Source organism: Schistocerca cancellata, chromosome 10 (genome assembly GCF_023864275.1).
Source record: "Schistocerca cancellata isolate TAMUIC-IGC-003103 chromosome 10, iqSchCanc2.1, whole genome shotgun sequence".
NCBI classification, from domain to species: domain Eukaryota; kingdom Metazoa; phylum Arthropoda; class Insecta; order Orthoptera; family Acrididae; genus Schistocerca; species Schistocerca cancellata.
The window spans coordinates 117,281,949-117,410,175 of record NC_064635.1 but is presented as its reverse complement, the minus strand read 5'-3'; the positions used below and the strand labels follow the sequence as shown (position 1 = coordinate 117,410,175).

The following is a 128,227-nucleotide window of genomic DNA, read 5'->3' as shown; positions in this document are numbered from 1 at the left end:
AGAACTACTTAAACCTAACTAACCTAAGGACATCACACACACCCATGCCCGAGGCAGGATTCGAACCTGCGACCGTAGCAGTCCCGCGGTTCCGGACTGCAGCGCCAGAACCGCTAGACCACCGCGGCCGGCTTATATTGTTCAAAAATTGCAACATCGTCTAAACTTTTTAAGCTAATTAAGGCCGTAGAACCATGGTTTTTTCCGAATTTAATTCTGATCAAAAAGCGATTCTTGTAGCTGGAGCCCAAGGCTTTTATTAATTATGACTTTTGCTTTCTTGTGATGTTTCTATAGAAACATTCATCCCCTAAGGTAGTTCTTTACATCTAACCGACAAGGGGTATACCAACTTTTCAATTTAGGTTAAATTTTTTTTAATGTAACGAAATATTTTCTTAAAAATTTTCACCCATATTTCACTCCCTTACAGGCTGAATTTCCAAAAACAGTGAAACACGGATTTTTTTTTAATTTCTAAAAGAGAAACAAAATACCAATTAACATCGATTTCGTTTTAAAAATGCTTTCACAATCAAATGTTTTCATCAAAAATTGTGACACAGATTTCACCTCATTAGGGCCCGAGTTTCGAGAAACAGTGATATGTGTGTTTTTCTGTTTCTAGCAGAGAAGCGTAAAACAGATTTTCCTAGTTAAAGCTTCATAAATATTTGCATGCTGAACTATTTTCATAAAACTATCACACCCTACTTCTCCTCTCTAGTGGCTAAATTTCCAAATTTAGGGAAGCATGTGGTTTCTTATTTCTAAGCTAAATTAAAATGTTCATGGATTTAGCCTTAAAACGGCTTTCATAAGGAAATAATTCATAAAATATTCCATCCCCAATTTCCCCCAATTAGGGGTTGTATTTCCCAGAACATTGAAACACTTATTTTTTTATTTGTAACCGGTAAGTCAGATACCAATTGTGGTAGACGTAAGCTTTAAAGGTACGTTGATAGTTCCTTAATAGTGGTTTATTTTTTTGCCACTGTTTTACCTCCCCCTCCCCCCATAGGAGTTACATTTCCAAAAATCCTGAAACTCTTCTTTCTTTAATTCTGACTGAGAAACTAAATACCAGTTTTTGTATTTGTAGATCTAGCTATAAAACTGCCGTAACAGCATTTTCAAAAACTCTTTCATCCACTGAATTCCGAAAAATCTCTTCTTGAACGACTCCTACAGTATAAGATCAACACCCTGTGGAAATTTCAAGTGTCTGTCTTTGGCGGTTTGGGCTGGACGGTGATGAGTTTGTCAGTCAAGACATCGCGTTTTGTGTATTAGGCAATGATCGCCCATACTGCCAAAACACATGTAACTTTTTTGCCAGCTGACAACGGATTAAATATCCTATGCGACTAACACGGTATATATGGAAATATTTTGTGTTGGTGATGTTGAACAGCTTTTACAAAGGTTAAGAATTCCATCACAAAATACACAGCTGAAACACAAATATTTATTGAAAACTCTGGTGTCGGTCCATCAGACCACCTTCGGATCTGAAAAGCAACTCAGCTATGCTTTTTCCCATATAATATATACGTTTGACACACTATTGGTATTGTAACTGGGCGAATGCATAGCTGAGTTGCTTTTGAGACCCTAAAATGGTCTTACATTGGTCTGAAATCGAGGTCTTCAATAAAAAATTTGCCAGGTGCGGGTCGGACTCGCGCACACAGGTCTCCGTGCAAACTTAATTGTGTATACATAGAGAGTTCATCCATTCCGGGACCGAGGATCTCGACGACTTTTGCCATTTATCTATGTAAGTAGGCTGTTTATGTTTTCTTATTGGCAACGTTACGTAGCGCTCTGTACGAAAATCACTGGCTGTGCTGTGTGCAGTCTGTGGTTAGTTTGCATTGTTGTCTGCCATTGTAGTGTTGGGCAGCTGGATGTGAACAGCACGTAGCGTTGCGCAGTTGGAGGTGAGCCGCCAGCAGTGGTGGATGTGAGGAGAGAGATGGCGGAGTTTTGAAATTACATATATTATGACTTGTGATGATATTAAGGTAAATACATTGTTTGTTCTCTATTAAAATCTTTCATTTGCTAACTATGCCTATCAGTAGTTAGTGCCTTCCGTAGTTTGAATCTTTTATTTAGCTGGCTGTAGTGGTGCTCGCTGTATTGCAGTAGTTCGAGTAACGAAGATTTTTGTGAGGTAAGTGATTTGTGAAAGGTATAGGTTAAAGTTAGTAAGGGCCATTGTTTTGTAGGGATTATTGAAAGTCAGATTGCGTTGCGCTAAAAATATTGTGTGTCAGTTTAAGCACAGTCTTGTATAAATGTTCTACGGAGACGTTTCATCTACACTGATATTGGCCAGATATAGGTCCCAGGGATTCCAAGAGCTTCGACAAAGTTTTAATTTAAAGTGTGAAGTTGGATAACAAATTACAAGCGAAATATTTTTTCCCAGTCATACAATTAAAAATTAATAATTTTCTAATGTTTTTTTTTTCTTTACTTGTATGTGGAACGTTTCTGTTCGCTAAATTTAATGAGTCTACGTCAAGAGGGAGTATCCTATAGGTTTTAATGAGTTAGCTTGCGAGTATCAAAATATGTGACATGAATGGCCGTATCTTTTGACCGATTGACTTAGATCAGTGGTTCACAACCTGGGGGTAATTACCGCTTGAGGGGTGAAATTTTCTAAGAGGTAAAAACAAAACGATTCCTTTCTGTTTCAGTCACAAAAGTAAATTATTTTTAAAAGACCGTTACTGTTATTACATTTTTGTAAGGCACTAATATTGATCTTATAAGCTATCAATAATTACTTTTTCTCAGTTAATAGCGTTAATGCGGTGGAGTTTGCAAATTTCTCACATAGTCCACGCGATACAAACATATGTTGTGCTTTGTCCCATACATCGCTGTTGGTAAAAATGAGACACATACGTAACAAATGATAAATATCTCAAGATAATGTCTTGTCCATGTTGTAGATAGAATCTTCAGTAGTGCAGCAGTTGCTTCATTACTCGCTTCGAAACGGATAAATGAATTAATTTTCAGCACGACACAGCAGTAACTACCTATGGGCTACTATAGTGCTGTACACTGTATTATTATTATTATTCTTTCTTTCTTTCTTTCTTTTCTCAGACGTTATGTTTGGTCAAAACTGGAAAGTGACGTGGACCTTGATCAAGCGTGACTTCCTTTTAACTGTACGGTATATGTTATATTGCATTTAGGAACTTTCGTGTAATTGAACATGTATCAATAATTACGGATTTCTGTAGTTGTATATATAAGTTTCGATGTAGCTGTATTGCTTTGATGTACTGGTGGATATTATGAGGTATGACTCCTGTAGTTGATAGTATAATTGGTATAATGTCAACTTCATCCTGATGCCACATGTCCTTGACTTCCTCAGCCAGTTGGATGTATTTTTCAATTTTTTCTCCTGTTTTCTTTTGTATATTTGTTGTATTGGGTATGGATATTTCGATTAGTTGTGTTAATTTCTTCTTTTTATTGGTGAGTATGATGTCAGGTTTGTTATGTGGTTCTGTTCTAGTATAATTTGTATTCATCATTCTCCAGTACATTTTGTGGTGCGCACTTGTATGTGGGAACGTGTTGTTTTATAAGTTTATGCTGTAAGGCAAGCTGTTGATGTATTATTTTTGCTACATTGTCATGTCTTCTGGGGTATTCTGTATTTGCTAGTATTGTACATCCGCTTGTGATGTGATCTGCTGTTTCTATTTGTTGTTTCCAAAGTCTGCATTTATCTGTTGTGGTATTGGGATCTTTAATAATATGCTTGCTGTAATATCTGGTGTTTATTGTTTGATCCTGTATTGCAATCATGAATCCTTCCGTCTCACAGTATATATTGCCTTGTCTTAGCCATGTGTTGGATGCGTCTTGATCGATTTGTGGCTGTGTTAGATGATACGGGTGCTTGCCATGTAGTGTTTTCTTTTTCCAATTTACTTTCTTCGTATCTGTTGATGTTATGTGATCTAAAGGGTTGTAGAAGTGGTTATGAAATTGCAGTGGTGTAGCCGATGTATTTATATGAGTGATTGCTTTGTGTATTATGCTAGTTTCTGCTCGTTCTAGATTATTATTATTATTATTGTTATTATTACTGTTACAGCCTGTGGTCAGACACAAAGCATTAGCCGCCGGAGTGGCCGCGCGCTTCTAGACGCTACACTCTGGAGCCGCGCGCAGGTTCGAATCCAGCCTCGGGCATGGATGTGTGTGATGTCCTTAGGTTAATTGGGGTTAAGTGGTTCTAAGTTCTAGGGGACTGATGACCTCAGAAGTTAAGTCCCATAATGCTCAGAGCCATTTGAACCATTTTGGACAAAGCATTAACAGCCACAAGCCTTCAAATTTCTGCCAGTTCAGAAGTAAGGAGTGCAAGCTATTTACGAACAGTAAGAATAGTACACATATTTTAACTTGGTTGATTTTAAATGAGGTTGCAGTAACCGGGTCAAGCAAGTGAAGCAACGTAGCGGAGTAAAGCAGGGGAAGTTTGTTTTGTAACAAGTGTCTGCCCTCACTGCGGACAGTGGGCTTTCTTATCTCAGAAGGAGATGTGGGTGGCACTTGCAATGAACCACTAATTCCTTCGTCATTCATTCTAACCCTCTCCTCCCCCTCCCCACTCCCCCGTCCCGCGCCTCCCACACACATTAACTAGGCGCTAATGACCATAGCAGTTTTGCACCCTAAAACCAAAACAAAAAACACATTAACTAATTATCGTACATCTTTCATCATTTTAAAAATAAAAGTGTTCCAATAAAAGTCTTTCATTCTATACTTTAGTTAGGTGCTTAAATTGGTGATAATGTTGGGTAGTGAAAAAGGGGGAGGGGGGCAGCGCGTACTAGCTAATGTCTGATTGCACTCAGGGGTAATGGTCTAAGAAGGACTGGGATTGGAAACCACTGAGTTAGAAGCTTAGCATTACACCACCAGTGGTAATGTAAATGTCGTGTGACTAGGGCCTCCCGTCGGGTAGACCGTTCACCGGGTGCAAGTCTTTCGATTTTACGCCACTTCACCGGCCGGAGTGGCCGAGCGGTTCTAGGCGCTACAGTCTGGAACCACGCGACCGCTACGGTCGCAGATTCGAATCCTGCCTCGGGCATGATTTGTGTGTGATGTCCTTAGGTTAGTTAGGTTTAAGCAGTTCTAAGTTCTAGGGGACTGATGACCACAGAAGTTAAGTCGCATAGTGCTCAGAGCCATTTGTTGACGCCACCGTCAGGTGGCTTGCGGAGTATGGATGTAGATGTAGATGTAGATGGGGATGAAATGATGATGATTAGGACGACACAACACCCAGTCCCTGAGCGGAGAAAATCTCCGACCCAGCCGAGAATCGAACACGGGCCCTTATGATTGACATTCTGTCGCGCCGACCATTCAGCTACCGGGAGCAGACACCATCAGAGAAGTACAGACCTGAGAATGTGACATAAATTTCAACTTGATAGCAACGACCTGTTTCTGACAAGGGAACCTCCCCATCGCACCCCCCTCAGATTTAGTTATAAGTTGGCACAGTGGATAGGCCTTGAAAAAACTGAACACAGATCAATCGAGAAAACAGGAAGAAGTTGTGTGGAACTATGAAAAAAATAAGCAAAATATACAAACTGAGTAGTCCATGCACAAGATAGGCAACATCAAGGATAGTGTGAGCTAAAGAGCGCCGTGGTCCCGTGGTTAGCGTGAGCAGCTGCGGAACGAGAGGTTCTTGGTTCAAGTATTCTCTTGAGTGAAAAGATTACTTTCTTTATTTTCGCATAGTTATGATCTGTCCGTTCGTTCATTGACGTCTCTGTTCACTGTAATAAGTCTAGTGCCTGAGTTTTGCGACCGCACCGCGAAACCGTGCGATTAGTAGACGAAAGGACGTGCCTCTCCAATGGGAACCGAAAACATTTGATCGCAAGGTCATAGCTCAACCGATTCCTCCACAGGAAAACAAGTCTGATATATTCTATACGACACTGGAGACGGCATGTGCGTCACATTACAGGAATATGTTGTCGACCCACCTAACTTGTACACTTGGCGAATGGGTAAAAAGATTCTTCTACCTTGCCCGATTTAGGTTTTCTTGTGGACGTAATAATCACTCCCAAAAAAGTGATGAAAACATAAGAGTTTGTCACAAAAATGCAACAAATGAATGCAACAGTTTCACAGTCGCACAGTTTTCCCTGTCCTCTGTCAAAACACATGTTTTCAACGTTTTCAAATTTGTCCCTGTGTAGACCGTCAAATCCTGCATATGTCCAAGCAAATCTTAACATGTTCTGGAATTCCTGAGAGCGAAGTTGATTATGTTTGAGTGCTTGAACTTTGATAATTGTCTGAAAATAAAAAATTAAACCTTTCACTCGAGGGAAGAGTTGAACCAAGGACCTCTGGTTCCGCACCTGCTCACGCTAACCACGGGACCACGGCGCTCCTTAGCTCACACTATCCTTGATGTTGCCTATCTTGCGCATGGACTACTCAGTTTGTATATTTTGCTTATTTTTTTTTTTATAGTTCCACACAACTTCTTCCTGTTTTCTCAGCTGATCTGTATTCAGTTTTTCAAGGCCTATCAACTGTGCCAACTTATAACTAAATCTGAGGGGGGGTGCGATGGGGAGGTTCCATTGTAAGAAAAAGTGATCAGTTTTTAGCGATGCACTTACGGAACCCCAAAAAAATAGTGGTACAGCTGTTTATTGTATAATGGAATTTTTAACTGTGCCGAGACTTTGCGGAGATGTTTACCGAAACAATAATGAAAACATAGCGAGAATCAGGCTAATGCAACACACGAAATTACAAAATTCCCGGTAGTTTTTGAAAACAATCCATGTGCATCGCGCTCCACCTTCACAACAGTAAAGTGTCTCTCGAGGTGCATAGACATGTTAAGTAGCACATCGGCGGCGTTTACCTGCTGGAGGGCGTGGCAGCCGGCCGCTGTCGGTGGGTGACGCCGGCTGCTACGTACGCATTAGCACGCCGCACGCGCACTGCTCCAGTACTGCCTACCCCGAGGACCTTCGGCCGCCCACAGACGATAGGCGGTCCGGCTTATCGCAGGGGCAGTCACGGCGCGGCCGAGCATCTGGAGCACGGAGGCCCACGCAGTATTCACTGAGGCTCGGTTCGGCAGCTAACTGCCGAACGTCACCTCGCGGGTCCATCTCGGGCATTGTCTACATCAGGGCCGGCCAGAAATTCTGCACGCGTGCGGTGCTCCTGCACATGTGCAACTTCCGGGTCACAGCGTGCACGCCACAGCCGTCAGCCTTCATGTAGTGCATATTTCTACGCACAGATGTCGCTCCTCTGTTACACAAAGTGCGTTATCGACACCTCGTATGTATATCACAACCTGGGCTGTATCTGTAAAGGCCGGTTCCTACTAGAGCGCGGCAGCGCGGCGTGCGGCAACGGCAGCGGTAAGCGTTTTCCGCGTTGACGCGGCGGCTCGCGGAATTGGCGTTCCCATCTGGAAGCGGCAGACGTTAGCGGTAGCCAATGACGGACAGCCACTGAGGTACGGGGCAGGACCCACTGAAACGCGCGGTGCGTTTGATTAACTATACCTACATGAAGGAAAGACGAAGTTGGGTGAAGACATACCAATTTTTCATTTTCTGTACAATTTACTCTTTCACATATTTCATTATTCATGTTTTCTCATTTCACCATGAACAGATTTCATGACTACCATTCACGATTGTTCACTATCTCCTAACACATTGAAACAATGTACGACAAAAGAAATTATTCAGATAGTTAAGCGAGACAAAAATTTAAAATGTGATCCGGTAGCAGGTACACGAAACAGTAAGAACACAAAGGCTAGGGGGAAGGGATGAAAGTGGAAGCCACCTGATAGAATTTCCCACAGAGCATAATGTAATCATCGCCAGCACCTTGCTTAAGAATCACGAAAGAATAATATATATTTCGAACAGTTTTCGAAACCAGATTGTAAATTGTAAGGCATTTCCTGGTGCAGACGCAAACGTGACTGAAGACTCTCAATAGCAAGAAAAGCGTTCTGAAAAAGAAAATTTGTTCACGCCGAATATAAATTCTAATGGTTGGATATTATTTTACAAAGGTATTTGTGTGGAGTGCAGCCTTGTACGTAAGTGAAACGTGGATGATGAACAGTTCTGTCAAAAAGACAATAGACGCTTTCAAAACGTGGTGATTCATAAGAATGCTGAACATTAGATACGAGGATCGTGTGACTAAAGAAGACATACGAGTATCGTGTGACTAAAGAAGAGGTACGGAATTAAATAGAGGAGGAAGAGGAAATTACGGCACAACTTTGACAACAATAGGGGTTAGTTGACAGGACGTATTATGGGGTGTCAAAGAGTGAGGACAAAGGGGTTGGTTGATACTATTCTGATAATAATCATCTGTTGAAATACTATTCTACTATTTTATCTGTTAATGTAAGCAGTGAATTTACTCTTCCATGCACTCCTCCACAAAACATTTAAACCAAAACTGAAATCAGCTGAACACCAAATCTTTCAACCACTGTCTGACAACTACTGGATTCACTTTCAACTTTCTATAGCTATCACCGGCTAGCCACACACACGTACAGATATAAGGAGAACGAAAATAAACAAACATTAGTTTTCAGCATATAATTCTGCAGTTTGGCAACATGTACATAAACAAACTAGACAGGAAGGGACATGAGGTGAACACACTGTAGTTACGACGTCAAATCAGAGTTTTCAGTAAAACGTCTACTGCTAGTGACAGAAGAAAAAAGATCGAACATGAAAATGTGCTTATGTTCCATAATCTAACTTTTAGTTCAACCTCCAGCATGTGACCAGGTGAGGGGAAACGTATATGTCCGCCAAAAACTCGATTCACTGTAAGTAATCAGTCATTCACGTAAAAAAAGATGTGAACTGTTTTATAATCTGCAAGTATCACATATCAAAACAAAACTGAATCATTCTAGATTCCACCGAAGTAAAAGGCGAAACATGTCTTGAATCAGTAAAGTACACTGGATAAAGAAAAAAGAAAGGAAATAATCAATAGCTCTACATATTTAGTAAATTACATCTTATGACATTCTAGCAAATTAGTTTCGGTTTAACTTCTCATTCGACATGCTATTAATGCCGTTTAAAAAAATTCATCTATCCCTTCTGAAAAACTGTAGTTACTTTCATATCTCAGTAGATAAACAGATTTAGGATATTTATCATGCGACGAAATACATGACTTTTCACAAGTTATCGTTTGCAAAAAAAAACACGTTTCGATTTCTTGAAACGTTTACGAAATTTGCGGTTGATACAACCACATGGTTTACGACGAGCAGGACGAAGTATCGGTCGCGTCGCGAGCGAGCCGCGGGCGGTCACGGCACAGCCCGTCCGCCGACATATCATTCAATATCTCGAGAACGGTGATAGCTATCGATCTGCTCTCAGCTTTAAAAACGATTTCGATATGTTGACTAAATTTCATACGCAATAATGTATAACCTAAAATGAACTGTACGCAAAGTCCACGCAATGCGTTTTCACCTCTGCACACTCATTAAAATTTCGTGTAAAGGTTTACGTAAATGCGATACAGCAAGTAACTACGACGAATAACGAAAAGAAATTCGGTCCTTTATCGAGAGAAGATATCAGGCTATAACATGCCCAAGAATCAAATTTTTCTACCGAATAGTTTCCTTGGAATCGGATGATATGTTTTTCATAGCTGCCGCCGCGTCCGCGCCAGCGCTTCGGCGGAAATTCGTGTGGCCCGGGGTGCCGTACCTGACGTCACGCTCAGCGCGTTCTGTGATTGGCGGCGCGCGTCACGCGGCAGCGGAAGCGGTACGACATGGGCAAACCGCGACGCAGAGCCCGCCGCGCCGTGCCGCTGACGCCGTTTCCATGGCAACCACGCCGCTGACGCGCGGTTTTGACGCGCGGCAGCCCTAGTGGGAACCGGCCTTAAGATCTGTTGCTTCATCGAGCGCAACAGAGAAAGCAACAAAGTATTCAGCCTTATTTATTAGCTGCCTGTGCAGATCGCCGACCATAGCACTGATACATCTTGTCACTGTTTGTTTGGTTAGACTGATTTCTTGAAACCTGATAACGTTCGTGGGACACACAAGTTCTGCAGCATCAATCAGACACCCTTTCACCCTTTTCCCAGATTGTGCAATTCTTAATGCGATTTTAAAACTTGCTCCCAGTGAAGATTTAGTGTGGTTGTCATTCTGGAAAATTGAAAACAGTACATTGTACAGAGTACAGTAAAACAGACATAAATGTAACACAAGAAACTAAGAGTTCAAGAAGTATCAGTTACTTTGACGTACAGTAAAATCGAGTAGATGTGTCTCATCCATTTTCTTAAGGACATTTAATTTTGCTTCCCGTTCTTCGCTATTGAGTACACTACACTCGTCTTTGTGATATATATTGTAATGTCTTTCAATTGACAACTTACGCTGGCCGCCTATTATTCGGCGGCACAGCAAACACTGTGAGTTTTCACCAACGGCTACAAAAAAAGAATTGTAGTTCCCAGTCATTTTTAAACGACTGAGGACATAGACCTCCCGTCCTTTGCTTTTTCACAGTACTTGCGTGCGGTTCTGGCGCTGCAGTCCGGAACCGCGGGACTGCTACGGTCGCAGGTTCGAATCCTGCCTCGGGCATGGGTGTGTGTGCTGTCCCTAGGTTAGTTAGGTTTAAGTAGTTCTAAGTTCTAGGGGACTTATGACCTAAGATGTTGAGTCCCATAGTGCTCAGAGCCATTTGAACCACAGTACTTGCCATTTCTCAGTACTTCTTTGTTAAGGTTACGGTCACCAGTGGTAAACGAGACTGAGTATGTCGCGCTCTTGCTTGTACTACATACACAGGGAAGTAGAGCCGCCGCCGTTCATTTAGGACACATGTCTAATAACACATGTCGCTGTCGCTCGCTGTCGCACATGTGCAGCACTTCCGCACGTCCGCACACTGTGCAGCGTTTGGCCGGCCCTGGTCTACGTTTACATCCATACAGGGCGTTTCTGTAAGATCGCGCAAAAATGTAACAGGACATAGAGAATGCTCCACGGAACAAGTTGAGGTAGGGATCCTGGGGTCGGAGAAGCCAGCTTAAGGAGATATCGGAGTGAACTTGTCAACCGCCTCGTCTAGCATCACTGTCTTCCAGTTTAATTATAACTAACATGCGTACAACTTTACACTTACTGTGCTGTTTATTTACATGTACATTCTTTATTTCCTACAAGCAAACAAGGATGATGAACCTCATAACTACAAGTCTTGGTACAGACATTGTTACTTTGCTTTTCAAAAGGTAGTTCTGTTCTGTCGTATTCACAATGTCTCATGACAGAACGTGCTATGAATGAAAGACAGACCCATTCATTACTCAGTGGTGTTCTTTGTGATCAAAAGTCTCCGGACACCTGGCTGAAAATGACTTACAAGTTCGTGGCGTCCTCCATCGGTTATACTGTAATTCCGTATGGTGTTGACCCACCATTGCCTTGATGACAGCTTCCACTCTCACAGGTGCTGGAAGGTTTGTTGGGGAATGGCAGCTCATTCTTCACGGAGTGCTGCACTGAGGAGAAGTCGGCGTTCCAAAATATCCCAAGGTGTTCTATAGGGTTCAGGTCAGGACTCTGTGCAGGTCAGTCCATTACAGGGACGTTATTGTCGTGGAACCACTCCGCCACAGGCCGTGCATTATGAACAGCAGCTTGATCGTGTTGAAAGATGCAATCGCCTCCTCCGAATAGCTCTTCAACGGTGGGAATCAAGAAGGTGCTTAAAACATCAATGAAGGCCTGTACTGTGATAGTACACGTCCCTCAAAAATGGTTCAAATGGTTCTGAGCACTATGGGACTTATCATCTGAGGTCATCGGTCCCCTAGAACTAAGAACTACTTAAACCTAACTAACCTAAGGACATTACACACATCCATGACCGAGGCAGCATTCGAAACTGCGACCGTAGCGGTCGCGCGGTTCCAGACTGAAGCGCATAGAATCGCTCGGCCACTCCGGCCGGCGCACTTCCCTCAATGACAATCACGACCACACCATAATACTACCGCCTCCGAATTTTACTGTTGGCACTACACACGCCGTCATTCACTTGGCCACACCCTGCCATCGCATTGCCACATTGTGTACCGTGATTCGTCACTCCACGTAACATTTTTCCACTGTTCAATCGTCCAACGATTATTCTCCTTACACCAATCGAGGCGTCGTTTGGCATTTATCGGTGTGATGTGTGGGTTATGAGCATCTGCTCGACCATGAAATCCAAGTTTTCTCACCTCACGCCTAGCTGTCATAGTACTTGCAGTGGATCCTGGAGCGGTTTGGAATTCCTGTGTGATGGTCTGCATAGATGTCCGCCTATTAGACACTACGACTCTCTACAACTGTCGGCAGTCTCTGTCAATCAACAGACGAGATTGGCCTGTACGATTTCGTCCTGTACGTTTCCACATCAGTATCACGTCGGAAACAGTGGACCTAGGGATGTTTAGGAGTGTGGAAATCTCACGTACAGACATATGACAAAAGTGACACCCACTCACCTGACCACGTTCAAAGTCCATGAGTTCCGCGGAGCGCCCCATTCTGATGTCTCACGATGTCTAATGACAAATAAGGTCGCTGATATGGAGTACCCGGCAGTAGCTGGCAGCACAATAGCCTAATATAAAAGACGTGTGTCTTTGGGGGTGTTAGGATACTTTTGATCACATATTGGACGTACAGTGTAATACAATGGAGCAGTACGAGTACAGTTTTGCAGAACTCAGTGACATGCACCTAGTGTATGGAGAAGTACGTTGCAGTGCTCTCGCTACTGAAAGGCTATACTGGAAATGATATCCTAATAAATATCATCTGTCACGAAAAGTGTTTATCTCCTTCGATCGACGAATGCGGGAGATTGGTTCATTGGAAAGAAGAAACGAGGGACCTGGCAACATGAGGACTGTGGTGTCACCGCCAGACACCACACTTGCTAGGTGGTAGTTTTAAATCGGCCGCGGTCCGGTAGTACTGTCAGTAATTGCAGACCGAGCGCCACCACACGGCAGGTCTAGAGAGACGTACTAGGAATCGCCCCAGTTGTACGACGACTTTGCTAGCGACTACACTGACGAAGCCTTTCTCTCATTTGCCGAGAGATAGTTAGAATAGCCTTCAGCTAAGTCCATGGCTACGACCTAGCAAGGCGCCATTAACCATTTCTACAGAGAGTCTCACTTGTTTCATCAAGAATGCTGTATACAAATGATGGATTAAAAGTTAAGTATTTCAGCAGCTACGTACTTTTCTTTATAGCATTCATTACGTATCCTGTTCCAGACCTCACGCCCGTCTGCGTTAGATTATAGCGTGCATTTCGGCCTCCTCTATCTACAAGGTGTTGGCACATTTGCCAACACATCAAGGACCATACCAGGCATATTTGTCACGGTGCGTCACACTGTTGTTCGCCAGTGTCATGCTTGCATTGATGTTGATGGCCGTGATTTTCACCACATTTTGTAAGATACAGTACAAATAGTAGGCCCTACGTCATTGTGTCAGTGATGATACTTGCGGTTAACTGTAGCTAATGTACATAAAAAAGTACGCAGTAGTGTCATTTTATTTCTATTATCTCCTTAAGCTGGTTTCTCTTACCTCAAATTGTTCAGCGCAGCATCCTCTACATCCTCTTAAATTTTGCACGGAAACACCCGGTGTACGACTGAGGAACCAAAACATTATGACCACTACCCGTGCAGGTAGGCTGGCGCCGTATTGCTTGACATCAGGAGGGTATGTAAGGTGTATTCAAAACGAAACCGAACTTTATATATAATACCTTTGTTGCTTGTTCAGCTGGTTCAGATGGCTCTGAGCACTATGGAACTTAACATCTGAGGTCATCAGTCCCCTAGAACTTTGAACTGCTTAAACCTAACCAACCTAAGGACATCACACACATCCATGCCTGAGGCAGGATTCGAACCTGCGACCGTAGCGGTCGCTCGGTTCCAGACTGTAGCGCCTAGAACTGCTCGGCCACTCCGGCCGGCCCCTCTGAGAGGCTTTATAATTTTGACCGTGCGTGTTTCTAATGGATGAAGGTATCGGACTATAATTTTGAATATATTGCAGTTTAACAGAAAACTAAACAGGCTTAAACTCTCAGGTTTCATGAAAGTAGCAAAGTTCATACAAATGAAACAATAACGGGTCGTCAGCCCAATTAGGCACATTAATTTGAAATATTATGTTTCAGAAAATTGAATATTAGTTGCTGAAGTTACTTTCATTAAAATTCTCTTTGAACAGCATACTGGATACACACGAATACAGGGCAATCTAAGTTTTGGGTAGCAGTAGTTACCATTAATGCACAAGCCAGTAGTCATAGAAAGCAGTATTATACCAAACTCATAATAACAACAGTTACAATCACGATAATTAGGTGACTCAGTATTGCGACGTTACTGCAGGTAGCACCGAAATAAAATTGGACATGGAGGGGCTTCTGACTTAACTGACATATAAATACCACAAATACAATTAAATAATGCTACAATTACACTGTTTATACTCCCGCTCATAGCAATGTATGAGATTTCTTTGGTAGCAATAATATTCCAATTATTTTTGTAATATGAGAAGAATATAGTGGAGACCCATAAACTGATAATCTATCTCTAGTCAAACTCTTTTATTGTTTCAGTAGTAAGATTCAATTAAACTAAATTGAATTCTTAGCATCACTTGGAATAATTTGTGTTTTCATTCTCCAAAGCAAAATACCCAACACTGAGCTCGATTGACCTCAAAAAATTGTTCATGGTAGCAATAAAGGCTACATTATGTTTCAACTAAGTTTAGCTCAGGCACCTTTTTCATCACCTGTGAAGCAGATATTTTAGACAGCAACATTTACACAGTCTGGCACTCAATTACTAGTTTGTTTGAAACAGGATACTCGGTTTTCTGAACACTTAGGAGGGGATCCTGCACCGGTTCATTATTAGGATAAAAGTTATGGTTCTAAACACAGGTTTATAGCACTTGGATTATTATTGATAACACTCACACAAATTAGCTGGTCCATGCTCTGATATATATCTGTGTGCTTGAAGCTGGTGGAGCAGTGGCGAAGTTGTGGTGGGAAGTGACGTGGCGGCTAACTGTACTCACGGCTCTTGGTGTTTGAATGCTCTTTACAATTTCTTCTTGGGGACGGATTTTTAACGTGTTGGAGCCATTGCTGAATGCTGAGAGTACCATGCAACAGCCAATTCTGCATCCGAGGCAAAATTCCTTGGGAAACGGCTTCCCAATGCCTCCCTTGGCTCCCTCGATGTGTACCGAGCAACGGCTAGCCACTGACTGCGTACAGTTCCCACCAAGGAGCCGCCCAGTTCGACCGCAAAAACCACCTTTTACATCGCTCCAAACCACTTCCGTTGCGGAAGGACTTCCCTACACCTTTTCCGTTATACAATACAAGTGTCCTAAGCATGAACCAGCTTCCAATATACAATGTTTTCTTTATAAACATACATATATTATAAAATTTCATTTTTTAAACATTATTTAGTTTTTCCATACATACATTACAAACTTTAAATTTCCTGTCACAAATCAATGAACTTAAGTAACAAAGAACAAACACTTCATAGTCATAGATACATAGTTACATAGTATAAACCTACTTCTAATCGGTATAGGTGTTGCAATCTCTGAAGCGAACAATAGATTTATCACGGATATAATTATCTGGAGGGCACGAACATTACTATGTGCCCTACCAGGGGCACCGGCTACACCAAGAGAAGTGCTTTTGTGTCCCAACATAGTTCATTTCAGATCCGCCATAAATTGTTTTGAAGGCCCGAGGTTGCTCAAAGACGTAGATAGTGAAACGTCCCCCTAGAAAAATTATAGAAGACTGTGCTTAAACTGACACACAATATTTTTAGCGCAACGCAATCTGACTTTCAAAAATCCCTACAAAAGAATGGCCCTGACTAACATTAATCTATACCTTTCACAAATCACTTACCTCACCAAAAATCTCCGTTACTCGAACTACTGCAATACAGCGAGCGCCACTACTTCCAGCTAAATAAAAGATTCAAACTACTGAAGGCACTAACTACTGATAGGCATAGTTAGCAAATGAAAGATTTTAGTAGAGAACAACAATGTATTTACCTTAATAGTCATAATATATATAGTAGTTCATGACATCCAGTATTACAAATTTCAAAACTCCGCCATCTCTCTCCTCACATCCACCACTGCTGGCGGCTCACCTCCAACTGCCGCTGCCCAACACTACAATGGCAGACAACAATGCAAACTAGCCACAGACTGCACACAGCACAGCCAGTGATTTTCATACAGAGCGCTATGTGGCGTTACCAATAAAAAAAACCTAAACAGCCTACTTACATAGCCCCCATGCTCCCCACAAAAAATTTTACAAATTGTTTTGGGCACTGGCCAATATTGAAAAATTTTTTTATAATTACAGTAAGAAAGATATAAAATGCACACACTTATTAATACAATGTTGGTCAAAAGCTAAAATTTTCTCACAGTCCATAAAGACAGTCCTGATCATTCATCACAGTAAAACTGCCGTTTCTTTTCTCAAAGTCTGAGCAGTAAAAGACAATGCACACGGAAGTAGTGGATTTCCATGCAGTCTTGAAGAAGTAGTGTTGTCCTTCCAACGGAAAGACAGTGCTGACTCTTCACATGCAGACAGGTAATGGGCCACAACAGAGCAAACCCACAGCAGAGTCAGTCGAAGTTTTGAAGAATATTGGTAGGTAGGTCATCACAGAGCAGACCCACTGTAGTCCCATTTTTAGCGCAACGCAATCTGACTTTCAAAAATCCCTACAAAAGAATGGCCCTGACTAACATTAATCTATACCTTTCACAAATCACTTACCTCACCAAAAATCTCCGTTACTCGAACTACTGCAATACAGCGAGCGCCACTACTGCCAGCTAAATAAAAGATTCAAACTACTGAAGGCACTAACTACTGATAGGCATAGTTAGCAAATGAAAGATTTTAGTAGAGAACAACAATGTATTTACCTTAATAGTCATAATATATATAGTAGTTCATGACATCCAGTATTACAAATTTCAAAACTCCGCCATCTCTCTACTCACATCTACCACTGCTGGCGGCTCACCTCCAACTGCCGCTGCCCAACACTACAATGGCAGACAACAATGCAAACTAGCCACAGACTGCACACAGCACAGCCAGTGATTTTCATACAGAGCGCTATGTGGCGTTACCAATAAAAAAACCTACTTACAATAGCTTCCAGTCCATGGTGAAGATTCGCGAATTCGTAAGTGCTCCATCCCTCTTCACAAAGCTTGTTTACAACACTGTCGTAACACATTGCCCGGGCGATCTAGATTTTTCTCACACCCCTGTCCCTGCTGTGGCAAGAGGCGCCTAACAGGTAGGTCCAGGTAGGCCATTGTCTGCACACCAGGGCGAGAAATTCGTAGGGCCAGCTTTCTGACCCCGGAAAGTGCTTCGAGATGTTCCTTTCCCTAATAGCTGCAAGTGGCTTTCAACTCATAAACGTCTACTGCAAGATTTGCTGTTAAATGACCACACTGCCTGGTCGTTCTCACTCCCGCAAAAATACTATTCGAAGCAGAGCCACCATAAAGACCCCGCATACATTAACAACTTACATGCTCCACATCAATGCCTGCTCATGCTGACAACTTCCTATCCTTTCACAAAAACGATGTCTTGAGTGTAAAATCAACATTAAATTGTACCCTTTAATATGGATAACAGTGAGAGAGTGACTCGTCCTGTCTCAACATATTCGCGCTTTTTTTTTACGAGCTAACCGTACTTCACCAGCTCAGTGAGCTCTCTTGGCTGCAGTGTGTTGCACTTTATGCGCTAAAGTCCCTGATCATGTGCCCAAAATCCAGAAATTCGCAAGACATAGTAAACAATATACAGGATGATTCTTTTTAATATCTAAAAACCACCGAAGTGACATAGGTGACCCCGGGACATGTGGCAGCAAATGTTGGGAAATATCCCAAAAGTGTATGACACAAATAATTTTAAACATGTGACGTCACCAGGTAACGTAGCTCGCTTTACGTGTAGCAACTGAGCCGATCTGATCATCTCAACCGAAGTCAAGTATTGATGCAGGTGCGGCTCCAGGCACACATGCGCGACTTGAGCGCGTGAGGCAAAGGGTTCGAATCTTGTGTATGGCAGCCAGTATTTTTTTCATTGCGTTAGACAGTTATGTGCTTACACTGAGGTAAGATTTATTATTTAATTACCGATCTCGCGGTATCTGCTGGTTTATTACAAAGTACAGTACAACGAAAGCCGGCCGCGGTGGTCTCGCTGTTCTAGGCGTGCAGTCCGGAACCGTGCGACTGCTACGGTCGCAGGTTCGAATCCTGCCTCGGGCATGGATGTGTGTGATGTCCTTAGGTTAGTTAGGTTCAAGTAGGTCTAAGTTCTAGGGGACTGATGACCACAGCTGTTAAGTCCCATAGTGCTCAGAGCCATTTTGAAGTACAACGAAAACATACCGTACTGCGTAGAACTAACTGACTATAAGCTTACGAACTGCATTCTAACCAGTAAATGACCTAAGTTGTCTTCACTAAATAATGCCAGTTAACAAAAAAGAAACTGACCGGTTAGCCGTGCGGTCTAACGCACGGCTTTCCGGATTGGGAAGGAGCGCCTAGTCCACGACTCGAATCCGCCCGGAGGACTTATGTCGAGGTCCGGTGAGCAGGCCAGTGTGTGGATGGTTTTTAGGCGGTTTTCCATCTGCCTCGACGAATGCGGGCTGGTTCCCCTTATTCCGCCTCAGCCACACTAAGTCGGCGATTGCTGCTGTGCAAACATGTTCTCCACGTACGCGTACACCACCATTACTCTACTACGCAAACATAGGGGTTACACTCGTCCGGTGTGAGATGTTGCCTGAGGGCGTCCAACGGGGGCCGAACCGCACAACAACCCTGAAAGAGTGGTTGGGTGTGGGGCGGCGGAGGGGTGAAGTGGACTGCGGTAGTCGTCGTGGGGTTGCGGACCACTGGGGCTGCGGCGGGGACGGAGCCCCTCCGTCGTATCTATGCCCCCGGTTAACATACAATACAATACAAACAAAGAAAAAAGAAACAAAAGGATAGTGACACAAAATAAGAACAGCTTTTGCTCGTTTACAGCAAGAGCAACAGATCACATTTACAAAATTTGTTCGACATTTGGACCGTCTGCTCGAATGCAAGCGTTGCATCGCTCTATCATCCCTTCACGCCCCAGCCCAACCGCTTGCCGCTAGGGTATCTCTCGCCTTTCGGGTCGGCTTAGGGCACGGGATGTGTGCAGCTCCGGCAGCCCAAATAGGGGTATTTCAAGCAAAATTTTGGCAAAAATTATTATTTGGTGTTTTCTGCACTGTGAAGTCCTAGAGAACATTTTTTCAGGATAATAATATATTTAAATACTATAAAACATGAAATAAAACAAAATTATCATATTTTTATTAGATTCTTTATTTCTTAGCTACAATACTGTGTATTATTCAGATGACGGCTCCCAGTCTTGTTCATCTGAGCATTTCTATTGGGGATTCATCATCGTTTTCAGCTTGAGGGGCCTTCCTAATCCACCTTCTGTGTGAGAGCAGTAAGTATAATGTTTTCTTAAGAAAAGTATTGCTGGTTTTAGCCGGCCGAAGTGGCCGTGCGGTTCTGGGCGCTGCAGTCTGGAACCGAGCGACCGCTACGGTCCCAGGTTCGAATCCTGCCTCGGGCATGGATGTGTGTGATGTCCTTAGGTTAGTTAGGTTTAATTAGTTCTAAGTTCTAGGCGTCTGATGACCTCAGAAGTTAAGTCGCATAGTGCTCAGAGCCATTTGAACCAACCATATTGCTGGTTTTCTTTGGCTTCCGTTTCACACCTGTTATTAATTGATCAGGTGTCAGTAATAGCCTGTTCATTATACCGAGATTGCACTCTTCTCTTGAGAATTTCCTGCGAAACGTTTGCCTGTTCAGTCGCAAGTGTTGATTATGAGCCTCTGATACATCTCCTGATAAACTGCCCGTAAGTGTTCAATAGCGACTGGACCCTGCACCAAAATCTTGTGCACAGTGGGATACATGAGAAGATAACTAACGTTCCCGACCGTTACCAGCGTGTGTTTAACGCAAACCTGATTTGCATCTTCATTTTGGCGTTGCTAGTGCCACTCTTATGTGACTGGTGTGAAATTTGAATAGACATCGTCTTTAAGATGTAAAAAAAAAAAAAAAATTTAAAAACGTTAGTTTATATCGCACAACTCCTCGTTCGTATTGCGATCTCTTTCCCTTCGGTGTATCTAGTGCACTTCAATTCAGCCTGACGTTAGTCGCATGCTGCTTTCGTGCTCTTGCAATTTTAATGACCTACAGTGTATTCTGTTTCTTTTTCCCTTCTTTTCTCACCCACAGCGAGATTTCGGTCTATTGTGAGGGGATACGGAGGCCGATACGCTTCTTTTTTGTGGTGCAGCCACTAAAACGACTGTCTTCTGTCTGTGCACTATCTCGCCGGCCGGGGTGGCCGAGCGGTTCTAGGCGCTACAGTCTGGAACCGCGCGACCGCTACGATCGCAGGTTCGAATCCTGCCTCGGGCATGGATGTGTGTGATGTCCTTAGGTTAGTTAGGTTTAAGTAGTTCTAAGTTCTGGGGGACTGATGACCTCAGAAGTTAAGTCCCATAGTGCTCAGAGCTATTTGAACCATTTGTGCACTATCTCGTAGGCAATGAAGTACTTTTCTCCGCCATTCGATACTGTACCTCTTCTTTAGATATTTGATAAGCCCATCTAATCATCTGCATTTTTCTGTAACACCAATTTCAAAACGTCTTATTCTCTTTTTGTCTGTCCATTTTACGTTCAGTGTTTGACTTCCATCAGCAGCATACGTGGTAAGTCTCCTGCAGAAATATTGAGCCACGCTGCCTCTATATCGGTCCATAACTGAGAAATTGTAGCCGTTGCAGTGTTTTGTGCACGAAGTAACCTCTCGATTGTGTCCCATAAATGTTCCATGCGATTCATGACGGACGAACTGGACTGCCAAATGACTTCCTCGAAATGTCCAGAATGATCTTGATACCAGTCGCAAACAATTCTGGCCCGGTGACATGGCATACAGTCATCCATAAAAATTAAGTCCATGAATGACTGCAAATGGTCTCCATTTACCCATTTCCAGTTAATGATCGGTTCATTTGGATCAGAGGATCCAGTCTATTACAGGTAAACACGGCCAACACCATTAGTGCCTTGTTGACGAGTTGGGACCCTGGCTTCATGGGGTCTGCGCCACACTCGAACCCTACCAGGAGCTCTTACCAACTGAAATATCGAATCATAAGACCAGTGCACGGTTTCTCATTCGTATGGGGTCCAACTGGCATGGTGAAGAGCCCAGGAGAGATGATACAGGCGATGTCGTTCTGTTATCGAAGGCATTTCCGTCGGTCGTCTGCTGCCATAGCCCATTAACGCCAGATTTCGTCGCACTCTCGTAACGGACACGATCACCGTACGTCCCACCTTGATTTCTGCGGTTATTTCACGCAGTGTTGCTTGCAAACACCGCTGCTTTCGGTCGTTATGTTAAAGCCGTCGGCCACTATAATGTCTGTGGTCAGAGGTAATGCATGAAATTTGTCATTGTCGGCACATTCGTGACGCTGTGGGTCTCGGAATATTGAAATCCCTTACGATTTCCGTAATGGAATGTTCCCTCCGTCTAGTTCCAACTGCACTCATGCTCCTAAATTAAGGATAATGCTGATACATGGTCAAACAACGCTCTGGTGGGCGGTTTGCAAGTTTAACACACCTCAGGGTATGACCATGCGGTGCTTTTGACCTACGGTCGTCGCACGGTGGCAGCAGTCCACATACGCAGAGGTGTGTTGGTGCATGTCAGAGTACGGTGCAACGAGTAAGTGTGAAGACGTTTTCAGACGTGCTAATGGTGACTGTGTGTTGGAAATGGCTCAAAGAACACATATTGATGACGTTATGAGGGGTAGAATACTAGGGCGACTGGAGGCTGATCAAACGCAGCAGGTTATAGCACGGCCCTCCGTGTGCCACAAAGTGATTTCAAGATAATGGCAACGATTCCAGCAGACAGGAAACGCGTCCAGGCGCTACAGTATGGGACGTCCACAGTGTACAACACCACAAGAAGACAGATATCTCACCTTCAGTGCCCGCAGACGGCCACGGAGTATTGCAGGTAGCCTTGCTCGGGACCTTACCGCAGCCACTGGAACAGTTGTCTCTAGACAAACAGGCTACAGACGACTGAACAGACATGCTCTATTCGCCCGGAGACCTCTCCTGTGACCCTGGTCACAGGAGAGCCCGTAAAGCCTGCTGTCAAGCACACAGTATGTCATTGGAACAGTGGTCCCAGGTTATGCTCACCGACGAGTCCGGGTATAGTATGAACAGTGATTCTCGTTGGGTTTTCAACTGGTGTGAACCAGGAACCAGATACCAACCCCATAATGTCCTTGAAAGGGACCTGTTTGGAGGTCGTGGTTTGATGGTGTGGGGTGAGATTATGATTGGTGTACGTACACCCCTGCATGTCTGACAGACGAACTGTAACAAGTCAGGTGTATCGGGACGTCATTTTGCACCAGTATGTCCGCCTTTTCAGGGGTGTAGTGGGTCCCACCTTCCTCCTGATGGATGATAGTGCACGGCCCCACCGAGCTGCCATTGTGTTGGAGTACTTTGAAACAGAAGATTTCAGGCGAATGGAGTGGCCTGCCTGTTCTCCAGACGTAAACCCCATCGAGCACGTCAAGGATGCTCTCGGTTGACGTATCGCTGCACGTCTTCAACCCCTACAGCTCCGACAGGCACTGGTACAAGAATTGGAGGCTATACCCCAGCAGCTGCTCGACCACCTGATCCAGAGTATACAAACACGTTGTGCGACCTGTGTACGTGTGCATGGTGATCATATCCCATATTGATGTCGGGATACATGCGCAGGAAACAGTGGCGTTTTGTAGCACATGTGTTTCGGGACGGTTTTCTCAACTTATCACGCATACCGTGGACTTACAGATCTGTGTCGTGTGTGTTGCCTATGTGCCTATACTATTAGCGCCAGTTTTGTGTAGTTCCACGTTGTGTGGCACCACATTCTGCAATTGTCCTTAATTTATGAGCATGAGGGTAGCAGTCGGTTAGCTCCCGTCGTTCATCCATAATCACGTTGAGAACGTTCTCACATGAATCACTTGAGCACAATGCACGGCACCGTGCACCGCGATCTGCACATGTGCATATCGCTACCCAATGACTTTTATCAGCTCCTTGTAATGTTGAGTTGACATTCCTTGAAGGCCACCTTGCGGTATTGTAAATGCGCACTCCGTCTCACTGTTCAACCAAATGTAAAGCCCATCGAGTGCGAAGCACGCCGAAGACAACTGCCACGAATGTATCTGGCATTATGACACCGCGAAGCGTAACTATCTGTACTGGAGCTGATAGCCTGTTGTACACAGCTGAGAGACAGAGGAGGATCACGATGGAGAAGGGGCGCCGGGCAAGCTCGTCCAAAACGTGAATCGCTAACATAGCGGTGATTTTCTGTTTGCTTTGCTTTTCTGAAGCCATTTCGCATGCTTGGAAGTTCACAACAGTGCTTCTGCATCCATTCTAATCGTGCGTCAACAATCTTTTCCAGAATTGGTAATAGCCATGAGCTTAGCGTATCTGGGCTCCTTGCTTCAGTATGGGCACAATGAATTGTGTGAACCTTGTCACTGAGATCAATGTTGTAGGACTAATTTTATTGAATACTGTACTTCCACGAGGGTAATACCAAAAGTAAGGTCTCCTATTTTTTATGAGTACATAGACTTGTTTATTTCTACAATGCTTTACATCAGTTTACAGCTTGAACATTTAGCTATTTTTCGACATAATCACAATTTCTGTCGATGCATTTTTGTAGACGCTGAGGCAGTTTTTGTATGCCCATGTCATACCAGCTCGCCGCCATGCTGTTCAGAAAGTTATGAACCTCTTCTTTCACCTCGTCGTCGGAGCTGAATCGCTGGGACCACAATTAACGCTGACAGGCACTGTGAGACTCTGAAAAAACTCAAACGGGCAATTCAGAACCGGAGAAGAGGAATGTTGAGCAAGGGCGTACACATTCTCCATGACAACGCTCGCCCACACATCGCTCGGCAAACCATTGCTCTCCTGCAACAGTTTCAGTGGAACATAATCACCACTTACTCTATAGTCCTGACTTGCCGCCCAGTGACTATCACCTGTTCCCTAGGTTAAAATAACATTTGGCCGGAAAGCGATTCAGCTCCCACGAGGAGGTGAAAGAAGAGGTTCATAACTTTCTGAACAGCATGGCGGCGAGCTGGTATGACATGGACATACAAAAACTGCCTCAGCGTCTACAAAAATGAATCGACAGAAATGATGATTATGTCGAAAAATAGTTAAATGTTCAAGCTGTAAACTGATGTAAACCATTGTAGAAATAAACAGGTCTATGTACTTCTAAAAAATAGGAGACCTTCCTTTTGGGATTAACCTCGTACGTTGAATGTAGCTTGTCACTATGCCAAATACACCTTTCTCCAAATCCCTGTTTTTAGCTGTCTCTCCTTCCGTCGATTGGGCTTAACGTGTAGTCGTTTTTAGCTCCTTTTTTTCTTGGTGTTCTACGGTTTGACATGGGCGAGTATGACCTTCGTTGTTTTTGCGCCCTAAAACGAACCAAACTGGAACGATGTTCTGTACCAAGTGATCGATTATTGGAAGTATCACAGCCTTTCTACATGTACGTCTGCATCTACGTAATTACTCCGTAATGCACAGTTAAGTGCCTGGCAGAGGGTTCATGGAACCACCTTCAACGTATTTCTTTATTATTCCACTCTCGAATAACAAGCGGGAAAACCGAAGACTTAAATCTTTCCGTTTGAAATTTCATAAGAAGATCCTATCGCAACGAAAAATGCCCTTGTTTCAATGACTGCGACAGCTATTCTCAAATTACATCCGTGCAACACTCTATCGTATTTCGCGATAATACAAAACAAGCTGCCCTTCTTTGAACTCTTTCGATGTCCTCCGTCAAATCTGTCTGATGTGGATCCCATATTCCAGAATACGGTGGACAAACGTAGTGTAGGCATGCTCCTTGTTTCTTTGGTTTGTTTTAGGGTGCAAAAACAATGTCATACTTGTTCATGGCAAACCGTAGAACACCAAGGAAAAAAAAAGAAACTAAAAACGACTACACGTTGAGCCCAATCGATGGAAGGAGAGACAGCCAAAAAACAGGGAGGAAGGTCCATAAAATATGTCCTAGGGAAACAGAGGTCCTGAATTAACGATTAAATGTCATTCGCCATATTGCTATGGCGGATAAAAAGTAAAACGTGGTCGACAGACCGCGTGTCGTTCGCGAAAACGGCCGATAACGCAGAAGGTAAACATAAATTGGAACGTAAGTGTTATAACTGACAATTCGAACGTTTTTGCAACACAACTTTTATTTACGTGAGTCTAATTGGAAATGACTGGAAAGTCACAATCACAAAGCCCGTGAGAATTTCCTACTAGAGGCAACAAACGATAACTTCTAAGTTTCCCACAAGAGTCCGTTGTAACACACATACACTTAATTCCAAGTCTTATTCCGATGGTGAAGACGTAGTTTTCCGTGGAGACGTCCTTGAGGTCGGTATTCGGCGAGAACTGACGTCCGGTGCTGGTTCTAGCCTTTAAATAGTATTGGCCAGCCAGTCAGATGTTGGTGTAGTAATACTTACTGCAGGTCATCTCGAACTCCCTCTGCAGGAGGTAGTACGCGGAATGTCTGTTTCCAAAATAGCCGATGTTTACCACTGCTTACGCCTTTGGACAAAGGCAACCTCAGTCCTGTGACGTGTTAGATGTGTTGCCGGCTGCAGGGGCTACCTTGGCGACGGCGTAACAGTAAGAGATTAAAAAAAGGGCATTCCGTCAGGAAATGGCGAACAGCCAGCGCAATGAGCACATAGTGATGAGGTAGCACCACTTAACCAATGGCGATGGCTAAAAAGGCAATTCCCAATACGCAGCCTAGCTAAAAGATCTCCTCACGGCGAGAGGGCAGACAGGAGGTTGGCCAAGCATATGGGAGAGGTTTAATACCCCGGATCTTGCTTCCACGAAGCGAAGACCAGTGGCGATGCCAAAGTGACACCACCTGCTGGCAGACGGAAACACCGGGATCATCGGACGAAATGTAAGAACTAGCGGGCTGAGGTACGAGGACTGCAGCCTTGGCAGCAGCGTGAGTAGCCTCGTTTTCCGTCAGACTGACATGACTGGGGAACCTACATAAATAGCACATCGAGAGTGAGCAACTGAGAGTTTTCCCGGATCCGCTGCACTAAGGGATGGGCGGTATGCAGCACACATAGACTTTGAAGGGTGCTGAGAGAGTCTGAGAAGATGACGCAATCGAAAAACCAGTGTCGCCGGATGTACTGCGTGGCCTAAACAGGGCGAAGAGCTCGGCTGTAAATACTGATTAGTGTGCCGGAAGCCGATATCGAAAGACACGGGTGCCAATGAAGAAGGAACACCTAACACCACGGTCAGTCCGAGAGCTATCAGTGTACACAAAGGTACTATCGCGATGTTCCATTCGAAGGTCGTGAAACTGATGGCGATATAGCGAGGCTGGAGTAGTGTCCTCAGGAAGCGAATGAAGTCCAAGGTGAATAAGGAACGCCGCACGAAGCCAAGGAGGTGAAGGCTTCACACGCATAGGGAAGGTGGCAGCTAGAGTGAAGTTAAGCTTTCGGAGCAAGAGCCGAAAGCGAACCCCATGAGGTAACAGAAGAGGACGCGCCCAATACTGGCGGTCAAAGGAGTCATCGAAGAAGAGGGCGTAGGACGGGTGGCCAGGCATGGCACACAAACTGCCTGCATACCTGCTGAGGAGAAAGTCACGGCGGTAGGACGGCAGCTTCAGCATACAGACTCTCAACCGGCCTGGAGTAGAAGGCGCCAGTGGCCAAACGATGTTGGATAGTGTTGAGACGGCATAAGAGGGACAGACTTGCAGATGCATAAACGAAACACCCATAGTCTAGTTTCGAACGGACAAGGGACCGGTACAAATGCACGAGGGTTCTTCGATCCGCTTCCCAGGAAGTACCACTGAGGACACGTAGGACATTGACGGACCGCATACAGGGGCTGCCAGGTAAGACACGAGGGAGGACCAAGAATGTTTCCTATCGAGCATGAGCCCCTGGAATTTCGGAAGAGCAACAGACCCAAGATGCAAAGACGGTGAAAGAAACCAACTGCGCAGCAAGAAATTCATGCAAACGGTTTTATCAGTGAAAAGCGAAAGCCATTGTCGATGCTCCAGGAGTAAAGACGATCGAGACATAGCTGAAGACGTCGCTCAATGAGACAGCTCCGCGAAGACCTGCAACAGATTGCAAAATCGTTAACGGAAAGGGAGAGGGAGATGCCCGGCGGGCGACAGCCCATTATAGGGTTAATGGCGACAGCAAAGAGGACGAGGCACAGCACGGAACCCTGAGGCTCACCGTTTTCCTCGATAAAGGTGTCCGACAAGCAGAACCCACACGTACCCCGGTCTTTTAAAAATCATAAACTTTGGTTTGTTTTACACAAAGTTATACAGGGGTATTACAAATGATTGAAGCGATTTCATAAATTCACTGTAGCTCCATTCATTGACATATGGTCACGACACACTACAGATACGTAGAAAAACTCATAAAGTTTTGTTCGGCTGAAGCCGCACTTCAGGCTTCTGCCGCCAGAGCGCTCGAGAGCACAGTGAGACAAAATGGCGACAGGAGCCGAGAAAGCGTAGGTCGTGCTTGAAATGCACTCACATCAGTCGGTCATAACAGTGCAACGACACTTCAGGACGAAGTTCAACAAAGATCCACCAACTGCTAACTCCATTCGGCGATGGTATGCGCAGTTTAAAGCTTCTGGATGCCTCTGTAAGGGGAAATCAACGGGTCGGCCTGCAGTGAGCGAAGAAACGGTTGAACGCGTGCGAGCAAGTTTCACGCGTAGCCCGCGGAAGTCGACGAATAAAGCAAGAAGGGAGCTAAACGTACCACAGCCGACGGTTTGGAAAATCTTACGGAAAAGGCTAAAGCAGAAGAATTGCTACAAGCCCTGACACCTGATGACAAAGTCAAACGCTTTGAATTTTCGGCGCGGTTGCAACAGCTCATGGAAGAGGATGCGTTCAGTGCGAAACTTGTTTTCAGTGATGAAGTGATGGGGTTATGTGAAAGATTCAGTGTTTAAACCTCCTTTGCCAAGAAACGTACCAGAACTGCGAGCTCGCATCAACGATGCTTTCGAACTCATTGATGGGGACATGCTGCGCCGAGTGTGGGAGGAACTTGATTATCGGCTTGATGTCTGCCGAATCACTAAAGGGGCACATATCGAACATTTGTGAATGCCTAAAAAAACTTTTTGAGTTTTTGTACGTGTGTGCAAAGCATTGTGAAATTATCTCAAATAATAAAGTTATTGTAGAGCTGTGAAATCGCTTCAATCATTTGTAATAACCCTGTATATGTGATCGTTCCGATGTAAGTTATTTGCAACTGCAATCAATTAGCATTTAGTTAAATTTTAGATTGAAATTCAGATTTGCGTGCTTTGTCGTGTCACCGAAATTTAGCGGATTCATTTTGCTACTCTTGTGGATGACTTCACACTTTTCATTACTTAGAGTCAATTTCGCACCATACAGACATCTCGTCTAAATCGTTTTGTGCATCAGATTACTTTATAAGACGATAAATCACACCAACATATACAAACAATCTAAGAGTGCTACTCAGATGTCTCCTAAATCGCTTATGTACATCAGGAGCAGAAGAAGACATATAATACACTACTGGCCATTAAAATTGCTACACCACGAAGATGACGTGCTACAGACGTGAAATTTAACCGACAGGAAGAAGATGCTGTGATATGCAAGTGATTAGCTTTTCAGAGCATTCACACAAGGTTGACGCCGGTGGCGACACCTACAACGTGCTGACGTGAGGAAAGTTTCCAACCGATTTCTCATACACAAATAGCAGTTGACCGGCGTTGCCTAGTGAAACGTTGTTGTGATGCCTTGTGTAAGGAGGAGAAATGCGTAACATCACGTTTCCGACTTTGATAGAGGTCGGATTGCAGCCCATCGCGATTGCGGTTTATCGTATCGCGACATTGCTGCTCGCGTCGGTCGAGATCCAATGACTGTTAGCAGAATATGGAATCGGTGGGTTCAGGAGGGTAATACGGAATGCCGTGCTGGATCCCAACGGCCTCGTGTCACTAGCAGTCGAGATGACAGGCATCATATCCGCATGACTGTAACGGATGGTGCAGCCACGTCTCGATCCCTGAGTCAACAGATGGGCACGTTTGCAAGACAACAACCATCTGCACGAACAGTTCGACGACGTTTGCAGCAGCATGGACTATCAGCTCGGAGACCGTGGCTGCGGTTACCCTTGACGCTGCATCACAGACAGGAGCGCCTGCGATGGTGTACTCAACGACGAACTTGGGTGCATGAATGGCAAAACGTCATTTTTTTGGGTGAATCCAGGTTCTGTTTCCAGCATCATGATGGTCGCATCCGTGTTTGGCGACATCGCAGTGAACGCACGTTGGAAGCGTGTATTCGTCATCGCCCGGCGTGATGGTATGGGGTGCCATTGGTTACACGTCTCGGTCGCCTCCTGTTCGCGTTGACGGCACTTTGAACAGTGGACGTTACATTTCAGATGTGTTACGACCCGTGGATCTACCCTTCATTTGATCCCTGCGAAACCCTACATTTCAGCAGGATAATGCAGGACCGCATGTTGCAGGTCCTGTACGGACCTTTCTGGATGCAGAAAATGTTCGACTGCTGTCCTGACCAGCACATTCTCCAGATCTCTCACCAACTGAAAACGGCTGGTCAATGGTGGCCGAGCAATTGGCTCGTCACAATACGCCAGTCACTACTCTCGATGGACTGTGGTATCGTGTTGAAGATGCATGGGCAGCTGTACCTGTACACTCCATCCAAGCTCTGTTTGACTCAATGCCCAGGCGTATCAAGCCGTTGTTACGGCCAGAGGTGGTTGTTCTCGGTACTGATTTCTGAGGATCTATGCACCCAAATTGCGTGAAAATGTAATCACATGCCAGTTCTAGCATAATATATCCGTCCAATGAATACCCGTTTATCATTTGCAGTTCTTCTTAGTGAAGCAATTTTAATGGCCAGTAGTGTATTTCTTGGAGGACGCCAGATATTACTTCTTTTTTACTCGATGACTTTCCGTCAATTACTAAGAACTGTGATCTTTCCGACAAGAACTCACAAATCCAGTCACACAACTGCGATGCTAACCTATAGGCACGCAATTTCATTCGAAGTAGCTTGTGAGGTACGGTCTCAAAAGATTTCTCTAAATTCTTGAGAATGAAGAGCTAGTTGTGTTTCGCAAGAACGGTACCTTCTGTATCTGTGTTGGCTGTTTGTCAATAAATCGTTTTCTTCGAGATAACTCGTAATGTTCGAACACAGTATACATTCCAAAATCCTGTTGCAAATCGACGTTAGCGATGTGGGTCTGTAATTCAGCGGATTACTTCTCTTTCCTTTCTTAGGTACTGGTGTGACTTGTACAACTTTCCAGTCTTTTGGTACGGATCTTTGAACGATTGTATATGCCTGCTAAATATGGAGCTTTTATGTCTACATTCTCTGGGAGTAACCTGACTGCCTGCGAAGACATGTCTGACAGTGGGCAATTTTGCGAGAGGTATGATGAGCCAATATTAAGCCATCACGTCTGCGTGGTCTCGGCGATGTGCCCCAGATGAGTGACACAAAGCGGTCTAGCTATTCCTGCCTGCGTGTTCGGCTGGTCTTCCACTCGTAGGTCCGGCTGTTGCGTGCCCGTGTTTTGCCATGGACGACTGATGTAGTAACTTGCTTTGAAGTTGCTTTCTGATGTCCAGTCTCACGCAAGGAGTTGCAAAAGTATGATGTTTTAACCCATTCGCATTCAATAACGGGCACAGCTGTCATAGGACACCCGTGTATTGCAATGCGGCACTGCAGACGCAAGAAGCGAGTCTTCTGTAGGTAGCTGCTTTCCGTAATTGTTATGGAGCCATACCGTTAGATGACACAAGTCGCGCATTTCTGAAACTGAGGCAGCAGTTCGAGTTACCATGCATTTAGTCCGCGTTTCTTGTGCCCAGTGAGTCACGACATGGAGTTACGAGGCAGAAGCAACGGGAATTCGATTTTTTTTTTGGAAGAAAGGAATTTTAGTGATTCGTGTAATGGTGCAGACTGTGCCACTGCAAGCGATAGTCATAAATGTATGAAAACAGCAGGGTTTTGAATGAAGGAAGACCGGAAGTACGCTACAACGCGTGGTGACGCAAGAAACTTGTGCCGATGCGACAACGAACTGCGCTGCGGGCTGTTCAAATGGTAACTCACTGGGACTGCTATGATACAAGTAATTATCCTAAAACTACTGACATCTGAAGCAGAAGCAACGGTTCTACGGCGTCAGGGACAAAATGCAACAGAGCTTCAAGTCGTAAATGAATTACTAACAACGCAATTTTTTGAGTCCGTTGAAAGAGGAGCAAAGTTTTACGCACCGAAAACAGTCACAACAGAGCTGGTTTTCTATAATAGTTAATGAACTGAAGGCGCACTTATTTTTCTGCATCCCAAAGTAACTGACACGAAGTCTCAGCACAGGAATTACACAGCCGACCGTTTGCAAATAACTGTTTGGTACACTGACCTAGGTTTCAACACCTCCAAGGATATCGTCATCAAAATGAAGTTTTAACAAACCGTAAAATTACATTGCGAGAAAGGAATGGTCAGAGTTTCTAGCAGATATGCTCAAGTCAAGTATCAAAATTAAACATGTGCCAAAGGCTTGAACGTATTTACGTAAAAACGGCACATGGTGTATCGCAAACAACTGAACTTTGTGTAAATGATTTTGGTGTTATAAATCCTTAGCACAAGTATATTGCTTCACGTCTCGGAAATAATCATCTATATGTGAAAAAATATACGCTAAAATAATACTATTCTTATGAGAAATCTATCCTGAAACAGTCGAACGAATGGGGTAATTTGCTGTACTTGAACTCAAAACTTAATGAATGTTGTGCAGTGAGGACGTTAGCTTTCCATGCACATGGCACATAACTAAGTTTTCATTAAACGTGTTGAATACATCATACTCTTATTTACTTAAAAAATTCCAAGGTTTTCTAAAGTATCTAGAATTTCTATTTATTCAGATCTCTCGTATCTGGTCGCCCTTGTGTGACGTGCTCCACGCACGGAGAATTGTGTTCTCCTTTGGGACGGCATATTACAAGTTGAAGTGAAGCTTCTATGATTGATTTACATTCCTGCGTCACTGATGATTTCATGTTTAGAGGTACGACTACGTATGTGGCATTATATGCATTTTGCAATCTACCTTCAAGTACGAACGCTCATCTAAATTCTGCCTTCGGCAAGAATGTCAGCCAAAGTGAGCTACAATTGCAGTCAGTATAAACTTTTTTCGGAACTGCTGTCGGGACAAGCCTTTTGCTATTCATTGCATGGTTTGCTGGTTAGAAGGTAAGAGACAGTCTGCAGGTTCCAAGACTGCTTGTTGATGACCGTATTGTATTCGATGTGATTTCTCTGGAGCGTTATATTTGCAGAAACGCGTTAAGTTATCAGACAGCGACACGCATTATCATTGGACATGTTTCATCTATAAGTCGCATCATATACTGGATGTCCCAGGAGGAATGGTAAATACTCAGGGATACGATAGGAACGATCATTCGAAGCGAAAAACGTTGGTTCTAAAATCCTTCTCTTACGAGCGATGACCACGTCTTCATCTTCGATGTTGTGAAGCAAATCTCCTCTACAGCAGCTCTCTGCTTTCTAGATTTTGAGAGGTGGTAGGTAGTATGAACCAAAACAAGGGAAAAAAAAGTCCAGCAAACATGGACTTACGTTAAGAGGTGTGAGAACTTAGTCTGTAGAACAGATGTGTTCCACAGTAGCAAAGACGAACAAGTGTTCATAGCTCTTAAGGTAGGCACTTTAGAGCCGATGTTTACTGGACTTTTTTCGTGTTTTGGTCAGTACTACCACCTCCCAAAAATAGGAAGCAGAGAGCTTGCAGTGAAGAGATTTATTTCACGGTATCGAAGATGAAGTGGCCATCGCTCTTAAGATATGGATTTTAGAATCCACGTTTATTACAGTTTTTTGCTTCGAATGATCGTTGTTGTCATATCCCCTAATATGCACCATTCCTCCTGGGACACCATTTATGCCTTCTACATGTTCTGCCAATCAGATTATGAAATCGCTAGAACTGACTGTGATCATAAAATTCAGTTAAGTATAAATTTATGCCCACAATAATTTTTGTTGCTCAAAGTAAGCCCTAATCACTCTTGAATGTGCTTTTAGAAATACGGCCAGGTCGCGTTACAAATTACGAGGGTCGTTCAATAAGTTATGCCCCACATTTTTTTTCTCAGAACTTATTTAATGTTAAGAGTCATAATTTAGTGACAATATTCATCAACATGTCTTGTTCATGTCCTGTTTTTCTACGTAGTCTCCATCACGTTCTATGGCCGTACGCCAATGTTGTGGAAGAGCATGTATTCCCTGATGGTAAAACCTCTTCTCCTGTAGATGTAGCCATGTTTTCAGTGCATGACAAACTCTCGTCATCTTCAAAGTGTGTTCCCCGTAGAGAAACTTTAAGCTCCAACAATTCAGATGAAATGACCGTTCTTTGAATCTTGTCGTCCGCTGTGAGCATTCGTGGCACCCATCGTGAGCACCTCTTTGAATATCCGAGAGTTTCGATCATTGCAGACGCACTTCCAATGCTGACCGATAACTGTAGAGCCAATCGTCGAGTTGTGATGCGCCGGTCGGCACAAATAATGGCATCCGCACGATTCAGCATGTCTGGAGCAGCGGCTGTGACAGGACGTCCCCAGCGTGGCTCATCGTGGAGCTCTGTTTCTGCATTTCCTGAGGCTGTAACTTTATTTGCCCATTGCCCAAATGTACTGCTATCAACTGCAGCATCTCCATACACTGCACACAAACGTTTATGGACGTTCACCACGGTTTCTTTTTCTGCACACAACAATTCAATAACAGCACGCTGCTTGTAACTTGGGTCGTATGTAGACGCCATTTTGACGCTGTTCTACGGCTCAGTCATCTGCCAGAACGGTTCGAAGCTTCACCGGTGCGCAAAACAAATATCAAATGTGGAAGCACCAACACAGATGTTTTGTCTATGTATATTAATGGCTTTTTAAAAAAAATGTGGGGCATTATACAAACGACACTCTTACTACCTGCAGAAAGGGCCAATTATTCAGGCTATTTTCCTGAAAACGTACTTTCATGTACTCAGAGCAATACACAAAAGTCAGTACCCATTCTCATCAAGCATATGAACGCTGCAGCATCGGTTCTGGAAGTGCGAGACGGGGTAGTATTTTTGCCTTAACAGTACTGCCCAGTATTTGATAATTTTGTTTTCTTAAAATGTGTGCAAATATAGCATAATCTTTACAGTAATACAGAATATCTCGTAGCATCCTTTGTGATGTAATTAGGATATAGTCACCCACTAAGCTTTTCACAGTAAAAATTGCCAGGATAGTCATAAAGTATTAACACCTCATAAAAAATGTGTTTAACTTATTATTTTGTTTGCAGTCATGATAAACACCGAAATCCTCACTCCGCTAGAGGAGCCGAAACTAAATTATTTAGTGAATAGGGTTGTGGGTGACCTTAGTCCGTAGCCTGCAGAGATCAGACTGTCGGTTAGCTGCAGCAAAACATACTGCCTGCTTGTAATGTGGAAAACTGCGTGCTAATACGTTTTCGCTAGGAGCAGCGGAAATATCGCACCTGTGTCAGGCCAATCCAGACGACTTCTTTAGATGTATTTATAACTTCTTTAGAGATGACTTTATTTTTTAGAGATGGTAATTACTACTTTTTAAATTCCCCTCGTAAGTACAAATGAATCAATGTTCTGAAGCCGTCTTCTCCCGTATACTGCTGAACATCTCGTTGCAATTAGTAATGCTGACGTACTACAAGTACGAGGGTTGCAATTTTAATAGTGGCAGCTATTTTACAGCTCCTACAAAGTAGATACCTATTTCAAAGTTTTACTGACGTCCAAAGTAGTCACCAGCATTGTGTATAACCCGTTGCCAGCGATGTGGAAGTCGTAGGATACGCTTAGCAGTGCTATTTGTGTTGACAGTTCGAGCGGCGCGGTCTGTTGCCCGACGAATTCGTAGCAGTTCTGAAGCGAATACCGTGAAGAGTTTCCTTCTGTCTCTAAGCTGGTCGTAGGTTGTGTTCCAAAAATGAACAGCATAGAGATAGAAGTGCTGACACTTTCTGCAGGACCTGACCATCATTTTGCAGGACAATTCTCAAGCACGTGCAGTGCAAGCTGTTACTGATTTGTTTGACTGATGGGGCTCCTACGTGGTACCACCTATTGCACTCCCCTGTCTTAAGCCCTCGTGAGCTCAACTCGAATTCTAAACTGAAGAAAACTCTCCACAACTGGCACTGCTAAGCGTATCCTACGACTTCCACACGCTGGCAACGGGTTATACACAATGCTGGTGACTACTTTGAAGGTCAGTAAAACTTTAAAACGGGTATCTATTTTGTACGAGCTGCAAATAAATAGTTGCCACTATTATAGGTTCCAACCCTCGTATATATGATACAGCCATTCCTTCTCGTGAGATAATAACACAGGACGTAGCTCCCAGAAATGCCTTCTGTAAGGTAACCTTGCGGTGCTAGTAAGGTTCCACTGCCATTTCGTTGCCTTCTTTATCGCTGCCAGGCATTACGAACTGGAACAAACCGGTGAGGGCGGCAGCTTCCCATCTGACGTAAGCCCATTCAAGATTCCACAAAACATTAACCGCTCGCAGGTGATGAATGGAATATCACTAGAGCAAACTTTGTACTCACTCGTGTAGTGAAAACATCCTCAGCAGGCGCCAGGACGAGAAACCCGTGAATGCGAGCTTCTCCTTTCAACAACGAGGCACAGCCAGCGTTACACATCAGCAGCGCAAATGCAGAACGTTCCAAATTCCATTCTCTCTTTTAACACGTTTCCATTGTTACTGTGTTTTAAAAATTCTGTGGCATATCCCTATGACTGATCTATGGAGATACTCTTTCAAGCATCTCCATGGATACTCTGCAAATCACAGTTAAGTGCCTCGCAGAGGGTTCATCGAACCATCTTCACAATAATTCTCTATTATTCGAATCTCGAACAGCGCGCGGTAAAAACGAACACTTATATCATTCCGTGCGAGCTCTGATTTCCCTTATTTTATTATAATGATCGTTTCCCCCTAAGTAGGTCAGCGACAGCAAAATATTTTCGCATTCGGAGGAAAAATTTGGTGCTTGAAATTTCTTGAGAAGTTTCCGCCGCAACGAAAAACGCCTTAGTTGTAATGACGTCCACCCCAAATCGTGTATCATGTCAGTGACCCTCTTTGCCCTACTTCGCGATAATAGAGAATGTGCTGCTCTTTATCTACATCTACATCATACTCCGCAAGCCACTTAATGATGTGTAGCGGAGGGTACTTTCGGTATCATTATCTGATCCCTCCAACCCTGTTCCATTCGCGAATTGTGCATAGGAAGAATGACTGTCGGTGAGCCTCTGTATTGGCTCTAATTTGTCGAATTTTCTCCTCGTAGTCAATACGCGAGAAGTATGTGGGGGAAGTAATATGTTGTCCGACTCCGCCTGAAAAGTTCAAATGGCTCTGAGCACAATGGGACTTATCATCTGAGGTCATCAGTCTCCTAGAGCTTAGAACTACTTAAATCTAACTAAGGACATCACACACATCCATGCCCGAGGCAGGATTCGAGCCTGCGACCGTAGCGGTCGCGCAGTTCCAGACTGAAGCGCCTAGAACCGCTCGGCCACACAGGCTGGCGTCCTGAAAAGTGCTGTCCTGAAATTTCAATTGTAAATCTCTCTGCGATGCACAACGCCTCTCTTGTAACGTCTGCCAATGGAGTTTGTTTAGCATCTCCGTAACGTTTTCTCACCAGCTAAACGATCCCGTGAAGAAATCCGCAGCTCTTCGTTGGATCTTCTCTATCTCCTGTATCAGTCCTACCTGATAGGGATCCCAGATAGGTGAACAGTACTCAAGAATCGGACGGACAAACGCCTCACAAGCCACTTCTTTTGTGGATGAGTTACATTTCCTTAAGATTCTTCCGATGAATCTGAGTCTGGTGTCTGCTTTTCCCACTACCTGTTTTATATGGTAATTCCACTTCGCTCTGGATAGTTACACCTAGATATTTTACAGCAGACGCTGCTTCCAGCTGTTTGTCATCAATAGTGTAGCTGTACAGTAGTGGATTTCTTTTCCTATGGATTTTACATTTATTTACGTTCAGGGTCAACTGCCAGAGTCTACACCATCCATCAGTTCTCTGCAGGTCGTTCTGCAAATTCTTACTATCTTCTGGCGTTTCTACTTTGGTATACACAACTGCACCATCTGCCAATAGCCTTAAAGTGCATCCGACGCTTTCTACTACATCATTTACATATACAGGGTGTCCATAAAGTCCCTTTACAACTTCAAAATTTTATTATAACGGCAGTTGTTGAAATATTTTAACAACATTTCTTTTATTGGAGTCAGTGTTTATAAAAGATTTTTGACAGTGTTTAATAGACCTCTATATTGACGCCTTTAGTACTCAAGTGGTACTCGATTTCTTGCCGTGTTCGCTGTAGCATAGCGTCATCAGTGGTGGCAATTGCATTACGAATCGCTTGCTTCGAGTCAGCAGTGTCCCGCATCTGTGTTTGATACACGATATCTTTTACACACCCCCATAAAAAAAGTCCAAGGAAGTTATATCTGACGAACGCGGTGGCCGAGAAATTGGCCCATCCCTCCCAATCCATCTGGCTGGAAATGTTTCATTGAGGAACCGACGAACATGCAGTCCGCAATGTGGTGGTGCACCATCTTGCTGCAAAATGATAGTTTGTTGTAAGTTAATCAATTGTGGTGCTACATATTCGGTCAGAAAGTAGAGGTAAACATCTGCAGTAATTGTTGACTCATTGAAGAAAACTCGACCAGTTATTCGGTTGCACATGATTCCACACCACACATTCAATTTTGGTCTATCCCGGTGAAGCTCCCTAGTTACATGGGGGCTTCAGATCCCAAGATTCTCACATTGTGTCTGTTTAATGTGCCAGAAACATGAAAAGGTGCCTCGTCACTGAAACAAACTCGCATGAGGAATGCTTCATCCTACGAAAGACGTTCCAGCGTGTTGAGTGCAAACTCTGTCCTTTTTGGCTCGTCATTTGGCTCAAGTGTCTGTAACAGTTGCACTTTGTAAGCGTACAACAATAAAATTTTAAAGTTGTAAAGGAACTTTATGGACACCCTGTATACTGTTGTAAACAGCAACGGTCCTATTACACTTCCCTGTGGTACTCCGGATATTACCTTTAAATCTGTCGATGTAGTTCCGTCAAGAGCTACGTCTTGAGTTCTATCTGCAAGAAAGTCTTGACTCCAATAGCAGGTCTGCTCCCATACTCCGTAAGCTCGTAGTTTTTTCATTAAACGGCAATGCGGGACGGTGTCAACTTTCTCGATGACTCTGTTAATCATATCTGGTGAGAACTACACACCGCTCAGCAGTACTCCAGAAGAGGACGGATAAGCGTAGTGTAGGCAGTCTCTTTAGTAGATCTGTTACATATTCTAAGTGTTCTGCCAATAAAGCGGAGTCTTTGGTTTGCCTTCCCCACAACGTTTTCTATGTGTTGTTTCCAATTTAAGTTGTTTGTAAATGTAGTTCGTAGGTATTTAATTGAATTTACGGCATTTAGACTTCACTGATTTATCGTGTAAACGAAGGTTAAAGGATTCCTTTCAGCACTCATGTGGTTGACCTAAAACGTTTCTTTGTTTAGCGTCAACTGCCAATTTTCACATCATACGGATATATTTTCTAAATCGTTCTTCAATTTGTTTTGATCTTCCGATTACTTTACTAGTCGATAAACGACATCATCATCTGCAAAACAACCTAAGACGGCTTGTAACGCCGGGAATGCATATCCTCCTATTTCCATCTATTGCACTGCAAATTTTTTTCCTTATTTTGTCACCTGAAGATATGACATTTCTGTCTCTTTATATATTGTAATTGTTTTACTGTTTGTGTATATATATTTATGCATTTATGTTGGTTTGTTTTGTGAATATTATTTGTATTTATACGCTGGGTCTGGCCTAGGGAAAACTATGCTATCGAACGAATACATCGATAGGTCGTGTGGAGAACCAAAGTGTTTAGGATATTTGGTAGTGTTAACTCTGTCACGTGGAACGCGGGCAGAGGGAGAGTCTGGCTGGGGTGGTGCAGTGGAGCAGGTGTGTTATGTGACGCTCCCGCGAGTTGCCGCGCCTTCGGGGTTTGGCAGCATGTAATTGCGCTCGACTTGCGATGATAGTTTCTGACATGGTGTCGCGGACGGGAAGCATTAGCTGGCGCACATCGAGAGCCCGTATCGCCTGGTGACCGTGTCGAGAAGAAGGCGCGCCAACATCCAGCTTCTGCAACAGCGACAGCCGACAATGAGTGACTGTCGCCACCTCCTCGATCGACAGCTTCAAACCTTCAATCAACCAACAAGGAAGACTGAAAGCACATAAAGTTTTAGAACTGTATGGCAGACCTCAGCTTTTCAAACTTTTAAAATTGTTGCATCACAAAATTACAGCTACTTAGCATGAACGTTTGTTGCTCATTGTCCCAATTGCATTACCAAGTAGGGTTGGGAGACGGTAGTTCAAATTCTCATACGGCCATCCAGATTCAAGTTTGCCGCGATTTTCCTAAACCACTGAGCACTGTTTAGAATGGCACTGTTACGACGAGAACAGTAGAAAAAACCTTAAGCACTTTTCAGTAAAGAGTACAAAAAATATTTTTTCATGGTACACCCTTTATTAAGTGCTGTAATCCTCAACAAAACACATTCAACGTCACATGCGATGTAGTGCACAACATGGCTTTTATAATGATCTGTAGAGTACACTCATAAATATTGATGATATTGAAACTGTTTGCTACTAACAATTGTTCATTTATGTGACAGCACTCATATTAAGCCACATTTGAGTCAAATTACACACATCAAAAAAAGGTTTTGCATCACCCCGGTTCCCAGAACTGAAGACGTTGACTGTGGATATTGTATCACAGACACAGTCCCTTTGACTGTTCAGAGATGTCACTAAACCCGCCCAAAGATGTAAAAAACCATGCATGAGCAGCACCTATTAGATGGAAGGAGTCCGATAGCCGATCAGTTCCAGTCATTCCACCAGGAAGGTAGAACACGGCTCGTGTTGTGTGTACTTCAACCATGTCCAGACGGTCAATATTGCGGTTTGATCGCTCCGCATTGTTACTTTGTACCAGGAAGGGCTCTCAACAAGGGAGGTGTCCAGGCGTCTCGGAGTGAACTAAAGCGATGTTGTTCGGACATGGAGGAGATACAGAGAGACAGGAACTGTCGATGACATGCCTCGCTCAGGCCGTCCAAGGGCTACTACTGCAGTGGATGACCGCTACCTACGGATTATAGCTCGCAGGAACACCACCATGTTGAATAATGCTTTTCGTGCAGCCACAGGGCGTCCTGTTACGACTCAAACTGTACGCAATAGGCTGCATGATACGCAACTTCACTCCCGACATCCATGGCGCGGTCCACTTTGCAACCACGACACCATGCAGCGCGATACAGATGGGTCCAACAACATGCTGAATGGACCGCTCAGGATTGGCATCAAGTTTTCTTCACCGATGAGTGTCGCATATGCCTTCAGCCAGACAATTGTCGGAGACGTTTGGAGGCAACTCGGTCAGGCTGAATGCCTTAGACACACTTTCCAGTGAATGTAGCAAGGTGGAGGTTCCCTGCTGTTTTGGGGTGGCATTATGTGGGGCCGACGTACGCCTCTGGGGTTATGGAAGGTGCAGTAACGGCTGTACGATACGTGAATGCCATCCTCCGACCGATAGTGCAACCATGTCAGCAGCGTATTGGCGAGGCATTCTTCTTCATGGACGACCGTTTGGGCCCCCATCGTGCACATCCTGTGAATGACTTGCTTCAGGATAACGACATCGCTCGACTAGAGTGGCCAGCATGTTCTCCAGACATGAACCGTATCGAAAATGCCTGGGTTAAATTGTAAAGGGCTGCTTATGGACGACGTGATCTACCAACCACTCTGAGGGATCTACACCGAATCGCCGTTGATTAGTGGGACAATTTGGACCAACAGTGCCTTGATGAACTTGTGGACAGTATGCCACGACGAATACAGGCGTGCATCAATGCAAGAGGACGTGCTACTGAGTGTTAGAGGTATCGGTGTGTACAGAAATCTGGATCACCACCTCTAAAGGTCTCGCTGTATGTTGGTACAACATGCAATGTGTGGTTTTCATGAGCAATAAAAAGGGCGGAAATGAAGTTTATGTTGATCTCTATTACAATTTTCTGTACTGGTTCCGGAACTCTCGGAACCGATGTGATGCAAAATTTTTGATGTGTGTATTGGCCCGGATCACAACTTCTGAACAGTAATATGATTTGCGAGTCTATTGACTGCTGCCAGGGTCCCCTAACTTCTTCTATGGAACAATTAATGCTATCTCACGACATAACTGCACTCAGATCTCGTCCGCACGTGAATCTTTCTGAAAACAATATTCCGTAACAATCGGTCAGAGCCATAACCGACGCGACCCTCCAGCTTGCTGTCACCACCCAATTCTCCTGGCCATACGTGAGAGCTTCTGACTGGAGTGTTTTAACCAATCGCCGCAAATCAAATTCTGTAGTACCGTATATGGTAGAGCTTTGTGTAGCCGATAGCGAGAAAGGACACTGTTACCAAGTGGATGGTGAGGCCACGACACGTCAACAAAATTCAACGCTGGAAACGCCATGCTGCCCTACTGTACGTCATCAGAATCTCAAGCTGTCCTTGTGCCCAATTTGCGTCTTGTTACATATTGCATCATTTTAGAAACATTCAGTATCAATTTCTGCATAAGTGTTACCGTCCGATCTGACGATGTGTTGTTCTTTTCCCTTCTTTTGTGGGTGTATGTGAAGAACTTCATTCATGTGACCACTTTCCAGTTACCTTGGGTGAACCGCGACAGGGCCTGTCAACAGCGGTGTACGCATTGAATCCAGACATGTTCAGAAAGGTGCTGGACCATCGTTTGGATGTTTGTCATGCGTCCGATGGAGAATGCGTTGAACATTTGTGAAAAGTAAATGAAAAATTTACTCCTAGTTGTAATTGTAAATATCCTACCAAGGGTTCATCATCATACAGCGGATAAGCTGAGTCGCAGAAAGGCACAAGAAGACTGTCAGAAAGTGAGCTTGCGGCCAACAGGACCTTCCTCGGAAACAGCACACACACACACACACACACACACACACACACGACCACAGTCTCTGGCTGCTGAGGCCAGTGTCAGAGTTGTCTACGAGGTGCAGTCAAGTTCTAAGGCCTCCGATTTTTTTTCTAATTAACTACTCACCCGAAAACGATGAAACTGGCGTTACTTCTCGACGTAATTGCCCTGCGGACGTACACATTTTTCACAACGCTGACGCCATGATTCCATGGCAGCGGCGAAGGCTTCTTTAGGATTCTGTTTTGACCACTGGAAAATCGCTGAGGCAATAGCAGCACGGCTTGTGAATGTGCGGCCACGGAGAGTGTCTTTCATTGTTGGAAAAAGCCAAAAGTCACTAGGAGCCAGGTTAGGTGAGTAGGGAGCATGAGGAATCACTTCAAAGTTGTTATCACGAAGAAACTGTTGCGTAACGTTAGCTCGATGTGCGGGTGCGTTTGCTTGGTGAAACAGCACACGCGCAGCCCTTCCCGGACGATTTTGTTGCAGTGCAGGAAGGAATTTGTTCTTCAAAACATTTTCGTAGGATACATCTGTTACCGTAATGCCCTTTGGAACGCAATGGGTAAGGATTACGCCCTCCCTGTCCCAGAACATGGACGCCATCATTTTTTCAGCACTGACGGTTACCCGAAATTTTTTTGGTGGCGGTGAATCTGTGTGCTTCCATTGAGCTGACTGGCGCTTTGTTTTTGGATTGAAAAATGGCATCCACGTCTCATCCATTGTCACAACCGACGAAAAGAAAGTCCCATTCGTGCTGTCGTTGCGCGTCAACATTGCTCGGCAACATGCCACACGGACAGCCGTGTGGTCGTCCGTCAGCATTCGTGGCACCCACCTGGATAACACTTTCCGCATTTTCAGGTCGTCATGCAGGATTGTGTGCACAGAACCCACAGAAATGCCAACTCTGGAGGCGATCTGTTCAACAGTCATTCGGTGATCCCCCAAAACAATTCACTTTCTCGATGATGTCGTCAGACTGGCTTGTGTGAGCCTGAGGTTGTTTTGATTTGTTGTCACATAATGTTCTGCCTTCATTAAACTGTTGCACCCACGAACGCACTTTTGACACATCCATAACTCCATCACCACATGTCTCCTTCAACTGTCGATGAATTTCAATTGGTTTCACACCACGCAAATTCAGAAAACGAATGATTGCATGCTGTTCAAGTAATAAAAACGTCGCCATTTTAAGTATTTAAAACAGTTCTCATTCTCGCCGCTGGCAGTTAAATTCCATCTGCCATACGGTGCTGCCATCTCTGGGACGTATTGACAATGAACGCGGCCTCATTTTAAAACAATACGCATGTTTCTATCTCTTTCCAGTCCGCAGAAAAAAATCGGAGGGCTTAGAACTTGAATGCACCTCGTATTTCCAACGAAGGCCTTGTTAGCCGAAAGCTCACTTTCTGTCAGTCTTCTTGTGCCTATCTGCACCTCAGCTTATCCGCTATATGGTGAGTAACAACTATCCTTTTACAGTCCATTCTGGATTTTCCATTGTTTGTTTGTACCAACGTTTCATGTCCATACAGGTAAAAGATATACCTCGTGAAATTGAGTGATACTTTTTAAAAGAAAAATTTTGTAAACCTTTGCAGAAGATAAAATGTCCCCAATTTTCTATCATGTGGAAGATGTTCTATGTTGAAATCAGACGAATCTTTTTAAAACACCATCTGTACTACTGAACAGCTAATCTGGCTCATGCCTCCTGTATGGTTCAAGGTGCACCGAGGCGCTTGCGGGTTGCCTATCTAATGCTTACCGGGAGGAACAAAAATTTGATTTTCAGTACTTTGTATGATTACTGACCGATTTTAAATATTTAAAGTTGTGTCACAAGCTACTGTTTAAGAGATGTAATCTTATTTTACGGGGTTTATCAGAGTGAGACAAGTATTACAGTTAGAATCTGTGCAAATGTCTTGAGGCAATCCAGTTTATAGTGCGCAGATACCAAGACTATAATCACTCTGCATTTCAGAGTGAGAGCACTTAGTGAGTCGTAACAAACTTTACACATAATTTTAAGTCTTTACGAAACGTTTCTTTCGCTCACGCCCGCAACCAAATGACAAAAGGAAAAAAAGTTTACCGCTTACTACATTTTCGATGGTCATGGAGTAAAGCTGCAGCATCAGACATGAAATTTTGATTTATTTTTCACACACTTTGCAACGCACTTGGAGACAATGTCTGCGTATAGCACTGATTGTATCTGCAGAATTATATCGTTGCGCGACACTTAGACCAAGGACGAATATAGACCAAGAACCAAGAGTTCGGAATGAAAAGGGTGTGTGACAGGGATGGGAGCCTTTCGGGGCAACTGTTCAATCTACGCTCTGAAGAAGCAATGGCGCAAACAAAACATTGACTGAAGATTTGGATTAAAACTCAGTGTGAAAGGATACCAACGGTAAGATCCGCTGATACGAGTTGCTATCCTCAGAGAAAGTGGCAAACAGTTAAAGGATATGTGTAATGAGGACAGGATATGGATTGAGACTAAACCAATGAAAGAGGAAGTAAAGAGAAGCAGCAAAAAAATATCGAAAAGCTTAACGTGAAGTCTGGTGATTACGAAGTAGGCGAAGTTAAGAAATTCTGCTACCTTGGAAGAAAAATAAATCATGTTGGACGAGGCTAGGAGGATACAGAAAGCAGGATTAGCACAGGGAAAGAGGAAATTCCTGTCTGAAAGACGTCAAACATAGGCCTTAATTTGAGGGAGGAAATTCTAAGACCGTACCTTTTGAGGACATGTAATAGTCGATCATGGACTTTGAGAAAACCGGAACAGCAGGGAATCGAACCGTTTGACATATGGCGCTACAGAAGAATGTTGAAAATTAGGTGCATTGGTACCGTAAGGAATGAGGAGGTTCCCCGCAGAATCGGTGAAGAGAGGAACCTATGGAAAACACTGATAGAAGGTACAGGATGATAGGAAATGTGCGAAGAAAGCAGGGAAAAACTTAATGTAGGTTAATTCTTACAAAGAAGAAGACAGCAACCAGCCACTATTAATACTGCTATTTATTTAGGTAAATAGCGCCGTTACCAGTTTCCAACTGCCGAGTTCGTCATCAGACGGCTGTTCACATGATTTGCAAGATACGCTTGACATCATCATCAGTTTTCGATTTTTATTCTTCCACTGTGACGAAATATTTTTGGTGTGCTGGTGCCCTACGGTAGAAAACAGTGTTAGAAGCACCCTATGTGAAAATAACTAACCTCCAAACGATGAAATACAGAGTAAATAAATATGTGGGGTTAAGTGGTTATGGTACTTACGTCGAAAATTCCTCGAGATTTTGTTGCGAAGTTGCAGGATTGTATTTTTCGAATATTCCAAAATATATCCAGCACTTATATAATTTGTACATCACCATATTGTGCAAAGCACCACACACACACACACACACACACACACACACACACACACACATATATATATATATATATATATATATATATATATATATATAGTGTTAGAAGCACCCTATGTGAAAATAACTAACCTCCAAACGATGAAATACAGAGTAAATAAATATGTGGGGTCAAGTGGTTATGGTACTTACGTCGAAAATTCCTCGGGATTTCGTTGCGAAGTTGCAGGATTGTATTTTTCGAATATTCCAAAATATATCCAGCACTTATATAATTTGTATATCACCATATTGTGCAAAGCACCACACACACACACACACACACATATATATATATATATATATATATATATATATATATATATATATATATATATAATACACACACACACACACCAAAAAGAATTTGCCACATGTGAAGTTATCACAAAGATTGCAGATTTACAAATACAACAGTGTCAGAGACGTTCTCTCTCAGAGACATCACAATATACAGATTGCTTTGATTTCGCTGTATGACTGTTTTTAAAGAATAACATAACATAATGAAATTTGAAACACAAAGATAAACTTTACATTTTGAGCATATAATATTACAGATGAAGTTGACAGATGTAGTAACCAGCTTGTGTGAATGCTACTTATATGGTATTATATATATACTGTGCTATATACAAGGAGCAACATAGAGATGAGATAAAATGAATAATATGACAGTAACAATTATATTAACATCAAGTAACGTAGCAGTAAAGTTTTTTTTTCCCTTCCAAGGAATCAAGGTAGCATTACAAGTATTTATATTACAAATAATACCATATTCAGTGAGCATTAATTACAAATAAATTGGGAAAATATGATGGCCAGTTGAATGAATGTTACTTATATGGTATTGTGTAAATACAGAGCAATAAACAGGTGACAACATATACAGGAGATACATGAATAATACGACTGTAGTAATTATATTAATGTAGTATTGCACACCACTTTTATTTTTAAATCAGTTTCACAGTTGCAGTAATGTGTGACTGAGCAGGCAGCCATATTATGATGTAATACTTTATTTCGATTATTGATTGCATGTTGTTGTTAAAAGGAGTAGTGTTTACTTATGTTTCAAACGGGATAGTAAGTGAGTGAAGTTTTGTAGAAAGGTTGCATTGGCTAGCTCTGTCTGTTCATTGAGAATATGATGCGGTGATTTGTTTTTATGTGTATATATTTCTATCTCTTCAAGCAGATTCGTGAGGCTACCTTTCTCAACGTGATGCAATATTTGGATGTGGTCTTCAATGTTGTTTACTCCATGTTTACTGAGAGTTGTGTGCATTTCAAATGCAGATTTTGAAGGATTGTTCAGACGTATGACATCTAAATGTTCTTGGAATCGAATCTCAAAGTTTCTCCCAGTCTGTCCAATATAGAACGAAGGGCATTAGGAAAAAACTTCAGTGGTACTAGAGGAAGCTGTAGGAGGAAGAATCTGTAGGGGGATACAGAGGTTGGAAGCTGTTCTGAGAGGAAGGGGTTGGCACAGGAGAGGAATTCGTGGTGGGCAGCATCAAACCAATCAAAGGATTAATAACGTCATAAACAGTGAGATGCTTGAAAAACTAGCTTTTGCCTACAACGAAGTGCAAATTTCCCAGACTAATGTCCATCCAGTGTTTGGTAAAGAGAGCACTTGGCGACTTGCAACAAAAATTTGAACGTAGTTTTGAATCTTTTCTAAACCCTCTCGCGCTCAGTCATAACGTGAAATAATTAGTATATTAACTCATATGTCAAGTAATCATAAATCTGAAGTTGTTTTACACATGGTAGTTCGATCATTTATGGAATCGTGGGTTTACTGGCGTGTTCTAAAAAAAGCGACTTATGTCACTGTCTGTAAGAGATCTTTTTAGACGTCAGTAAAAAATAATAAAGAAATGCACGGTAGTTACAGAGGAATTAGCTAAATTTTGTGCTGCACACATGAAGATAAAAGTCTGAGAACTCAAAATAGACGTGGACGCTCCGCCCTGTCTCTTCATTCAAACAGAAAAATTCCTCTGCTACTCAAGTTTCATGGTAGCATTGAGTCTCGTGTTAGGTCGGACCTGTAAGTTTCCACTGCTTCCCGCGGAACAATGGCTCTTGTTGGGATGATGTGGGGACGGGCAGACGCCGTCTTTACGCAACCCGTGTTTCCGAGTGGTCCTGCCGTGTTTACCATGATTCTGAAGCTCACGCGCCTGTTAAGATAAGGGATCACCAACTACACGGCACGGAGTCGCTTTATACTCGTATATATAGATGCTGCCTTCTCGTGTAGGACTTACCTGGTACCGCCGAGCCGTCGCTTTGATACGGTGAGTGGAGAAAAGCACAAGCCAGCTACGCTGTTGGTAAACAAGGTAGTGGATCTCTCTGCAGGCGGCACTGAGATCAAACACACATTGACCGGAAAAATAGTGACCCCAAAGAATAGCTAATGTGGGCTAATGAAATTTCTGGAATATATTTCTCTGGGTAACAGAATTAAGTGATTAACATTGCAAGATCACACATATATGTAAGCGCGAGATATGCCGCTGCAAATGTGGTATGGTGGTACATTAATAACCAGTGTAACCGTGAGAATGTTGAATGGAAGCATGCAAACGTCCATCCATTGTGTTGTGCAGGTTCCGGATGTCAGGTTATGGGATGGATTTCCGCGCCTATTGCACATGGTCGGTCGATAGAGGGACAGTTAATCCTGTTTGCGGATGATTCTGGAGTTGTCGTCTGGTGATATCCCATAAGCGCTTGATTGGAGACCGAACTGGTGGTTAAGCTGGCCAACGTAACATGTCCACACTCTGTAGAGCATATTGTGATACAACAGCGGTAAGTGGGTGGGCGTTATCCTGTTGGAAAACACCCCCTGGAACAAAATGAAGCCTTTCACGACCGGATGATATAACTGCTAGTAAACCTTTCGAGATGTGAGGTCGTGGTCCAAGAAACTCTTCTGTTCCTGACGTTTCGACCAGAACTGCGCTGGACATCTTCAGAGGCGCTCCTCCGCTGAATCTTGCAGACTGACTGGTCGGACTTCCGAGAGCGACATATATACTGTAGGAAAGGGGGCGTGGTCGAAATAACACGTGATGAAAAGAGATAATCCTTGTCAAAGATAAAACTTAAGTATCGATTGTAGTCTTGTCAAATATAAAATTGTCTGGCTAAGTTTCATTGCCTCCTCTTTTATTTTAAAATCATCGTAATAGATATATATTTCAGTGGCTTCTCTACATAGTCGTGGATAATAATTTGACGTTGTAGATAAAAATTCTGTTTCTGAAAACTTCACTTAGTGGTTTCCTGACAGAAGACCATGATTTTGCTACAGCTGATTTCTCTACTTTTCCTGGTCGGCAAAGACTTTTCTGCTCTTTTAGCCGTGTATTTACGCTCCTCTTGGTAGTTCCAATACAAACTTTACCACACGTACACGGATTCTGTATACACCACATGTCGACAGAGGAGGGCGTTTATCCTTCACAGATCGGAGTAATTGGCTTATTTTCTTTGTTAGTCTAAAGACCGGTCTGATGTCATGTTTCTGTAAAATCTTACCGACCTGATCCGTTACTTTTTTTAATAAAAGGGAGGGAAACTGTATTTTTCCGGCGTTGTGGTTGATCCTTGTCCTTCGGTCTTCTGTTCCTTGGTCACAAAATTCTCTTTACCTCTTTCCCTGAACAGACACTTTTCTGATTAGCCATTGAAGCTGGCCTTCGAGAAAAATGGCTACGCTTTAAGGAGCACATCAGCGACCCAGGGTCAAAATCGGCCGAAGGTGCGCATTTGCGGGAAACGGGTCACCGTATCACCGGTATCCAGAAGAAGATGTGTGTTACACTTGAAATGTAAGGGCAACACCATTAATGTTTTGGAAGAGGTTGAGATCTTCAGAGCTTTGTTCAATCTCCTCGCTCCTCAATGCCCAGACCTATATGAGGCACATGGGTCTTTTAGAAAATTTTGATTACTAAAACAGGCAGCCTTACCCCTATAGCTTACTTGTTAGTAGGTTCTGTCCAATACATTTTTATGCCTACTCCGGTCCTTACGCATTCAGAACCACCACATTTATTATTCTTATGGTTTTAACTAACTGCCCATTTTTTTATATTGGCCACCTAGGATGGTATTAGACTTTATTAAAAAATAGACACAAGGAATTGTTTGTCAAATGTGCAGCACCCCCCACTCTTCACACCTCGCACACGTCATCCGGCCTCCGGCGATTCTCGCGCCACTGCGTGAGCGCTTTCCGGGGTTCGGCCAGTCAGTCAGGCCGAGTCCGCTGCCGCGCGGCTCCTCTCAACTTGCACGGTATGTTCTGATACGTTTACATGGCCCTAATTCCACTGTTTGTTCATGCTAATTTTCCGCTATTCGCCGTTTGTGTTTAGGGGACTTTTATCAGCATCGTATTTAATTTTATTTTCTAGGTCATTGCCGCTCCCATCACTTCAAAAAAATTTAAAAAAGATTTTTAAATTTCAACTACCGCTTTCACCAGATGACGGTATATTGGACGTGATTGGTGGGGAGTGGCTACAGGGCTATGTTAAACGTTACTATGTTATAAATAGCGTATGTGAGTACTTTCTTCACTAAAAAAAACTGGCTATTTCAAAGTTTAATTTACACCTCAGAATTGGGGGATTGAATAGTTTATATGAGCTCTTGCTATATTATTTTTTGTACAGATTGCCTGAGGATGCAACGATAAGTGGTGCGAAACCGGTCGCAGATTTAATAAAAATCATTCATACAGCCAGTGCGGAATTTTCCTTGAAAAAAAAGTCGAATATCCTTTTGGTTAGTCTGGTTTTGTCCATTTTATACAGATTACCTGGAAATGATAACCTCCTCCTTTTCATGGTCCCCGAGATTTTCTCCACCTTCTTGTAGATTTCAATGTTGCTCTGAAGATTCTAGCTAGTTTCAGCCTGGGCTGGACCCATGATTTTCAGTAATACTCTTCTTCCTAGTATCTCCAGTTTTTCCAACCAGTAATTCGTTGAGAGGCATTCGTTGGCATACAGGCACTCTGTTTTTACCACAGCATTGTAGTACGTTATTTTGGCATCCAAGTGATGCACTTTTTGTTGTAAATGTTTTTAGTTAATCCGGAAGCTCTCTCCATTTTTGAGATCCGGTCCCCCACAGCAACTTTCTCCAGTCCGTTATCTTGTATGGCTTCACTGAGGTATTTAAATTTTTTGTACTCTCTCAATTTGTCCAATCTCTGTTTCAAGGAATTGTGGTCCATGTCTATTACTTGTCATGAATTTGGTCTTCTCTTTCGAGATCCTGTCTTGTCAGTGATCCTTTCTTGTAGGCTGATCTGTATGCCTGATTCTTCTAAGTTCTCGACCGAGCGAGGTGGCGCAGTGGTTAGCACACTGGACTTGCAGTCTGGAGGACGACGGTTCGATCCCGCGTCCGGCCATCCTGATTTAGGTTTTCCGTGATTTCTCTAAATCACTTCAGGTAAATGCTGGGATGGTTCCTTTGAAACCTGCCTATCGTTTCTGCAAGCATCGAGATTAGAGTAATTACTGCACCCACAGAGGAATTTATACAATCATTCTTCCCGCAGTCCATATGTGAATGGGTCCATAACTCGTGGCCTAGTGGCTAGCATTGCTGCCTATGCATCACGGGGTCCCAGGTTCGATTCCCAGATGGGTTGGAGATTATCTCTGTCCTCACCATTTCATCGTCATCATTCATGACAATTGCTAGATTGGACTGTGTAAAAATTGGACTGTGTAAAAATTGGACTGTGTAAAAATTTGACTGTGTAAAAACTGCACTGTGTAAAAACTGGAACTTTGTACGGGCGCTGATGACCGTGCAGTTGAGTGCCCCACAAACCAACTACTCAAAAGTATGGAAGCGTTCGTCGATATCAGGATGATTACAGGCGGAGCACAAGCTCGGAATGTTTGAAGGATGGAGAAGGAAATTGTCAGTGCGTTGTTTCAAAGGAACCACCCCGGAGCGATTTAGGGAAATCAAGGGAAACATAAATCTGGATGGCCGGACACAAATGTGAATCGTCCTTCTCCCGAATACAAGCCCAGTGTGCCATTTCAGTCGGTGTGACATCAATGTTACAGTGTCAGTCCAGCTATAAATAAAATCTTTATTTGTGTTTTGCATATTGTTGATTTGAGCTGAAGCCTGTTTCCTGCACAGTTGAGCACGTGGTGAAAGAAGTGGGAGATTGCTGCGACTGTATGACATAAATGACATTTAAAATATGTTCCTTAACCAGGGCAATATCACGGTAGAAGAGTTGAAATCATAGAAATTAAATTTAAATTTACGATAAAATCGCTAAAATAAAAATTGAGTACAATGAAAGACGCCATTTGCCTGATAAGTATGATTCCAAAATCAGATTTTGTCATGGAACTGTATTTGCAAACTAACCTATGTATTATTGTTGTTCTTTTAATAAGTTCATAGTTAAAATAGGGAAACCATCTGTCTGAATCGAGCTATAAGAGGCAATCAAGCGAGACAAATGGAAAAAAATACGTAAACGGTTTTTTATTTCGAATGTAATCGCTATAAAAATATTTTTATCTGAATGTGAGACAAGATGGTCAATGCCTTCATGGAAAAATGATTGCGACTAAGTACGGAACCATGTTTGTACGCAGGCGTCCACCTTTCCATGCGAAGCACATCGACGACCATGGATGTCTTTCTTTAGGCCACCAAAAATATGGTAAACGCACGGGGGGAGATCGGAACTGTATGGGGGCTGTGTAACATTTGCAGTGTAGTCTACACAACAGGCACACCAGCTCCGGGGAAGTAATGATGTCCGGTTTCTTTGACTGCATGGCTCGCTGCTGCTTTTATTTATGCAACACAGCGGCATGATTAACCTGGAACGGCCCGTGTTGTTTCGAGTACGCTGCAGAAGTTTTCCTGGGAAGCCCTTGCACATCCTCAGTACAGTCCCGATCTCTCACCACGAATTTCCCATATTTTTGGAGCCGTGAAGAAAGACATTCATGGTCTGCCATTTGCTTCAAATGCAGAGGTGCACATGTGGGTACAATCACGGTTCTGTAGACACTCACAGACATTTTTCCTTGAAGGCAATGACCGTCGTGTCTCACAGTGGAATGCATCTATTAACAGTTTTGCCGAGTACTTTTGGATGGTTCCTTTGAAAGGGCACGGCCGATTTCCTTCCCCGTCATTCCCTAATTCGATGAGACCGATGACCTCGCTGTCTGGTCTCCTTCCCCAAACAACCCAACCCCAACCCAACCGATTACTTTTGAAATAATAAACAGCCTCCTTACTTTTTGGCATCTGTGTCTGTTTCATTTGGCTGTCCCTTATATTTTGACTCCTGCTTCTACCGAGTTTCAATAATCTGTTTCTAAAAGGCGCCAAAAGGCAACTGGAGCAGCACTTTCACATCAGGCTAGGTGGTATTAGCAAACCAACTATTGTCGCTCTGCGAGTAGAAGGTGATTCTGATTGTCAATAGATGTTAGAAATACACCGTGTTTCCAAAAGGGCTTTACAACTTTAAAAATTCATATAAATTGAAACGTCCCCTTTGAACAACTTATACAAGACTGTGCTGAAACTGACACACAATATTTTTAGCGCAACGCAATCTGACTATCAAAAATCCCTGCAAAAGAATGGCCCTGAGTAACATTAAACTATACCTTTCAGAAATCACTTACCTCACAAAAATCTTCGTTGCTCGAACTACTGCAATACAGCGAGCGCCACTACTGCCAGCTAAATAAAAGATTCAAACTACTGAAGGCACTAACTACTGATAGGGATAGTTAGCAAATGAAAGATATCAATAGAGAACAAACAATGTATTTACCTTAATATTCATAATTGACATCCAGTATTACAAAACTCCGCCATCTCTCTCCCCACATCCACCACTGCTGGCGGCTCACCTCCAACTGCGCAACGCTACGCGCTGTTCACATCCAGCTGTCGCTGCCCAACACTACAATGGCAGACAACAATGCAAACTAGCCACAGGCTGCACACAGCACAGCCAGTGATTTTCATACAGAGCGCTACGTGGCGGCGGCGTTACCAATATAAGAACCTAAACAGCCTACTTACATAAAGAAAACATAAACAGCCTACTTACATAAAATCATTATTGGCCACTGGCCAAAAAAATTTGTAAAATTTTTTGTGGGGAGCATGGGGGCTATGTAAGTAGGCTGTTTATGTTTTCTTTATGTAAGTAGGCTGTTTAGGTTCTTATATTGGTAACACCGCCGCCACGTAGCGCTCTGTATGAAAATCACTGGCTGTGCTGTGTGCAGCCTGTGGCTAGTTTGCATTGTTGTCTGCCATTGTAGTGTTAGGAAGTGGCAGCTGGATGTGAACAGCGCGTAGCGTTGCGCAGTTGGAGGTGAGCCGCCAGCAGTGGTGGATGTGGGGAGAGAGATGGCGGAGTTTTGTAATACTGGATGTCAATTATGAATATTAAGGTAAATACATTGTTTGTTCTCTATTGATATCTTTCATTTGCTAACTATCCCTATCAGTAGTTAGTGCCTTCAGTAGTTTGAATCTTTTATTTAGCTGGCAGTAGTGGCGCTCGCTGTATTGCAGTAGTTCGAGCAACGAAGATTTTTGTGAGGTAAGTGATTTCTGAAAGGTATAGTTTAATGTTACTCAGGGCCATTCTTTTGCAGGGATTTTTGATAGTCAGATTGCGTTGCGCTAAAAATATTGTGTGTCAGTTTCAGCACAGTCTTGTATAAGTTGTTCAAAGGGGACGTTTCAAAATTTATTGAAAGGAGATATAGAGCTGTGTTTAATGTTCTTTTGTAGGGAAACACATCAAGTTCTTTTTCTTAAAGATGTTGCGTGTGGCTTCCGTTGGTTATCCTGCACACATGCCATCGGAAGTAAAATTTCTTCTCAAACTCGTTCTAGCATTGCAGGTGTAACTTGACCAGTGGCAATGTAAATTCTTGCTCTAAGTTCAGGTAGAGAAGCCGGCACAGGTGGTACAAACACGAAATCCTTGATGAATCCCCATAAAAAAATCGAATGGTGTCAGGTCTGGAGAATGTGGGAGCCATACAATTGGCGCAATACGGTCAAGCCATTGACCTGAAAAGCAGGCACTGAGAAAATCCCGGATGTCAACCAGGTAGTGGGGCGGTGCGCCATCTTGCATGAAGTAAATATCTCGTTCTTGGTCAACCTCATCCATCTGTGGTATCAAAAACGTTGTCTCACTCGCTCAACGACGTCGTCAGATGTGCTTGGACGACCTGATGATTTCCCACGTCTTGCCGAAAATCAAGTTTCTACAAAACATTTATGCCACTCAGAAATTGTAGGCCTATTAACAGGATCTTTAGCGTGCATGGTACGGAAATTACGCTGAGCTGTTGTCGCCGGCTTCGATTCTTCAAACCAAAACGCGCAGCTAGCACGCTCGGGTCTAGTGAAGGCAGCCACGTCTAATGCAACGGCCGCTAGCGCTCCGTACGGTGCGATTCGGCACTAGCGAACTACGCGTGACAAAACTTGTATTGCCGTACGAACTGACACTAAATCACCTCTGTAGATGCTATGAATTAATTTACATGAATTTTCAAAGATGTGAACTCATTTTTGAAAAACCTTCATGTGGCCTATATCCTAATATGGAAACCAAAAGCGGAAACTATACACTCAGTATCAATTAAATATAAATTAAATAAATGGGAATTAATAGAGAGAAGAATTTAAAGCAATTCTATATTCCAAAGAAAGTGTATGTCTGTAACATCAGAAGCAAGTTTTACTGTGGGAAAATTTAGGTGCATTTGCTATCGACAGATTGTTATCGATGTTTGACTTTGAAGAGTATGGCGCAAATTCAATTGAAGAATTTTACAATGAGTGGACGCCTGTGGTCTGCATCTCCAGAAAAAACACCACTTGGAAGTAGCGTCAGGAAGTTTCACGGTGACATCTGACATTAGCATGCTCGACTGCTGTACTGCGATGCAGCTGCAGAACGCTATACAAGATGGTGGAAATCTTATACAAGACAAACTGCCCAGGAGTATTTTATATATTTATATAAGAGCGCGAATCAGAAAGTCTTTGTCCTTAACTTTTATTAGGAAAAGTAAGATACATACTGGTGATTATAAAGATACATACTATTTTACGTACCTTACACTATTTTTTCACCTAGTCCCCACACAGGTTCAGACATTTGTCCCAACGGAGCACTAAATTTGAGATGCCCTGTGGCAAAATTCTGGCTTATTGTGGACGAACATCGAATTGCTGCTTTGGCTTCATCGTAGCACGTGAATCAGTGTTCAACCAGGAACCTTCTCAGCGAACTAGAACGTGGAAATCACTAGGGGCGAGGGACACACGCAGATCCGCTTAAAGTATTTCATGTGGGCGAGAAATGTTATCGTCGGTCAGCGACGAACGCTGCCTCTCTGAACGCCCATTGTCATGCAAATCTTCAGTCTTCCTCGAACTCACAACACCAAGACCATCACCCACCACCTCATACTTCTTAAAGCGAGACACTTTTCCCCGTACGTGGGCTGCGTCTCCCTGTGGATTTTAATGGGCATTCTACCGTTCCTTCATAGAAATGCCGTGGACTTGTGACTCACAACCGCCATCTTGAACAACTGACAGAAACGGCGTGCTGCAGAGCAACCGGCAAATAATATGAAGATGGTATCTCTTCTTTCGGACATGTCCGAAAGAACAGATACCATCTTCATATAGTCAAGGCTAACCGGCCATTGACCTTCTTCTTCTGTGCTGGATGCACACGCATTGCCGGAACACTTACAGGGGTCGGTAAGATTATCTGCCGCGAGTAATGAGTGTAATGGGCAGGGACACTACGAATGTAGTGTGTGGACATTACGTTGGGAATGTGGGTCTCACGGGGAGCGTGCGAGGGATAAGTCCCTGCAGTCGCACTATCCTCTGTGCCCTCGGTGGCTCAAATGTATGGAGCATCTGCCATGTAAGCAGGAGATCTCGGGTTCGAGTCCCAGTCGGGGCACAAATTTTCAACTGTCCCCGTTGATGTATATTAACGCTTGTCGACAGCTTGGGGTCTTGATGTATTATCATTTCAACCGGCATATAAGGCCGCGCCGGTCCACGAAAGTTCCATCACTGGGAGTGGAGATGTTGACTTTCCATTTACAGTCGTAAATTGACTTTCTGATTCGTCCTCGTATACATATATATCGCCGCCAATTTGAATATGGGCTTCAGGAACCCATTTCTAGCAGCACTGTAAGGAGACAAACGCGCCGCGTTTGTTTCGATAACCGACTTGCGTACATGAGACCCAGTGCCTTCCCATGATTTTCGGTCATTCTGTCTGGGTCTTTGCGTCCTAAATTCCCAAAAATTTTAAAATATCAATACACTGAAGTGACAAAAGTCATGGGATACCTATCCATATCGTCTCGTACCTCCTATTGCCCGGCATAGTGCAGCAACTCGAATTGGCATGGTCTCGACAAGTCATTGGACGTCCTCTGCAGAAATGTTGTGTCATGCTTCCTCTATAGCCATCCGTAATTGCAAAAGTGTTGCCTGTGTAGCATACTGTGCATGAACAGATGTCTCGATCATGTGCCATACATGTTCGATGGAATTCGTGTAGGGTGATCACGGTGGCCAAACCATTCGCTCAGACTGTCCAGAATGTTCTTCAAACCAGTCGCGAACAATTGTGGCCCAGTGACAGCGTACACTGTCATCCATAAAAATTCCATCGTTGCTCGGAACATGAAGTCAATGAATGGCTGCAAATGGTCTACTCCAGCCAATGCTCGGTTCAGTTGTACCAGAGGACCCAGTCCATTTCATGTAAGCACACCCCACACCGGTATGAAACCATTGCCGGCTCGCACAGTGCTTTGTTGACGATTTGGGCCCATGGCTTCCTGGGGTCTGCGCCATACTCGAACCCCGCCGTCAGCTGTTACCAACTGCAGGCGATGTCCTGCTGTTAGCAAAGGCACTAGCGTCGGTCGTCCACTCCAGTAGCTCATTAACGCCAAATTTAGGCGCATTGTCCTAACAGGTAAGTCCCACATTGATTTCTGCGGTTATTTCACGCAGTGTTGCTTGTCTGTTAGCACTGACAACTCTACGCAAACGCCACTGCTATCAGAAATCAAGTGAAGGCCCTTGACCAGTGCGTTATACAGGGTGAGAGGTAATGCCTGAAATCTGGTATTCTTGGTCCACTCTTGGCGCTGTAGATCTCGGAATATTGAATTCCCTAACTATTTGCGAAATGGAATGCCCCATACGTCTAGATCCAACTACCATTCCGCTTTCGAAGTCTGTTAATTCCCGTCGTGCGCCCATAATCACGTACAAATGACAGCTCCGGCAGTTCACTGCTCTTATATACCCCGTGTACGCGATATTACCGCCACCTGTATATGTGCATACTGCTATCCCATGATTTTTCTCATCTCGGTGCTGTAAAATAGGATATTGAAGCTTTTGTCTATATCGCAAAAACATTAAAATCTAAATGAGTTACATTTCATCGATATTTAAAATTAAGCCATGACAATGTAGCATACGATGTAAGTGTGTTAAACTGATCTGAGAATAATGGGACAATGAACACACTGAAGAAAAGAAAGAAACAAAGAAAAACGTGGGGCACTCATAATTCATGGTTGGATGTCAATGTAACTTTGTAGACGTACATATCATGTAGATGATTACAGTAACAACTCTCTCTAACAGGTACAGTGCCCACCCTAGTCCATGCCGGGCAGGGTATATAAGAGCCGTGAATACAGTCATATGCTGATGGGTCACAGTCAACGACATGGAGATGCCGCGCACTCGTGTGAGGCAGCGTTATCAGCAAAACCGAGTTTGAAGCGAATCTCATTAGTGGTCTCCATTTGGCAGGCTCGTTGAATTAGACAATATCCAGACTTGTGGGGCATGTGGATGTGACAAGTGCCCGATCTTGGTCTGCATGGGAAGGCGAGGGTAGACATAACTCGTCGTGAATATTCGGGTTGACTGCGTCTCACCACCACAAGCGACTATCGGTGTACGGTACACCAACGGCATCGTAGCCCTGTCACATCTGCCCCTCCCACCCGGGAGCAAATAGTGTCATGTCATGTGTCATGCTGCACCATGTCTCCAAGTCAAACGGTAGCCGTCTTGGGGAAATACCGTCCCTGTGTCGGTTGCTGTTAATGCTACAATACAAACGGCTGCGTATGTACTCGTGCCGTGGCTGGGGAGCATGGACTGCTAATACAAGGAAGCGCATTATGTTCAACGATGTAGTTTGGTTGAGCACTGTCGCAGATGACCACCGTCAGCAAGTAAGGCGGCGACCTCGGGAGAGATTGTAATTTTCCAGTCTTTGGTTTGGAGAGGCACAGCACTGTTACTGATGCCGTCATGATGTGGGGAACCATTCGGAATCACCTGGGGTAACGTCCTGTTGTGACTGAAAGAACCCTGACGGTGCAACGGTACTTCATATACATGAAAAAAAAAAAAAAGCCGTGCCACCAAGTAACTACCAAATGGGGCTGGAAACGGTAGATGTGATGCACATGTACAGACAAACAAGTAACTGCAATTTCATAAAAGTTGGATGATACAGTCAACAGCAAGAACTTCACAAACTGAACTAGTCAATAAAGCCTTGGTCCACCTGTGGCCCTTAGGCAAGTACACTCCTGGAAATTGAAATAAGAACACCCTGAATTCATTGTCCCAGGAAGGGGAAACTTTATTGACACATTCCTGGGGTCAGATACATCACATGATCACACTGACAGAACCACAGGCACATAGACACAGGCAACAGAGCATGCACAATGTCGGCATTAGTACAGTGTATATCCACCTTTGGCAGCAATGCAGGCTGCTATTCTCCCATGGAGACGATCGTAGAGATGCTGGATGTAGTCCTGTGGAACGGCTTGCCATGCCATTTCCACCTGGCGCCTCAGTTGGACCAGCGTTCGTGCTGGACGTGCAGACCGCGTGAGACGACGCTTCATCCAGTCCCAAACATGCTCAATGGGGGACAGATCCGGAGATCTTGCTGGCCAGGGCAGTTGACTTACACCTTCTAGAGCACGTTGGGTGGCATGGGATACATGCGGACGTGCATTGTCCTGTTGGAACAGCAGGTTCCCTTGCCGGTCTAGGAATGGTAGAACGATGGGTTCGATGACGGTTTGGATGTACCGTGCACTATTCAGTGTCCCCTCGACGATCACCAGTGGTGTACGGCCAGTGTAGGAGATCGCTCCCCACACCATGATGCCGGGTGTTGGCCCTGTGTGCCTCGGTCGTATGCAGTCCTCATTGTGGCGCTCACCTGCACGGCGCCAAACACGCATACGACCATCATTGGCACCAAGGCAGAAGCGACTCTCATCGCTGAAGACGACACGTCTCCATTCGTCCCTCCATTCACGCCTGTCGCGACACCACTGGAGGCGGGCTGCACGATGTTGGGGCGTGAGCGGAAGACGGCCTAACGGTGTGCGGGACCGTAGCCCAGCTTCATGGAGACGGTTGCGAATGGTCCTCGCCGATACCCCAGGAGCAACAGTGTCCCTAATTTGCTGGCAAGTGGCGGTGCGGTCCCCTACGGCACTGCGTAGGATCCTACGGTCTTGGCGTGCATTCGTGCGTCGCTGCAGTCCAGTCCCAGGTCGACGGGCACGTGCACCTTCCGCCGACCACTGGCGACAACATCGATGTACTGTGGAGACCTCACGCCCCACGTGTTGAGCAATTCGGCGGTACGTCCACCCGGCCTCCCGCATGCCCACTATACGCCCTCGCTCAAAGTCCGTCAACTGCACATACGGTTCACGTCCACGCTGTCGCGGCATGCTACCAGTGTTAAAGACTGCGATGGAGCTCCGTATGCCACGGCAAACTGGCTGACACTGACGGCGGCGGTGCACAAATGCTGCGCAGCTAGCGCCATTCGACGGCCAACACCGCGGTTCCTGGTGTGTCCGCTGTGCCGTGCGTGTGATCATTGCTTGTACAGCCCTCTCGCAGTGTCCGGAGCAAGTATGGTGGGTCTGACACACCGGTGTCAATGTGTTCTTTTTTCCATTTCCAGGAGTGTAGTTATTCAGCTTGACACTGATTGTCGGAGTTGTTGGATGTCCCCCAAAGGGATGTCACGCCAAATTCTGTCCAACTGGTGTGACAGATCATCAAAATCTGGAACTGGTTGGAGGGTCCTGCCCAATGTAAGGTCTGGCAAGAACGGAGAAAAGTAGTAGAGACTCTCGCCGTGTGCTGAAACTTGACTTGCTATGAAGAGCAACGAAACGACGTACTGCTGTGCTGTGAGGGTAGCGCGGATGACAACCGGAGGGGTCCTGCTACGAAGATAAATGGCACCCCAGATCATCACTCTTGGCTGTCAGGCCATATAGCGGGCGTCAGTCAGGTTGGTACCTCACCACTGTCTGGGAGGTCTCTAGACGCTTCTTCACTGGTCTTCAGGTCTCAATTTGAAGTGGAACTCATCACAGAAGACAGTTCTACTCCAGTCAGTGTGAGTTAAATCCGAAAACTGTGACGCTCCAGACAACTGCGGGATGCCAACCTGACTGTTGCCTGTCATATGGCCGATGACCGTGCAGCGTGCAGGCTGAACACAGGAGGAACGTAGATACAGGAACCATCGGTAGAACAGATGTAAATTGTTGTAGCTGCGTTGGTCAAGGTACCAGAGCTCCAAGCGCTAATAAAAAGCACTGATGCTCAAATCGTTATACGCTCTGAAAGCTGTCTAAAGCCGTGGATAAGGACGTCCCTGCACATGTATCACTGTTCAATCAGAAACTTCTTCAGCGACCTAAAATGTGGAAATTACTACATCTTTATCTGCATGGATTATCTACGCTCCTTTTTGTTTCCGTTCATGGCAAACCATCCTGGGCCAATATTTCAGCAAAATAATGCACAGCCGCATACATTTAAAACTTGTTGTGCTTGTCTTCGTGCCTGAAATACCCTACCTTGGGCATAAAAGTAGCCAAATTTCTCTCCAATCGACAACTGAGAACGTTTGAAGAATTATAGGCAGGGCCCTCCAACCATCTCGGGATTTTGACTATCTAACTCGTGAGTTGTGGAGTATTATCACGATATCCCTCATTAAGACATCCTACAACTCTATCAATCAATTGCAAACCAAATAACTGCTTGCATAATGGCCAGTACATAATGGTCTGTACATGTACATCACACCAACGCATTTCCGTCTCATTAGGATAATTCCTTCGTGGTGCATCGTTTTCTTCTCTTTTAGTGTGTATTATCCGTCATACAAAAGTATCGTCGCGCCATTTTTCAACAGGGCAACGTTCGTCCACACATGGTTTGTATCCATATGAAGTGCGTGGATGATATTGAGGTACTCCCAAGGCCAGAAAAATTCCCAGATGTGTACCGGGTAGAACTTGTGTGGGACCAGCTTGGATGTCAACACCACACCAGTGACAGGGACCAGTTACAGCAGAGAAGGTACACCATGTGATCAAAAGTATCAGGACACCCCCAAAAACATACGTTTTTCATATTAGGTGCATTTTTCTGCCACCAATTGCTAGGTACTCCATATTAGCCACCTCAGTAGTCATTACACATCGTAAGAGAGCAGAATGGGGCGCACCGCGTAGTTCATGGACTTCGAACGTGGTCAGGTGGCTGGGTGTCACTTGTGTCATACGTCTGTACACGAGATTTCCACACTCCTAAACATCCCTAGGTCCACTGTTTCCGATGTGATAGTGAAGTGGAAACGTGAAGGGACTCGTACAGCACAAAAGCGTACAGGCCGACCTCGTCTGTTGACTGACAGAGGCCGCCGACACGGTGAAGAGGGTCGTAATGTGTAATAGGCAGACATCTATCCAGACCATCACACAGGAATTCCAAAATGCTTCAGGATCCACTGCAAGTACTATGACAGTTAGGCGGAAGGTGAGAAATCTTGGATTTCATGGTCGAGCGGCTGCTCATAATCCACACATCACGCCAGTAAATGCCAAACGGAGCCTCGCTTGGTGTAAGGAGCGTAAACAGTGGTCGATTGAACAGTGGAAAAACGTTGTATGGAGTGACGAATCACGGTACACAATGTGGCGATCGGATGGGAGGGTGTGGGTATGGCGAATGCCCGGTGCACGTCATCTGCCAGCATGTGCAGTTCCAACAGTAAAATTCGTAGTCGATGATGTTATGGTGTGGTCGTGTTTTTCATGGAGGGGGCTTCCCTCCTTTGTTGTTTTGCGTAGCACTATCACAGCACATGCCTTCATAGATGTGTTAAGCAACTTCTTGTTTTCCACTGTTGAAGAGCAATTCCGTGATGGCGATTGCATTTTTCAATACGATTGAGCACCTGTTCATAATGCACAGGTTGTGGCGGAATGGTTACGCGACAATAACATCCCTGTAATGGACTGTCCTGCACAGAGTCCCGACCTGACTCTTTGGGATGTTTTGGATCACTGATTTCGCGCCAGGATCACCGACCGACATCGATACCTCTCCTCAGTGCACCACACCGTGAAGAATGGGCTGCCATTTCCCAAGGAACCTTCCAGCACCTGATACAACGTATGCCTGTGAGAGTGGAAGCTGTCATCTAGGCTAAGGTTGGCCAACACCTTATTGAATTTCACCATTACCGATGGAGGGCGCCACGAACTTGTAAGTCGTTTTCAGCCAGGTGTCCGGATACTTTTGGTCCCATTGTGTATAATAACTTTATGACACCCATCCAAAACGAATAAGTTCATGCCTCCAGGACAGAGTAGTTACAACGTCCGATGACATGCTAATACTGCCATGTTCTTTGTCAATTTGAGTCGGCTTTTTAATCAGTGAAATAACATTACATACCCTATCAACATGTGATGTTTGATTTCATTTCCTCTCCTCTTCTGTTTGCTTCATTTTTTACGTCACCCAGTGGCTGTTTTTTCTTCTAGGAACATCGTCACCAGATTACTTGTCTCCTTAAAAATCTAGTTTAGAGACATTGGCAGTGAAAACTGAAAAAATTCGTACATACATGGGTACTTACTAACACATCTGTTTCCATCAGGAGCAGCGTGCTGTAAGACCGTATTAATGAGATCCACCGTACGAAGAACGACAGCAACGATCGTAAATTTTTCATCTGTTTATAGCAGCTACTGTGTAGCTATCTTCAGTACCGTTATATCCAAGCCATGCAGTTACATCCCCATCATGACGACTCATCACTACTGAAGATAGTTACATGGTAGTCTAAATAGGTCTCCAACATAGAGATTTAAAATTTACGACCTATGCCTCCTATCGTGGACTTACTGACAGCCAAAAAATACGTAATGCAAAGAGAGGGAAAGAATTTCAGGGCACCAAGTACCCTCCTCCACACACCGTATTGTGGCTGCTGTTACTGAAAAGAGGTCGCAGCAGATGGGACTTCAGATCGCGTCCATCGCAGCAGGGAGATAGGGAAAGTAATGTCTGACAGGTGGCGAAATGGAAACGACAGTGAAAATCGGATGAAGCTTTGCACAGATGTGTTTGGAAGTGTCTGTAGTACGCCTGTCGATCGCGTCATGTCGCTGTTTTTAGTTCTGGGCACACAGTGAACATGTGAAGATGCCTACAACAGTAGTGTCCCCCGCCAAGTATGGGCGCCTGCTGTGACGTTTCGCCTGATTTCATGCAACCCCACATGACATTCCTGTCATGCATTTCTTCTTCATCACAATTCTCGACTGTACACTGCAGGGGCAGTGAGGACACTACTGTAATGCTTTCGACGGAAAGTGTTTGATCACCTACCATACAATCCGGACATGGCTGCCTCTGACTTTCATCTCTGCTCACATGAACAGCTGCCTATGAAGACAAGATTTTAGCACCGAGAACGAACTGTAGATCAGCGTAGAGAGTTGGCAGGAAAGTCAGGCCAGTGGTCTTCCATGACGAGGGTATTAGAAAGTTGGTACAAGGCTACGACAAATGTCTAAGGTGGGGCGCCGACTATATAGCAAAGTAGATGAAGGTGTAACAAACTATTCGAAAATTTTTGATTTTTACTGTGGTTTCCAGTTCGCCACCGTTTTGACGTGTTCTTCCCTCAAACGACCAAGAATTGTAATACAAACACAGAACGTTTCTAACTAACCTATGCATTTTGATAGAAAACTGTTAGATTGCGGCTTCCAAAATCTACGCTAAGTTTCTAGTGATTGAGCTATTAACGTTTCTTTAGAATATCCCAATTCTAGAATCTGCAATCCTCATTGCTGAACGTACTTCTGATGTCATTGTTATCTGTGACGAACTGAGCGTGTAAGTGCCATGACTTAATCGCACATTTTCTTTTCTTTCCACAGATCTACCCACAACGCAGCCATGGCACCCACCGCGGAGTTCCTGTCTTCGCCACGCGTGAAGAGCTTCAACCAAAATATGAATAATGTCTACGATAAAGGCCTGGTGAAAATCACCCCTTCAAACTGTACGCTGCCCGTGGAGTTCATGGAAGACGTGCAGGCGATCCTGGATTTCGAGGTTAAACCAGACGACGTGTGGCTGGTCACGTTTCCGAAGTGCGGTGAGCGGCGATGTCGTGTTAACATTTCCTGTAGTGCGTCTGTAGTCTAGGAGACTTACAGACAGACTACTTCTCACACCCGAGTAAAACTGTGTGCCGGTCCGAGACTCGAACTCGGGACCTTTGCCTTTCGCAGGTGAGTGCTCTACGAACTGAACTACCAGAGTTCAGGTAGCTCGAATGGAACAGCACTGCGAAAGGCAAATTTCGCGGGTTCGAGTCTCGGTCCTGCACACAGTTTCAATCGACCAGGAGGTTTCAGATCAGTGCACAATGAATACGCATCTATACAGGGTGGAATACTCTCTTTCAAATTCTAAAGGTGGCAGGGCTAAAATACAGGGAGCGAAAGGCTATTTACAATTGGTACAGAAACCAGAAGGCAGTTATAAGAGGCGAGGGGCATGAAAAAATGGCTGGCTCTGAGCACTATGGGACTCAACATCTTAGGTCATAAGTCCCCTAGAACTTAGAACTACTTAAACCTAACTAACCTAAGGACATCACGCACACCCATGCCCGAGGCAGGATTCGAACCTGCGACCGTAGCAGTCCCGCGGTTCCGGACTGCAGCGCCAGAACCGCACGGCCACCGCGGCCGGCGGGGGCATGAAAGGAAAGCAGTGGTTGGGAAGGGAGTGAGACAGGGTTGTAGCCTTTCCCAGATGTTATTCAGTCTGTATATTGAGGAAGCAGTAAAGGAAACAAAACAAAAATTCGGAGTATGAATTAAAATCCACGGAGAAGAAATAAAAACTTTGAGGTTCGCTGATGACATTGTAATTCTGTCAGAGATAGCAAAGAACTTGGAAGAGCAGTTGAACGGAATGGACAGTGTCTTGAAGGGAGGATACAAGATGAACATCAACAAAAGCAAAACGAGGATAATGGAATGCAGTCGAATTAACTCGGGTGATGCTGAGGGAATTAGTTTAGGAAATGAGGCACTTAAAGTAGCAAAGGAGTTTTGCTAGTTGGGGAGCAAAATAACTGATGATGGTCGAAGTAGAGAGGATATAAAATGTAGACTGGCAAAGGCAAGGAAAGCGTTTCTGAAGAAGAGAAATTTGTTAACATCGAGTACAGATTTAAGTGTCAGGAAGTCGTTTCTGAAAGTATTTGTGTGGAGTGTAGCCCTGCATGGAAGTGAAACATGGACGATAAATAGTTTGGACAAGAAGAGAATAGAAGCTTTTGAAATGTGGTGCTACAGAAGAATGCAGAAGATTAGATGAGTGGATCACATAACTAATGAGGAAGTACTGAATAGAATTGGGGAGAAGAGGAGTTTGTGGCACAACTTGACTAGAAGAAGGGACCGGTTGGTAGGACATGTTCTGAGACATCGAGGGATCACAAATTTAGTATTGGAGGGCAGCGTGGAGGGTAAAAATCGCAGAGGGAGACCAAGAGATGAATACACTAAGCAGATTCAGAAGGATGTAGGCTGCAGTAAGTACTGGAAGATCAAGAATCTTGCACAGGATAGGGCAGCATGGAGAGCTGCATCAAACGAGCCTCAGGACTGAAAACAACAACAACAACAACACAGGGTGCTCCATTGATCGTGACAGGGCCAAATATCTCACGAAATAAGCGTCAAACGAAAAAACTACAAAGAACGAAACTTGTCTACCTTGAAGGGGGAAACCAGATGGCGCTATGGTTGGCCCGCTAGATGGCGCTGCCATAGGTCAAACGGATATCAACTGCGTTTTTTAAAATAGGAACCCCCATTTTTATTACATGTTCGGGCAGTACGTAAAGAAATATGAATGTTTTAGGTGGACCCTTTTTTTCGCTTTTGGATAGATGGCGCTGTAGTAGTCACAAACATATGGCTCACAATTTTAGACCAACAGTTGGGAACAGGTAGGTTTTTTAAATTAAAATACAGAACGTAGATATGTTTGACCATGTTATTTCGGTTGTTCCAATGTGATACACGTACCTTTGTGAACTTATCATTTCTGAGAACGCATGCTGTTACGGCGTGATTACCTGTAAATACCACATTAATGCAATAAATGCTCAAAATGATGTCTGTCAACCTCAATGCATTTGGCAATACGTGTAACGACATTCCTCTCAACAGCGAGTAGTTCGCCTTCCGTAATGTTCGCACCTGCATTGACAATGGGCTGACGCATGTTGTCAGGCGTTGTCGGTGGATCACGACAGCAAATATCCTTCAACTTTTCCCATAGAAAGAAATCCGGGGACGTCACATCCGGTGAACGTGCGGGCCATGGTATGGCGCTTCGACGACCAATCCACCTGCCATGAAATATGCTATTCATTACCGCTTCAACCGCACGCGAGCTATGAGCTGGACATCCATCATGTTGGAAGTACATCGCCATTCTGTCATGCAGTGAAACATCTTGTAGTAACATCGGTAGAACATTACATAGGAAATCAGCATACATTGCACCATTTATATTGCCATCGATAAAATGGGGGCCAATGATTTTTCCTCACATAATGTCTCACCATACATTAACCCGGCAAGGTCGCAGATGTTCCACTTGTCGCAGCCATCGTGGATTTTCCGTTGCCAATAGCGCATATTATGCCGGTTTTCGTTACCGCTGTTGGTGAATGACGCTTCGTCGCTAAATAGAACGCGTGCAAAAAATCTGTCATCGTCCCGTAATTTCTCTTGTGCCCAGTGGCAGAACTGTACACGACGTTCAAAGTCGTCGCCATGCAGTTCCTGGTGCATAGAAATATGGAACGGGTGCAATCTATGTTGGTGTAGCATTCTCAACACCGACGTTTTTTAGATTCCCGATTCTCGCGCAATTTGTCTGCTACTGATGTGCGGATTAGCCGCGACAGCAGCTAAAACACCTACTTGGGCCTCATCATTTGTTGCAGGTCGTGGTTGACGTTTCACATGTAGCTCCACACTTCCTGTTTCCTTAAATAACGTAACTATCCGGCGAACAGTCCGGACACTTGGATGATGTCGTCCAGGATAGCGAGCAGCATACATAGCACACGCCCGATGGGCATTGTGATCACAATAGCCATATATCAATACGACATCGACCTTTACCGCAATTGGTAAACGGTCCATTTTAACACGGGTAATGTATCACGAAGCAAATAACGTCCACATTGGCGGAATGTTATGTGATACCACGTACGTATAGCTTTGTGACTATTACAGCGCCATCTGTCACAAAGCGAAAAAAGTGATCCAACTAAAACATTCATATTTCTTTTCTTACTACACGAGTATGCAATAAAAATGGGAATTCCTATTTTAAAAAAACGCAGTTGATATCCGTTCGACCTATGGCAGCGCCATCTAGCGGGTCAACCATAGCGCCATCTGGTTTCCCCCTTCAAGCTAGACGAGTTTCGTTCTTTGTAGTTTTTTCGTTTGATACTTATTTCGTGAGATATTTGGCCCGGTCACTATCAATGGACCCCCCTGTATATCTCTTCTAACTCACCAGTGCGTGCTGCGGCCATTCAAGATATTTCTGAGTAAGTAATGTACCAGAGGTGATGATTTTGCCTTAGCCCCCTTAAGATTTTCCTATCATATAGAGCTTTCTGAGAATTTTATGGCACTCAGCCGGGGAATCATTATTTCTCTTTCTGATATTTCTAATGGAAACGTAACAGCCATTAAAGTAAAGAAGAAGAAAAAGAATCCGCAACGACTGACTACTTTTACAGTTCATTTATGTGGTCAGTAACTACCTACTGGTTCCGAGCTCTCGTGGCTCACCTTTAGTGTGGTACTTGCATTTAATGCTACTGGGATAGTTAAGGTATTGATATCCAGCATCCACATTCGTAGTGGAAGTCGGTAACTCGCTACTATGCCGTGGTGCTGAACGCGGAGGCATGCCGGTTCGCTTCCTGGTCATCATCATCATCATCATCATCATTTAAGACTGATTATGCCTTTCAGCGTTCAGTCTGGAGCATAGCCCCCCTTATACAGTTCCTCCATGATCCCCTATTCAGTGCTAACATTGGTGCCTGATGTTAAACCTATTACTTCAAAATCATTCTTAACCGAATCCAGGTACCTTCTCCTCGGTCTGCCCCGACTCCTCCTACCCTCTACTGCTGAATCCATGAGTCTCTTGGGTAACCTTGCTTCTCCCATGCGTGTAACATGACCCCACCATCTAAGCCTGTTCGCCCTGACTGCTACATCTATAGAGTGCATTCCCAGTTTTTCTTTGATTTCCTCATTGTGGATACCCTCCTGCCATTGTTCCCATCTACTAGTACCTGCAATCATCCTAGCTACTTTCATATCCGTAACCTCAACCTTGTTGATAAGGTAACCTGAATCCACCCAGCTTTCGCTCCCATACAACAAAGTTGGTCGAAAGATTGAACGGTGCACAGATAACTTAGTCTTGGTACTGACTTCCTTCTTGCAGAAGAGAGTAGATCGTAGCTGAGCGCTCACTGCATTAGCTTTGCTACACCTCGCTTTCAGTTCTTTCACTATGTTGGCATCCTGTGAGAATATGCATCCTAAGTACTTGAAACCGTCCACCTGTTCTAACTTTGTTCCTCCTATTTGGCACTCAGTCCGTTTATATTTCTTTCCCACTGACATTACTTTCGTTTTGGAGATGCTAATCTTCATACCATAGTCCTCACATTTCTGATCTAGCTCTGAAATATTACTTTGCAAACTTTCAATCGAATCTGCCATCACAACTAAGTCATCCGCATATGCAAGACTGCTTATTTTGTGTTCACATATCTTAATCTCACCCAGCCAGTCTATTGTTTTCAACATATGATCCATAAATAATATGAACAACAGTGGAGGCAGGTTGCAGCCTTGTCTTACCCCTGAAACTACTCTGAACCATGAACTCAATTTACCGTCAACTCTAACTGCTGCCTGACTATCCATGTAAAGACCTTTAGTTGCTTGCAAAAGTTTGCCTCCTATTCCATAATCTTGTAGAACAGACAATAACTTCCTCCTAGGAACCCGGTCATATGCCTTTTCTAGATCTATAAAGCATAGATACAATTCCCTGTTCCACTCATAACATTTCTCCATTATTTGCCGTAAGCTAAAGACCTGGTCCTGACAACCTCTAAGAGGCCTAAACCCACACTGATTTTCATCCAATTGGTCCTCAACTAATACTCGCACTTTCCTCTCAACAATACCTGAGAAGAAACTTCCTGGCAGATTAAAACTGTGTGCCCGACCGAGACTCGAACTCGGGACCTTCTGTAAAGTTTGGAAGGTAGGAGACGAGGTACTGGCAGAAGTAAAGCTGTGAGTACCGGGCGTGAGTCGTGCTTCGGTAGCTCAATTGGCAGAGCACTTGCCCGCGAAAGGCAAAGGTCCCGAGTTCGAGTCTCGGTCGGGCACACAGTTTTAATCTGCCAGGAAGTTTCATATCAGCGCACACTCCGCTGCAGAGTGAAAATCTCATTCTGAATACCTGAGAAGATTTTACCCACAACGCTGATTAAAGAGATACCTCTGTAGTTGTTACAATCTTTTCTGTTTCCATGTTTAAAGATTGGTGTGATTACTGCTTTTGTCCAGTCTGATGGAACCTGTCCCGACTCCCAGGCCATTTCAATTATCCTGTGTAGCCATTTAAGACCTGACATTCCACTGTATTTGATTAGTTGGTGGTGGATAAAATTTTTGCTGCCAAGGAGAGGAGAGGCGATGGTTCAGAATCCCTGATCGGCAGTATTTGCCTCCATGTCCTGGATTACAAATGCATCTGAGCGGATATTCCGTAAATCACGCTTCAGTGCCTCGCAGAGGGTTCATAGAACCACCTTCACAATTATCATTGCAATACCGAACAGCCCGCGGAAAGAAGGAATACCATTACTAGTTGCATTTCCATGAAGGTTTTCCTCCATTAATGAGTCTACAGAATAATAGTCACAGTTTCCGCTTCATAACGTCCACGTACGCTTCTTCGTAGAGCGTCACATTGCAAGTACGCGTTATTGTTATCATCATATCACCTCTTAATACATAACGTTATTATTCAGAAATTACTGTATTTCCACTGGATCTTAATCACGCGTGGAATCGAAGAATGGACCAAAAAGTGTCACTGGAAAACATTGTACAAGATGTGGATACCGTATAGTGTTCACTGGCAAACCCCACGTATAGATTCAGCCGCCTGTCGGAAGCAGTGTTCAATACTCCACGTACATTGACCCCTTCCCTTCCATATTTGGGAGAGTTGTGTTCTATGTGTGTTTGTGGAGCGTAGTGTTGGGTTTGCGCTGCTACGGATGAACGGAAGGGAAAGACTTGAAACCCTGTGGCAGCAAATAGTCTGGTCCTTTGGAATAGCAGCAAGTGGGTGACCGGGCTTAACATCCCCATCCGACAGACGGGTCACCACCAAACAGCGCACATGACCTCACTACATGGGGCACTTCAGAGAGCATCATTAACGTCGATATGCGGTAGGATTTTCGAACATTATTGCATTCGAACATTATGAATTACCTCGAAGACAACGGTCTATTAATACACAGTCAACACGGATTTAGGAAAACATCGTTCTTGTGAAACACAACAAGTTCTTTACTCACATGAGGTGTTAAGTGCTATTGACAAGAGATTGCAAATTGATTCCGTATTTCTAGATTTCCAGAAGTCGTTTGACACTACACCGCATCAGCGGCTTGTAGTGAAATTGCGTACTTATGGAATATCGTCTCAGTTGTGTGACTGTATTCGTGATATCTCTTCATTACGAGTAATGCAAACTGTGACATGGATCTTTGCTCGGTGATGCGATGGCTCGAAAGACGTTTGCCAGTGATAATGCTATGTGTATTTACCAGTGAAATACTGTATGTACAAGACTCTATTTCGTTGAGCACGCCTTTTTTTATGTGGTATGTTACAATACAGCATCACCGGTCTATGGCGGTCTAACTGTGTTGGTGAGGCAATAAATTTATCCACAGGGCAGTGACTGCGTCACTGCAATTCACTTTGGAGGTGTGGCGGTGGGACTTGTAGTCCCGTACCACCCTCTGACGGTGACAGTATTACACGAGTCAAGCAGAAAAATTTAGCCTAACGTGGGCGGGTGTGCTTGGAAAGTATTGGACGTAGAATGGGGGCTAGTCCCGCCAAATGATGCGTCCGTGGTGGGCGTGCCAGACCTATAGTTAGCCATGGTCGGAATCCGATTCCTCTAGGATGGTTAGGGGAACCGGATGTCGATGCCAGCGGCGTGGAAGTGTGGTCCCAACGTGGCGTAACCCATGGACAGTGTCCCGCAAGGCATCCACTTTCTCATAGAGGCGCCGCGCGTTGTTGCGTATGGTCGTCTTTAGGGGGACGATATCCGCTTCCTCGTGGAGAGTGACAATTCTCGTGAGTGACGGGGCGTGCAGGCTCCACGTGAGCACCTTGTTCTGCAGGCGCTGAAATGCCCGCATCCTGGTGACACTAATCGTGGCCCAAGCAGCAGATCCATACGTGAGGGCAGGCAGGATAACTGTTCGGTAAATGCGGAGCTTGGTGTGCAGGTTAAGTTCCCTACTGCGAAAGAGCGGGTACAAAGCCTTGGTTAGCTTTTGCCCCTTGTTGGTGACATACTCCGCATGACAGTGGAAGAGCAACTTGTGGTCCATCTGGACCCCGAGATAGGTGGTTGTCGGGGACCAGGGCACCTGCACACCTGCAATCGAGATATCGTGGCGGAGGACTGGGCGCCGTTTCGTGAAGTAAACTGCCGTAGTTTTGGCGGCATTGAGAGCTATTTTGTTTGTCCGGCACCAGGTGATAGTGGTGTCCACCTGTCGCTGGAGGAGGGCGACGAAGGCGTCAGTAATGCGGCCAGTGGTGTATAGTGCTGTGTCGTCAGCGTATTGTGCAAGGTGGCACTCGGGGATGACCAGCATATCATTCACATAGATATTAAAAAGGATGGGAGATAGCACCGATCCTTGCGGAGTGCCTGCCGACAATTGGCGAATGCCAGAACGCATTCCCCGTTGAGCCACTAGGAAAGTCCTGCCACGGAGGAAGTCATCCACGATCTTGACATAAATATCCGGTATAGGGGTCTGTGTCAGCATCTTGTGTACGAGGTTGTCTTGCCATATCTTGTCGTAGGCGTTTTGCAAGTCCAGAAAAACGGCGGTGTTGAAGCCTTTGCTGATGTGTTCAGTGATCCGTAGGACCTGAAGTTCAGCAGAGAGGTGCGAAGTGAATCCAAACTGTTCAGGACGGATCTTCCCAGCTGCCGCAAGAGGTTGGGAAAGTCGGTGAAGGATCACAGATTCTAGGACCTTCGCCATAGTGTTTAGGAGGCTGATGGGCCTGTTGTTGGTGGGGACTGTAGGGTCCTTGGACCTCTTGGGGATCGCAATCAGCTTGGCTTGTTTCCACTGAGGGGGGAAAAGGCCAGATGTGAGACAACAGTTTAAAATCTTGGTGAACAAGATGAGTGGTGTGCGGGGAAGGTGGCAAAGATGTTCATTTAAAATTCCGTCCAATCCAGGGGCCGACCGGCCACGTTTCCGTCGAAGGATGCGCTGAATTTCTGCCATGGACGTAAGAAGGGGAGCAGACTGGGGTGGGCGGTTGCGGAAAGCAGCAACAGCTGTCAGGACTTCATGTTCTTCCTGTAGTTCGTTCGGAAAAAGGTCCTGGACCAGAGGGCGGTTTTGGGCCTCGAACGCATCTGCCAGCGTTTCCACAATTTGCAGGGTATCATAAGACAAGCCCGCTGCTGTGCGAATAGGATGGGCAGTCGCTGGCTTAGAACGCCGCAGGGTGCGAATGACAGCCCAGTCACTTTTTTGGTGGAGTAGGAAAGTGGACATCCTGTCCTCCCACTGTTCAGACCTCCATTCGGCGAGCCGGTGGCTGAATTCTCGTTGGAGGCGTCTCATTTGGCGTTTGTCCTGAGGGTCACGAAACTGCTTCCACCTCCGGCGGTAGCGGTTCTTTTGCACCTTCAGCTCTCGTAACAGAGGGGGCAAGTCGTCCAGGGGTGTTAAATTTCGAGGTGCAGTGGAGGTGGAAAGTTTCACCGCTTTCTGTATTTTGGCGGTAAGGTAATCCACAGCACGGACTATATTGGCCGGTGTTGTCAAATGGAGGTCGTGTCGAGTGGTGTTATTAAGTACCCTGGCAAACTTGTCCCAATTGGTGAGGATCGCAGTGGAACGAACATCAAATGAAAGAGCGGCATTGGTGAGGTGCAAGAGTACTGGCTCATGGTCAGAGGCCAGTTCGTGGAGAACTTCCAGTGAAAACTGAGCGGGGGCCATAGACTGATAGTGCTAAAGTATCCTCCAGGTCAAGGAGGAGCCGGCCTTTGGGGTTAGACACGCGAGAATGACAAGCTGTGTGCTTGACATTGAGATCCGCCCCAATGATGAGCCTGTCGAAGGATGACAATGTGCGGAGGTCTGCTTCCTGCTTGTTTGGGCTCAAATACGCTGCTGCAAGGGTAATGGCACCAAGGCGTGTGGGGATGGTAACCGCTGTGGCCTCTATGTGTTCCATTGGCTCAAATGCGCTGCTGCAAGGGTAATGGCACCAGGGCGTGTGGGGATGGTGGCCGCTGTGGCCTCTATGTGTTCCATTGGCTGGCTGCTGCAAGAGTAATTCCATTGGCTGGCTGCTGCAAGGGTAATGGCACCAAGGCGTGTGGAGATGGTGACCGCTGTGGCCTCTATGTGTTCCATTGGCTGGAGAGTCTCTTGGGTATGGGCAGGAGCTTTGTTGAGGTATGCAGCTGTGCCTCCGCCACAGCGGTCGTGGCGGTAACTGTGGCCTCTATGTGTTCCATTGGCTGGCTGCTGCAAGGGTAATGGCACCAAGACGTGTGGAGATGGTGGCCGCTGTGTGTTCCATTGGCTGGAGGGTCTCTTGGGTATGGACAGGAGCTTTGTTGAGGTACGCACATGTGCCTCCGCCACGGCTGTCGTGGCGGTCAGAGCGGTAACACGACATGTTGCAAAGGCGGAAATCGTCTGCAGAAAATTGGTGTTTTTTTTTTTTTTTAATATGGACTTGTAGTCCGAGGTGATAGGTTGCAATACAGCATCACCGGTCTGTTGCGGTCTAACTGTGTTGGTGAGCCAGTAAATTTCCACTGTGCAGTGACTGCGTCACTGCAATTCACTTTGGAGGTGTGGCGGTGGGACTTGTAGTCCCGTACCACCCTCTGACGGTGATAGTACTACATGAGTCAGGCAGAATTTATTGCCTAACATGGGCCAGAAAATTGGTGTGAGGCCTCTCAGTTATAAATAGCCTGAATTATTGTTTTCGCCTGCAAGAGCGCAACATTGTACGAGGCGTGTTTTTTTAAGTAACTGCCGTTCTGAAATTAAAAAAAGACGTGCTAAGATATCACAATAATTTCATTTTTACATGAAAGCCTGTACCTTAATCGACGCACTGACGCCATTACAGTATGATTCTTCCTTGTTTACGTTGTGTACTGTGTGTTTAAGATGCATCCGATAATCGCGAGTCCCGCCGACTGTGAAGTACTGGCTGTTATAAGATTTCTTAGTACTAAAGGCCTAAAAGCGATCGATATTCATCGTGAGATCTGTGCAATTTACGGAGAAAACATTATGAGTGATGGAATGGTAAGAAAGTGGGTGAGAGCATTTAAAGGTGGCCGCACAAATGTGCATGATGAACAACGGAGTGGACGTCCTTCGGTCGTTAATGAAAGTTTGATGCAGGAAGTGGACAATGAGGTGAGAGAAAACAAGACGCTTTACGATTTACTCCTTGCGGGATGACTTTCCTAATGTTTCTCGTAGTGTTTTGTATGGCATTGTGACCGAGTACTTGAATTACCAAAAATTGTGCGCACGTTGGGTACCGAAAATGTTGACGGATATGCACAAAACCAAACGTTTAGACAGTGCATTGACTTTCCTTGAGCGGTACCAAAACGACGCTGATGATTTCTTAAGCCAAATTGTTACGGGCGATGGAACGTGGGTGGCCTACGTCACACCAGAATCAAAGCAACAATCCATGGAAGTTGAGCAAGGGCATCGTTTTGCTGCAAGACAATGCCCGTCCGCATGTGGCGAATCAGACCAAAGATCTCATCACATCTTTTCGATGGGAAACTCTAGATCATTCTCCGTACAGCCCCGAACTTGCGCCCAGTGGCTACCATCTGTTCCTGCACTTGAAGAAACACCTGGACGGCCAGCGTCTTCAAGACGATGTCAAGACAGTGGTGATGCAGTGGTTAACAAGTCAGGCGGCAGACTTCTGTGAGGATGGTATTCAAAAACTTATGACAAGTGCCTCAATATTGACGGAAATTATGTAGAAAAGTAGATTTCATGTAAAAATGAAATTATTGAGATATCTTAGCACGTCTTTTTTTTAAATTTCAAAACGGTACTTACTTAAAAAAACACACCTCGTAAATAACATCGTTAGCTTCTTAGCATTCCGTGATTTTTAACAAACTTGTCTATTCTGTGACTTGATTAATGATGGTTCAGATAGCTCTGAGCACTATGGGACTTAACGGCTGAGATCATCAGTCCCCTAGAACTTAGAACTACTTAAACCTAACTAACCTAAGGACATCACATACATCCACGCCCGAGGCAGGATTCGAACCTGCGACCGTAGCGAGCGCGCGGTTCCACACTGAAGCGCCTAGAACCGCTCGGCCACACCGGCCAGCTTGATTAATGATATTTTTGCTGATGGCAGACTTGACTACAGAAGGGCATATTTACAAAGGAGGTGTAGTTCTATTGTTAAAAAAGGAACGACAGCCGCTATTGCTGCGAGATAGCAGAAAATATTAAATTTTGTCAATATATGCTCTTGTAAGAAGCTGAATCTCTCTTTCTAAGCACTAATCCCGACGTGCAGGGTCTGCTGGTTAACTGGATGTGGCATGTTAATGTTAAGGGGTGGCCGGATGCCCTTTCTGTTGCCACGCCGTTCCCCCCTCCCTCCCCCCCACCCCAGGAAGGAATTAGTGTACCCCCAACTGTCTGCGTCTAGTGTAATCCATGGAAGAGTGCGAATGTGTTTAGATGTCTGCAAGCTATGGAAATGAGGCGGAACGTGGGAACCAGTCTGGTATTCACCTAGAGGGATGTGGAAAACCGCCTAAAAACCACATCCAGGCTGGCCAGTAATCCGCCAGGCGGATTCGATCCGGGGCCGACGCGCTTACCCGAGTCCAGGACTATAATACCCTGGCGTGTTGTAAGAGGCTGAATATATACTGTAATAGTTGAGCACTGAGAACAACGTCTTGTATCCCGTCTGGAAGGCGGCGCGTGGGTCTGCTCTTGAAAACTGGAAGGTTGGCCGAATGAAGGAAGCGAGTAGGAGCAGGTGAGTTTAAACACGTCGGTACGGCGAGTGAGTAAAAGTGATTTACTGGTGCGTGAATATTCACAGAGGCATACATAATTTGTTACTCAGGTGCGAAGCTGAAGCGAAGTGTCCCGGCCGTCTGCTCTTGATCAAATGGGCAGAATCTGCAGCGGAGCTCGTAGATCTCAACAGCGCCTGCTAGAGGGCGCTGTCGTCGGTGTCTCGTAGTGCCGACTTATGAACTTGTACCTATACCGTGGCATCGTTGCTATCGATACCACAGAACGTTTTTATGAAATAATAAATGTTACCTTAAAACGTAAAATTTTTCTCATTTCTGAAGTTAATATTATGCCCATACCCTCCCGCCGGAGATTCGAGTCCTGCGTCATCTGTGTGTGTGTGTGTGTGTGTGTGTGTGTGTGTGTGTGTGTGTGTGTGTGTGGTTGTGTGTGCGTGTGTGTGTTGTACTTAGCATATGTTAGTTTAAGTAGTGTATACGTCTAGAGAATGAAGACCTCAGCAGTTTGGACCCTTAAGAATCCACACACATTTGAACATTTTTTTATGCTCTTCTTTCCTCTCCTAGTAATTACTATACAAAGCGCAAGCATGCAGAAGACTTAGGATTTTAAATGCTAGGTAGTACTGTGCGATCCGTGTTTAATAGCACGGTCTTTTGGAATGAACAGATTCCCTTTTAAGAAAAGCGAAAATTTGTGGAACTTGCCCAACCGACACAGACTATCATAGTTGTTCAGAATCATATCCGTCTGACTTGCTCTTCAAAAACAGCTTCAAGAATTGTTCGAAGCATCATTACGACTCAGATCTTGAAATTTCTTACGCTGGCTGTTAAGACGAACTTTAATCTTGGGTGCACTCGATTGCACTCCGGAGACGCCACACATTACTGAAAAATTAATAAGTGACTCTTTTTCAGCGAAGAAGACAGTAATTAAGATCCACAGCACTAAATATTTCATTTTTTATGAAAAGGTCAATTTCTATTTTCATATTCAAAAGTAACACCAAAGGACAGATTTATTTAAATCATTTAATACTAGGAACGAAAGAGGACCTGGTAAGAGTAGGGAACAGTAGTTAATTTTGCAGCGGAATACTTAACAATTTTTCTGGTGGCCAAGAGACGGTCATTAGAACGGAAAGTCATAGAGTAAAACAGAAGTGATTTCTGGCATTCCCCAAGGTAGTTTTATAGGCCCTTTGCTGTTCCTTATTTACATAAACGATGTGGGCGACAATTTGAGCATCCCTCTTACGTTGCTTGCAGATGACGCTGTTGTCTATCGTCTAGTAAACTCATCAGAAGATCAAAACAAATTGAAAAACGATTTAAAAAATATATCCGTATGGTTTGAAAGTTGGCAGTTGATCCTAAATAATGAAAAGTTTGAGGTCATCCACGTGAGAGCTAAAAAGAATCCGTTAAACTTCGATTACACGATAAATCCTTCAAATCTATAGGCCGTAAATTCAACTAAATACCTAGGAATTACAATTACGAACAACTTAAACTGGAAAGAAAACATTAAATGCTGTGGGAAAGGTAATCAAAGACCGTGTTTTATTGGCAGAACACTCAGAAAATATAACAGATCTACTAAAGAAACTGCCTACACTACGCTTGTCCATCCGCTTTTGGAGTACTGGTGAGCGCTGTGGAATCCTTACCAGACGCGATTAACGGAGTACATCGAGAAAGTTTTGTATAATCGCGAAATAGGGGAGAGAGTGTAATTAATATAATACAGGATTTGGGCCTTTTTCGTTGCGACGGAATCTTCTCACGAAATTTCAGTCACCAAATTTCTGTTCAGTATGCGAAAATATTTTGTTGACGCCGACCTAGATAGGGAAAAACGATCATCATAATAAAATAAGGGAAAGTTCCTTGACGTCCTCGTCCGCCGTAAAGCAAAATGGTGTCTCAGTCGTAGTGTTTTTTTTTTTTTTTTTTTTTTAAATTCTTTATTCTTCAATATATGTGATACATATCAACCCACCACCTTATATGATTAGTGGGTCCTAGTTTATACAATTTTATATTACTACTACAGCTTACTCTATGATAGTTTTCCGTATTCTCACTATGGGCACTTCAATTATGAATTGTGTTTTTTTTCTATGCTATTTTATTCTACTTATGCTAATGTACATCTACCTGCAGCGTTACAGGTGTGCCAGCGTTGTATAAACCTACTTAGTGGCCCTGTTCACCGAGCTAATCCCGGTGAACGTGCCCCTGGCACCGGGCTGGCCGGAGTTGTTGTTCGCTGCAGTACTATACTATTTTGTTATCCTAACTTATCCTACATTTAACCTAACTTAGCCTAGAGTCAAAATTGTGAGTGTCTAGATCAGTGGTTGGGCGCACCCTCCCCCTAATCCCAGACGTGGCGGATTCCAGCCGTGAGGCAGCTGGCCAGTCCACGCCCCGGCGGAACAGGACAGGTGCGCAGGGTCAAGTTCGGTATATGACATCTAGTCGTTGTTCCTTAGATATTCCTTAATTACTTTAAGTGATATCTCATTCGCCACTTTATTTAGAGTTGGGAAATGGTCCTCGTGCCTGAGCAGGTGATACGTGTCAAAATTGGGTAGCTGTTGACGTAATTGCGCTGCTACGTCGTCGAAGAGGTGGCACTCATACACCACGTGTTCTGGGGTGCCTGGTGTGGCCCCACAGTCACACGCTGGTGTAGCCCGTTTCCCGAACCGGCATAAATATGCCGGGTAGGGTCCATGACCTGTGAGGAAGTGCAGCAGTCCTCGTGATGGCGTGAAATGTTTTAGTTGCAATCTTTCCCTGATGTTGGGCAGCAGTTCGTATGTTCTGCGACCGGTTTCTTCGTTGTCCCATTGTTGTTGCCAAAGTTCTTCCCCCCTACGTTTAATTTCCAGTTTATTGCCCACATGTATCCCCATTAGATCGACTATTTTCTCCCTGTTTCCCTTCTTAACCCAGTACCATGTCGCTTGTTCTCTGATTTTAATGTCGAGCGGACAAAGCCCCATTAACACCGTTAGTGCTCCGCCCGGTGTTGTTCTATATGCCCCTACCGATCTAAGAAGCATGTTCCGCTGCACTCTTCTCACAGCCATGGCAGGCATAACCCTCGTGAGCCTGTGGGCCCAGACTCCTGACCCATACCCTACGATAGATGTCAATATGCTATTGTGATACAATTTGATCAATTCTGGTGGCAGATGGAATCGCTTGTGACCAATTTATATTAAGTTGTTTAGTGTTTCTAATGATTTATGTGTGACAGTGTCAATATGTGATGCATAAGTCCACCTCTCATCGACGATTACTCCCAAGTATCGCGCTTCATGGCGTCTGAGAACTGGCAAGCCATCTATTCTCACTGTCGGGTTCCTGGCTAGTTGCCCGTTCAAGAGTAGGTACGTGGACTTTGTTGGCGAAATCTTCATTTTGGTCGTATGGCACCATGTACTCAAGATGGAGATAGCCCTTTCAATTTTCGGCTCTAGGTCTTCGCGGCTACGGCCGCCAACCAGCAGGAGGAGGTCGTCCGCGTAGGCTATGCCCTCTAGCACATCGTCACTGTTCTGTAGATTGTCCAAGAGGGGTTCCATGTTAATGTCCCAAAAGAGTGGCCCCAGGACAGATCCCTGTGGACACCCCTTGGTGATCTTCTTACTTATTCTCCCGCTAGGGGACGATAGCCAGACCTCCCTATTCTCACAATAGCTCCTCAGACAACCATATAGCGACCTCGGGCACTCCTTCTCACGCAGGCGAGAGAAGAGGGAGGGCCACCACAGGTTGTCAAAGGCGCCACTGATGTCTACCATGATGCCGACCACGTATTTGTGCGGGGTAGCGGCACAGACCTCCGCAGCCAGGGCGATGGCGTCAGACGCCGATCTCCCAGCTCTGAAGCCGAACTGTCTGTCGCTCATCCCGCACAAAACTCTGTGTGCTGCCAGCCTGTCTGCCAGCAACCTCTCAAAAAGTTTCCCCAGTGTGTCTAATAAGCAAATAGGTCTATAAGACTTTGCTTCCTGTGGATCTTTATCCGGGCTTTTCTTAATTATCACTACTGTGGCTCTTTTCCAAATTTGGGGGTATTTCCCGAGCCTCAAGCACTCGTTATATAACCTTGTGAGAGGAGCTACCAGCTGGGGGGCCAGGAATTGCACCACCTCCGCGGTAATGCCGTCCGGGCCAGGAGCCTTGCCTCTTTTGAGGGCATTTATCTGAGCGGCTACTTCTTCTTCAGAGAAGGGATATACCACGTTGTTGTTCTGATATTCTTCTAGGTCTTGTCTCCGAATTTGTTGCTGTGCCTCGGAGTCATCGTTTTCGTCATCGTCAGGCAGCAGGACGCGGAGCAGGACCTCAGCAGTTTCCTGCCAGGTCTCTGTCATCCTGCCCTGATCCCTGACGGTGGACAGCACCATGGGTGATCTGATCTTTTCCCGTACTAACTTGTACGGTACACCCCATGGGTCCATGGCTAGCTGTGTTCTTACATATTTTTCCCAGCTCTGTAGCCTAACTGCCTTAAGCTCCTGTTGGAAGTGTTCTTTTTCTTCTCTGTATCTTTGCAACCAGCGTTGCTTCTCCTCCCAGACGACACTCCGCTGATAGTACCTCCTAGCCCTCCGTACAGACTGGCGCATCTGTCCGAGTTCGGTAGACCATGGCGACGGGGGGGCCGCTACGGCTCTCCTCCTGGTTGGCACGGCAGCTTTTACCGCTCTGACAACCGCTTGCACCAGTTCTTCAGCATATCCTTCAACATTTTCGTCACCATCCGGCAATATCGGTATTTCACACTCCCGTGACAGGCGGTCCCAGTCAGCTCTGTTGTAATTCAGCTGTGTTTCCCACCCCATGTCCCAGTGGCACTCTTCATTCCCTAATGAAAACGTAATGAGGTTGTGGTCACTGGTTGTGACCCGATCCCAGACCATCCAATTGGTTAATCTGGTGGCGAGATTGGGCGTGACCAATGTAACGTCAATGTTTGTGCCCTCGCCCCCACCTCCTACGTAGGTGGGTGGATTTCCTTGCTTGTTGGCGACAAGCAATTGTAACGCCATGATGGTCTCCTCAGCCTTTTCTCCTCTATCATCTCGCGTGCCACTGAACCACAGGGGGGATTTGGCATTTATATCTGCAGTGATGACACATCGACGTCCCCGCAACGCCGTGGCTATTTGCATAAGTTTGTCTAGGAATTCGTCTATTCCTCGACCGTACTGGAAATACATATTTATGATGTACAGTACTCCAGCTGGTGTTTGTAGTTCCACGACGTTGCAGTGATCGTCGCAGAACTGTGATAGGACTGTGGCTCTTATTGCTCTGTTTATTATCATTATAGCTGCTTTGGGTTCCGCTTCGCTGTGAACGACTTGCCAGTTAGCTGCTGCAAAAGGGATTCGCCCAGCCAGGGAGTATGGTTCCTGCAGACAGAGCACATCCAGACTCCTCTCCTCCACGACCCTGCGGAGTTCCTGCATGACTAATCTGCTATTATGAGAGTTAATCTGTCCTACGTTTAAATGGGTCACGTGCGTAATATGTTCTGATGTGTGAATCCGGCCAGTTCTTGCTCCAATCGTGAGCTAGTCTTCCATTTGTGATGACAGATTGACTATAAATTTCATCAAGATCAAACTTCTCGTTTCTTCTTTCGAAAACTTTTTTGACCAGGTCACGCAGGGCTCCGAAGTCCGTGGGGAGGTTCATTGTCTTCAGCTGTATTCTATCGACAGCCTCCATTACCGGGAAGGTGACGTCTCTGCCATATTCATGCCCGACACGTACCACATGCCTCAGTGCTGTGGTGAGGACCGCCGGCTCCTCCAGTCGCGCAAGTTGTAATGCGTGTTCTAGGTTGGGGTATACCCTATTGGGATCTACGCCCGAACCTTTATGTGTGAGAGGGTTTGTATCAGGTGATGTACTGTTTATTGCGTTGTCTTGTACTTTTTGTTTATCCAAAGTTACTATTTGATTTGCCACAGGTCGCCCTTGCGGTCGTTCTAGTTCTTCAAGCGACCTTAGTCCCCGGTTTCGGGGGAAGGGAGCACTGGTCGGCCCACATGGGTCCGTTTGTACGCCAGCATCTTTGGTCTCTACCTTTATGGTCTGGGTTTTAGTGACTCCTTGTAGGAACTCCCTAAATCTGCTGGCCCTAAGTGCATCCCTTACCCTTTTACTCGGGGACTTTCTTTTAGGCTTCCTGTTGACTGATATGGACTCAGCCATAATCAGTCCTGGAGATAAGCCGTTGCTCTAAAGCCCTGTATGTGGGGCAGTTTCTTCCTGTGGCATTACAATTTCTTTTCCCTCTTCTTGCACAGGGGATACATATCCCTGTTTTGCCACAAGTTTTCCTGGTATGATCTTCAGCGCCGCACCTGGAGCAAGCCGGCTTTCGCTCACAGTGTTTGTGTATATGGTCGAGGTCTCCGCAGTTGTGACAACGGGGAACTACGAGGTAGTCCCTTACGTTTATTGAGTGAAACCCCATGTATATTCTGCCCATAGTGGTGAGCTTACGCCACATACTTCCGGAAACTTCTGCTACGTGATGTACTGTATCGCGCTCTCTGGGTCCAGTTTTGAACCGCAGTTTGAATTCTTTTTTAAAGTTGTCTAGATTCATTTCCTCAAAATTTTGTTGACTTATCGTTTCATAGATTTCATTTTCATTCATGGTGGTGGGCACGTCATACAAGATCACCAAGGGATTCCGCTTTTTGGGCGGTTCACATTTAACGACCTTTTTAAGTTTGTCATGGTTGAGTATCTTATCCCGGTCTTCTACAGTGGCAACATCTACTATTACGACATTTTTGGTTGCCTTTACCTTATTTATTTTAATTTTGTCCGCTGCCGGGTTTACAGTGGTTGTAAAGAGTTGTTGTACTTTTTTAATGTCCTGGCCTGGCAGGGGTCTTAAGAAGACTGCCGTGTCAGGCCTTTTGGACACCTTTTCGATGGTCTCTTTTGTTGTCTGTATTTTAGTGGCCGCTTGTGCGACCACTCCTGCCCACGTTTTGGTGGGCTGTTTTCGCAGTCTTTCGTTTTCTTTTTCTAACTCCTCTAGCCGCCCCTCGAGCTTCGCACTAGCGATAGCCCAGGCGGCGAGTTCCTTCTTAATAGAGAGAACTGCTGTATTACTTATCTTACCGTTCTTTATACTAGAATCTAGCAGTTGGTTGATTCTAGTATGCCATTCAGTGACGTTTTCTGCATTCTGCCCCAGGCCCTCTTCAGGGGTGGGAACAGTATGTGTCGAACACCTCGAGAGAACACTCGAATCACTCGTCTCTTGGTCAGCCATGATTCATTTGACGAGTGAAAAAGTTGGGAGCCCGTCTCTTGCCCCGGACCGGCTCCTCTGGCATGGGGGGGGGGACTGATGCAGCTCGCCCACCGGCCTCGCCCCAAGGCCAAGGGCACTCTCCGAGCTGCAGGGTTCAGCGCGCCGTTGCCAGCGCACTGGTCCCCGTCGGTGGCTCCGTCATCGACGATTTCACGCGACGCTCCCCGGCAAGAGCACCCCGCACTCCGGAGAGGCGGATGCACCTCTCGTCCTTCGCCGCCTACTGGCCCGAGCTTCCACCTCTCGGCCAAGGACCCACTCCTACTCAGGTGGCGGGTCGGTCACTCAGTCGTTCGGCGGTCTGGACCCATCTAACCTGGCCCAGGCGATGTCACCACCTCCTGGGTTTGGCAGAACACGCCCCGGTTACCCAGGGGCGCGGCGAAGCACCCTTGCCGACTCGCGCCGCGATCCCACGCCGACAAACGAGGTCGCCGGCATGCAGAGCACCTGCTGGTCTGTGCCCTGCGAACAGAAAGGGACTGGTGTTCGGTCCCTCGACACAGCTCCCCCTGTGCCACGCACCCTTCGCTTTCGCATCGGGTTGGGTCGCAGCTCTCCCTTTTGACGCAAGGCAGAATGCCAAGCTTGACGTCTGGCACCACGGGAAGGCGGAAAGAGCCACTTGGGAAGGAGAGGCTATGAGAGACGCATCACTTCCCCGAGTGAGGACTGCCGCGGCACGCTCGACGTAAAGCGATACGCTTCAGTACGAGCTTCCGTGCCTTACGGCGCGCCGGCAACGGGCGGGCCCGCACCGAAACGCGCCGTCAAGCGACTGACCTCACGCCAGACCAGTCGTAGTGTTTATCCGAAATCCGCCCACAGCGACCGATATCTGTGGTGTAACCGCCAGACACCACACTTGCTAGGTGGTAGCTTTTAAATCGGCCGCGGTCCGCTAGTATACGACGGACCCGCGTGTCGCCACTGTCAGTGATGGCAGACCGAGCGCCGCCACACGGCAAGTCTAGTGAGACGTACTAGCACTCGCCCCAGTTGTACAGACGACTTGCTAGCGAAGCTACATTGGCAAATACGCTCTCATTTGCCGAGACGATAGTTAGCAAAGCCTTCAGCTACGTCATTTGCTACGACCTAGCAAGGCGCCATTTATCCTTTGCTATGTATCTGATGAAGCATGAACCATCTGACCGATGTACACCAATTATGGAATAAAGTTAAGTATTACTTCAACTACGTACTTTATTTGCTACTATAATTTCCGTTAACTGTTCCACACCTCACGCCAGTCTGCGTGAGCTTGCACGCGTGCATTTCGGCCTCCTCTAGTAACACGGTGTTGGCTCTTCTGCCAACACTAGAATATCTGCACGCTAACAGCTACTACCATCCGTGGCAACTTTATATACTAAAATGACCATTTAAATAAAAACCTATGAAATGCAGTCTTACATAAAATGTACAAACATGCTCTACATTACACATATACCGCCTCTCAAGGTGATAGGCAAGATAAAAATATATTTCAGGAATTCGGCCTTTACACCTTAAACAATAAATTCGTGAACACCGAATCCGACAAACATGACAGAGGCAGCTATTAACGTACGACAGACCGACCGACAGACACACACTAACTGCCTAACAAATGCGGACGAGAGACCAGACGAGCAAGCTGGGGACGAGAGACTGACCAAGAACACAAGTAGAATTTAACAAGAGTATATCACACATCACCAATCACTTAACTTCTAATAAACTGCGATGTCTGGCGAAGACCTGGCGCAGCACCCCCAAAACGCTCTCCCGAACCGTCTGCTGCCAGCCGCTTCAACGGACGCAGGAAGGCGCGCCGATCCCCCGTCTCACGGCGTCGCAGCTCGCCCCGGCCAGACCGACGTCGTGGGTGCATCGAGTGTAAGCCCTTTCAGAAGCTCAAAATCTGTCTAGGGAACTGAGTCACTCAAGGAAAGTATTCACGGGAAACCCCTACAACAATCGCCAGATTTCGCAAGCAGTCTCTCGGATAACACGTAAGCCGTCTGTGTCTCAGTAACAGACTAGCTGGTTCCTAAAGAGCCATAAAATCGACTTCGTCTTCAGGGCTCCAGTAAAAACTCGACAACTCATGAGGCCTGTGAAAGACGATGTAGGCCTCAGAATGCCACGAATGTATAAAATGCCGTGTGGGCGTGTGCAGTTTTATGTCGGTGAGTCTGTGCGTACTCTTGAACAACGGTATGTAGAACACGGGAGGTGTTTTCGCTTGCGCTAGCCTGAGAAATCAGAAGTAACAGAGCGTGATCTTTAAAGCGGACATCGTATTGCATTCACTGAGACATATGTTATTACACGGACAAATAGTTTCTGGGATAGCTTGCGCTAGCCTGAGAAATCAGAAGTAGCAGAGCGTGATCTTTAAAGCGGACATCGTATTGCATTCACTGAGACATATGTTATTACATGGACAAATAGTTTCTGGGATAGCTTACGCTAGCCTGAGAAATCAGAAGTAGCAGAGCGTGATCTTTAAAGCGCACATCGTATTGCATTCACTGAGACGTATGTTATTACACGGACAAATAGTTTCTGGGATAGCTTGCGCTAGCCTGAGAAATCAGAAGTAGCAGAGCGTGATCTTTAAAGCGGACATCGTATTGCATTCATTGAGACATATGTTATTACACGGACAAATAGTTTCTGGGATAGCGTCATAAAAGAAGCGATCGGGATTAACCATGGCTTAGTATCCGGCCACCAGAAGACTGAAGTGGATACGATAGGTGCGCAACGAAAACATTACCTTATACGGAGCTGTAACGAACACCAGTGCCATCACAGAATGTAGCGTAGCTGTATGAGGACGATAGCAGCAACCAAAAGACAGTCACCGCTTGACAATGGCTGAAGAGTACTCGACCGAAAGCTCGCGGATTTAAACCAATAGAATGTTATAATGTATACATTTTTAACAGCTAATTCCAAAAAATACTGTGCAAAATCAAAACGATCTAGTGAGTTATGTACGTGATGTACCGTTAATAAAGGTAAATAAATATTGTACAGCAGTTGCAAGTTCATTAATTATTGTGTTCTGTTTTCAGGCACGACGTGGACACAAGAGTTGGTGTGGCTGCTCATGAACGACCTCAACTTCGAACAGGCCAAGCGAACTCCTCTGACAGACAGATTTCCATTCCTCGAGTGAGTATAACGAGAGAATAGCACCAGAGCACTGCATAAAAATGGTTAAAATGGCTCTGAGCACTATGGGACTTAACATCTGAGGTCATCAGTCCCCTAGAACGTAGAACTACTTAAACCTAACTAACCTAAGGACATCACACACATCCATACACGAGGCAGGATTCGAACCTGCGACCGTAGCAGTCGCGTGATTCCGGACTGAAGCACCTAGAACCGCTCGGCCACTGCGGCCGGCCCAGAGTATTGCAGACATTTAGTTTTCATAATAGAAGGACTCTACTCTGTTTGTTATGGAAACACACATTCTCTAGTAAAATAATACGAAGCATTCGATATTGCGTTGCCTATCTCAGTAAATATAGGCTGTAACTAAATTCTCTTTAGGATATAAATTGAAGTTTGAATTGTGGAAGGTAATCGGCTTGAGCAGTTCGTGCGCAATACTGATCACAATGCGGCCGTCGTGTAACGGTTAGCATATCTGAGTCGTAAACAAGGAAACCTGGGTTCGAGTCCGAGCTGTAGCACAAACTTTAATTCATTTCTTCAGCTTCCATCATTCTCGTAGTCTCCTTACAGACTTTGAGGACAGCACCTTTCACAAGAACAAGAAGAAAACATCCAGCAAACTTAGGCTGTAAAAAGCATATCGTAAGACCTGTGAGCACTTGTTCATCTTCGACTCTGTGAAACATTTCTCTTCCACTACGAGCTCTTTGGTTCCCGAATATTTAGAGTAGGTAATATGGACCAAAACCAGAAAAAAACGTCCAGTAAACATGGGCCCGGGTTGGAGTCCCAGCTGTCGAACAAATTGTAATTCATTTCTTCAGCTTCCATCATTCTCGTAGTCTCCTTACAGACTTTGAGGACAGTTCCTTTTACAAAAACAAGAAAATATCCAGTAAACATGGGCTCTAAATAACATATCATAATACCTGTGAGCACTTGTTCATCTTCGACTCTGTGAAACATTTCTCTTCCACTGCGAGCTCTTTGCTTCCCGTATATTTAGAGAAGGTAATATGGACAAAACCAGAAATAAACGTCCAGTAAACGTAGGCCCTAATATACATAAGTTAAGAGCTATGAGCACTTGTTCATCTTCGGTACTGTGCCACACAGCTCTTCTACTGAACAGTCGGTCTTTAAAAATGCATTTTAGAGCTCACATTTACTGGATTTTTTTTTCCTTTTTTTGTGTAAGGAACCTGAGCTCAAAGTCTGTAAAAGGAATTTAGATACACCCTGTAGTCCTGCATTTTTGAGGAGTCTGCTTTGAGCAAAGCATATTTTTATCGTTTTTCTCTCTTTACACACACATGTTTGGGTGGTGTTAACCATCATCAGAACGTTTCCGTTTATTTTTCTTGTCTGTCTTCTGCAGTACAGCTGACACACAGGTGGGGCAAGACACTGTGGCCCCCCGATTAACAGCGTGTTAATCCATCTTTCGAACGCAGTACAGCACTGATTCTTTGTGGCATGGCTTAGACAAGTCGTTGCTAGGTTACCGGAGGCATATGGTGACAGATGCCTACGCATAGGTCTCACATCTCGCGAAAATTATGGACCTGTTGTTTGTGAGTGCGGAGCTGGGTCCGATACCGTTCCATTTGTGTCGTATCAGGTTCAGACCAGGCTGCAATTAGCTGTCACAAAATCAACACGAGTTTCCTATCATGCTGGTCAAACCACTTTAGCACGATGCTGACTTTCTGTCACGAACTGTTATCCTGCTGAAAGATGCCATGGCCGTCGTAGAAGACATTAAGTGTGAAGGGATGCAGTTGGCCAACAATAATGTTCACGAAGTCCACAACTGTCATCGTGCCTTTGACTGCTACCACAGATCCTATGGAATCCCAGGTGAGTGTCCCACGTAGATAGTAGACTTAAGGTTAAGAGAATCAGTGTGGAACAAAGTGGGATACTGAAGAACTCAGGAATGATAACTCGCATTTTAACTTCGCTAACGATATGAATACTGTGTTATAATGAACACCAGAGTAGATAGTTCACGTGAAGACAAGTGGACATCTCTGAAACCTATCACGGTGTTCGACAGTGAACATACGTACAAGGAAGGTAACTACAAAGAAATCTTGGCTAACAGAAGAAATACTTCAATTGAGTGACGAAAAAAGGTCGTATAAAAACGTTCAGGGAGAGAGAAGATACCAGCTATATAAAATCCATAGGAAAGAAGTGAAAAGGGACTGCAGAGCAGCCAAGGTGAAATGGCTGCAGCAAAGATGGGAAGAAATCGAAAAAGAAATTATTGTCGGGAGGATGACTCAGCATATAGAAAAGTCAAAACAACCTCTGGAGAAATTAAAAGCAAGGTGGTAGCATTAAGAGTCTAATGGGAATGCCACTGTTAAACTCAGGTGGGAAGAGTACATGGAACGACTTTTCCAACAAAAAAAATGGTTCAAATGGCTCTGAGCATTATGGGACTTAACTTCTGAGGTCATCAGTCCCCTAGAACTTAGAACTACTTAAGCCGAACTAACCTAAGGACAGCACACACATCCATGCCCGAGGCAGGATTCGAACCCGCGACCGTAGCAGTCGCGCGGTTCCAGACTGTAGCGCCTAGAACCGCTCGGCCACTCTGGCCGGCCGACTTTTCCAATGACATTATAGAAGAAGAAATTGGACTTGATTTGGAAGACAGGAGATCCAATGTTAATCATAATTTAAAAGGGTTCTGGAAGATTTGCGGTCAGATAAGGTAGAAGGGATGGACAAAATTAGTAGGTTATCAGTACCAGTTCAACTCACAATCCCTTATAACCAGTTTCTTATTTCAAGGTCACTGAGAAGATAGAGGGGTAATGGGTTGCACATCCGGCGTCAAATTGCACACTTGGGTGACATAATCGTAGCCCCCCCCCTCGCCCCTTCTCCCCTCCTCCTGGGGGGAACCACTGGGAATTGATCGTGGTCACCCAGGAGAAACACTTTCCTCCTCCCCCTCCCGGCTCTCCTCCCCTCCCCTTGACCAATCAGATTGAAGCACCTTATTGGGGGGGGGGGTTCACTCTGAAACTGTGCAGCATAGGGGGAGGAACAGGTAGTGTCTGTTTGTTAATAACAAATTCCACTGACTCATGTCACTCAGTGTCTATTTGTTAAAACTAATTATACTACCAGTAGAGACCACACCCTGGCAGATATGTTTGTACTCTCATTCTTCGATGGTGTTACATGTTTATCCACATTTTCCCACTTTTTGGTATTTTCCCCAAAGTTACATAATTTTCACTCATTTTCGAATTTTTTCCGTATTTTCACAATTTTTCGTAGTTTCTACAGATTTTCGTATTTTATCCAATTACGAGAGCTCCATCCCACTATTATCAACATTGGGTTAATGCGATGATGCTCTGAGCCAATCACAATGCAGCATGTTCACATATTATTTGTGCAAGTGCTCCCCGTCATCATCTTTCACAGAGTGACAATTATTGAACTATATGAAAAAACAAGTGAATTAGTTGCAAACGACGGCGTGCACACACTTTATTAAACATGTACCACAACTCAGCGCCTCTGTCGTCAGCTGTTCGTATTCTTCAACTCCGTCGAGAAGGAACAACCAAGGCACAGGCCCGTCACTACCATCTGAAACCCTTGCCATGATCTGGGAGAGGAACAGGACCAACGAAGATTGGAGACTTTACAGCGACTCACTGGAAAAGAAAAGAGTAAATCATCTGACACGGCAAGTTAAAGCTGGACTTGCTGATGATCGAGATGTGGTACGGCAGGAAAGACTCGCCACTGTGCAACCAGACGTGTCAGCGTGGGATGTGGCCCGCTACTCTACGAAAAATTGTCTACATTATAGACAGGGCGAACGCTCTTGGTAACGGTTTTGAGGCTAATTTTTCAGGCAATAGTGGAGCCCCAAAACGTTCAGCGCATTTGCCTGTAGGAAGACAGGTTCGCAGTTTACTTCGGAGCTTACGACCAAGAAGAAGAGGATCTGCAAAACCTAGCAGTAAGGCCACGGGAATTCCACTCTATGGTCAGACGATAACCCAGCAACGAAGCCCCTGACCCAGAGGCTCAAATAGCTGGCACAAGAAGCATATGCCGCTATCCCAAGTATCTTCACTAACATCATGAAGAAGAGAAGATTCTCAGCGACATAGAAAAATATCATTGCGGCAGGTCAAAAGCCTGGGAAGAGCAGTGCAGAGCCCAAACCTACAGGCCAGCCAGCTTCCTCCCATTACCGAGCGAAGTATTTGATAGTGTCATCCTGAACAGTTTTACCTAGGAACCAAGAGCGGACCACATCATCTCTTCAGGACAATTTGGTTTTCGGGAAGCTTCCTCCACACTCCACAAACTACTTCGCATCGTGCAAGAAGCAACACTGCCCTTAAAAAACAAGGATTTCTGCGGGAAAGTCTCCCTGGACGTATCTCGAGCCCTTCATAGCGCCTGTCACAAGGGACTGTTCTATGAATTGTGCTACGATTCTGAACACTCTATGTGAAGCTACTAGTATCCTGCTTAAGAAGAGCAGTATACGTCGTCGGAGATGCAACGTCAACACTACATCAGAGCCAGGGTAGCACGAGGATTTGTAATGGTCCCAGAGCTTATTATCCCAGACGTGGCGAGACTAGCGCGAGCTGTCCACGTAGACGACACCAAGTCACCAGAAACAGACGAGTGTGGCATGGCATGCCTGCCATTCATTGAAGACTGGCCATCGATGTGGCGTGTCGGTTTCAACTCCATAAGCCAGCATATCCTGGCACTCCAGAAGTGAATCTCTTCAGTCAACCCGCTGAATGGACTGTAGTCGTGTAGTAACTTCGAACTACAATCGACCTAACCTTCACTTGGCAGCAACAGGTACAAGTAGCGCGAAGCAATATTTCCAAGAGGCTTGGAACCCTGTACATACTCTTTAATGAAAAGACAGAGCTTTGTATTAACTACAGCGTCACCATGTACTGGAAGCGTATTTGGCCACTGGTGGAATACGCAGTCTGTGATGATGCTGCAAAGATTCATCTTCAGAGACTTCATACATTGTAGAACAGGAGCTCATGTTTTGGTACCCTTCACACGATGCTACCTACACGCTGTTGCCGAACTGCTAGAACTCCTCGACAGCCTTGAAAAAAAAACTGCCAAGCTTCACAGGTGAGCAGGAGGTTCAAGCAACATACTCATCCGGAAAGAACGAATGCTGATCAAAGAGACCACCATAAACAGCCAGTGAGGGCACAAAGAAGCCACAGTACGTACGTCTTCCGCAAACCCTGATGAGACGTGATTAAACATAAGCCCTAGAAACTGAACCTCTGAGGATTAAAATGAAATTTTCTGAGGGGTAAAAACTAAATGATTCGATTATGCTTGAGTCAAGAAACTAAATTACTTTTAAAAGAACATTACTATTATTAAAATTTTGTAAGGTACTTATATTGATCATATAAGTTATCAATAATTACTTTTTATCAGTCAGTAGCATTAATGCGATCGAGTCCGCCACCGTAGCTGAGTAGACAGCACGCTGGATTGTCATAGTGGGCAGCCCGGGTTCGTTTCCCTGCATGGTTGGAGATTTTCTCTGCCCAAGGACTGGGTGTTTGCATCATCATCATCATCATTTCAACCCCTTCGACACCCACGTCGCTGAAGAGGCGTCACCTCAAAAAACCTGCACCAGGTGATCGGGTCCAGGAGGTCCTCGCCACATGACATTTCATTTCAGTGCGGTCGAGGTTACAGGTTCCTCGCAACCCACTGCGCACATATGTTGTGCTTTGTCCCGTACATCGCTGATCTTAAAAGTGAGACACATACAGAACCAATGCTAATTGAAAAAAAGGTCTTCTCGTAAATACGAGGACTACTCGGAAAGTGAGGAATGATCGGTCGCGAAATGTAAACCACTGTGAAAATCCGATGAGGTTTTGCACAGACGTTTTGGGCAGTGTCTCTAGTATGCCTGTCGATCGCATCAAGACGCTCTTTTCAGTTGTGAGCGCACTGTGAGCGAGTAAAGGTGCCCAGAACAACAATGTCTCCCTCCAAGCAGGAGGGCCCACAGAGAGGCTTCGCCCACCTAACACAACTGCCACGCACTTCCTTCTTCGTGGCAATTCTCAGCCGCACTCTGCAGGGGCACTGAAGATGCTCGTGCAGCCTTTTCGATGGGAAGTGTTCCATCACCCACAACACACCCCTAACTGCCTCCTCCTGAGTATCATCTCTGTTCACATGAAACACTGGATACGAAGACAACACCTGGGTGCAGGCTACGCACTATAGACTATCGTAGAGGATTATCGGAAACCACAGATGGCTGCCTTCTACGACGATGGTGTTGGAAATTTGGTATAACGCTCCGACAAATGTCAAGTCAGAGCAGCTACTATGTAGAGAAGTATATGGAAGGTGTAGCTAATTGTGCAAAGAAAACAGTTTTGATTTTCACTGTTGTTTCCATTTAGCTACCGATCGTTCCTTACTTTCCGAACAACCTTAGTAGTTCCTGCAATACTCCAGAAATTGCTTCATTACTCACTTCAAAACAGAATGAATTAACTGACAGCACGACAGAGCATTCACTGCATAAGGACTACTATAGTGCTGTACACAATATTATTGTTAGTATTATTATTACTAGTACTCTTAGTGTCAGTGGTTAGATACAAAGCATTAACAGCCTGAAGTCTTCCAATTTCTGCCCATTCAGAAATAAGGAGTACAACAACAATCAAGCGATTTACGAACAGTAAGAGTAGTGCACACATTTTAACTCGGTTGATTTTAAATGGGACTGCAGTGAGCAGGTCAAACAAGTGCCACAGCGGAGAGGAGTAATGCAGGGGAAGCATGTTTTGAAACAAGTGTCTATCCTCACTGCGAATAGTTGGCTTTCTTATATGAGAAGGAGAAGTGGGTAGCATTTGCGATGCACCACTAATTCCTTCGCCATTCATTCTACCACTCCCTTCCCGACACACACAGACACAAAGACACAAACTTTCATCATTTAAAAGAAATAAAAGTGTTCCAAGAAAAGTCCTTCATTCTACAATTTAGTTAGGTGCTAAAGTTGGTGATAATGTGGAGCGGGGGGGGGGGGGGGAGCGGAGCAGACGTTGGGAGGGGGGAGAGGGGGGAGAGGGGGTACTAGCTAATGTCTAACTGCACTCTAAGGTAAATATAGCACCTTAGTCATTAATTGAGAGAAGTACGTGACATGTGGAATCAGTCAAGGGAATGTAGGGGTCACAAATGGGGATATCCACTAACGTAAGACGCTTTGAGACAGGGCAGGCTGTTTTGTCCTGAAGTCTTTGCAACGAGTGTGTACGAAATAGCGCTGCTGGTTGACTGTTCGCATGCTACTGTCGTAAGCATCTGGGGAAAGTCGTATAAGGACGGTGAAACCGCGAATAGGCGACAAGGTGCTGGGAGTCCACACCTCATCACAGAACTTGGAGGTCAGAGGCTTTCCCATTCTGTAAAGTAGTGTAGGCTGAAAACTTGGCAGGCCTGAAGACAGGGTGAAATGCTGTTGCAGGCGCTAGTGTTTCGGAGGACACCGATCAGCAGACATTGTTTCGGGGGGGGGGGGGGCGGTGGAGGGGAGAGGGAGAGCGTTTCCGCAACCGAGGACCCCTACGTGCTCCCATGGTGACCCAATAATATCGTCATTACGATTGCAGCTGGAGTGAGATCCTCGAGACTGGGGCGTGGATCAGTAGAATCGTATCGCCTATTTGGATGAATCACGGTTCTTGCTATACACGGCTGTTGATGGTTTCTGGATATGACGCCATCCAAACAATCCGCTGCTCAAAACGCGCAACATACCCCAGGCCGATTGGGGTGGTATTTTGAGAGAGGGGAAAATCCCCTGGGTGCATGGGACCTGTGGTAGTATTCGAAGGCACTCTGGCAGCTGTGGCTATTTTTGGGGACCATCTGCAGCCCATTATGCTTCATGTTCACCCCGACGGTTGTGTCATCGTCTGGCAGGATAAATTTCTGTCTCACAAGACCAGAATCGCGCTACAGTGGTTTGAGCAGCATGATATGGAGCTCTCGTGGATGCGTTGGCCACCAAATTCGCCTGATCCGAACAGAACACGTCTCCGACGCTATCAGAGACTGGTTCCGTACCCATGAATCTCTGCATAGTCATGTGGTGCCCACGAACTTGTCGAATGTACACCATGCAGAGTTGCTCCTTTAATGCATTCCACAGGTAGAGTAACACGTTATTAAGCACGTGTTCATAAAGTTTTTACTCAATAGTGTGTGCCAGCCTGTAAGACTTTTTTTCTTGTAGCGAAGCGCTTTTTACACCACCGACCCATTACAAGCACCATTTTGCCATCATATGTTTGGTTGTACCTGCCTCCAGCCATGGGAACACCATGCTGCTACGATTCTGCAACAGTGTAAGCCACTGTATGTCATAGTACATGTGTATTAGTAAAAATTTAAGAAAACAACAAATAAAGGACGAGATAATGACAAGGTACATCACAGACTTAGAATCCGAGAGGTCGTCATGAGTGAAATTCTCTGAGAAAGCCTACAGTCCCAAAAAATGGCTCTAAGCTCTGTGGGACTAAACATCTGAGGTCATCAGTCCCCTAGACTTAGAACTACTTAAACCTAACTAACCTAAAGACAGCATTCACATCCATGCCCGAGGCAGGATTCGAACCTGCGACCGTAGCAGCAAGCGCTGTTCCGGACTGAAACGCCTAGAGTCACTCGGTCACAACAGCAGGTCCTACATTCCCAAAAAAGGAGACCTGCCTTTATTTTCTGTTTATTCTTTTTCAGTATTTTCTCGAATAGGGAAGCCGTGTTCAGCAACAGTCTTAGGATGCATAGCATGTGTTCCAGGTTGTCATCGATCATCACTGGCGTGAAGAAGCCGCCCGTGCACTCGATCGATATCGCGAAGAACTCCAGATCGCCGAGGCTGATCAAGAGCCACCTGCCGGTAGAACTTCTGCCCAGGCAGCTCTGGACCGTCAAACCCAAGGTATGTCTTCTGCTTCTCACAAACATCACTCAGTCATGCGGCAAAACAGCGATTATTACATCTACTGTCCTCATCCCGTCTTATCCTAGTCGCCTCACATTAATTCCTACAGCTGCATCCTGGACACCGACAAACACAAACACACACACACACACACACACACACATCAAACGAAAAAACTACAAAGAACGAAACTTGTCTAGCTTGAAGCGGGAAACCAGATGGCGCTATCGTTGGCCCGCTAGATGGCGCTGCCATAGGTCAAACGGATATCAACTGCGTTTTTTTTTTTTTAAATAGGAGCCCCCAATTTTTATTAAATATTGTAGTACGTAAAGAAATATGAATGTTTTAGTGGGACCACTTTTTTCGCTATGTGATAGATGGCGCTGTAATAGTCATAAACGTATAAGTACGTAGTATCACGTAACATTCCGCCAGTGGGGACGGTATTCGCTTCGTGAATGCCCGTGTGAAAATGTAACATTTACCAATTGCGGAAAAGGTCGATATCGAGTTGATGTATGGCTACTGTGATCAAAATGCCCAACGGGCGTGTGCTATGTATGCTGCTCGCTATCCTGGACGACATCATCCAAGTGTCCGGACCGTTGACCGGATAGTTACGTTATTTAAGGAAACAGGAAGTGTTCAGCCACATGTGAAACGTCAGCCACGACCTGCAACAAATGATGATGCCCAAGTAGGTGTTTTAGCTGCTGTCGCGGCTAATCCGCACATCAATAGCAGACAAATTTAGCGAGAATCGGAAATCTCAGAAACGTCGGTGTTGAGAATACTACATCAACATCGATTGCACCAGGAATTGTATGGCGACGACTTTGAACGTCGTGTACAGTTCTGCCACTGGGCACAAGAGAAATTACGGGACGATGACAGATTTTTTGCACGCGTTCTATTTAGCGACGAAGCGTCATTCAGCAACACCGGTAACGTAAACAGGCATAGTACGCACTATTGGGCAACGGAAAATCCACGATGGCTGCGACAAAGTGGAACATCAGCGACCTTGGCGGGTTAATGTATGGTGTTGCATTATGGTACGAAGGATAATTGGCTACCCCATTTTATCGATGGCAATCTAAATGGTGCAATGTATCCTGATTTCCTACGTAATGTTCTACCGATGTTACTACAAGATGTTTCATTGCATGACACAAAGGCGATGTACAGGGTGATCAGAAAGTCAGTATAAATTCGAAAACTTAATAAACCACGGAATAATGTAGATAGAGAGGTAAAAATTTACACACATGCTTGGAATGAAATGGGGTGTTATTATAACTAAAAACAAAGTTCACAAAATGTCCGACAGATGGCGCGTGAAAGATCTCTTGCGCGCGTCGGTTGGTGATGATCGTGTGCTCAGCCGCCACTTTCGTCATGCTTGGCCTCCCAGGTCCCCAGACCTCAGTCCGTGCGATTATTGGCTTTGGGGTTACCTGAAGTCGCAGTGTATCGTGATCGACCGACATCTCTAGGGATGCTGAAAGACAACATCCGACGCCAATGCCTCACCATAACTCCGGACATGCTTTACAGTGCTCGACTACAGCTATTGTTGAGGAATGATGGTGGACATATTGAGCATTTCCTGTAAAGAACATCATATTTGCTTTGTCTTACTTTGCTATGCTAATTATTGCTATTCTGATCAGATGAAGCGCCATCTGTCGGACATATTTTGAACTTTTGTATTTTTTTGGTTCTAATAAAACCCCATGTTATTCCAAGCATGTGTACCTCTCTAACTACATTATTCCGTGATTTATTCAGTTTTCAAATTTATACTGACTTTTTGATCACCCGGTACTTCCAACATGATGGATGTCAGGCACATAGCTAGTGTGCGGTTGAAGCGCTATTGAATAGCATATTTCATGACAGGCGGATTGGTCGTCGAAGCACTATACCATGGCCCGCACGTTCATCGGATCTGACGTGCCCGGATTTCTTTCTGTGGGGAAAGTTGAAGGATATTTGCTATCGTGATCCGCCAACAACGCCAGACAACATGCGTCAGCCCGTTGTCAATGCATGTGCGAACATTACGGAAGGCGAACTACTCGCTGTTGAGAGGAATGTCTTTACACGTGTTGCCAAATGCACTGAGGTTGACGGCCATCATTTGGAGCATTTATTGCATTAATGTGCTATTTACAGGTAATCACTCTGTAACAGCATGCGTTCTCAGAAATGATAAGTTCGCAAAGGTACATGTATCACATTGGAACAACCGAAATAAAATGTTCAAACGTACCTACGTTCTGTATTTTACTTTAAAAAACCTACGTGTTACCAACTGTTGGTCTAAAATTGTGAGCCATATGTTTGTATTACAGCGCCATCTATCATAAAGCGAAAAAAGTGGTCCAACTAAAACATTCATATTTCTTTACGTACTACACGAATATGTAATAAAAATGGGGGTTCATATTTAAAAAAATGGAGTTGATATCCGTTTGACCTATGGCAGCGCCTCTAGCGGGCCAACCATAGCGCCATTTGGTTTCCCCCTTCAAGCTAGACAAGTTTCGTCCTTTGTAGTTTTTTTCGTTTGACGCTTATTTCGTGAGATATTTGGTCCGGTCACGATCAATAGACCACCCAGTATACATATACAGAGTCCGCCAGAAAAGTGGACAAACACTTTAAGGAACGAAAAGTATTACTTAAGTTTTTTTTACGTTTAATAATTAATCGCACATGTTGTACAACCTTCAGTTTAGCACATGGTTACTTTAAACGTTCAAAATGTTCACCGTTGTCGGCTATACACATAACAGAACGACGAACGGTCGCCGCAACTACGTCAGTCGATGTTACAGTGGAGATCGCTGCACATGTAACTGTAATGTCCGGGCGAAGTTCCTCCAAAGTGCGTGGCTTACGTCGACAGGAAATCCAACACACTTGTCAGCGCTTTTGACAACTGTCATATGCGAAGCGCTAACGGATGTAGGCAAAAACCATAGACGTGCATAGAACAATGAAGAGGCGCTGTCATTGAGACATTTGCAAAATCGCGATTTAGACACACGAAGCAACTGCGCAAAGCGTACAAAAATTGTACAGGATCACGTTTTCAATTTGGATACTCATTTTTTTTATTTTCATTTCAAACAGAAATCTGACAAAATAAATATCCAAACAATGACGGGTTTGTTAGCTAGTATTATAATAAAGTAGAGTATGTTGTTTCGATCTTCAGTCAGAAGACGTTTGATGAAGCTCCTTCCACGTTTGTCTACCCTATGCAAGCTTTTCGATCTCTAGGTAACTATTGCGATGATGTTTCGTGATGATATTTGGTTTGTGAGGCACTCAACTAAGCGGTCATCAAATGGTTCAAATGGCTCTGAGCACTATGCGACTTGACTTCTGAGGTCATCGGTCGCCTAGAACTTAGAACTAATTAAACCTAACTAACCTAAGGACATCACAAACATCCATTCCCGAGGCAGGATTCGAACCTGCGACCGTAGCGGTCGCCCGGTTCCAGACTGAAGCGCCTAGAACCGCACGGCCACTCCGGCCGGCTAAGCGGTCATCAGCGCCCGTACAAAGTCCCAATTTTTACAGAGTCCAACTTTTTACACAGTCCAATTCAGCCACTGTCACGAATAATGATGATGATGATGATGATGATGAAATGATGCGGACAACACAAACACCCAGCCCCCGGGCAGAGAAAATCCCCAACCCTGCCGGGAATCTAACCCGGGACCTCGCGATCCAGAGGTAACTATTACAAGCTAAACTCATTCACTCTGCTTACTGTAGTCAATATTTGGTCTCCCGCTACAATTTTTACCTGTTCCCACCTCCAAACTCACATCCTGTATTACCTAACTTCCTAGTCTTTCTTTTAGTCAGGTCGTGACACACACTTGTTTTCACCTCAGTTCGAAGAAGTGCTACTTCCCTACTTATCCCAAATAACATGTTAAAGATTAGACAGGTGGTTTAGCAAATATTAAACTTGCCCAGTGGAGAGAAAATGATGAAACAGTCGTGATTTAGGCAACGCTACTTACTAGAAGATAGACACTGATAATTTCAGGGTAAAAGTTTTTCTATTACAACTGTAGTGCAATGGTGGCCATGTTTTGGAATGTTCCAGATCATATACGTGACTCGAAACGTGAAGGACGTGATCGTGTCCTACCTCAACCACCACCAGCTTTGGCACGGCTGCTCTCTCACAGCGGATGAGTTTGCGGAGGGCTTCATGGAAAACATCCGTAAGTGAATGTTTCTGGTGCGCAGTAAGCAGTATTTGAAGAATCGGTTGGAGCAGACGAAGATAACATTATATACCATATTTTCACCAAGATGTCAGATGAGTGAGTGTGTACTGTGTGGTAGATGTAGTGGGTGTCACCAAACCATGAGGAAGATGCGAACTTATTTCCATCGTGTATGGGCTTAGGTTCAAGGCGACCAGGGAAAGAAGGGATGGGTCTTCACTCTCAAATAAGGGCAGGTTGCTTGGAAGTGCGCTTCTTTGTTCACTTGCGAAATAAAACTCTGTTGGAGGTAAAACACGAAACAGCGTTGCCCCACACCATGCTTTATAACATCTTAGGAGTCTCCTTAGCTTGCTGAACACAACCTGGTCGAGGTATTGCTGCTCCCGCTCCGCCTGTCCCACTTTTCGATGATCACCATACTGAGGTCATCCACTGTGTGCGGGCTTCAACTGGTCCAGGGTGTGCTCAGTCGACTTCACATCAGCTGATATGCAGGGCATGGCGTTCGCTTCATTCTTTGGGTGTTTACGAGGAGGACGAATTGACCACTGAAATGTCGACTGTACGGCTGGACATCAGCTTGGAGGATTCTGTCTCGCCACTACTGAGTCCTCAAATTGCCCTCAATAGTTGTGAGATGTGGCCTACATGGATACTTGCTACTGGAAGCACAAAATATAATCGACACACTCCCTGCTGGACCTGTCGGACTACATCTTTTGGACATGTATTACTCGTGTACTGTGATGTCGCTTTGCCTTGGCGCAAATTAAGGTTCTAGGCCACCAACAGCGCGTAAGTACCCTACCCTCTGTATATAAGCTGTCCAAAAGGATTGACAACGTAACAGACCACTCTGTACCTACGCTGAAGAGCCGAAGAAACTGGTACACTTGCCTAATGTCGTGTAGGGCGCCTGCGGGCACGCAGAAGTGCCGCAATACGACGTGGCATGGGCTCGACTAATGTCTGACGTAATGCTGGAGGGAAATGACCCCATGAATCCTGCAGGACTGCCCAAAAATCCGTAAGAGTACGAGGGGTTGGAGATATCTTCTGAACAGTACGTTGCAAGGCATCCCAGATATGCTAATGTCTGGAGAATTTCGTGGCCAGCGGAAGTGTTTAAACTCAGAAGAGTGTTCCTGGAGCCACGCTGTAGCAGTTCTGGACGTGTGGGTCGTCGCATTGTCCTGCTGGAATTGCCCAAGTTGGAATGCATAATGGACAATCCATTTTCAGTTGGTAAGAGCTGATGAAAGGGTTCGAGTGTGGCGCAGACCCTTCGAAACCATGGTTTCAAGTTGTCAACAAGCACAGTGCAACCTAGAGGTGACTCCATAATGGTGTAGGCTCTGTTTACATGGAACTGACTGGGTCCTTTGGTCCAGAGACCATCTGCAGGCACTCATGGACTTCAAGTTCCCAAACAACGATGGAATCTTTATAGATGACAATGCGCCATGTCACTGGGCTTAAGTTGTTCGCGAGTGCTTTCAAGAACATTCTGGACAATTCGAGCAAATGATTTGGCCACCCAGAATGAATTCCATCGAACACTTGTAGGACATATTAGAGAGGTCAGTTCGTGCAGAAAATCCTGCACCAGGAACACTTTCGGAATTATAGAGGCAGCATAGCTAAATATTGCTGCAGGGGACTTCCAACCACTTTCTATGCCGAGTCGAGTTGCTGTGCTACGCTTGGCAAACGAGTTTCGACACGATACTAGGAGGTATCCCATGAGTTTCGCCACTCAGTGCGTGTTCCCAGCAGGAAAAGTTGTACAACAAACACATACAAGCTGCAACGGCATGCAAAGATGATGGTGTTCTTCTGGGCACCGTGGGAATGAAGGGAAACGAGTAAACTGACGTAGGACCCAAGGGGACCTGTAGGTGTAACTCAGCTGAACAACACGCCGTCTCCATACATGCTGTGAACTCGCTGTTGAGCCAGGAGGTCATGCTTTAATTGGAGGATTATTGGCTGGAGGTGAATTATGAAGTCAGCTATCCACACATGGCATTCCTCCTTCCAGTCTCTGGCGAAACAAACTTCTACTCATGTTTAATGGAATGCTATATTTTAACCGAGTGCACTTTGTATTCTGATGAACAGGGTGTTCCAACCTGCATGCTTTAGTCATATTGTGATTAGGACATCGAGCAGAAGGTGACGTTGAGACATCCAGATCACACCTGGAGGCGTCAGTGACAAAGCAGTATATGTAATGACATTTATTTATCATCGGTTGGTTGGCTGATTCAGGTGGAGGGAACCAAATACCAAGGTCATTGGTCGCATCAGATTAGGGAAGGATGTGGCAGGAATTCGGCCATGCTCTTTCAAAGGAACCATCCTGGCACTTGCCTGAAGTGATTTAGGGAAATCACTGAAAAGCTAAACCAGGATGGCCGGACACTGGTTTGAATAGTCGTCCTTCCGTATGGGTGTCCAGTGTCTTATTTACCATGCAGAGTGTACAAAAGATATTTCTTCAGAGCTGCAGTCGGCAGCTGGGTGCCAAGGCATGTTCTGTGACGAAGTGCTGATGCCTTATCAGTAAGACATGATGTCATCACCACAGGTGTCCGCCCCCGTTAGCTGAGTGGTCAGCAGGGCTGAATGCCACGTCAAGGGGCCCAGGTTCGATTCCTGGCTGGGGCAGGAGATTTTCTCGGCTCGGGGACTGGGTGTTGTGTTGTCCTCATCATCATTTCATGCCCATCTCCGACGTGCAAGTCGCCCAATGTGGCGTCGAATGCAATAAGTACTTGTCCTCGGCAGCCGAACTTCCCCGAATGGGGGACTCCCGGCCCACAATGGTGTACACTAATTTCATTTCATTAACACAGGCCAATGATACGGCCGTGTTCTGTATTTGCAGCAGTGGTGGGGCGACGAAGGTGGTAGAAGTTCTGCCACATCCTAGTATGGCTCCCATCTCAGCACTGTCAAAGACAGTCCATCGTACACTCAGGTGAAGACTGCCAACAGTGATCCAGGATGTCGGTTGTGGTGGAGACTAGGTCCTAGTCAACCACAATGGATGGAACAAGCCTGCTACAGTTGGCCAGGAAGTTTTGCAGGCGCACCTCGCCTAGTCGGTGTGCAGATGGCAGCTGGCAGACCATCCTTGATGAATCAGTGGTGGAAGAGGGCTGATTGTTCACCAGTCTTCTGTAATGACTCAGCAGGCAGCAGCGGCAGACCACGCCTGTGGTTTGCATCGAGTTGGCTGCCTCTCGGGTTTGAAGTACGCACACAACCATCAGACTGGCGACCATCAGCCAGGTTGCCATGGTTTCACTGAAACTCTGCAGACTGGCGTTCCCTCCAGCTATAGCGACACGGACAGAATGGTACCACGACTGAATGTGTTCTTGAGCTCCAAAAGCCTCTCTGTTTAACAGGTCGAGCAGTCTGCACCTGTGGCACAGTGGCTGTCAGCGTTTGAGTGCATTTGTCCTCAATCACCTGACCCGTCAATGCTTCTTGCCTCAGTGTGGTAATTCAGTAATAATTCTGGGTCTGCGAGCTGGATTCTTTCCTGCCTACAGCTGATACTGTAGTGGCGGTCAGGTGGTGAAGTTACATCATGTTATCTCACAGTGCCTTGTTAAGCAGCACAGCATTTCTTGCGTTCTGCATGCCCCATGCTAGAGTCTGCTGCATTGGTGGTATAAAATTGGACATTTGTGGTAAGGTCTTATGGGACCAAACTGCTGAGGTCATCGGTCCCTAAGCCCACACTCTACTTAATCTAACTTACTTTATGGAAAACACACACACACCCATGCCCCAGGGAGGACTCGAACCTCCAACGTGGGGAGCCGCACGGACCGTGACAAGGCACCTCAGACCCTGTGGCGTTGGTGGTATATTTTGTTGACATACTGACTGGCATATCAACCCAGAACTAATCTGTTCTACTCCAAGCACACCTGGTAGTTCTTTCACAGAATTTTAAGCGTGCACAATAAACCCATTCTGCTGTGCAACAGAGGTATCAATAGGCCAAAGTGGGGGTCTGCTGGCTAGTTTAGCAGATGACAAGGTGAGTCTTGGCCACGCTTTAAAGCTTTGTGGATTTTCGGACTCCACCCTAAATTCTGAGGTTGAGGGTTTATAGTGTGTTGCAGAGTGCTGATTCATTCCTCAGTAGTCCAGTAATCAGCCAGCCACGATTCACGATTTGTGATGACTGTTTCACATCATTCACTGTCTTTAGTTTTTTAATGGATTATTTTAGAATTGATGATTGCATCGGTTTTAATGTATGTGTGTCAGTGATCTTAGTCTACAGGAAACTTACTTGGTGTAGTTTGTGTTGGAGTTTTATGGCTTTCTTTTGACCACACTCATCTAGAAGATCTTTGGACCATTATTCGAGCATCTACTGACATCTGTCACATCTGTAATCATATAACTTAAAATTTTGTTTGCAATACTTTCGCTGTTGGACGTGGGTGCTCTGAATTTGTCAGTGGTATTGAGTATTCACCACTCCGTCAGAAATATTGTCAGTCAGTCAGTAACAAGTAGGGACATTACAAATTCGTTTCAACAATACGCAGCTGATTATTCTAGGAAGGCTGTTTTTTAGCAACCAAACGGGAAAACAGCGGTATACTATTCGTAAATTTATTTATTTATTTATTTGCAGCAATATACACTCCATTTTGGGACCACGTCCTTTCTTTCTGGCAGCTGAGGAATGAACCGAACATACTAGTCTTCGGCTTTGAAGAGATGAAGGCGGTAAGTACTTTTTATAATAAACAGTAAAATAAATTTTAAAAAATCATGGTGGGGGGAGGCAAAACGATAGAATTAGTGGGATCCAGAAAGATTGTGAGTCTTTTCAGACCTGCACTACTGTTAGGTATAACTGATGACAAAAAGCCGCCAGGCATGAGACCGAAGTTTCTCACGATGATATCCTTGTGTGAAACTTTCCGTTTTCTTGCCTCGTCAAATATGAGGAAACTCTCGAGCGCTGGACAAAGTCGTATTCATCAGGAACAAAGGTCCGTCGTGGCTACTGTTGACGTGACCATTCACAGTCGGCATATGTCATCATTACGTCATGCTGCCAGGGACTGAGCCCATGTTTGCACTGGCGGAGGATTTCGTCCAAAGCCCGAGATTTTACTCCTATTTCACGCGACGAGTAAACTGAGAATGTTTCATACAACTTCATATTAACTTCACATGTTTGCAAGTACGTTTGCATGAATCAAAGTTTAAAATCACATTTGAATTGAAATTTCAAGCAGAGATACAGGGTGTTTCAAAAATGACCCGTATATTTGAAACGTCAATAAAAACTAAACGAGCAGCGATAGAAATACACCGTTTGTTGCAATATGCTTGGGACAACAGTACATTTTCAGGCAGACAAACTTTCGAAATTACAGTAATTACAATTTTCAACTACAGATGGCGCTGCGGTCTGGGAAACTCTATAGTACGATATTTTCCACATATCCACCATGCGTAGCAATAATATGGCGTAGTCTCTGAATGAAATTACCCGAAACCTTTGACAACGTGTCTGGCGGAATGGCTTCACATGCAGATGAGATGTACTGCTTCAGCTGTTCAATTGTTTCTGGATTCTGGCGGTACACCTAGTCTTTCAAGTGTCCCCACAGAAAGAAGTCACAGGGGTTCATGTATGCCGAATAGGGAGGCCAATCCACGCCGCCTCCTGTATGTTTCGGATAGCCCAAAGTAATCACACGATCATCGAAATATTCATTCAGGAAATTAAAGACGTCGGCCGTGCGATGTGGCCGGGCACCATCTTGCATAAACCACGAGGTGTTCGCAGTGTCGTCTAAGGCAGTTTGTACCGCCACAAATTCACGAAGAATGTCCAGATAGCGTGATGCAGTAATCGTTTCGGATCTGAAAAATGGGCCAATGATTCCTTTGGAAGAAATGGCGGCCCAGACCAGTACTTTTTGAGGATGCAGGGACGATGGGACTGCAACATGGGGCTTTTCGGTTCCCCATATGTGCCAGTTCTGTTTATTGACGAAGCCGTCCAGGTAAAAATAAGCTTCGTCAGTAAACCAAATGCTGCCCACATGCATATCGCCGTCATCAATCCTGTGCACTATATCGTTAGCGAATGTCTCTCGTGCAGCAATGGTAGCGGCGCTGAGGGGTTGCCGCATTTGAATTTTGTATGGATAGAGGTGTAAACTCTGGCGCATGAGACGATACGTGGACGTTGGCGTCATTTGGACCGCAGCTGCAATACGGCGAACGGAAACCCGAGGCCGCTGTTGGATCACCTGCTGCACTAGCTGCGCGTTGCCCTCTGTTGTTGCCGTACGCGGTCGCCCTACCTTTCCAGCACGTTCATCCGTCACGTTCCCAGTCCGATGAAATTTGTCAAACAGATCCTTTATTGTATCGCTTTTCGGTCCTTTGGTTACATTAAACCTCCATTGAAAACTTCGTCTTGTTGCAACAACACTGTGTTCTAGGCGGTGGAATTCCAACACCAGAAAAATCCTCTGTTCTAAGGAATGAACCACTTGCACGTTGTGAACAGCACACGCTTACAGCAGAAAGACGACGTACAGAATGGCGCACCCACAGACTGGTTGTCTTCTATATCTTTCACATCACTTGCAGCGCCATCTGTTGTTGAAAATTGTAACTACTGTAATTTCGAAAGTTTGTCCGCCTGAAAATGTACTGTTGTCCCAAGCATATTGCAACAAACGGTGTATTTCTATCGCTGCTCGTTTAGTTTTTATTGTCTTTCAAATATACCGGTCATTTTTGAAACACCCTGTACATTCCACACAATACAAAATGTAAGCCATCTGCATGTTGGACAACGTCTAATATTCACTGTTCAGTTGAATTAGAAATTGGTATCTGAGTTTTTTAGGGCCTTACATCAAGGATTGTCCGCCCCAATAGTTGAGTGATCAGCGTGACGGACTGCCGTCCTACGGGGCCGAGTTCGATTCCCGGCTGGGTCGGGGATTTTCTCCGCTCAGGGACTGGGTGTTGTGTTGTCTACATCATCATTTCATCCCCATCCGGGGCTCAGGTCGCCCTATGTGGCGTCGAATGTAATGAGACCTGCACCAAGGCGGCCCGACCTGCCCCCCAAGGGGACTCCTGGCCAATGACGCCAAACACTCATTTCCATCAAGGATTTCCTGACATTTCAAAACAATAGATCAATTTTATTTTTAAAAAATACTGGATACTAGATTACAAATTTCCGTTTTAAAGGTACTGCTTTGAGTTCCTTTATTTCTTTCAACTGGAAATGAAATGAATGTATAGCATCTTTGGCCAGGAGGACCCTATTTGGGGAAGTTCGGGCCCCAATTGCTAGTCTTATTTCATTCGACGCCACACTGGCCGACTTGCGCACCAATGAGGAGGATGAAATGATGATGAAGACAACACAACACCCAGTCCCCGAGCGGAGGAAATCTCCAACCCGACCGGGAATCAAATCCGGCCCCACAAACGGGAGGCGAGCACTTTACCACCCAGCTAAGCCGTCGGACTTCCTACTGGAATGATATGTTAACAGCATTATGATTCAAAGAACAAAAGAAGAGGACGATGGAATGCGGATTTTTGGTTTCACCTCTTGTCAGCCATGAGGTCATTACAGATGGAGCACAAGCATAGATTAATGAAGGATGGAGAAGACAATTGTGCCCTTTCACAGGAACCATCCTAGCAGCGATTTAGGGTAATCATGGGAAACCTAAATCTGGATGGTTCAGTGTTGATTTGAACGACCGCCCTCCCGAATACGAATTCAATATCGCTCAGTGGGGCCCTAGATAATTGTAGAGATTCCTGTCTCATGCCACCTGTGTTCTGGTGAATGGACTTGACTGTGGCTGCTCGCCGATGGAGACTGGTGCCGGATGATGGGATGATGCACTTGACGCTGGATGAGGCTCTGGATGCTGGTTGTGACTGGTGTTGATGTACATCTGTGGGGTGTTGATGTGACTTTCCACCTGCAGTGCCCAGAGTAGCTGCCCATACACAATGGCAGACTCTTGCCAGATGATCGGATGGTGCAGATATGGCTGCATGAGATTCTGTAAGTTGGCTGTGGTTGCTGTCATCTGTAGCTTGTTGATGGGACTTGCACACGAAATCTCCACGATGGCTACTCATACACATTGACGGACTGGTGCCAGAGGAGTTGCTGATGAAACTAATGTTACATTAGGATGTAGATGATAGTTGTGTTTATTGTTACAGAACGTCTGTAGCTAGGATTTATCTTACGTGGTCTGCCGTGTGGCTACCCAACTGGGTAGACGAGTTCCAGACGATTAGTTTGTTCAACTGAGGGCCTAAGAGGATGCTATCTGTGACTGCTGTTACCATGCACCTTTCGTTAGAATTTGTTACCTGCGGTCAGTTGTCTGGCTATGTGCTCATGTAAAGCTTACTTTGCCCATTTCTCACGTGATATCCTACAAACCATGGATGTAGGGTAATCCAGACTGTCAATGAAGGTATACGAGCATACAGAATAGGTTCCCAGACATGTGAGTGGCTCGAAGACTTCTTAAATAGAGAACTCAGTAAATTGTCCTCGACGGCAAGTGTTCATTATAGACAAGTGTATCGTCAGGAGTAGCACAGGGAAGTGCAAGTGTACCACTACTATTCTTTATATGTATAAATGATCTGGCAGACAGGGTGAACTGCAATCTGTGACTGTTTGCTGATGACGCTGTGGTGTGCGGGATGTGTCGTCGTTGAGTGACTGTAGGAGCATAGAAGATAATTCAAATGGCTCTGAGTACTATGGGACTTAACTTCTGAGATCATCAGTCCCCTACAACTTAGAACTACTTAAACCTAACTAACCTAAGGACATCACACACATCCATGCCCGAGGCAGGATTCGAACCTGCGACCGTAGCGGTCACGCGGTTACAGACTGTAGCGCCTAGAACCGCTCGGCCACCCGTCCGGCAATACAAATTGACTCATACAGAATTTCTACTTGGTGTGATGAATGATGTCTCGCTCCAAATGTAGAAAAATATAAGAGCAAAACACTAAGAAAATGGAACAGATCTACTAATGAGACTGCCTACATTACGCTTGTCCGTCCTCTGCACGGTCTGGGATCCTTACCACATATCCTTAACGGATACATCGAGAAAGTGCAACGAAGAGCAGCCCTTTTTGCATTATCGCGAAAAAGAGAGAGAGTGACACAGAGATGACATAGTATTTGGGATGGACACCATTAAAACAAAGGCGTTTTTCGTTGCGGTGGAATCTTCTCACGAAATTTGAATAACCAACTTTCTCCTCGAATGCGAAAATATTTTGTTGACACCGACATACATAGAGAGAAACGATCATCATAATAAAATACCGGAAATCAGTGCTCGCACGGAAAAATGTAGGTGCTCGTTTTTTCAGCAGGCTGTTCAAGATCGGAATAATAGTGCATTATTGTGAAGATGATTCGATGAACCCTCTGCCAGGCACTTAAGTGTGATTTGCAGACTAGCCATGTAGATTTAGATGTAGAATAGAAAAAACAGCCCCCTAATGTTCAAATACGTTATCAATAGTGTTCTAATAGACACGTGGATTGTCTAAGCATAGCTTTGGAAAGCGATAAGAAGTGGAACGCGCATGTCAAGATTGTAGTCTGGTAGGTGAAAGGTCGACTTCGGTTTAATGGGAAAAATTTTAGGAAAGCGTGGTTTATCCGTAAAGGAGACAGCGTATGGAACACTAGTGCTACCCATTCGAGGGTGCTTCTCGAGTGTTCGGGATCCCCACCAGGTCGGATTAAACGAAGACATCGAAGTAATTCAAAATTCAAAACTAAAAATCCTACTTTTTATTACTGTTACGTTGGATCAACAAGCAAGTACACTACTGGCCGTAAAAATTGCTACACCACGAAGATGACGTGCCACAAACGCGAAATTTAACCAACAGGAAGAAGATGCTGTGATATGCAAATGATTAGCTTTCCAGAGCATTCACACAAGGTTGGCGCCGGTGGCGACACCTACTACGTGCTGACATGAGGAAAGTTTCCAACCGATTTCTCATACACAAACAGCAGGGGACCGGCGTTGCCTGCTCAAACGTTGTTGTGATGCCTCGTGTGAAGAGGAGAAATGCGTACCATCACGTTCCCGACTTTGATAAAGGTCGGATTGTAGCCTATCGCGATTGCGGTTTATCGTATCGCGACATTGCTGCTCGCGTTGGTCGAGATCCAATGACTGCTAGCAGAATATGGAATCGGTGGGTTCAGGAGGGTAATACGGAACGCCGTGCTGGATCCCAACGGCCTCGTATCACTAGCAGTCGAGATGACAGGCATCTTATCCGCATGGCTATGACGGATCGTGCAGCCACCTCTCGATTCCTGAGCCTACAGATGGGGACGTTTGCAAGACAACAACCATCTGCACGAACAGTACGACGACGTTTGCAGCAGCATGGACTATCAGCTCGGAGACCGTGGCTGCGGTTACCCTTGAAGCTGCATCACAGACAGGAGCGTCTGCGATGGTGTACTCAACGGCGAACCTGGGTGCACGAATGGCAAAACGCCATTTTTTCGGATAAATTGAGGTTCTGTTTACAGCATCATGATGGTCGCATCCGTGTTTGACGACATCGCGGTGAGCGCACATTGGAAGCGTGTATTCGTCGTCGCCATACTGGCGTATCATCCGGCGTGATGGTATGGGGTGCCATTGGTTACACGTCTCGGTCACCTCTTGTTCGCATTGACGGCACTTTGAACAGTGGACGTTACATTTCAGATGTGTCACGACGCGTGGCTCTACCCTTCATTCGATCCCTGCGAAAGCCTACATTTCAGCAGGATAATGCACGACCGGATGTTGCAGGTCCTGTGCGGGCCTTTCTGGATACGGAAAATGTTCGACTGCTGCCCTGGCCAGCACATTCTCCAGATCTCTCACCAATTGGAAACGTCTGGTCAATGGTGGCCGACCAACCGGCTCGTCACAATACGCCGGTCACTACTCTGTATCCTATCGAAGCTGCATGGGGAGCTGTACCTGTACACGCCATCCAAGCTCTGTTTGACTCAATGCCCAGGCGTATCAAGGCCGTTATAGCGGCCAAAGATGGTTGTTCTGGGTACTGATTTTTCAGGATCTATGCACCCAAACTGCGTGAAAATGTAATCACATGTCAGTTCTAGTGTAACATATTTGTCCACTGAATACCCGTTTATCATCTGCATTTCTTCTTGGTGTAGCAATTTTAATGGCCAGTAGTGTATTACAGAGATGCTTCGGGAAATCAGACAGGAATCCCTGGAGGGGAGGCAAAGTTCTTTTCGTGGGACACTGTTGAGAAAACCTAGAGAACCAGCATTTGAAGCTCACTTTAGAACGATTCTGTTGCTTCTAAAACACTTTTTGCGTAAGGACCACGAAGAGAAATCAGGGCTCGTGTGGGGGCATACAAACAGTCGTTTTCCCCTCTCGCCATTTGCTAGACGATGAGAAAAAGAAATGGCTAGTAGTAGTGCAAGGTACCCTCCGCCACGCACCATACAGTGGCTTGCGGAGTATGTACGTAGATGTAAATGTAGACGTAGATGTAGATGCTGTCAAGTCCTATATGTTCAGCTGGTGAAATTGAGATTACATGAGGCGCCAGATGCAGTTCACGACTGTTGTTACAATGAGTCCTTGGTTTTGTCATCTGTGGTCTGGTGTGTGGCTGTCGATGAGCTGATGGAGTTGAGACAATGAGAGGCACCTGATAGTAGTTTGTGATTGTTGTTACAGTGAATCTCTCATATTTGGCAAGACTTGTCATCGTAGGTCCACAGTGTGGCTGATGCCAAATGATCATCTGTTATAGTTAATACTGTAGGAGGCCCCTGATGCTAGTTGTAATTGCTGTTCCAGTGAATCTGCGATTCTTTGTCAGGATTTGTCATCCTAGGTCCACATTGGCTCGTGTTGAACCATCGTCTGGTGGAGTTGAGGCCAGAAGGGTCCCCTGATGCTAGTTGTGAGTGATGTTACAGTGAATCCATGATTTGTTGACAGGACTTGTCGCCCTTGGTTCACAGTGCGGCTGGAGCCTGCACTGTGTTAGAATTTCAGCCTACGATTGTCCGCGTAACTAGCCCTGTTAAAACATTCGGGCTCCACCCCATCTCAGTAAACGAGAAAATCAAGGAAGAAAATATAAATGGAATGAAATTGATAATTACTACAGGTGGGGCGCAAGATAATTCTACCCAACATCTCAGAAGAACACATATTCCTATAAATACTGTACGAGCAACGATATAACCAATAAGTAATCGTATGCCTGATCGAATTGGTAATCCTACCTCCACCATTGTAGCTCACCTTCTATTAAACGGACCTTGTTCAATGTAAGCTACATCTACATCTACACGATTACTCTGCAATTCACATTTAAGTGCTTGGCAGAGGGTTCATCGAACCATAATCATACTCTCTCTCTACCATTCCACTCCCGAACAGCGCGCGGGAAAAACGAACATCTAAACCTTTCTGTTCGACCTCTGATTTCTCTTATTTTATTTTGATGATCATTCCTACCTATGTAGGTTGGGCTCAACAAAATATTTTCGCATTCGGAAGAGAAAGTTGATGACTGAAATTTCGTAAATAGATCTCGCCGCGACGAAAAACGTCTTCGCTTTAATGACTTCCATCCCAACTCGCGTATCATATCTGCCACACTCTCTCCCCTATTACGCGATAATACAAAACGAGCTGCCCTTTTTTGCACCCCTTCGATGTCCTCGGTCAATCCCACCTGGTAAGGATCCAACACCGCAATATTCTAACAGAGGACGAACGAGTGTAGTGTAAGCCGTCTGTTTAGTGGACTTGTTGCATCTTCTAAGTGTCCTGCCAATGAAACGCAACCTTTGGCTCGCCTTCCCCACAATATTATCTATGTGGTCTTTCCAACTGAAGTTGTTCGTAATTTTTACACCCAGGTACTTAGATGAATTGACAGCCTTGAGAATTGTACTATTTATCGAGTAATCGAATTCCAACGGATTTCTTTTGGAACTCATGTGGATCACCTCACACTTATCGTTATTTAGCGTCAACTGCCACCTGCCACACCATACAGCAATCTTTTCTAAATCGCTTTGCAACTGATACTGGACTTCGGATGACCTTACTAGACGGTAAATTACAGCATCATCTGCGAACAACATAAGAGAACTGCTCAGACTGTCACCCAGGTCATTTATATAGATCAGGAACAGCAGAGGTCCCAGGACGCTTCCCTGGGGAACACCTGATATCACTTAAGTTTTACTCGACGATTTGCCGTCTATTACTACGAACTGCGACCTTCCTGACAGGAAATCACGAATCCAGTCGCACAACTGAGACGATACCCCATAGGCCCGCAGCTTGATTAGAAGTCGCTTGTGAGGAACGGTGCCAAAAGCTTTCCGGAAATCTAGAAATACGGAATCAACTTGAGATCCCCTGTCGATAGCGGCCATTACTTCGTGGGAATAAAGAGCTAGCTGCGTTGCACAAGAACGATGTTTCCTGAATCCATGCTGATTACGTATCAATAGATCATTCCCCTCGAGGTGATTCATAATGTTTGAATACAGTATATGCTCCAAACCCCTACTGCAAACCGACGACAATGATATAGGTCTGTAGTTCGATGGATTACTCCTACGACAATTCTTAAACACTGGTGCGACCTGCACAATTTTCCAATTTGTAGGTACAGATCTATCGGTGAGCGAGCGGTTGTATATGATTGCTAAGTAGGGAGCTATTGTATCAGCGTAATCTGAAAGGAACCTAATCGGTATACAATCTGGACCTGAAGACTTGCCGGTATCAAGCGATTTGAGTTGCTTATCCACAAAAAGCCATCAACATATAATGGAGCGAGTATACAGACCAACTCATGTTTAATGAAGCGTCTGTTTGACTACACCAGTTACTTTGAATTACTCTTCCGCTATAAATACACTCATGGAAATTGAAATAAGAACACCGTGAATTCATTGTCCCAGGAAGGGGAAACTTTATTGACACATTCCTGGGGTCAGATACATCACATGATCACACTGACAGAACCACAGGCACATAGACACAGGCAACAGAGCATGCACAATGTCGGCACTAGTACAGTGTATATCCACCTTTCGCAGCAATGCAGGCTGCTATTCTCCCATGGAGACGATCGTAGAGATGCTGAATGTAGTCCTGGTGGAACGGCTTGCCATGCCATTTCCACCTGGCGCCTCAGTTGGACCAGCGTTCGTGCTGGACGTGCAGACCGCGTGAGACGACGCTTCATCCAGTCCCAAACATGCTCAATGGGGGACAGATCCGGAGATCTTGCTGGCCAGGGTAGTTGACTTACACCTTCTAGAGCACGTTGGGTGGCACGGGATACATGCGGACGTGCATTGTCCTGTTGGAACAGCGAGTTCCCTTGGCGGTCTAGGAATGGTAGAACGATGGGTTCGATGACGGTTTGGATGTACCGTGCACTATTCAGTGTCCTCTCGACGATCACCAGTGGTGTACGGCCAGTGTAGGAGATCGCTCCCCACACCATGATGCCGGGTGTTGGCCCTGTGTGCCTCGGTCGTATGCAGTCCTGATTGTGACGCTCACCTGCACGGCGCCAAACACGCATACGACCATCATTGGCACCAAGGCAGAAGCGACTCTCATCGCTGAAGACGACACGTCTCCATTCGTCCCTCCATTCACGCCTGTCGCGACACCACTGGAGGCGGGCTGCACGATGTTGGGGCGTGAGCGGAAGACGGCCTAACGGTGTGCGGGACCGTAGCCCAGCTTCATGGAGACGGTTGCGAATGGTCCTCGCCGATACCCCAGGAGCAACAGTGTCCCTAATTTGCTGGGAAGTGGCGGTGCGGTCCCCTACGGCACTGCGTAGTATCCTACGGTCTTGGCGTGCATCCGTGCGTCGCTGCGGTCCGGTCCCAGGTCGACGGTCACGTGCACCTTCCGCCGACCACTGGCGACAACATCGATGTACTGTGGAGACCTCACGCCCCACGTGTTGAGCAATTCGGCGGTACGTCCACCCGGCCTCCCGCATGCCCACTATACGCCCTCGCTCAAAGTCCGTCAACTGCACATACGGTTCACGTCCACGCTGTGGCGGCATGCTACCAGTGTTAAAGACTGCGATGGAGCTCCGTATGCCACGGCAAACTGGCTGATACTGACGGCGGCGGTGCACAAATGATGCGTAGCTAGCGCCATTCGACGGCCAACACCGCGGTTCCTGGTGTGTCCGCTGTGCCGTGCGTGTGATCATTGCTTGTACAGCCCTCTCGCAGTGTCCGGAGCAAGTATGGTGGGTCTGACACACCGGTGTCAATGTGTTCTTTTTTCCATTTCCAGGAGTGTATAAATGTCGTGTGACTAGGGCCTCCCGTCGGGTAGACCGTTCGCCGGGTGCAAATCTTTCGATTTGACGCCACCTCGGCGACTTGCGCGTCGATGGGGATGAAATGATGATGATTAGGACAACACAACACCCTGACCCTGAGCGGAGGAAACCTCCGATCGAGCCGGGAATCGAACCCGGGTCCTTATGATTGTCATTCTGTCTCACTGACCACTCAGCTACCGGGGGCACACACTCTTCCGCTGTAAATATCGTAGTAATTGATATTAAGGCGTATCATTTACATTATTCAGGCTTGAGTATCTATATTTTTCTCGTGTGAAGAATTCACTTAAAATATGTATCGTATGCATACGTAAGTTAGCACTTAGCAATATGCCACTAAATAAAAAATATAGTTTCCCGCTTTAAAATACGACCTCCAGGTCATGTAGGACTTTTAACATTTATGTACTATCAGTTACTTTCAAGTCCCTAAAATGTTTAAAAGTTTCAGAATTAAAATATTTTCGTAATATTTGCTGACATCCAGTTCCAGAGATAAAAACTATTACGAGGATGACGTAAATAATTTTTTTTACACAACACCTCTTGCTATTTATTCCGCAACTTCTGAATGTTAAATATAATCTTTAGATACGTATCATGTCATTCCTTTGGTAAACCTTTTAGAAATATTTTCGCCAACTATAGTGTTTTATTAATGGTAGTACTTCAACGTTAACGTCTTACCAAAATATTTTAATGTTTTAAGGAATAAGGTGATAGTCTTCAGTTCAACTATTGTCATTTCAATTGCTTGTACCTAATCGCTGACTTGAGCATGTTTAAGCTACTTACTAAGTCAGAACTATAACTTTTGCTTTCCTTTTAAACACTTTCCTTTTTGGGACTGAAATTTATTTTTGACTAATGAAAGTTTATTTTCTTTCCTTTTTAAATGTAAGTGCTTTACAGTGATCAGACGTCACCTGTGAATGAATCACTGCCATACACTAGTAGTCCCACGCTAAGCAAGATGAAAAAGACTGAAAAACTCAAAATAAATCCTATGTGCCGCCGCCACTTTACAGCTCACTTTAAGTTTCAGATTTTCAGAATATAAGACCATTCAGGTGTTGGCTCCTAGCGTATCCAGTAGCAAATCCTAAATGTCGTTGTCACTCATCACTTTTACTGCAGAAATAACGGTAGCAATTGGAATTTACCCTTTGGATTGGTTTATCTAGGACAATGTGGTCTCAGTGGTTACGTCACTGACAACACCTATCGGCAAAATACGCTGTTAACAATAATTCACCTCCGATCCGTGTTTTCCTGTGCTCATTCGCCGTCCCAGAGAAGCTTCGATAATAATGCTCGGTAAGCAATTACTCAATATACACAACAATACTACTACCCTGTATATGACAAGAATATTACGTTCAGGGGTGACACTCAGTGACCTTAGACTGTGCCTTCATAATCTCCCCTAACCATTTGCAACACTCAAATCCATTGGCGTGTGCATATCACAACACCCAACACTTCAGGTAAAATTAAGTCAAAATTTTATTATTGTCGTATTTCAACTTCTCACGAATTATACTATCAAATACTGACACAACGTACAACCCACTCTTGACTATAACCGTACCAACTTAAACTTACCCGTAGAAAAATTAATGAATTACTGTGCTGATAAACCTTTGTATTATTTGATTTTCAAACAGATGAGTAAAACTGAACGTACTCAGACATTACTCTCTTTACTTATTCTGATCAACACTAAACTGACACACAATATTTTTAGCGCAACGCAATCTGACTTTCAAAAATCCCTACAAAAGAATGGCCCTGACAAACAATAACCTATATCTTTCATGACTCACTTAGCTCACAAAAATCTTCGTTACTCAAAACTACTGCAATACAGCGTGCGCCAATACTGCCAGCTGAATAAAACATTCTAACTACTGAAGGCACTAACTACTGATAGGCAGGAAATGTTCAAAATGTCCTCCGTTAGCGAGGATACATGCATCCACCTTCCGTCGCATGGAATCCCTGATGCGCTGATGCAGCCCTGGAGACTGGCGTATTGTATCACAGCCGTCCACAATACGAGCACGAAGAGTCTCTACATTTGGTACCGGGGTTGCGTAGACAAGAGCTTTCAAATGCCCCCATAAATGAAAGTCAAGAGGGTTGAGGTCAGGAGAGCGTGGAGGCCATGAAATTGGTCCGCCTCTACCAATCCATCGGTCACCGAATCTGTTGTTGAGATGCGTACGAACACTTCGACTGAAATGTGCATGAGCTCCATCGTGCATGAACCACACGTTGTGTCGTAAGGGCACATGTTCTAGCAGCACAGGTAGAGTATCCCGTATGAAATCATGGCGGTGAATCGAAGAAGTACAGTAAATACTGACGAAACTAAAATGAGCTGTAACATGGAAATTAAGCGTTTCCGGACCCATGTCCACATAACATCTTTTCTTTATTTGTGTGTGAAGAATGTTTCCTGGAAGTTTGGCCGTAACTTTTTGTAACACCCTATTATATATATATATATATATATATATATATATATATATATATATATATATATATATATATATATATATGGCGTCCAGTCTTACAAATTTACTGTCTCTGATGGACACAAGTCCAAATCATCCGCTCTCAAAACTCCGCCATCTCTCCCCCCAAATCCACCACTGCTGGCGGCTCACTTCCAACTGCGCAACGCTACGCGCTGGTAACAGCCAACTGCCCAACACTACAATAGCATATACTCCAACAATGCAAACCAACCACAGCCTTCACACAGCACAGTCTGTGATTTTCATATAGAGCGCTACGTGGCGTTAGCAACATAAAAGCCTTAGCAGCCTACTTACACAACTTAAAATCAGTCGACCTTTCGTCAAACGTCACGCAAAATACGAGGAGCGCGACTCTGACAGAATTCAGAAAATAATTACACTTATCACGCCGTAGACCAGTTACTGCACTCTTGAAACCTTGCATTTTAAACACAACTCGGCCCAGGAACAGTTTCCTACACTCTTTCTATGAAATCATGTAAAATTCCACACTGACGAAATAATCGACTGTTCTTCGCCAGGTAGTCATCCATCACAACACTCGTAAACGTGTCCTCGCTCACGTGCTATAACACATATGTCGTCTTACCGACCCAAATTCGCAATCTCCTGAGCTACTCAATAGTGACTGACTGAAAGCCACTTCAGTAGCATAGCTGAATCACTATTCCGACAAATGTAGGGCGCTACCATTATTTCTTAAGAATTAAAATAGAGAATCTCGTGGCCGCGTGTTGTTCTTCTAGCGTTCAGCTTGCCCAGGATGATGTCTGGTGCGCCCAAGCTCTGCCGTAGGCCAGCCACAGATATACCCTATTAGACTGGCAAAGACTGAAGCCTGACGTTTGGTGAGGTGAGATGGCGGTGTCAGTAAGTTTTTATGTGGTACTACTACGATTTTATGAAACCACATGGCGTTGTAACCTCTACGAGGCCGTGTAATCAAGTTGTGCAGTTGAGCAAATATTTGCTTACTAGTTAATGTTAACATGCACATCGTAGAAACGTGTTGTGAGAAGAATATCAAGTTACATATAAACACGTTTAAAGCAGATCATAGTTTTCGTAAGAACAGTCATATGAATAAAGACGCTTGTTATCAACGACAAATAGCACATTGTACACATAGGAGCACTTGCATAACGAGTATATTATTCGAAGGAAAGCCAAAGCTGCTGAAAACTGGTTAAAAACACTCCATTAAGCTACGTTTGTTAATACTAGTTTTATGAAAGTTCCTAAAATATACATAAACTATTTAATCACTACCGGTATTTCGGATAAGACAAATTGTATTCTAATTATTTAGGTTTACATACAGCACAAAAGCAAAAGTGCGTAAGATGTTCCTGGTTATTCTCACATTGTGACATGTTCCTTTCCTTGTATCTTCCGTCTGCTTTACGAGAAATTACAACCAAACACGACGCTTGTATTAACCATTTTGTCAAAGCTCCAAAGGGGACTTAGTTACATCAATTTACCCACATTTCTTACCACTGTTTTATCACTGAATAAACAGCTGTTTACACGTCATTTGTGCTCGCCACCATATTCAAATGGTTCAAATGGCTCTGAGCACTATGGGACTTAACATCTGGGGTCATCAGTCCCCTAGAACTTAGAACTACTTAAACCTAACTAACCTAAGGACATCACACACATCCATGCCCGAGGCAGGATTCGAACCTGCGACCGTAGCAGTTCCGGACTGAGCGCCTAGAACCGCTAGACCACCGCGGCCGGCCGCCACCTTATTGCCGTTCCAAAGTGACACTAGTGACAGACACTGTATACGGTATTTCCCACGAAGGTTAAAAAAAAAAAAAGGAGGGGAGAAGGCATTACGTCACAAACTTGAAACCAATGTCGACCATCTTAACTAGTCCAAACATCAGGTTCACCACATTCATACCCGCATAGTTCACCGCAGTGACGCTTCCCCGTGACGTCAATCTGAATGCGTCTTATTACGCACTCAAGAACAGGAAAATGTTCGAACTGCCTTCCTGCACTATGTTATTCATGTAAGCTCTACATATTTTTAGTATTTAAAACAGTTGTTGGGCGCACAAGGCAAAAATAATGAACAAGAAGCAGTCGTAAACAGTTGTCTGCTAATTTATTTTTTTATTTATTTAGCTTATGGCTAATACAGCCATATCATGACATTAATATTACATATACACTCCTGGAAATTGAAATAAGAACACCGTGAATTCATTGTCCCAGGAAGGGGAAACTTTATTGACACATTCCTGGGGTCAGATACATCACATGATCACACTGACAGAACCACAGGCACATAGACAAAGGCAACAGAGCATGCACAATGTCGGCACTAGTACAGTGTATATCCACCTTTCGCAGCAATGTAGGCTGCTATTCTCCCATGGAGACAATCGTAGAGATGCTGGATGTAGTCCTGTGGAACGGCTTGCCATGCCATTTCCACCTGGCGCCTCAGTTGGACCAGCGTTCGTGCTGGACGTGCAGACCGCGTGAGACGACGCTTCATCCAGTCCCAAACATGCTCAATGGGGGACAGATCCGGAGATCTTGCTGGCCAGGGTAGTTGACTTACACCTTCTAGAGCACGTTGGGTGGCACGGGATACATGCGGACGTGCATTGTACTGTTGGAACAGCAAGTTCCCTTGCCGGTCTAGGAATGGTAGAACGATGGGTTCGATGACGGTTTGGATGTACCGTGCACTATTCAGTGTCCCCTCGACGATCACCAGTGGTGTACGGCCAGTGTAGGAGATCGCTCCCCACACCATGATGCCGGGTGTTGGCCCTGTGTGCCTCGGTCGTGTGCAGTCCTGATTGTGGCGCTCACTTGCACGGCGCCAAACACGCATACGACCATCATTGGCACCAAGGCAGAAGCGACTCTCATCGCTGAAGACGACACGTTTCCATTCGTCCCTCCATTCACGCCTGTCGCGACACCACTGGAGGCGGGCTGCACGATGTTGGGGCGTGAGCGGAAGACGGCTTAACGGTGTGCAGGACCGTAGCCCAGCTTCATGGAGACGGTTGCGAATGGTCCTCGCCGATACCCCAGGAGCAACAGTGTCCCTAATTTGCTGGGAAGTGGCGTTGCGGTCCCCTACGGCACTGCGTAGGATCCTACGGTCTTGGCGTGCATCCGTGCGTCGCTGCGGTCCGGTCCCAGGTCGACGGGCACGTGCACCTTCCGCCGACCACTGGCGACAACATCGATGTACTGTGGAGACCTCACGCCCCACGTATTGAGCAATTCGGCGGTACGTCCACCCGGCCTCCCGCATGCCCACTATACGCCCTCGCTCAAAGTCCGTCAGCTGCACATACGGTTCACGTCCACGCTGTCGCGGCATGCTACTAGTGTTAAAGAATGCGATGGAGCTCCGTATGCCACGGCAAACTGGCTGACACTGACGGCGGCGGTGCACAAATGCTGCGCAGCTAGCGCCATTCGACGGCCAACACCGCGGTTCCTGGTGTGTCCGCTGTGCCGTGCGTGTGATCATTGCTTGTACAGCCCTCTCGCAGTGTCCGGAGCAAGTATGGTGGGTCTGACACACCGGTGTCAATGTGTTCTTTTTTCCATTTCCAGGAGTGTACATATGTTCATATTGATACACAAGAAACTTAAGTTTGTCTTTACAACTGAATATCCAGTCCTTCAATCCAGCGCACTGCATCTGGAGTTGCTAGCAGGAAGTCCTCTTCGGCGCCGTGATAGGCTCGAATCCTGCATTCACTGACAATGTGGTGAACAGTCTGGTATGGAGCCCCGCAGTCACAGGCTGGACCAGGCAGCTTCTTCCACTTAAAGAGAGCATCCCTGCATCGGCCATGGCTGGCACGGATTCTGTTGAGAGTAGTCCAGGTCTTGCGTGGTAGGTCGAATCCACTCGGAAGTTTAGCACCTGAGAAGATGTTATGCAGGCGCACATCTGTCACTGCTTCCCACCGACCTTTCCATTCTTCGAGAGGTTTGAAATCCTTAGCAACCATGTCAGCAGCATCGCACAGAGTTGGATGGCGTGATTTCAGTCTCTTACGATTTAAAAGTGGCAGGTCGCTATGCACGGGTAGGTTAGAATTCCTGGAGATCTTGTGGAATTCTCTCATAAGGGCAGTACATCTGCGTAGATCAGGAGGCATTATACCGGTTAACAGTGGAAGCCAATAAACTGGAGTAGATCTTATTGCGCCAGATGTTATGCGCATTGTCGTATTCAGCTGGGTGTCAACAAGCCTTGTTTGATGACTGTTCGTCCAAACAGGTGCACAATACTCAGCACTTGAGTACACCTAGCCCAGAGCTGAAGATCTCAGGGTGGTTGCTGAAGATCCCCAGGTAGTTCCGCTTAGCTTATGGGGGATGTTGTTTCGAGTCCTCAACTTTTGGGCTAAGTTAAGAAGGTGTTGTTTGAAGCATAGAGTACGATCAAGGATGACATGAAGATATTTTGGGCTCCAATTATGACGACGAATTCTGCCTCTGAAACTTACTTCCAGTTTTACATTCGCCAACCGATTATTCAGATGGAAGCAAGACACTTCTGTCTTACTCACACTGGGTTGGAATCTCCAGATTTTGAAGTAATTATCTAATGCAGAGAGGTCGTCGGTTAGAATCTTGTAACGTTGCTCCCGTCCGTAGGTTTAACCCTAAAATACCCTACACGTGCCTCGTGGGTTGAGCAACAGTGATTATAGGCAGCCAGACTATCCATAGGATCTCCTGGTAATGACATATCAACTAAATAGCAGAAACAGTTCTTTTCAGAGCCCATTAAAAAGAAACATTGTTTGCTAATGTTTGGGCTACTTAAAATAGCGACAGCACCGCCCACTCCGACCTCAAAACAAAATACAGCGTAAGTCTGTAGTGCCACCTCCCCTCTTTATTTACCTCCACAGTATTGCCAGTCTAGTGATGTATGTCTGGGCGTCCATCGAAGCAAGGATTATCTTTGCCGTCTCTGAGCGAATACCTGCTTGGCTGGATACAGTGCGGAATTTTCTACACTCATGCTGATAAATTAAGGCTAATGCTGATACATGGTGAAACAACGCTCTGGTAGGCGTTTTGCGGGTTTAATCACCTCGAGGTATGAACATGCGGTGCATTTGACCTGCAGTCGTCACACGGTGGCGCTGACAGCAGTCCAGACGGCCGCTGTGGCCGAGTGGTTCTAGGCGCTTCAGTCCTGACCCGCGCTGCTGCTACGGGCGAAGGTTCGAATCCTGTCTGGGGCATGGATGTGTGTGATGTCCTTAGGTTAGTTGTGGTTAAGTAGTTCTAAGTCTAGGGTACTGATGACCTCAGATGTTCAGTCCCATAGTGCTTAGAGCCATTTGACCCATTTTGCACGAGTCCACATGTGCCGAGGTGTGTTGGTGCATGTCAGAGTACAGTGCAGCGAGTAAGTGTGCAGACGTTTTCAGACGTGCTAATGGTGACTGTGTGTTGGAAATGGTTCAAATGGCTCTGAGCACTATGCGACTTAACTTCTGAGGTCATCAGTCGCCTAGAACTTAGAACTAATTAAACCTAACTAACCTAAGGACATCACGCACGTCCATGCCCGAGGCAGGAGTCGAACCTGCGACCGTAGCGGTCGCTCGGTTCCAGACACTGTGTGTTGAAAATGGGTCAAAGAACAGATATTGATGACGTTATGAGGGGTAGAATACTAGGGCGACTGGAGGCTGGTCAAACACAGCAGGTCTTATCTCGGGCCCTCCGTGTGCCACAAAGTGTGATCTCAAGATTATGGCAATGACTCCAGCAGACAGTAAACGTGGCCAGGCACTACAGTACGGGTCGTCCACAGTGGACAACACCACAAGAAGACCGATATCTCACCATCAGTGCCCGCAGACGGCCACAGAATACTGCAGGTAGCCTCCTTGCTTGGGACCATACTGCAACCACTGGAACAGTTATCTCCAGACACACAGTATACAGACGACTGAACAGACATGGTTTATTCGTCCAGAGACCTGCAAGGTGGATTCCACTGACTTCTGGTCACAGAAGAGCCCGTAAAGCCTGGTGTCAAGAACACAGTACATGGTCACTGGAACAGTGGTCCCAAGTTATGTTCACAGACGAGTCCAGGTATAGTCTTTACAGTGATTCTCGCCGGGTTTTCATCTGACGTGAACCAGGAACCAGATACCAACCCCTTAATGTCCTTGAAAGGGACTTGTATGGAGGTCGTGGTTTGATGGTGTGGGCTGGGATTATGATTGGTGCACATACATCCCTGCATGTCTTTGACAGAGGAACTGTAACAGGTCAGGTGTATCGGGAGGGACATCATTTTCCACCAGTATGTCCAGCTTTTCAGGGATGCAGTGGGTCTCACCTTTCTCCTGATGGATGATAATGCACGGTCCCACCGATGTGCCGTCGTGGAGGAGTACCTTTAAATAGAAGATATCAGGCGAATGGAGTGGCCTGCCTGTTCTCCAGACCTAAACCCCATCGAACACGTCTGGGATGCTCTCGGTCGACGTATCGCTGCACGTCTTCAAACCCGTACGACACTTCAGGAGCTCCGATAGGCACTGGCGCAAGAATGGGAGACTATACCCCAGCAGCTGCTCGACCACCTGATGCAGAGTGTGTCAACCCGTTCTGCGGCCTGTGTACGTGTGCATGATGATCATATCCCATACTGATGTCGGGGAACATGCGCAGGAAACAGTGGCGTTTTGTAGCACATGTGTTTCCTCAACTTATCACCAATACCGTGGACTTACATATCTGTGTCGTGTGTGTTCCCTATGCTCTTAGAGCCACTTTTATGCAGTGCCACGTCGTGTGGCACCACATTCTGCAATTATTTATGAGCATGAGTGTAGATCATATGCATTAACGTAGACTTAAGCTTCAATGTAATGATAAATATCACATCCTTTTCCTTGACTTATCTTGCTTCTTGATTGATACGATGAAATTCTACCGCGAAGAAACGAAAACGATAAAAATAATTTTGATCAGTCACAAGCTGGAGCTGTGGCCACATGAGGTCCTGGATGCTCATCGTAACTTTCGTTATACTGTCTGCGGTCTGTCGGCAGGACTTGTCTTCGGTGGTGCACAGAGTGGCCGCCCACCTGGGGAGACCTGTGCCGGAGGACCAGCTGCCGGCGCTGCTGGAGCACCTCAGCTTCCAGGAGATGCGCTCCAACAAGGCCGTCAACTTCGAGGAGACGGTGGAGAACGCTCGCCAGGACATGGGCCTCCGACCCGCGGCCTCCGAGGGCCTCAAGTTCATGCGTAGCGGCGCTGTGGGCGACGGCCAGCAGCGACTCTCTGAAGAAGTTCGCCGGAAGGTCGACGCCTGGACGGACTCCTGCCTCGCCGGATCCGGCTTCGACCGGCCCCGATAAGAGCCGGCGGTCGGTTCCAGCGTTCCAGCGCTGTTCCCTCACACCACGCGCTGACCGCATCCCTGCACTGAAGACACTTCGACACACACACACAAAACTTCTGGCAAATCCAAAGGAAAGACAGCATTGTACAGTAAAATATATGACATTGTATTTCAGTGAGCTAAATAAAATCTTCTGTGGTTTAAGGTCCACTTCTACAACATTCTTCTCCCCTATTATATTTTAAGAAACAACCACCTAATTCTGCATGGCTAAATAAATCTAGTTACCCATCGCAAAACAGTATCTCCCCATCACTACAATTTGTACACACCAGTGGGCCAAATATAGGGTGACAGTTATTGAACTACATGAAATAAAATCGTCGTAACTTCTGAGCGGTTTGCGTTAGGACATTCAAACTGCACGGTTGGCCGTGGGACATGATGGGAATTAGTATGCGCAAATGTGA

General features: G+C 45.2%; 1 protein-coding gene across 1 annotated transcript; it reads left to right on the top strand.

Moving 5' to 3' along the window:
- The first annotated feature begins 65,878 nt into the window (after nucleotides 1-65,878).
- On the top strand, nucleotides 65,879-127,773 carry LOC126106177 (luciferin sulfotransferase-like). Its single transcript, XM_049912415.1, has 6 exons — nucleotides 65,879-66,080; nucleotides 88,886-88,985; nucleotides 97,896-98,037; nucleotides 102,182-102,302; nucleotides 106,981-107,075; nucleotides 127,462-127,773. The coding sequence occupies exons 1-6, from the start codon at nucleotides 65,879-65,881 to the stop codon at nucleotides 127,771-127,773; spliced, it is 972 nt and encodes a 323-aa protein (XP_049768372.1).
- The last annotated feature ends 454 nt before the right edge of the window (nucleotides 127,774-128,227 follow it).

What these genes read in the sequence shown, in the direction of transcription:
- LOC126106177 (XM_049912415.1), top strand. Translation starts at nt 65,879, where the DNA reads ATGGCACCCACCGCGGAGTTCCTGTCTTCGCCACGCGTGAAGAGCTTC. An exon ending in GACAGATTTCCATTCCTCGA is followed by an intron (nt 88,986 to 97,895) that starts GTGAGTATAACG and finishes CATGTGTTCCAG; the next exon opens with GTTGTCATCGATCATCACTG. An exon ending in TCTGGACCGTCAAACCCAAG is followed by an intron (nt 98,038 to 102,181) that starts GTATGTCTTCTG and finishes GGAATGTTCCAG; the next exon opens with ATCATATACGTGACTCGAAA.